This window comes from Staurois parvus, unplaced genomic scaffold (assembly GCF_062004578.1).
Source record: "Staurois parvus isolate SC_StPar_1 unplaced genomic scaffold, SC_StPar_1.0 ptg001634l, whole genome shotgun sequence".
NCBI classification, from domain to species: Eukaryota; Metazoa; Chordata; class Amphibia; order Anura; family Ranidae; genus Staurois; species Staurois parvus.
Window position 1 is genome coordinate 67,639 of NW_028319430.1, and position 144,179 is coordinate 211,817.

Genomic DNA, 144,179 nt, shown 5'->3' on the forward strand with positions numbered 1-144,179 from the left:
TATTCATACAATGTTATTATAATGTCATTTTATTTATTTTACTGTATTAATAGGATTGTAATGATTGATATGAATTGTAATATAAACAATAATGGGTGTAATATTAATAATCCCAATAATTATAATACAATAAAGCTGTTCTGTGTATTTGGATGACAGAAATCTCCTGGCCATTCTCTGTGCTGACATTTCCCTGATGTAATGCACACAGGAGCCGCTAGAGGGCAGCAACACTCAGCTCCTCCTGTAGTGTCCCATCACCATAGATTTCCTCCTGGAAGACCCATCACCATGGAGACCAGGCAGGAAGTGATCGGTGTTTTCATGGTGTCTGGAGGGGAAGTTGGGGAAGCTGCGCCCCGGGGTGGCCGGGAAGGGGAAGTGCTGGGGGAAGGGAGACACTGGGGGAAGGGAGACACTGGGGGGGGGGGGGGTCAGCCCCCATTATTATTATGGGTAATAAGATGTGTAATCATATATAATGTTATAGTGATACATCGTCATAACTCCTCTGATAGTCACACTTATTGTTATCATTAACCATCACCGCTATACCCCCCCCATCATCACTATACCCCCCCATCATCACTATACCCCCCCCCATCATCACTATACCCCCCCCATCATCACTATTCCCCCCCCCATCATCGCTATACCCCCCCCATCATCACTATACCCCCACCCATCACCGCTATACCCCCCCCATCATCACTATACCCCCCCCCATCATCACTATACCCCCCCCATCATCACTATACCCCCCCCATCATCACTATACCCCCCCCCCATCATCGCTGTACCCCCCCCATCACTGCTATATTCCCCCCATCATCGCTATACCCCCCATCATCGCTATACCCCCCCCATCATCGCTATACCCCCCCCCATCACCGCTATACCCCCCCATCATTTCTATACCCCCCCATCATCACTATACCCCCCCATCATCGCTATACCCCCCCCCATCATCGCTATACCCCCCCCATCATCGCTATACCCCCCCATCATCGCTAAACCCCCCCATCATCACTATACCCCCCCATCATCGCTATACCCCCCCCCCATCATCGCTGTACCCCCCCATCACTGCTATATCCCCTTCATCATCGCTATACCCCCCATCATCGCTATACCCCACCATCATCACTGTACACCCCCCATCATCGCTGTACACCCCCCCCACCATCATCGCTGTACACCCCCCCCCACCATCATCACTGTACACCCCCCCATCATCGCTGTACACCCCCCCCCACCATCATCGCTGTACACCCCACCATCATCGCTGTACACCCCCACATCATCACTGTACACCCCCCCCCCACCATGGCTGTACACCCCCCCCCCCATGTTTGGGACCCCCTGTATGACCTTTACCGGGGTAATCAGGACGGATGGCGGATGCAATGCTTTACAAGCTGCTAATAAAACAATTATAAATACACATTTTTTTTACCTGCAAAACACGGCATTTATTTATTTATTTCATTGTTTTTTAAGGTGAACTTCTATTGTTGGAGAATATTTCTCTGGCTGTCAGTTTGCATTTGTATCTTCTATGCTGGGAAAAGGTTTCTTTGAGTTGTGATGATTTGGTTTGTGATTATGATGGGTCACCATTGTGAACTAACCATCCGTTTTACTCTTCTAGAAGATCAGGAAATATTCCCGGACACATTCCTTGCTGACCCCCCAACATTAATAAAAGGGGGCGTTCAGAAGAGGGCGACAGACCCCAGTGTAGGCGAAGGGATGATGGCGTGCCCCCTGTCTTCTCTGACAGCCAATGGTGAGTTCACATGGGGAATGCCCTTCATCACTGAGCTGACAACACTGTCTCTGCTGCACTGAAATCCCAAGCAGTGTTGTCAGCCCCGGCCAGTTCTTCTCTGTATTACTAATAGCGTGTTAGGAGGCCTGGATCCCAAATGGGAAAACAGATTTGATGAAGAGAGGCAGCTCTGTAATGTGGGGTATCCCTGAGGGTCCCCAGAAAAGTGTCCAAGGATGAGAGTGCCCCCGGATAGTGTACGTCCAGTAAATGTTTATCAAATGTTACTTCAACTTTAAAGGATAAATGTAAAGGTGTACAACCCCCCCTCCCATCCCCCGATACCTGCTGTACAACCCCCCCTCCCATCCCCCGATACCTGCTGTACAACCCCCCCTCCCATCCCCTGATACCTGCTGTACTTACCTTTGGGGTGGGAGCTGTCAGGGCTCCCACAGGTGACCCAGTAGTCCAGGGATTCTCTGGGCAGCACTTCCTGGAAGGAGAAAGTACAGAGGGACCTGTGGGGGGGGGGGGGGGTACGGTGTTCATACACCCTCTGCACTGCATTTGTATTGTGGAGCTCACGGTGAGCTGACTATCTTCTACCCCCTCTGCTATGATATGCCCCCCCCCATGTATGTATGGTGGCATCAGTCTTGGGCAAGCGCCTGGTGCTGAAATCAGCGCCATCCATCAACTCTCATCCATTCTTCAAAACATCACGGTCAGACAGCGGTGGGGGGGGGATAGAGGGGCGTGCTGTCAACCACGCTAGCCCCCAGTCTACAGCACATGTAATACATACATGCACTCTGTCACCTAGAGCTCAGGATGAAATACACATTATAGATTCTCCTTTGAAGCTGGACTCCAGGTATGAAAAGAACATCAATGAATCCTCATAATCTCCTGTACAGCAGAGCTCAGGCTGGGAGATGGAGGAGCATCAGAGGGAACCAATAGGAATAGATAGAATTTGTGGTGGTTTTTGCCCATGTGATTGGTTCTGGCCTCTTTCACATAACCGTTCCAATCAGGTCCACCTGTCAGTTTTTGGATTTGGCTAAACAGGCCAGACTTCCCTCCCCACCTCCATCAATGAGACTTCCCTCCCCACCTCCATCAATGAGACTTCCCTCCCCACCTCCATCAATGAGACTTTCCTCCTCACATCCACCAATGAGACTTCCCTCCCCACCTCCATCAATGAGACTTTCCTCCTCACATCCACCAATGAGCCCCCACTGGGTTGTTTTCTTTTTGTGCTAAAAAGATTGGGGAAAAAAAACCAAACCGTTTTCTTTGTTCTGTTATACAATTTTGCACATTCTCCTCCAGGTTGCTGATGCCTCTCCAGTCGCCGTCATCTCGTCCAGCGTGCCCGCCAGTACTGGGGTGCACTTACCTGCGGGCGCCGTAGTTACTTTGGCTCCGCCCCCAGACATCATCGGGATGAAGGACAGCGGAGGAGATGTAAGTCCCTGATTTCAGTCTTCTGCTTCATTCTGCCTCAAGTATTCAGGGAAAGGGAAAAGCTGTCACTTTGTAACAGGTTCTCTTTATAGCCCCGCCTCCTCTGCGGCTCTTTTTGTATAAATGGTTTGGTTAGGAAGGGAAGGATTACCATACACTTACAGATCTAAAGCCAGCGAGTTATAGAGGAAATAATGCAGCATGCAGACCTTTTACTAAAGCGCAACTCCACCAAAAAGGGGAAATTCCGCTTTAACCACTTGCCTACCGGGCACTTATACCCCCTTCCTTACCAGGCCAATTTTCAGCTTTCAGCGCTCTCACACTTTGAATGACAATTACTCAGTCATGCAACACATATAAAATTTTCGTCCTTTTTTTCACACAAATAGAGCATTATTTTGGTGGTATTTACTCACCACTGGGTTTTTTATTTTTTGCACTATAAATGAAAAAAGACCGAAAATTTTGAAAAAAAATGCGTTTTTCTTAGTATTTGTTATAAAATTTTTCAAATAAGTAATTTTTCTTCATATATCTTCACCAAAATTTATACTACTACATTTGTTTGGTAAAAATAACACAAATCAGTGCATATTATTTGGTCTGTGTGAAAGCTAGAAAGTCTACAAGCTATGGTACCAATCATTGAAAATTGATCACACCTGATGTACCGATGCCCTATCTCATTTCTTGAGGCCCTAACAAGCCAGAACAGTACAAATACCCCATAAATGACCCCTTTTTGGAAAGTAGACATTCCAAAGTATTCAGTAAGAGGCATGGTGAGTTTTTTAAAGCTGTAGTTTTTTCCAAAAATTCTTTGGAAAATTAAATTTTATTTATTTATTTATTTTTTTTCCCAAAAGATTGGCATATTAACAAGTTATTTCTCACACACAGCACAGGTATACTTGCAACTACACCCCAAAATATTTTCTGCTGCTTCTCCTGAATATAATGATACCAAATGTGTTAGACTTTTGAACATCCTGACCACATAGAGAGGCCCAACATGCAAGGAGCATCAACAAGTGTTCTAGGGACATAAATTACACATCTAACATCTTGACTACGTATTACAATTTTGAAGGCCTTAAAGCACCAGGACAATGGAATTACCCACAAAATGACTCCATTTTGAGAAGCAAACACCCCAACCTATAATCCATGAGGCATAATGAGTCTTTTGAACATGTCGTTTATTTCCAAAAGTTTTCGGAATATGCGGGAAGAAAATGAAAATATATTTTTTTTACACAAAGTTGTCGATTTATAAGATATTTCTAAAGCATAGCATGTAAATACCACAAAATACACTCCAAAATACATTTTGCTACTCCTCCTGAATATAACGATACCAAATGTGTGAGACTTTTCCGCAGCCTCACCACATAGAGAGGCCCAACATGCAAGGAGCACCATCAGGTGTTCTAGGGACATAAATTGCACATTTAACATCTTGACTACCTATTACACTTTTGAAGACCTTAAAGCACCAGGACAATTGAATTACCCACAAAATGACTCCATTTTGAGAAGCAAACACCCCAACCTAACTTCCATGAGGCATAATGAGTCTTTTGAACATGTTGTTTATTTCCAAACGTTTTTGGAATATGCGGGAAGAAAATGAAAACTTATTTTTTTTTCCACAAAGTTATCCATTTATAAGATATTTCTAACACATAACATGTAAATACCACAAAATACACCCCAAAATACATTCTACTACTCCTCCTGAATATAACGATACCAAATATGTGAGACTTTTCCGCAGCCTCACCACATAGAGAGGCCCAACATGCAAGGAGCACCATCAGGTGTTCTAGGGACATAATTTACACATCTAGTATCTTGACTACCTATTACACTTTTGAAGGTCTTGAAGCACCAGGACAACTGAATTACCCACAAAATGACCACATTTTGAGAAGCAAACACCCCAACGTATATTCCGTGAGGCATAATGAGTCGTTTGAACATGTCAATTATTACCCAAAGTTTTCAGAATATGCGGGAAGAAAATGAAAACATATTTTTTTTTACAGAAAGTTGTCCATTTATAAAATATTTCTAACACACAGCACGTAAATACCAAAAAAAAAACCCCAAAATACATTCTGCTACCTCTCCTGAGTATGGCAATAGCAAATGTGTGAGACTTTTCTACAGCCTGGCCATATACAGAGGCCCAACATCCAAGTAGCATCTTTAGGCGTTCTAAGGGCAAAAATTACACATCTAATTTCTTGACAACCTAAAACACTTTTGATGGTTTTGGAGGACCAGGACAAAGGAAGCACCCACAAAATGACCCAGTTTTGGAAAGCAAACACTCCAACGTATTTTTTAGGAGGCATAATGAGTCTTTTGAACATGTCGTTTTTTTCCACAAGTTTTCAGAAAATGTGGAAAAAAAATTAAAACTTTATTTTTTTACACAAAGTTGTCGATTTATAAGATATTTCTAACACATAACATGTAAATACCACAAAATACACCCCAAAATACATTCTGCTACTCCTCCTGAGTATGGTAATACCACATGTGTGAGACTTTTCTACAGCCTGACCACATAGAGAGGCCCAACATGCAAGGAGCACCATCAGGTGTTCTAGGGACATAAATTACACATCTAATATCTTGACTACCTATTACAATTTTGAAGGCCCTGAAGCACCAGGACAATGGAATTACCCACAAAATGACCCCATTTTGAGAAGTAAACACCCCAACATATATTCTATGAGGCATAATGAGTCTTTTGAACGTGTCATTTTTTTCCACAAGCTTTCGGACTATGTAAAAAGAAAATGAAAACGTTTTTTTTTACACAACGTTGTTCATTTATAAGATATTTCTAACACATAGCATGTAAATACCACAAAATATACCCCAAAATACATTCTGCTATTCCTCCTGAGTATGGCAATACCACATATGTGACACTTTATAACAGCCTGGCCACATACAGAGGCCCAACATCAAGGTAGGTGTTCTAGGGACATAAATTACACATCTAATTTCCAGACAACCTATCATTTTTGAAGGCCCTTCATATTTCTAACACATAGCATGTACATACCAAGAATTACACCCCAAAATACATTTGAGAAAATGGTAAGCAAAAGATTACCTGTGGTTTTAGTAGTGCAGTTGTCCACAGAGGAGAGCATTGATCCAGGCAGCAGGCAGGGATGTGGTCAGCTACATCAAAAGCAATTGTCCAGGCAGCAGACAGGATTATTGTCCATTGTCAGTACAGGAAGCAGGCAGATATATCATCAGAGCAGCCAAACCATTGGTCCAGGCAGCAGGCAGAGATGTGGTCAGCAGCCAAAGGATTGTCAAGGCAGAGACACGGCATAGCCAAAATATCAGTCCCGGTAGTAGGCAGGAACATGGTCCATGGTACAGGTAGCAGGCAGAGGCGTGGTCAGTTCATGTGTCAGGCAGCGGCATGTTGGCAATAAGTTGGCAGCAGGCAGAAATATCAGGTTTAGGGCCCCGTCAGCTAAGACAGGGGTAGAGGCTTCGTCCCACCCATCTCTTCGAAGCCTCCGGACTAACAGACCCTTTTTTGGGAATTATAAAACCCAGAGAAAACCAAAAACTTAGTTTTCTCCACTCCGAAAAACTATTCTGAAGCCCCTCACATATGTGAGACCCCTGTATTATTTTGAATCATAATACTACAAAGCAGGGCAGAAGATCAGTCCAAGCGGCGGGGCAAAAAACGTGGTCAATTAACAAGCCGAGGTCAGTTCTGATGGAAAGCAGAGGCATCGTCAATAAACAGGCCAGGGTCATTTCCAGAGCAGGCAGAGATATGGTCAGTTTAGGCGGCAGGCAGAGGCGTGGTCGAATAACAGGCCAGGGTCAGTTCCAGAACAGGCAGAGGTATGGTCAGTTTAGGCAGCAGGCAGTGGCGTTGTCAAATAACAAGCTAGGGTCATTTCAGGAGCAGGCAGAGGCATGAGGAGTGAATGGCAGGAAATTCATAATTACGTTTACCATACTTCACTAATATTTTACAGAAGTATGGTAACGGCGGAAACAGTAACCTATGCAGAGGCCTGGTTGGGAAGGACACTGAGGACAATAAATGCTGGTGTCTCGTCTAACTCCTCTTCTGGAGCACACCCGACATTTTTTTTGACGTCTTTGACCTCCTTCTCTGCGAGGGACTTTTTCAGGAAAATGCTGTTCCTGGAGTCTACTCACTACATCTGAGTGAACACTTTCTGGTGGGCCTCCAGGGTACAAAAGGGCAGTGACAATTTCTTCCTGATACCAAAGAAAGGGCATGGGTGTCTCGGTGGATTTCCGGTAGATTATATATGTGTTATAAACGGCCAAATTAAAAAAATAAATGGAGACTTTTTTATACCAATGGCGGGTTCTTCTTACAGCAAGGTAGGGCTGGATCATCTGATCATTGAAGTCAACTCCCCCCATGAATAAATTATAATCATGGACACATTCTGGTTTTTGGAATGCGCCATTTTTTCTGGTGATTTGCACGTGGTTGTCATTATGAATTGATGAGAGCATGTAGATGTCTCGTTTGTCCCTCCACTTCAAAGCCAATATCTCTTCGTTCCGCAAAGTCACTGACTCCCCTCTCTGTAGTCTTGTGTTCACCAGCCTTTGCGGGAATCCCTTCCTATTCGATCTCACGGTGCCACATGCTAGTGTTCTCCTTCGGTGAAGATTGCGGAAAAGGGGTAAGCTGGTGTAAAAGTTATCAACATAGAGATGATAACCCTTTTCAAAGAGTGGAAACACAAGCTCCCAAACAACTTTTCCACATGCTCCAATATAATCTGGGCATTCAGGGGGATGCAGTTGGCTGTCCTTTCCTTCGTACACGAGGAAGGCGTACACGTACCCCGTGGCTCTGTCGCATAACTTATAAAGTTTAATCCCATATCGGGCCCTTTTGCTGGGGATAAACTGCTTGAAACTCAGCCTGCCACTGAAGGGGACAAGTGACTCATCCACGCAGATGTGTTTTTCTGGGACAAATAATTGGGCAAATTTATCAGAGAAGAAATTAAGGAGTGGCCGAATTTTATATAGTTTATCATATTCTGGGTCATTTTGAGGAAGGCACTGGGTGTTATCGTTGTAATGCAGGAACCTCATGATCATTTGATATCTTGTTCTGGACATGACTGATGAGAAAACTGGCATGTGATAGATTGGGCGGGTAGACCAGTAGGAGTGTAATTGATTTTTTTTGTGAGTCCCATATTAAATGTGAGGCCCAAAAATGTTTTAAATTCCTCCACTGTCAACTGCTTCCATTCATACGGACGGGCATAACATGAATCTGAGTTTGTAGCTATGAACTGTTGGGCATAGAGGTTGCACTGGTCCACAATTAAATTTAGAAAGTCATTGGTAAAAATTAAATTAAAAAAATCAATAGGGGCAAAATTTTCTGTGTTTACCTGGACTCCTGGCTGGGCAGTAAAAGGGGGGATGTTAGCTGCTCCAGAGTTAGAGGGAAGCCATAGGGGGTTTTGAAGGGCATATGGAAGAGTGGCATGGGTCCTAACCCTTTGGGGCTGAGGTAACACCTGACTAGGACCTGGTCTTTCTTGACGTCCTCCATTTCTTGTGGAAGCCACTGCTCTGCTAGTGGATGCTACCGCGCTACTTTTGGTAGCCTGCTCCTCACCAGAACGCCTTCGTTTGATGGGCACAATTTCCTCCTCCTCCGATGATGATTCTGTAACAGATCCACTGCTTAAAACGGGCTCATACTCCAAATCAGAACCACGCTCATAATCCAAATCAGAATCAGGCTCTGAGAGCTCCCCGCTGCTCTCGTCGGTCATGGATAAAATTTGGTACGCCTCCTCGCAAGAAAATAATTTTTTGGACATACTGGGACAGTTGAGGCTGCACTGATGGGTGCTGATGAGGCTGCACTTGTGGGTGCTGATGGGGGTACACTGCTAGGTCCTGATGAGGGTGCGCTGATGGGGATGCACTGATGAGAGTGCACTGACGGGTGCTGATGAGGCTGCACTTGTTGGTGATTATAGGGGTGCACTGCTGAGCACTGATGAGGGTGCGCTGTTGGGGGTGCACTGATGGGTGCTGCTGATGAGGCTGCACTAATGGACACTGATGAGGTTGCACTGCTGTGCAATAATGGGCTGCACTGATAAACTGCCACTGATGTGCTCTGATGGGTGCTAATGAGGATCCACTGATAGGGTGGTACTGATGTGTATGAATAAGTGGCACTGATGTACACTGATAAGCTGCAGTGATGAAGCAGCACTGGTGGACACTGATGAGCACCGATAAGTTGCAGTGATGAGACAGCACTGATGAGCACTGATAAGCTGCAGTGATGAAGCAGCACTGGTGGACACTGATGAGCCCTCACTAATGGGCACTGATGAGCACTTGCTGATGGGCACTGATGTGCACAGATCGGCACTGATGAGCACCGATATGCACAGTTGAGCACTGATGGGCACTCACTGGTGGGCACTGATGAGCACAGATGGGTACTGACAGGCACCGATGAGCAGATGGGCACTGATGTGCACTCACTGGTGGACACTGATGAGGACAGATGGGCACTCACTGGTGGGCACTGATGAGCACTGACAGGCACCGATGAGCACTGATGTGCACTCACTGGCGGGTACTGATGAGCACAGATGGGCACTCACTGGTGGGCACTGACATGCACAGATGGGCACCGACGGGCACCGATGAGCACAGATAAGCACTGACGGGCACAGATGAGTACTCACTGGTGGGCACCGAGGAGCACAGATGAGCGCTGATGGGCACTGATATACACACTGGCAGGCACAGATGAGCACAGATGGGCATTCACTGGTGGGCACTGATGAGCACAGATGGGCACTGACAGGCACCGAGGAGCACTGATGGGCACTGATGTGCACTCACTGGCGGGTACTGATGAGGACAGATGGGCACTCACTGGTGGGCACTGACATGCACAGATGGGCACTGACGGGCACAGGCACTGATATACACACTGGCAGGCACTGATGAGTACAGATGGGCACTGTAGATCACAGATGGGCACTGTAGATCACAGATGGGCACTGATGAGCAAAGATGGGCACTGTAGATCGCAAATGGTCACTGTAGAGCACAGGGCACTGTAGAGCACTGATGGGCACTGTAGAGCACTGATGGGCACTGTAGATCACAGGTGGGCACTGTAGAGCACTGATGGGCACTGTTGATCACAGGTGGGCACTGTTGATCACAGGTGGGCACTGTAGAGCACTGATGGGCACTGTAGATCACAGGCGGGCACTGTAGAGCACTGATGGGCACTGTATAGCACTGGTGGGCACTGTATAGCACTGATGGGCACTGTAAAGCACAGGTGGGCACTGTAGATCACAAACAGGGCACTGTAGATCACAGACAGGGCAGTGTAGATCACAGATAGGGCAGTGTAGATCACAGATAGGGCAGTGTAGATCACAGACAGGGCAGTGTAGATCACAGACAGGGCACTGTAGATCACAGACAGGGCACTGTAGATCACAGACAGGGCACTGTAGATCACAGACAGGGCAGTGTAGATCACAGATAGGGCACTGTAGATCACAGACAGGGCACTGTAGATCACAGACAGGGCAGTGTAGATCACAGATAGGGCAGTGTAGATCACAGACAGGGCACTGTAGATCACACTCACAGTTGTAAGAACTGATTCTCTCTCCTTTCCTCACACTCGGTATTGGTGTGAGGAAAGGAGAGAGAAAACCCAGCCATGACCCTGCTGTGTTTACATTTGTGATCGCTCTGTCCAATGAAGAGCGACCACAAATGTAATCAGCAGCTGTAAGTGGCTGTTCACCCCCCTCTTCCTAATGTGCTGTGTCCGAGGGACACAGCCGTCACTGACAGTACCCGATGCGCGCCGCTGGGGGCGCGCGAGAAGCGCGATCACGGGAGGACGTCATATGACGCCCACCCAGAACTGGCCGGCCGCGGTGCAGCCGACATTCGGCTATGCGCGGTCGGCAAGAAGTTAAAGTGACATCAACCACTTGCCTACCGGGCACTTTTACCCCCTTCCTGCCCAGGCCAGATGTCACACTTTAAATAACAATCGCACGGTCATGCAACATTGCATCCAAACTAAATTTATATCTTTTTTTTTGACAAATAGAGCTTTTTTTTGCTATTTAATCATCACTGGGGGGGGGGGGAAGGGGGGTTATTTTGTGCTAAACAAAAGAAAGACCAAACATTATGAAAAAAATATATATTTTCTCTAAAGTTTTGTAAATAGGTGATGTTTCTCCTTCAATGATGTGTGCAGATGAGGCTGCACTGATGGGCACTGAGAGCCAGCACTGATGGGCATTGATTGGTGGGACTGATGGGCACTGACAGCCAGCACTGAGAAGGCACTGATAGTCAGCACTGATGGGTATTGATCAGGAGGCACTGTTGAGGCTGCACCAATATGCAGAACTGATAGACGGCACTGCTGGGCACTGATGGGCACAGACAAGCGGCCCTGATGGGCATTTATTGGAGGGACTGATGGGTACTGACATCCAGCACTGAGGAGACACTGATACTCAGCACTGATGGGTATTGATGAGGAGGCCGTGTTGAGGCTACACCAATATGATGCACTGATGGGACCTTAAATTCAACACTTATAAGCACTGATAGCGTGCACTGATGGCACCGATACAAAGCACTGATGGGGCTACACTGATAAGTGCCCTGATGATCAGTGTATTTGTCCCCTCTGAGAAATGCCGCTTCCCAGCTCTCCTCTCCTCATGTGCTGTGAGCGGGAGGAGAGGACTGCCGATATCCAGCATTTCTGATTTACACTGATCGGCTGTGATTGGGCACAGCTGACCACATGGTAAAAGGCTGCTCTGATTGGCCCTTTTCTTGGACATATGATCAGCTGTGGCTGAAGGAGACAGGGATCAAAGAATTCTATGTTTTATTGTATTTGCTTCTCACCTACAAATAAAAAAAAATATTTTTTCCATTTCTAATCCTATTATTGCCATTATTATTCGGATAATTATCATTATAAATATTTTTTCTATTATTAATATTATCACGTCAATACTAAGGAGGCGAAGCAGCCATCTTGGATATTGCGTTGGCTGGGAATCGAACCCAGGTCAGCTGCTTGGAAAGCGGCTATGCTAACCACTACACCACCAACACGAGGTTGCATGTTTTTAGAATGTGGGAGAAAACCGGAGTACCCGGAGGAAACCCACGCAGGCACAGGGAGAACATGCAAACTCCATGCAGATAGGGTCCTGGTCAGGATTTCAACCAAGGACCCCAGTGCTGCAAGGCTAACCAATAAGCCTCTGTGCTGCCCATGTGTGGCCTCTGATGTATAAGGCCCGCCCCCGCTGAGCGGGGTAAATCAGTGATGTCCAGTAGAGATTAGAGATGATGTCTTCAGCTGTACATTATTGGGTGGACGGGTTCGGGGATGTCGTCCATCTTATTTCCCACATGAGTGTCCTGTCTGTGAACATGAGGAGAACTCTTTGTGTGAGATGTTGGTCTGTGGAGCGGCCATGTGAAGAACGCTTCGTGCTCATGTCTTCTGATGGTGAAGGTCTCCTCTGTGCCCCCAACCTGACCCTTAGACAACCTCATATAGGACGTCGCTGGTAGTCAGAGTTCTCATTGGCCCAGCAGAAAAGGCCTCAAGCTGGGATGACGACTCCTCCCACTTCTGAAGCCAAGAAGCGTTCCTGTCGTTTCTCTGAGACTTCAACCTCCAAGGCCAGACTTAAGCCAGGGGCCCAGTTCAGTCACAAGTCTGGGGCCCCTAATCCCCAAACCTACAGACAAGTTCAATTAAAAGTCCTAAAGGTAAGCCGCTATTTCCCAACGTGGGGGGACATCCCAATATAGAGAGAACATTGTATATACAGATATGATGGGGGAGGGGTGACACCCCAATATAGAGAGAACATTGTATATACAGATATGATGGGGGAGGGGTGACACCCCAATATAGAGAGAACATTGTATATACAGATATGATGGGGGAGGGGTGACATCCCAATATAGAGAGAACATTGTATATACAGATATGATGGGGGAGGGGTGACACCCCAATATAGAGAGAACATTGTATATACAGATATGATGGGGGAGGGGTGACACCCCAATATAGAGAGAACATTGTATATACAGATATGATGGGGGAGGGGTGACACCCCAATATAGAGAGAACATTGTATATACAGATATGATGGGGGAGGGGTGACACCCCAATATAGAGAGAACATTGTATATACAGATATGATGGGGGAGGGGTGACACCCCAATATAGAGAGAACATTGTATATACAGATATGATGGGGGGGGTGACACCCCAATATAGAGAGAACATTGTATATACAGATATGATGGGGGAGGGGTGACACCCCAATATAGAGAGAACATTGTATATACAGATATGATGGGGAGGGGTGACACCCCAATATAGAGAGAACATTGTATATACAGTTATGATGGGGGGGGTGACACCCCAATATAGAGAGAACATTGTATATACAGATATGATGGGGGAGGGGTGACACCCCAATATAGAGAGAACATTGTATATACAGATATGATGGGGGAGGGGTGACACCCCAATATAGAGAGAACATTGTATATACAGATATGATGGGGGAGGGGTGACACCCCAATATAGAGAGAACATTGTATATACAGATATGATGGGGGAGGGGTGACACCCCAATATAGAGAGAACATTGTATATACAGATATGATGGGGGAGGGGTGACACCCCAATATAGAGAGAACATTGTATATATGTCTTCTGATGGTGGACGTCTCTTTGGTGCCTTCACCCAGGTGCGATGTAACACACACGTCATCCCGCAATTCTCATGCGTCTTGCCATGCGACAATTGCAGCAACATCACACTGCATTCGGGGCGCCATGTTGATGGTGAACGTCTCTTTGGTGCCTCTTCAGACATCTCCATAAAGGACGTCACTGGCAGGAAGGGTTCTCATTGGCCCCAGCAGAAAAGGCCTCCAGCTGGAAAGACTCCTCCCACTTCGGAAGCCAATCAGAGTTCCTTTCTTTTCTCCCAAGCTTCATCCTCCAAGACCAGACCTAAGCCAGGGGCCCAGTTCAGTCACAATCCTGGGGCCCCTAATCCCTAAACCTTCAGACAAGCCCTATAAAACCTCCTGAAGGGAAGCCCCCATTTCCTAAAGTGGGGGGACGTCTGTTGGCCTTTGGGGTCACCTGGTCAGCAGACATCTCAGAAGCTCAGGTAAGAGACGTGGTGTCCAGGGGCTACAGGCTAGAGGTCATCTCCCTGCCCCCACCCCGCTTCGTGTTGTCCAACCTGCCGGTGTCCCCGCAGGGACTGGCGGTCCTCCATGCTGCTCCTGCAGATCTGCTGACCCAAGGAGATCTCCCCATTGGACCAACAGCAGAAAGGTTTCCCGGTTTTTACTCCAACCGTTTCCTTGTTCTAAAGCCTCAAGGAGGACATAGGCTGCATTCACTGGGGGGATTAGGGGGCATACAGGGGATTCCTGGGGCTGGGATCACTGTGAACAGTGGGGGATGGGAAGTCTGTACAAAGCAATGACAGGCTGAGCCGGGACCATTCCCATGTATCCGCACATCCATCGGTCATCTGTGGTCAGGGAAGGATGAGCGATCCTGGCCCTAACCGTAGATGACCGATGGATGTGCGGATACATGGGAATGGTCGCGGCTCCTGTCAGCCTGTCATTGCTTTGTACAGACTTCCCATCCCCCACTGTTCACAGTGATCCCATCCGCAGGAATCCCCTGTATGCCCCTAATCCCCCCAGTGAATGCAGCCTATGTCCTCCTTGAGCTCGGGTTCACACCAATGCGGTGCGGGAAACGCTGCGAATCCTGTACGTTTCCCGCACCGCATTGCAATCGCATCACGTTCATGCGATCTGGTGCGGGAGTCAGTAATAAATTATTGACACCCGAAACAGATGGCAAGACGCGATGTGATTGCCAGAAATCACATGACATGGGTGAGAAGACCCATACCATGTGATTCAGGTGCGGATCTAAAGACAGTCCTGCACCTTTGTGGTGCGGATGCGATGTGATTTGAGCCATAGGAAGTGTATGGCCCAAATCGCAGCGCACAGACATGTGCATGGAATGCGCAGAGGAATGCGGTGTGATTCCTGTGCAGACTCCATGCAGTGTCCCGCACCACATAGTGTGAACCGGCTGGGAGGCTTTAGAACAGGGAAAAGGTTGGAGTAAGGCCCCGGTCACAGGGGGCGTACTAATCCGTACAGCCGTGGGGGGCCGTGTTTACTTGGGGGATGTACCGGTGTTCATGCATCCCTGTGCAGGCAGGTTCATTGATGTCAGTTGGGATGCAGCGGCTGCATGGATACAGACACTGCTCCCAATGTAACATCTGTGCGGGTGAACAGCTGTGAACACAGATAGTGTGCGTTCAGGGCCATGCATCCATACGGATGTCAGATTGGGATCAGCATCTGTGTCCATGTTACCACTACGTCCCAACTGACATCAATGGAACTGCCTGCACAGGGATGCATGAACACCGGGACATCCCCTGCAAATAAACACGGCCCCCCACGGCGGTACACATTGGTATGTCCCCTGTGAATGTGGCCTAAAAACCGGGAACTATTCTGCTGTTGGTACAATGGGGAGATCTCCTTGGGTCAGCAGATCTGCAGGAGCAGCATGGAGGAGCGCTAGTCCCTGCGGGGACACCGGCAGGTTGGACAACACGAAGCGGGGTGGGGGCAGGGAGATGAACTCTAGTCTGTAGCCCCTGGACACCACGTCTCTTACCTGAGCTTCTGAGATGTCTGCTGACCAGGTGACCCCAAAGGCCAACAGACGTCCCCCCACTTTAGAAAGTAGGGAAATCCCTTCAGGAGGTTTAATAGGACTAGTCTGCAGGTTTGGGGATTAGGGGCCCCAGGATTGTGACTGAACTGGGCCCCTGGCTTAGGTCTGCTCTTGGAGGATGAAGCTTGGGAGAAAAGAAAGAAACTCTGATTGGCTTCAGAAGTAGGAGGAGTCTTTCCAGCTTGAGGCCTTTTCTGCTGGGGCCAATGAGAACCCTTCCTGCCAGTGACGTCCTTTATGGAGATGTCTGAAGAGGCACCAAAGAGACGTTCATCATCAACATGGCGCCCCGAATGCAGTGTGATGTTGCTGCAATTGTCGCATGGCAAGACGCATGAGAATTGCGGGATGACGTGTGTGTTACATCGCACCTGGCTGAAGGCACCAAAGAGACGTCCACCATCAGAAGACATATATACAATGTTCTCTCTATATTGGGGTGTCACCCCTCCCCCATCATATCTGTATATACAATGTTCTCTCTATATTGGGGTGTCACCCCTCCCCCATCATATCTGTATATACAATGTTCTCTCTATATTGGGGTGTCCCCCCCCCCCCATCATATCTGTATATACAATGTTCTCTCTATATTGGGGTGTCACCCCTCCCCCATCATATCTGTATATACAATGTTCTCTCTATATTGGGGTGTCCCCCCCCCATCATATCTGTATATACAATGTTCTCTCTATATTGGGGTGTCTCCCCTCCCCCATCATAGCTGTGTATACAATGTTCTCTCTATATTGGGGTGTCACCCCTCCCCCATATCTGTATATACAATGTTCTCTCTATTTTGGGGTGTCACCCCTCCCCCATCATATCTGTATATACAATGTTCTCTCTATTTTGGGGTGTCCCCCCCCCCATCATATCTGTATATACAATGTTCTCTCTATATTGGGGTGTCTCCCCTCCCCCATCATAGCTGTGTATACAATGTTCTCTCTATATTGGGGTGTCACCCCTCCCCCATATCTGTATATACAATGTTCTCTCTATATTGGGGTGTCACCCCTCCCCCATCATATCTGTGTATCTAATGTTCTCTCTGAGTCTTCTGGCCGGCCTCTTCGGTTGGCCCGCGCTTCTTCTTTAGCCGCAATACATTCTATAGGTGTCAGACACCACCTGACGGTATCTCTAGTGGCCCACAGTGCGGGGTTTCTCAGCACGTAGGGTCTAAGTCCCAATCTGCTTATGCACCAGGGCCCCTGATGGTGGGGATGGACTTGGAGCAGACCGAGACCAGGGCGCGACCCCTGAGTATGTCCAGCAGTGGTAGAGAGTACCGTCAGAGGTGTTGCGGGAAATAGAGCCTGACGAGAAGAGGCTGGTAGGCCTTGCAGCAGGGACTGATCCTTGCGGGATGGATGGATGGACAGTCAGCGTGACGTAAGGCGTAGTCAGGCAGGCCGGGTCAGCAACGTGCGGGCAGCGAGGTACCGGAGGAGCAGGCAGAGAATGGTCAGGGTCACGAGCCGGGTTCAGCAACGTGCGGGCAGCAAGGTACCGGAGGAGCAGGCAGGAGAGTGGTCAGGGTCACGAGCCGGGTTCAGCAACGTGCGGGCAGCGAGGTACCGGAGGAGCAGGCAGAGAATGGTCAGGGTCACGAGCCGGGTTCAGCAACGTGCGGGCAGCGAGGTACCGGAGGAGCAGGCAGGAGAGTGGTCAGGTCAAGCCAGGGGTCAAGCAGGAGACAACCAGCAGGGTCAGGATCAAGCAGAAGTCGGCAACAGGAAACTTCACAAATCAGATGACAGGAACAGGATAATAAGACATACCTCCTGTCCTGTTTAAATAGCGCGCCCTGCGCTGTCATTGGTGCCAGGCGCCTGTCCGCGATCGGGAGTGCGCATGCGCGGCCGTCGCCGCCGCCACGATCGCCCAGGGCCCACTGGCTAGAGCGTGTCGGTGTTCTGTGCATGCGCCACCCGGCGTATCGCGGCAGAACACCCGACCCCTGACAATAGGTGAATACGGCTGCGATATTTAGGAGGTGACACAGTCGAAGATGAAACAGTCTGCTGGACATATAACTGGATGTCTCCCGCACAAGATGACGGCGACCTGGTATGAGGTGGGATTGTTGAGATTTTTCACCTTAGGTCGCTTGTGCTTCTTCTTTCGCTGGAATAAATTGCGTGGATTAAAGCGGGTGCCATCACTAGGAGATGCACCGCTGGGATGGCCAGTCGGTTGGTCAGTCCCAGAACTAATGTCATCGCTTGGTGGTTGGATGATGTCACTGATTGATGACATGGTAGAATATCTCTTAGGAATGATGTCATGCGTTGATGGGACGGCATCATCACCCTGTGGAATGACATCACTCGTTGATGGGACGGTATCATCAACCTGTAGAATGACATCACTCAGTAATGGGACGGTATCATCGCCCTGTGGAATGACGTCACTCATTGATGAGAACATTTTGCCATAACTGAACTCTGTGGTTGGCCAGCGCCTCTTCATTGCCCGGCATAAATCCCGTAGGATAAAACGGGCGGTATCGCTAGGAATTTCACCTCTGGATTGGACACTGGGATGGACAGTCATGGTTGTCCATTCTCGCCTATTGCCAGAACTCGATCGTAGGATCATGTCTTTTGTTGGAAAGACGCCAGAAGTCGTTGATGGTAAAGTGTTATCTAATGCTGGAAAGAGTAAACCTCTTGTTGATGTGCTGGAAGGGTGACCACGGATGGGATCCCTGGGAGGTGCGACGCTGGGAATGGGAAAGTCAGAATCTCCCGTAGCACTGTCCGCATATTCATCTTTTGGTGGTATGTGGTCACTCTCTGGTAGATTGAGCTTGCGGTGCCTGAACTCCTTGGTTGGCCTGCGCCTCCCCATTGGCCGGCATAGATCCCGTAGGTGAGCACGGATGTCATCCCTGGGAGGTGCGACGCTGGGAATGGGAAAGTCGGTCTCTTCCATACGAAAGTCAGCCTGGTCCGTAGTGCTGTCTGTTGTTAGATTGATGTCAATCGTCGGTGGGTTGATGTTGCTTTTCGTTGGTTGGATCCATTGGTGAAATGGCTTGAAATATTTTAGGAACATTACCAGCAGCAAGATGATAAGTCCCAACAAGCATTCTGATTGGTGCTCAGCAACAGTATTTATAAGCATGGGTAGCACTGTGTTCCCTAAGGCCGCCCACCCATTGGACCAGACTGACTGGAGCTCAGCAACCATCCATTGGTAGCAGTCAGTGGCATTTATAAGCATGGGTGGGGCTGTGTTCCCTAAGGCTGCCCACCCATTGGACCAGACTGACTGGAGCCCAGCAAACACCCATTGGTAGCAGTCAGTGGCATTTATAAGCATGGGTGGGATTCTGTTCCCTAAGGCTGCCCACCCATTGGACCAGACTGACTGGAGCCCAGCAAACATCCATTGGTAGCAGTCAGTGGCATTTATAAGCATGGGTGAGGCTGTGTTCCCTAAGGCTGCCCACCCATTGGACCAGACTGACTGGAGCCCAGCAAACATCCATTGGTAGCAGTCAGTGGCATTTATAAGCATGGGTGGGGCTGTGTTCTCTGAGGTTGGCCCCTCGCTGTACCAGACATCGAGTAGTTGATAAAAGAATTCAATCAGCTCCAGGAACATCAAATATTGTTCTAATATTGTGGCCAGATGATTCCTGCGCAGGATGTACCTCAGAATGAGAACACTTATCAGGACTGTCCCCTTATACCAGAATGGAATGGTGGCCAGTAGTGAAAACCAACTGATGGGTCCTGGGGACTCATTTTCCAATTCTCTGACCTTTTCCTGCTCCAGTTCTTCCATCATCTTCATGGTCCTCCCCTCCTCCATGCGTATATCTGGGGAGTCTTTGATGAAATATCGGTGTTCCTCCATCATCTTCATGCTCCCCCCCTCCATGCGGATATCTGGGGAGTCTTTGATGAAATTTCTTTGTTCCTCCATAATCTTCATATCATTGTCCTTGTCCATGCCGGTCTTTGTGGAGTCTTTGATGTCCTTCCTGTGTACTCCCCAAGGGAGCAACAGGATAACAATCGCGGCAAAGATTCTGCACATTTTTCTTTGTTTTTTTAGAAAAAAAAACAGGAGCTCTGTAAGGAAGCAGCTGTCTCTGGTGAGAGAAAACAGCAACTGAGGACTGACAGTGAGGGAGGTCATGTGACCACAGTGAGGGGGGCGGGGTTTATGTGTGACCAATCAGCAGCCTCTGTTCAGCCTGCTTTACTCTGATTGGCTCATCTGGGATCCAGTCTGTTTACAGTGCAAAGTCACAGTGAGGGGGGCGGAGTTTATGTGTGACCAATCAGCAGCCTCTGTTCAGCCTGCTTTACTCTGATTGGCTCATCTGGGATCCAGTCCAGGCGGCTTTGGATTGGATGTTGGGATGTAGAGCAGATCTGGATTGGATCCTATTATATAACATTGATAACATTTCCCTGTATTTATAATATAGACGCCTCTGTTTATATTCATACAATGTTATTATAATGTCATTTTATTTATTTTACTGTATTAATAGGATTGTAATGATTGATATGAATTGTAATATAAACAATAATGGGTGTAATATTAATAATCCCAATAATTATAATACAATAAAGCTGTTCTGTGTATTTGGATGACAGAAATCTCCTGGCCATTCTCTGTGCTGACATTTCCCTGATGTAATGCACACAGGAGCCGCTAGAGGGCAGCAACACTCAGCTCCTCCTGTAGTGTCCCATCACCATAGATTTCCTCCTGGAAGACCCATCACCATGGAGACCAGGCAGGAAGTGATCGGTGTTTTCATGGTGTCTGGAGGGGAAGTTGGGGAAGCTGCGCCCAGGGGTGGCCGGGAAGGGGAAGTGCTGGGGGAAGGGAGACACTGGGGGAAGGGAGACACTGGGGGGGGGGGGTCAGCCCCCATTATTATTATGGGTAATAAGATGTGTAATCATATATAATGTTATAGTGATACATCGTCATAACTCCTCTGATAGTCACACTTATTGTTATCATTAACCATCATTTCTATACCCGCCCCCCATCATCACTATACCCCCCATCATTTCTATACCCCCCCATCATTTCTATACCCCCCCATCATTTCATCACTATACCCCCCCATCATCATCGCTATACCCCCCCCATCATTGCTATACCCCCCCCATCATCGCTATACCCCCCCCATCATCGCTGTACCCCCCCATCACTGCTATACCCCCCCATCAACGCTATACCCCCCATCATTGCTATACCCCCCCCATCATCGCTATACCCCCCCATCATCGCTATACCCCCCCCCATCATCGCTGTACCCCCCCATCACTGCTATACCCCCCCATCAACGCTATACCCCCCATCATTGCTATACCCCACCATCATCGCTATACCCCCCCATCACCGCTGTACACCCCCCCCCACCATCATCGTTGTACACCCCCCCCCCCACCATCATCGCTGTACACCCCCCCATCATCGCTGTACAACCCCCATCATCGCTGTACACCCCCCCATCATCGCTGTACACCCCCCCCCATCATCACTGTACACCCCCCCCCATCATCACTGTACACCCACCCCCCCATCATGGCTGTACACCCCCCCCATCATGGCTGTACACCCCCCCACCATCATGGCTGTACACCCCCCATCATCGCTGTACACCCCCCATCATCGCTGTACACCCCCCCCCCACCATGGCTGTACACCCCCCCCCCCCACCATGGCTGTACACCCCCCCCCACCATGGCTGTACACCCCCCACCATGGCTGTACACCCCCCCCCCATGTTTGGGACCCCTGTATGACCTTTACCGGGGTAATCAGGACGGATGGCGGATGCAATGCTTTACAAGCTGCTAATAAAACAATTATAAATACACATTTTTTTTACCTGCAAAACACGGCATTTATTTATTTATTTCATTGTTTTTTAAGGTGAACTTCTATTGTTGGAGAATATTTCTCTGGCTGTCAGTTTGCATTTGTATCTTCTATGCTGGGAAAAGGTTTCTTTGAGTTGTGATGATTTGGTTTGTGATTCTGATGGTCACCATTGTGAACTAACCATCCGTTTTACTCTTCTAGAAGATCAGGAAATATTCCCGGACACATTCCTTGCTGACCCCCCAACATTAATAAAAGGGGGCGTTCAGAAGAGGGCGACAGACCCCAGTGTAGCCGAAGGGATGATGGCGTGCCCCCTGTCTTCTCTGACAGCCAATGGTGAGTTCACATGGGGAATGCCCTTCATCACTGAGCTGACAACACTGTCTCTGCTGCACTGAAATCCCAAGCAGTGTTGTCAGCCCCGGCCAGTTCTTCTCTGTATTACTAATAGCGTGTTAGGAGGCCTGGATCCCAAATGGGGAAACAGATTTGATGAAGAGAGGCAGCTCTGTAATGTGGGGTATCCCTGAGGGTCCCCAGAAAAGTGTCCAAGGATGAGAGTGCCCCCGGATAGTGTACGTCCAGTAAATGTTTATCAAATGTTACTTCAACTTTAAAGGATAAATGTAAAGGTGTACAACCCCCCTCCCATCCCCCGATACCTGCTGTACAACCCCCCTCCCATCCCCCGATACCTGCTGTACTTACCTTTGGGGTGGGAGCTGTCAGGGCTCCCACAGGTGACCCAGTAGTCCAGGGATTCTCTGGGCAGCACTTCCTGGAAGGAGCAGATGGATTCTGATTGCTCGGCGCTGTCACAGGGAGTCTATCTGGTCCGTCTTGTGAGCGCTGCACAGAAAAGAGCGGATATTTCACATTCCCTGACCACTGGACCTGCTGAAGAAACCCTGACAACTCAGGATGGCCAGAAGTAAGTACAGAGGGACCTGGGGGGGGGGGGTACGGTGTTCATACACCCTCTGCACTGCATTTGTATTGTGGAGCTCACGGTGAGCTGACTATCTTCTACCCCCTCTGCTATGATATGTCCCCCCCCCCCCATGTATGTAGGATGGCATCGGTCTTGGGCAAGCGCCTGGTGCTGAAATCAGCGCCATCCATCAACTCTCATCCATTCTTCTTCAAAACATCACGGTCAGACAGCGGTGGGGGGGGGGATAGAGGGGCGTGCTGTCAACCACGCTAGCCCCCAGTCTACAGCACATGTAATACATACATGCACTCTGTCACCTAGAGCTCAGGATGAAATACACATTATAGATTCTCCTTTGAAGCTGGACTCCAGGTATGAAAAGAACATCAATGAATCCTCATAATCTCCTGTACAGCAGAGCTCAGGCTGGGAGATGGAGGAGCATCAGAGAGAACCAATAGGAATAGATAGGATTTGTGGTGGTTTTTGCCCATGTGATTGGTTCTGGCCTCTTTCACATAACCGTTCCAATCAGGTCCATCTGTCAGTTTTTGGATTTGGCTAAACAGGCCAGACTTCCCTCCCCACCTCCATCAATGAGACTTCCCTCCCCACCTCCATCAATGAGACTTCCCTCCCCACCTCCATCAATGAGACTTTCCTCCTCACATCCACCAATGAGACTTCCCTCCCCACCTCCATCAATGAGTCTTCCCTCCCCACCTCCATCAATGAGACTTTCCTCCCCACATCCACCAATGAGCCCCCACCGGGTTGTTTTCTTTTTGTGTTAAAAAGATTGGGGAAAAAAAATCAAACCGTTTTCTTTGTTCTGTTATACAATTTTGCACATTCTCCTCCAGGTTGCTGATGCCTCTCCAGTCGCCGTCATCTCGTCCAGCGTGCCCGCCAGTACTGGGGTGCACTTACCTGCGGGCGCCGTAGTTACTTTGGCTCCTTCCCCAGACATCATCGGGATGAAGGACAGCGGAGGAGATGTAAGTCCCTGATTTCAGTCTTCTGCTTCATTCTGCCTCAAGTATTCAGGGAAAGGTTAAAGCTGTCACTTTGTAACAGGTTCTCTTTATAGCCCCGCCTCCTCTGCGGCTCTTTTTGTATAAACGGTTTGGTTAGGAAGGGAAGGATTACCATACACTTACAGATCTAAAGCCAGCGAGTTATAGAGGAAATAATGCAGCATGCAGACCTTTTACTAAAGCGCAACTCCACCAAAAAGGGGAAATTCCGCTTTAAAGTGACATCAACCACTTGCCTACCGGGCACTTTTACCCCCTTCCTGCCCAGGCCAGATTTCAGCGCTGTCACACTTTGAATGACAATCGCACGGTCATGCAACATTGCATCCAAACTAAATTTATAGCTTTTTTTTTTTTTTTTTTTGACAAATAGAGCTTTCTTTTGTTGGTATTTAATCAGCACCGGGGGGGGGGGGGGGTTATTTTTTTGCTAAACAAACGATGAAAGACCAAACATTTTGAAAAAAAAACATTTTTTTTTAATTTCTGTTATAAAATTTTGTAAATAGGTGATTTTTCTACTTCACTGATGAGGCGGCACTGATGGGCATTGATTGACGGCACTGACAGCCAGCACTGATGGGCACTGATAGTCAGCAATGATGGATATTGATGAGGCACTGATGACGCTTCTCCACTGATGGGCACTGATAGCCTGTACTGATGGGCACTGACCACTAGCACTGATGGGTACTGATAGCCATCACTGATGGGCACCCACACAAAGCACTGATGGGGCTACACTGATTGCCCTGATGATCAGTGTATTTGTCCCCTCTGAGAAATGCCGCTTCCCAGCTCTCCTCTCCTCATGTGCTGTGAGCGGGAGGAGAGGACTGCCGATATCCAGCATTTCTGATTTACACTGATCGGCTGTGATTGGGCACAGGTGACCACATGGTAAAAGGCTGCTCTGATTGGCCCTTTCCTGGACATATGATCAGCTGAGGCTGAAGGACACAGCGATCAAACATCGCGCCTGGGGGGGGGGTTGGGGGGGGTTCTGGAAGGACATTGATGGACGCCCTCTGAAAACTTCTCATGTCAATGGGGAGCCCCAGACCCCTCCCAGCCAGCTGCTTTGGGGAATGAAGGGGGTGAACAATAATCAAGCAGGTTAGAAAACCCAAAAACCTGTCCTGAATGTCCTTCCTCCCCTTCCAAGTATATCAGCCATGGGGGGGTGGGTCATGGTTTTACCACCCCCCAGACTGCTTGGATGGAAGGGGCTGTACACATGATTTGCGGATGCAGCAGAAATGATACCCTCTGTCACATTTGCCATCGGTACTGCTGAGTGTGAATGGGACCCGTCACAACTGCCCTGCATCCATGTACAATGCATGTGGTTGCTGCTCGGGGGCGGGGACTTTACAGGATTATATCACTTAGTGAGAAGGTGACTTCTCATCTCCCAGCTGCCTGTCAATTGCCCTCTGAAAAGAGATCCAACGGTGATCACTGTTAGAGGGCAATGCGGGTATAAAGAGCCCTTCCTCTGGCTGTGTGCAGAGATCTGCCCATGTGTATGTCAGAGGATTCCCGGCTCTGGAAACCTATACAATGTTCTTTTATACTTGGAGATGTAAACGGCTTGTTACTGAAAGAGCCTTTACATGGTTAGTAAAAGAACTTCCTTCCCTATGAACAGCGAACCCCACCTGTGAACGGACTTCATGATCCAATCAATATTTGTCTGCAGACGTAACGACGTTCAATATAGAAATGTATTCTTCTATAAATCCCCGCTCCGCGCTTCTACTGTGCAAGACTGGAGGGGGGCCGGAGGGGGGATTTATTGTACCGTCATTGGTTATAATGTATGAGAAATCTACGTTTCATTGTATTTGCTTCTCACCTACAAATAAAAAAAAATATATATATTTTCTGGCGTATAAGACTACTTGTTATACTTGAAAATATACCCCAAAAATTGGGGGTGGTCTGATACGTGGGGTATAAAATGTGACCCTTGAGTTTGTTTGGGTCAGGCTGGCTGAATGCAGTAATGTCCATACAGAACACCGCGCTGAGCCAAGCTGGCTGAAAACAAATGTCCCTGTGAGAGATGAATCTGTCAGCCCGCTGGATGTGCCGTATATACAGGATTCTGCACTGAGCCAAGCGGGTTCAAAACGTAGCGGTACGTCCCGACTGTAATCAGCCCGCTGGATGTGTGTATGTACGGTAGTTGCAGCTACATACAGTATACACTGAGCCAATCACAGCAAGCGATGTATACTACTAATGAATACAAAGGCTGCTTGGATTGGCTGAGTCAGAGAGGTGGGCTGATGTCACAACCCAGCCAATCCCAGCAGGCTTTGTATTCATTAGTCCAACACTGAGCATGGGCCCCCCCATATCCAATATACACCCTACTTCTATATACAAAGCGCTATATACATCTGACACACCGCACATATATATAGTATACAGGACACACCCCACATATATATACTGTATACAGGACACACCCCACATATATATAGTATACAGGACACCCCCCATATATATACTGTATACAGGACACACCCCATATGTATACTGTATACAGGACACACCCCACATATATATACCGTATACAGGACACACCCCATATATATATACTGTATACAGGACACACCCCACATATATATAGTATACAGGACACACCCCACATATATATAGTATACAGGACACCCCCCACATATATATAGTATACAGGACACACCCCACATATATATAGTATACAGGACACCCCCCACATATATATACTGTATACAGGACACACCCCACATATATATAGTATACAGGACACACCCCACATATATATACTGTATACAGGACACACCCCACATATATATAGTATACAGGACACACCCCACATATATATACTGTATACAGGACACACCCCATATATATATACTGTATACAGGACACACCCCACATATATATAGTATACAGGACACCCCCCACATATATATACTGTATACAGGACACACCCCACATATATATAGTATACAGGACACACCCCACATATATATACTGTATACAGGACACACCCCATATATATATACTGTATACAGGACACACCCCACATATATACCGTATACAGGACACACCCCACATATATATAGTATACAGGACACCCCCCATATATATACTGTATACAGGACACCCCCCATATATATACTGTATACAGGACACACCACACATATATACCATATACAGGACACACCGCACATATATACCGTATACAGGACACACCCCACATATATATACTGTATACAGGACACACCCCACATATATATACTGTATACAGGACACACCCCACATATATACCGTATACAGGACACACCCCACATATATACCGTATACAGGACACACCCCACATATATACTGTATACAGGACACACCCCACATATATACCGTATACAGGACACACCCCACATATATACCGTATACAGGACACACCCCTCATATATACTGTATACAGGACACACCCCACATATATACCGTATACATGACACACCCCACATATATACCGTATACAGGACACACCGCACATATATACCGTATACAGGACACACCGCACATATATATAGTATACAGGACACCCCCCATATATATACTGTATACAGGACACACCCCTCATATATACTGTATACAGGACACACCCCTCATATATACTGTATACAGGACACACCCCTCATATATACTGTGAGATTACCCTCCCCCCTTGGTCTATATATATATATTGTGGGAACTCACTTCAGAAGGGTGGAGCTCTTCTTGGTGAAGCACACAGCAACTCGCTTCTTTAAGGTCCTTTTTGCCCAATTTTATTTAAAAGAAAAAAGTTCAACAAAAATGTTTCCCACGCCGGGGTATCCGCCAGCAAACAAACGCAACAAAGATCAGCCTTCTGGCTCACATATACAATTTTCCACTAGCCTTCCACTTCAGGCTTATGTCCGTCTCCTGCAGACTCTTTCCAACATATGGCTCTCGCACACAGCTAGTCTGACTTCCCCCTCTCCTTGGTGAAGCCCTCCAACACACACAGCCCCCGAGTCCTTGGACCGCACACAGCCCCCGAGTCCTTGGACCGCACACAGCCCCCGAGTCCTTGGACCGCACGCAGCCCACGAGTCCTTGGACCGCACGTAGCCAACGAGTCCTTGGACCGCACGTAGCCCACGAGTCCTTGGACCGCACGCAGCCCACGAGTCCTTGGACCGCACGCAGCCCACGAGTCCTTGGACCGCACACAGCCCACGAGTCCTTGGACCGCACACAGCCCCCGAGTCCTTGGACCGCACACAGCCCCCGAGTCCTTGGACCGCACACAGCCCCCGAGTCCTTGGACCGCACACAGCCCCCGAGTCCTTGGACCGCACACAGCCCCCGAGTCCTTGGACCGCACACAGCCCCCGAGTCCTTGGACCGCACACAGCCCACAAGTGCTTGGACCGCACACAGCCCCCGAGTTCTTGGACCGCACGCAGCCCACAAATTTTTGGACCGCACGCAGCCCACGAGTCCTTGGACCGCACACAGCTTTGGCTCACACAGAGCCACTCAATGTCAGCCACTCCACTTCCCCCTTGTAACTCTCAGCAAACCCTCATTATATGGGCTCTGAGCACCGGGGCCCAAACCCTGCTGGTTGACTTCAAATGCTGGACACTGGATTGGAGATTCCTTCCCTCCCAAGGCACTGTGAAATCTCCAGACCACGGAGCCCCATTCCAGCAATATCCAAATCTGGAGAAAACTGCCACAGCAGTATTCTCCACTCACAACCTACACTCCGTGGTTCTGCACTTCGCACATGTGCAGACCCTGTGCCCATCACCAGACCACCTCTACCTGCCTTTATCCCGTGACAGGGCCCTGCACTGTGACAATATATATATATACTGTGAGATTCCCCTCCCCCTTGGTCCATGTATATATATATACTGTGAGATTCCCCTCCCCCTTGGTCCATGTATATATATACTGTGAGATTCCCCTCCCCCCTTGGTCCATGTATATATATATATATATATACTGTGAGATTCCCCTCCCCCCTTGGTCCATGTATATATATATCCTGTGAGATTCCCCGCCCCCTTGGTCCATGTATATATATATATCCTGTGAGATTCCCCTCCCCCTTGGTCCATGTATATATATATATATACTGTGAGATTCCCCTCCCCCTTGGTCCATGTATGTATGTATCCTGTGAGATTCCCCGCCCCCTTGGTCCATGTATATATATATATCCTGTGAGATTCCCCTCCCCCCTTGGTCCATGTATATATATACTGTGAGATTCCCCTCCCCCCTTGGTCCATGTATATATATACTGTGAGATTCCCCTCCCCCTTGGTCCATGTGTATATATATATACTGTGAGATTCCCCTCCCCCTTGGTCCATGTATATATATCCTGTGAGATTCCCCTCCCCCCTTTGTCCATGTATATATATACTGTGAGATTCCCCTCCCCCTTGGTCCATGTATATATATATATACTGTGTGATTCCCCTCCCCCCTTGGTCCATGTATATATATACTGTGAGATTCCCCTCCCCCCTTGGTCCATGTATATATATACTGTGAGATTCCCCTCCCCCCTTGGTCCATGTATATACAGTCAGGTCCATAAATATTGGGACATGGACAGAATTCTAACATTTTTGGCTCTATACACCACAATGGATTTGAAATGAAACGAACAAGATGTGCTTTAACTGCAGACTGTCAGCTTTACTTTGAGGGTATTTACATCCAAATCAGGTGAACGGTGTAGGAATTACAACAGTTTGCATATGTGCCTTCCACTTGTTAAGGGACCAAAAGTAATGGGACAGAATAATAATCATAAATCAAACTTTCACTTTTTAATACTTGGTTGCAAATCCTTTGCAGTCAATTACAGCCTGAAGTGTGGAACGCATAGACATCACCAGACGCTGGGTGTCATCCCTGGTGATGCTCTGCCAGGCCTCTACTGCAACTGTCTTCAGTTCCTGCTTGTTCTTGGGGCATTTTCCCTTCAGTTTTGTCTTCAGCAAGTGAAATGCTCAATCGGATTCAGGTCAGGTGATTGGCCATTGCAGAACATTCCACTTCTTTGGTTGCTTTTGCAGTCTGCTTTGGGTCATTGTCCATCTGCACTGTGAAGCGTCCAATGAGTTGTGAAGCATTTGGCTGAATATGAGCCGATAATATTCCCGAAACACTTCACAATTCATCCGGCTGCTTCTGTCAGCAGTCACATCATCAATAAATACAAGAGAAGCAGTTCCATTGGCAGCCATACATGCCCACGCCATGACACTACCACCACCATGATCACTGATGAGGTGGTATGCTGAGGACCATGAGCAGTTCCTTCTCCATACTCTTCTCTTCCCATCACTCTGGTACAAGTTGATGTCGGTCTCATCTGTCCATAGGATGTTGTTCCAGAACTGTGAAGGCTTTTTTACATGTCGTTTGGCAAACTCTAATCTGGCCTTCCTGTTTTTGAGGCTCACCAATGGTTTCCATCTTGTGGTGAACCCTCTGTATTCACTCTGGTGAAGTCTTCTCTTGATTGGTGACTTTGACACACATACACCTACCTCCTGGAGGGTGTTCTTGATCCGGCCAACTGTTGTGAAGGGTGTTTTCTTCACCAGGGAAAGAATTCTTCGCTCATCCACCACAGTTGTTTTCCGTGGTCTTCCGGGTCTTTTGGTGTTGCTGAGCTCACCGGTGCGTTCCTTCTTTTTAAGAATGTTCCAAACAGTTGTTTTGGCCACGCCTAATGTTTTTGCTATCTCTCTGATGGGTTTGTTTTGTTTTTTCAGCCTAATGATGGCTTCACTGATAGTGACAGCTCTTTGGATCTCATCTTGAGAGTTGACAGCAACAGATTCCAAATGCAAATAGCACACTTGAAATGAACTCTGGACCTTTTATCTGCTCATTGTAATTGGGATAATGAGGGAATAACACACACCTGGCCATGGAACAGCTGAGAAGCCAATTGTCCCATTACTTTTGGTCCCTTAACAAGTGGGAGGCACATATGCAAGCTGTTGTAATTCCTACACCGTTCACCTGATTTGGATGTAAATACCCTCAAATTAAAGCTGACAGTCTGCAGGTAAAGCACATCTTGTTCGTTTCATTTCATATCCATTGTGGTGGTGTATAGAGCCAAAAATGTTTGAATTGTTTCGATGTCCCAATATTTATGGACCTGACTGTATATATATATATATATATATATATATATATATATATATATATATATACTGTGAGATTCCCCTCCCCCCTTTGTCCATGTATATATATATATATATATATACTGTGAGATTCCCCTCCCTCCTTAGTCCATGTATATATATACTGTGAGATTCCCCTCCCCCCTTGGTCCATGTATATATATACTGTGAGATTCCCCTCCCCCTTGGTCCATGTATATATATACTGTGAGATTCCCCTCCCCCTTGGTCCATGTATATATATATACTGTGAGATTCCCCTCCCCCTTGGTCCATGTATATATATACTGTGAGATTCCCCTCCCCCTTGGTCCATGTATATATATATCCTGTGAGATTCCCCTCCCCCTTGGTCCATGTATATATATATATCCTGTGGGATTCCCCTCCCCCCTTGGACCCTGTATATCTGCGGCGTGGCAGGGAAGCGGTTATACCGGGTCTCGGTTGAGGTTACAGCCATGATCCCAGATACATTTTTTTGTGTTTTTTTACTTTCATGTAGAAATAATCCGGGAGGCTTTACTTTTCCGGGTGATGGAAGGGGGCCCCCCCCCCAACGTTGCCCCTTATACCAGGCCCCCCCAAGCGATCAAGGAGCCCAATAAGGATGTGACTGGCGGCCATCTTGCCCCGGCGCACAGTGAGAGGAAATGAAGTTGCTCCTCCCACTGTGTGATGTCACATCCCGGAACATCCAGGATTTAGTCCCTTCCGGTTCCGGCTCTTTGTTTTCTGGCCGGCTACCGCCCAGCGAAGCGACCAATCAGAACGATCTCTGTCTGATTGGCTGCACTGGAGCCTAAAGGAGAGATGGGGGTTCTAATAGACACCCCTCCCCCCCAAACTCTCCATACAGAGAGGACCTGTCACTGCCTATTGCTGTCACAAGGGATGTTTACATTTCTTGTGACAGCAATAAAAATGGTCTGCTGGCCGGCCAATGGGAATACCTGTGTGATGTGCCCCTCCCTTCCCCCCACAAGAGGGACCCCTCCAGGATGCCATTGGTGAGGAGAAAGACCCGGCTCTGGATGATCACACCACTGCGGCTACAGGTAAGTGACAACCAATGGGGGTTTACAGAGAGTTTTTGTTAGAGGGGGGAGGGGGGGTTGGGATTTCCCCTTTATTATCATGTTTGTGTCAGTATTTATCATAGATGGGGGACCCTCTATGGAGACATTCTTATACTGGAGATGTCTTCATAAACCCTCATTAGATATGCGCTTCAAAGGCTCCTCCCATCCAGGATAAATAGTGACACAAAGGTGATAATAATTCATTCCATGATGGCCGTGGTCGGATGAGTATCCCGGAGGATCCGGCCATACCCATAATTCAGTGTGTGGAAAGTCTGACATCGAACTAATCCTATCGGTTTACTGGCTTTTCCACAGTGAATTATGGGTATGGTTGGTGACTCCGGGATACTCATCCGACCACGGCCATCATGGAATGAATTATTATCACCTTTGTGTCACTATTTATCCTGGATGGGAGGAGCCTTTGAAGCGCATATCTAATGAGGGTTTCTGAAGACATCCTTAAAGCAGAAGTAATTCCGATGACGGAACAGTTTCTTCACAATGAATGATGTGTATGATTGGCTACTCCGAGGTCCTCATTCCAACCACGGCCTTCATTGAATGAATTATTACCACCTTTGTGTCACTATCTAGCATGGGTGGGAGGAGCCAATCCTCCAATTATTCAATAATTGTAATAATGACAACGATAATGATAATAATAATCCTAATATTAATGGCAATAACAATATTAACCCCTCCCCCTCCAGAGGATTCCCCCTTTTCCTGACCAGACCATTTGTTGCATTACGGCGCTGCTTTACTTTAACTGACAATTGCGCGGTCATGCAGTCATGCAATGCTGCAGCTAAATGACATTTACGTCTTTTTTTTTTTTGTACTAACTGAGCTTTCTTTCGGTGGTATTTGATCGCTTGTTCGGTTTTTATTTTTTGCGCTATAAAACAAAAAGATCGACAATTATTGAAAAAATAAATATTTCTGACTGTTTGCTATTAAACACATCCAGGAAAAAAAATGTAAAAAAATCCAGTTTTGTCATAAGTTTGGGCTAAAATATATTCTGCTCCGTGTCTTTGTGAAAAAAAATCCCAATACGTGTAAATTAATGAGTTAATGTGAAGTTGTAGCGTCTACAATTGGCGGTATAGATACGGGGATTTTATTTCTTTTCTACTAGTAATGGTTGGCGATCAGCGACTTATATCGGGACTGCGGCGGGCATTCTGACACTGGGGGGGGGGGGGGGGTGACTTGGTGTCACTGACATCCCCGGTGACACCAATACAGTGTTACAATTAGAAATGGGTGCCGCGCCCTATAGATGAAGGAATCTCTATTTTGAACACTGGCTGTATAATATTTCCCCAGACCAATGGTGTAGTAGGGATTATACCCGGTAACAATATATATTCAATGAGGTGCTGACAATCTTCTAGTATAACCTCCATTCAGCTGCATACAAGGGTTTCCCCCCCTTCATGACCAGGAACAATAGGGAGATGGAGCAAGCAGTGTAAGGAGGGAGATCCCACCATTCCTACACATGGTCACATCCAGGAAGTATATAGGAGAGCCATCAACTCATCCCATCCTAGAGGAATCTATTCCATCTCCTCCCAGGAAGCCATGTCAGCCTAATATTAGGCTTTGAGGAAGGTGAGCGCATAAAAGAGCGACTATCCAAGTCTATTCTCTGTATACAGCTCTCCCATCAGCAGGCAGAAAACACATTGGACTTTAAGCACCTCCCACCATATAGTCCAATGACGGGCGCAAGGCGGTTCTCTCGTTCTGATAGGACGTCATATGACGTCCTCCCATTCTCACTGCGCATGAGCGGCTCAGGGAGCACGCAGCACGACGATCGCTGATGCGCTGTGTCCCTTGGACACAGTGGATCACGGAAAGACCCGAAGATGTCGGCTCGGTCATGTGATCTACTGTGTCCAATCACAGCTGATCGCATGTAAACAGGGAAATGCCGGTTATCGGCATTTCTCTCCTCTCGAGCTGTCATGCTGACAGAGGGGAGGAGAGCCGGTAATCGGCTTTCCGCGAAGGGGACATGTACACTGATCATATGAGCACTGATGATCAGTGTGCCCTGATGATCAGTATAGCCCCAGCAGTGCCACCTGTCAGTGTCCATCATTGCCTCGTGCCAGTGCACATCAGTGCTACATATCAGTGCCCATCTGAGCTGCTTTTCAGTGTCACCCATCAGTGCCAGTCAGCGCCACCTATCAATGCTAATCAGTGCCACCTATCAGTGCTTCCAATCTGTGCTGCCTATCAGTGCCGCCTATAAGTGCCTGTCAGTGCCGCGTGTCAGTGCCAGGTATTAGTGCTGCCTTTCAGTGCCCATCAGTGATGCCTGTCAATGCCCATCAGTGCCACCTACCAGTGCTTCCTCATTAGTGCCACCTATCAGTGCCCATCAGTGCAGCCTCATTAGCGCACATCAGTGAAGGAGAAAAATCACTTATTTACAAAATTTTATAACAAAAACTAAGAAAAAACATTTTTTTTTCAAAATTTTCAGTGGTTTTTGGTTTGTTTAAGAAAAAATAAAAAACCCTGAGGTGATTAAATACCACCAAAATAAAGCTCTATCTGTCACAAAAAAATAATAAAAATGTCATATGGGTACAGTGTTGCATGACCGCACAATTGTCATTCAAAGTGCAACAGCGCTGAAAGCTGGAAATTGGCCTGGGCAGGAAGGGGGTAGAAGTGCCCGGTAGGCAGGAAGGGGGTAGAAGTGCCCGGTAGGCAGGAAGGGGGTAGAAGTGCCCTGTAGGCAGGGAGAGGGTAGAAGTGCCCTGTAGGCAGGAAGGGGGTAGAAGTGCCCGGTAGGCAGGAAGGGGGTAGAATTGCCCTGTAGGCAGGAAGGGGGTAGAAGTGCCCTGTAGGCAGGAAGGGGGTAGAAGTGCCCGGTAGGCAGGAAGGGGGTAGAAGTGCCCGGTAGGCAGGAAGGGGGTAGAAGTGCCCGGTAGGCAGAAAGGGGGTAGAAGTGTCCTGTAGGCAGGAAGGGGGTAGAAGTGCCCTGTAGGCAGGAAGGGGGTAGAAGTGTCCGGTAGGCAGGAAGGGGGTAGAAGTGCCCTGTAGGCAGGAAGGGGGTAGAAGTGTCCGGTAGGCAGGAAGGGGGTAGAAGTGCCCGGTAGGCAGGAAGGGGGTAGAAGTGCCCTGTAGGCAGGAAGGGGGTAGAAGTGCCCTGTAGGCAGGAAGGGGGTAGAAGTGCCCGGTAGGCAGGAAGGGGGTAGAAGTGCCCGGTAGGCAGGAAGGGGGTAGAAGTGCCCGGTAGGCAGGAAGGGGGTAGAAGTGCCCTGTAGGCAGGAAGGGGGTAGAAGTGTCCGGTAGGCAGGAAGGGGGTAGAAGTGCCCGGTAGGCAGGAAGGGGGTAGAAGTGCCCTGTAGGCAGGAAGGGGGTAGAAGTGCCCGGTAGGCAGGAAGGGGGTAGAAGTGCCCTGTAGGCAGGAAGGGGGTAGAAGTGTCCGGTAGGCAGGAAGGGGGTAGAAGTGCCCGGTAGGCAGGAAGGGGGTAGAAGTGCCCGGTAGGCAGGAAGGGGGTAGAAGTGTCCTGTAGGCAGGAAGGGGGTAGAAGTGCCCTGTAGGCAGGAAAGGGGTAGAAGTGCCCTGTAGGCAGGAAGGGGGTAGAAGTGCCCTGTAGGCAGGAAGGGGGTAGAAGTGTCCTGTAGGCAGGAAGGGGGTAGAAGTGCCCTGTAGGCAGGAAAGGGGTAGAAGTGCCCTGTAGGCAGGAAGGGGGTAGAAGTGCCCGGTAGGCGAGGGGTTAATATTTATTTGGGACATTATTTACATGATTAATCTAGTTTTATGGAATTCACAATTGATTCTTCTATTTCTTTCCTTGTATGCAGCTGAATGGAGGTTCTACTAGATTTCTTTTATGTAGAAGATTGTCAGCACCTCATTGAATATATATTGTTACCGGGTATAATCCCTACTACACCATTGGTCTGGGGAAATATTATACAGCCAGTGTTTAAAATAGAGATTCCTTCATCTATAGGGCGCGGCACCCATTTCTAATTGTAACACGTCACCACACATGCAGACGAGAATGTGATTGGGAGCCAGCAAACTTTTTCATAATGAAAATCAACATCTCCGTGGCTCACAAGTCATTTTATATTAATTTTTCCTGCTAAAAATAACACTGACACTGTACTAATGGCACTAGGCAGCAAGAGATTGACATCTGGGGGGGCGATCAAAGGGTTAACTGTGTGCTTTTTCTCTATGTCCTGTGTCTGTGTGCTTCACTGTAATCACACTGCTTTGCATGGCTGTGCTGTTTTCAGCCATCCAAAGCAGTGTGCACGATCCGACAGGGAGGAGAAATGTTTTGTTTACAAACAGTTCTCCTCGTCGGAGATCCTCGGCAAACACCGGGCACCGGTGAGTGATAACCGGCCCGCACCTGGTGATTGACAGCCACGACCACCAATGGCGGCACTTGTAGGGCGCGTACACACCTCTCGTGCGCCCCCTACCACAAATACAATATCACGTGTGTGTATGTGTGTGTGATTTTGCACACCCGTGTCGCCCTGTAGCAGTATTTCAGCTATGGGGCGGTCGGGAAGCTGTTAATAATGAAACTAATATTTATAATGATAATAATCCCAATAATAATGGTAATAATAGTATTAAGAATGGAAATAATCATTTTTTATTTGTTTTATTTATAGGTGCGCAACAAATTCAATAAATCGTAATCTTCTCATCCATCAACCAATCACATGGTACACATAGTACAGGACCTCTACCGCCATGTCATTGGTTATAATGTATGCGGAATCTGCGTTTTGTTGTATTTGCTTCTCACCTACAAATAAAAAAAAAATCAATTTCTAATCCTATTATTGCCATTATTATTCGGATGATTCTCATTATAAATATTTTTTCTATTATTAATATTATCACGCCAATACTAAGGAGGCGAAGCAGCCATCTTGGATATTGCGTTGGCTGGGAATCGAACCCAGGTCAGCTGCTTGGAAAGCAGCTATGCTAACCACTACACCACCAACGCGAGGTTGCATGTTTTTAGAGTGTGGGAGGAAACTGGAGTACCCGGAGGAAACCCACGCAGGCACAGGGAGAACATGCAAACTCCATGCAGATAGGGTCCTGGTCAGGATTTGAACCAAGGACCCCAGTGCTGCAAGGCTAACCAATAAGCCTCTGTGCTGCCCATGTGTGGCCTCTGATGTATAAGGCCCGCCCCCGCGGAGCGGGGTAAATCAGTGATGTCCAGTAGAGATTAGAGATGATGTCTTCAGCTGTACATTATTGGCTGGACGGGTTCGGGGATGTCGTCCATCTTATTTCCCACATGAGTGTCCTGTCTGTGAACATGAGGAGAACTCTTTGTGTGAGATGTTGGTCTGTGGAGCGGCCATGTGAAGAACGCTTCGTGCTCATGTCTTCTGATGGTGAAGGTCTCCTCTGTGCCCCCAACCTGACCCTTAGACAACCTCATATAGGACGTCGCTGGTAGTCAGAGTTCTCATTGGCCCCAGCAGAAAAGGCCTCAAGCTGGGATGACTCCTCCCACTTCTGAAGCCAAGAAGCGTTCCTGACGTTTCTCTGAGACTTTAACCTCCAAGGCCAGACTTAAGCCAGGGGCCCAGTTCAGTCACAATCCTGGGGCCCCTAATCCCCAAACCTACAGACAAGTTCTAATAAACATCCTAAGGGGAAGCCACCATTTCCCAATGTGGGGGGACGTCTGTTGGCCTTTGGGGTCACCTGTTCAGGGTCAGCAGACATCTCAGATGCTCCGGTAAGAGACGTGGTGCCCAGAGGCTACAGGCTGGAGTTCCAGTCTGCCTTTGTCCCCGCATAGACTACTGGTCCTCCATGCTGCTCCTGCAGATCTTTTTGTTCTTCTTTTTTATTAGTTAGAGTTCTCATTGGCCCAGCAGAAAAGGCCTCAAGCTGGGATGACTCCTCCCACTTCTGAAGCCAAGAAGCGTTCCTGTCATTTCTCTGAGACTTCAACCTCCAAGGCCAGACCTAAGCCAGGGGCCCAGTTCAGTCACAAGTCTGGGGCCCCTAATCCCCAAACCTACAGACAAGTTCAATGAAATGTCCTAAGGGGAAGCCGCTATTTCCCAACGTGGGGGGACATCCCAATATAGAGAGAACATTGTATATACAGATATGATGGGGGAGGGGTGACACCCCAATATAGAGAGAACATTGTATATACAGATATGATGGGGGAGGGGTGACACCCCAATATAGAGAGAACATTGTATATACAGATATGATGGGGGAGGGGTGACACCCCAATATAGAGAGAACATTGTATATACAGATATGATGGGGGAGGGGTGACACCCCAATATAGAGAGAACATTGTATATACAGATATGATGGGGGAGGGGTGACACCCCAATATAGAGAGAACATTGTATACAGTGAGGAACAGAAGTATTTGAACCCCTGAGAAGATCCGTGTTCATATTTGGTACAGAAGCCTTTGTCTGCAATTACAGAGGTCAGACGGTTCCTGTAGTCCTTGGCCAGGTTTGCACTGCAACAGAGATTTTGGCCGACTCCTCCACACCGATCTCCTCTAGATCTGTCAGGTTTCGGGGCTGTCGCTGAGCAACACGGAGTTTCAGCTCCCTCCAAAGATGTTCTATTGGATTTAGGTGTGGAGACTGGCTAGGCCACTCCAGAACCTTGATATGCTTCTTACGGAGCCACTCCTTGGTTCTCCTGGCTGTGTGCTTCGGGTCGTTGTCATGTTGGAAGACCCAGCCACGACCCGTCTTCAATGCTCTGACTGAGGGAAGGAGGTTGTTGCTGAAAATCTCACAATAATTGGCCCCATTCATCCTCTCCTTAATACAGTGCAGACATCCTGTCCCCTTCACAGAAAAGCCCCCCCAAAGCATGATGTTACTACCCCCATGCTTCACAGTAGGGATGGTGTTCTTGGGATGCAACTCATCCTTCTTTTTCCTCCAAACACGACAAGTGAAGTTTACACCAAAAGTTCTCCTTTGGCCTCCTCTGACCACATGACTTTCTCCCATGCCTCCTCTGACCACATGACTTTCTCCCATGCCTCCTCTGACCACATGACCTTCTCCCATGCCTCCTCTGACCACATGACTTTCTCCCATTCCTCCTCTGCATCATCCAGATGGTGATTGGCAACCTTCAGACGGGCCTGGACATGTGATGACTGGAGCAGGGGAACCTTCAGACAGGCCTGGACATGTGATGACTGGAGCAGGGGAATCTTCAGACAGGCCTGGACATGTGATGACTTGAGCAGGGGAACCTTCAGACGGGCCTGGACATGTGATGACTTGAGCAGGGGAACCTTCAGACGGGCCTGGACATGTGATGACTGGAGCAGGGGAACCTTCAGACGGGCCTGGACATGTGATGACTGGAGCAGGGGAACCTTCAGACGGGCCTGGACATGTGATGCCTGGAGCAGGGGAACCTTCAGACGGGCCTGGACATGTGATGACTGGAGCAGGGGAACCTTCCATGCAATGCATGATTGGAAACCATGACGTCGTAGTCTTCTACCAACAGTGACCTGTGAAACTGTGGTCCCAGCTCTCTCCATGTCATTGACCAGCTCCTCCCTTGTAGTTCTGGGCTGATTCCTCACCTTTCTTCTCATCAGTGATACCCCACGAGGGGACATCTTGCATGGAGCCCCAGTCCGAGGGAGACTGACAGTCGTCTTCAGCCTCTTCCATTTTCTAACAATTGCTCCAACAGTTGATCTATTTTCACCAAGCTGCTTGGCAATTGCCCCGTAGCCCTTTCCAGCCTAGTGGAGGTCCACAATTTTGTCTCTGGTGTCTTTTGACAGCTCTTTGGTCTTGCCCATGGTATTAGTTGGCGTCTGACTGACTGTGGGGTGGACAGGTGTCTATAAAGAGCTCAGACAGGTGATTTCTAAGTGGGAGAATTTGCAAAATCGCAGGGGGTTCAAATACTTCTGTTCCTCACTGTATACAGATATGATTGGGGGGGTGACACCCCAATATAGAGAGAACATTGTATATACAGATATGATGGGGGAGGGGTGACACCCCAATATAGAGAGAACATTGTATATACAGATATGATGGGGGAGGGGTGACACCCCAATATAGAGAGAACATTGTATATACAGATATGATGGGGGAGGGGTGACACCCCAATATAGAGAGAACATTGTATATAGGGTATGATGGGGGAGGGGTGACACCCCAATATAGAGAGAACATTGTATATGCAGATATGATGGGGGGGGGGGGGGTGACACCCCAATATAGAGAGAACATTGTATATACAGATATGGGGGAGGGGTGACACCCCAATATAGAGAGAACATTGTATATACAGATATGATGGGGGAGGGGAGACACCCCAATATAGAGAGAACATTGTATATACAGATATGATGGGGGGAGGGGTGACACCCCAATATAGAGAGAACATTGTATATACAGATATGATGGGGGGGGGGGTGACACCCCAATATAGAGAGAACATTCTATATACAGATATGATGGGGGAGGGGTGACACCCCAATATAGAGAGAACATTGTATATACAGATATGATGGGGGAGGGGTGACACCCCAATATAGAGAGAACATTGTATATACAGATATGATGGGGGAGGGGTGACACCCCAATATAGAGAGAACATTGTATATATGTCTTCTGATGGTGGACGTCTCTTTGGTGCCTTCAGCCAGGTGCGATGTAACACACACGTCATCCCGCAATTCTCATGCGTCTTGCCATGCGACAATTGCAGCAACATCACACTGCATTCGGGGCGCCATGTTGATGGTGAACGTCTCTTTGGTGCCTCTTCAGACATCTCCATAGAGGACGTCACTGGCAGGAAGGGTTCTCATTGGCCCCAGCAGAAAAGGCCTCAAGCTGGAAAGACTCCTCCCACTTCGGAAGCCAATCAGAGTTCCTTTCTTTTCTCCCAAGCTTCATCCTCCAAGACCAGACCTAAGCCAGGGGCCCAGTTCAGTCACAATCCTGGGGCCCCTAATCCCTAAACCTTCAGACAAGCCCTATAAAACCTCCTGAAGGGATTTCCCCATTTCCTAAAGTGGGGGGACGTCTGTTGGCCTTTGGGGTCACCTGGTCAGCAGACATCTCAGAAGCTCAGGTAAGAGGCGTGGTGTCCAGGGGCTACAGGCTAGAGGTCATCTCCCTGCCCCCACCCCGCTTCGTGTTGTCCAACCTGCCGGTGTCCCCGCAGGGACTAGCGGTCCTCCATGCTGCTCCTGCAGATCTGCTGACCCAAGGAGATCTCCCCATTGGACCAACAGCAGAAAGGTTTCCGGGTTTTTACTCCAACCGTTTCCTTGTTCTAAAGCCTCAAGGAGGACATAGGCTGCATTCACTGGGGGGATTAGGGGGCATACAGGGGATTCCTGGGGCTGGGATCACTGTGAACAGTGGGGGATGGGAAGTCTGTACAAAGCAATGACAGGCTGAGCCGGGACCATTCCCATGTATCCGCACATCCATCGGTCATCTGTGGTCAGGGAAGGATGAGCGATCCTGGCCCTAACCGTAGATGACCGATGGATGTGCGGATACATGGGAATGGTCGCGGCTCCTGTCAGCCTGTCATTGCTTTGTACAGACTTCCCATCCCCCACTGTTCACAGTGATCCCATCCGCAGGAATCCCCTGTATGCCCCTAATCCCCCCAGTGAATGCAGCCTATGTCCTCCTTGAGCTCGGGTTCACACCAATGAGGTGCGGGAAACGCTGCGAATCCTGTACGTTTCCCGCACCGCATTGCAATCGCATCACGTTCATGCGATCTGGTGCGGGAGTCAGTAATAAATTATTGACACCCGAAACAGATGGCAAGACGCGATGTGATTGCCAGAAATCACATGACATGGGTGAGAAGACCCATACCATGTGATTCAGGTGCGGATCTAAAGACAGTCCTGCACCTTTGTGGTGCGGATGCGATGTGATTTGAGCCATAGGAAGTGTATGGCCCAAATCGCAGCGCACAGACATGTGCATGGAATGCGCAGAGGAATGCGGTGTGATTCCTGTGCAGACTCCATGCAGTGTCCCGCACCACATAGTGTGAACCGGCTGGGAGGCTTTAGAACAGGGAAAAGGTTGGAGTAAGGCCCCGGTCACAGGGGGCGTACTAATCCGTACAGCCGTGGGGGGCCGTGTTTACTTGGGGGATGTACCGGTGTTCATGCATCCCTGTGCAGGCAGGTTCATTGATGTCAGTTGGGATGCAGCGGCTGCATGGATACAGACACTGCTCCCAATGTAACATCTGTGCGGGTGAACAGCTGTGAACACAGATAGTGTGCGTTCAGGGCCATGCATCCATACGGATGTCAGATTGGGATCAGCATCTGTGTCCATGTTACCACTACGTCCCAACTGACATCAATGGAACTGCCTGCACAGGGGTGCATGAACACCGGGACATCCCCTGCAAATAAACACGGCCCCCCACGGCGGTACACATTGGTATGTCCCCTGTGAATGTGGCCTAAAAACCGGGAACTATTCTGCCGTTGGTACAATGGGGAGATCTCCTTGGGTCAGCAGATCTGCAGGAGCAGCATGGAGGACCGCTAGTCCCTGCGGGGACACCGGCAGGTTGGACAACACGAAGCGGGGTGGGGGCAGGGAGATGACCTCTAGCCTGTAGCCCCTGGACACCACGTCTCTTACCTGAGCTTCTGAGATGTCTGCTGACCAGGTGACCCCAAAGGCCAACAGACGTCCCCCCACTTTAGAAAGTAGGGAAATCCCTTCAGGAGGTTTAATAGGACTAGTCTGCAGGTTTGGGGATTAGGGGCCCCAGGATTGTGACTGAACTGGGCCCCTGGCTTAGTTCTGCTCTTGGAGGATGAAGCTTGGGAGAAAAGAAAGAAACTCTGATTGGCTTCAGAGGAAGGAGGAGTCTTCAAAGTCTTCCTTTTCTGCTGGGACCAATGAGAACCCTTCCTGCCAGTGACGTCCTCTATGGAGATGTCTGAAGAGGCACCAAAGAGACGTTCACCATCAGAAGACATATATACAATGTTCTCTCTATATTGGGGTGTCACCCCTCCCCCATCATATCTGTATATACAATGTTCTCTCTATATTGGGGTGTCCCCCCTCCCCCATCATATCTGTATATACAATGTTCTCTCTATATTGGGGTGTCACCCCCCCATCATATCTGTATATACAATGTTCTCTCTATATTGGGGTGTCACCCCTCCCCCATCATATCTGTATATACAATGTTCTCTCTATATTGGGGTGTCACCCCTCCCCCATCATATCTGTGTATACAATGTTCTCTCTATATTGGGGTGTCACCCCCCCCCCATCATATCTGTGTATACAATGTTCTCTCTATATTGGGGTGTCACCCCTCCCCCATCATATCTGTATATACAATGTTCTCTCTATATTGGGGTCCCCCCCCCCATCATATCTGTATATACAATGTTCTCTCTGTATTGGGGTGTCTCCCCCCCCCCCCCATCATATCTGTATATACAATGTTCTCTCTATATTGGGGTGTCACCCCTCCCCCATCATATCTGTATATACAATGTTCTCTCTATATTGGGGTGTCACCCCTCCCCCATCATATCTGTATATACAATGTTCTCTCTATATTGGGGTGTCCCCCCCCATCATATCTGTATATACAATGTTCTCTCTATATTGGGGTGTCTCCCCTCCCCCATCATATCTGTGTATACAATGTTCTCTCTATATTGGGGTGTCACCCCTCCCCCATATCTGTATATACAATGTTCTCTCTATATTGGGGTGTCACCCCTCCCTCATCATATCTGTATATACAATGTTCTCTCTATAATGGGGTGTCACCCCTCCCCCATCATATCTGTGTATCTAATGTTTTCTCTGAGTCTTCTGGCCGGCCTCTTCGGTTGGCCCGCGCTTCTTCTTTAGCCGCAATACATTCTATAGGTGTCAGACACCACCTGACGGTATCTCTAGCGGCCCACAGTGCGGGGTTCCTCAGCACGCGAGGTCTAAGTCCCAATCTGCTTATGCACCAGGGCCCCTGATGGTGGAGATGGACTTTGAGCAGACCGAGACCAGGGCGCGACCCCTGAGTATGTCCAGCAGTGGTAGAGAGTACCGTCAGAGGTGTTGCGGGAAATAGAGCCTGACGAGAAGAGGCTGGTAGGCCTTGCAGCAGGGACTGATCCTTGCGGGATGGATGGATGGACAGTCAGCGTGACGTAAGGCGTAGTCAGGCAGGCCGGGTCAGCAACGTGCGGGCAGCGAGGTACCGGAGGAGCAGGCAGGAGAGTGGTCAGGGTCACGAGCTGGGTTCAGCAACGTGCGGGCAGCAAGGTATCGGAGGAGCAGGCAGAGAATGGTCAGGGTCACGAGCCGGGTTCAGCAACGTGCGGGCAGCGAGGTACCAGAGGAGCAGGCAGGAGAGTGGTCAGGGTCACGAGCCGGGTTCAGCAACGTGCGGGCAGCGAGGTACCGGAGGAGCAGGCAGGAGAGTGGTCAGGGTCACGAGCCGGGTTCAGCAACGTGCGGGCAGCGAGGTACCGGAGGAGCAGGCAGAGAATGGTCAGGGTCACGAGCCGGGTTCAGCAACGTGCGGGCAGCGAGGTACCGGAGGAGCAGGCAGAGAATGGTCAGGGTCACGAGCCGGGTTCAGCAACGTGCGGGCAGCGAGGTACCGGAGGAGCAGGCAGAGAATGGTCAGGGTCACGAGCCGGGTTCAGCAACGTGCGGGCAGCGAGGTACCGGAGGAGCAGGCAGGAGAGTGGTCAGGTCAAGCCAGGGGTCAAGCAGGAGACAACCAGCAGGGTCAGGATCAAGCAGAGGTCGGCAACAGGAAACTTCACAAACCAGATGACAGGAACAGGATAATAAGACATACTTCCTGTCCTGTTTAAATAGCGCGCCCTGCACTGTCATTGGTGCCAGGCGCCTGTCCGCGATCGGGAGTGCGCATGCGTGGCCGTCGCCGCCGCCACGATCGCCCATGGCCCACTGGCTAGAGCGTGTCGGTGTTCTGTGCATGCGCCACCCGGCGTATCGCGGCAGAACACCCGACCCCTGACAATAGGTGAATACGGCTGCGATATTTAGGAGGTGACACAGTCGAAGATGAAACAGTCTGCTGGACATATAACTGGATGTCTCCCGCACAAGATGACGGCGACCTGGTATGAGGTGGGATTGTTGAGATTTTTCACCTTAGGTCGCTTGTGCTTCTTCTTTCGCTGGAATAAATTGCGTGGATTAAAGCGGGTGCCATCACTAGGAGATGCACCGCTGGGATGGCCAGTCGGTTGGTCAGTCCCAGAACTAATGTCATCGCTTGGTGGTTGGATGATGTCACTGATTGATGACATGGTAGAATATCTCTTAGGAATGATGTCATGCGTTGATGGGACGGCATCATCACCCTGTGGAATGACATCACTCGTTGATGGGACGGTATCATCAATCTGTAGAATGACATCACTCAGTAATGGGACGGTATCATCGTCCTGTGGAATGACGTCACTCATTGATGAGAACATTTTGCCATAACTGAACTCTGTGGTTGGCCAGCGCCTCTTCATTGCCCGGCATAAATCCCGTAGGATAAAACGGGCGGTATCGCTAGGAATTTCACCTCTGGATTGGACACTGGGATGGACAGTCATGGTTGTCCATTCTTGCCTATTGCCAGAACTCGATGGTAGGATCATGTCTTTTGTTGGAAAGACGCCAGAAGTCGTTGATGGTAAAGTGTTATCTAATGCTGGAAAGAGTAAACCTCTTGTTGATGTGCTGGAAGGATGACCACGGATGGGATCCCTGGGAGGTGCGACGCTGGGAATGGGAAAGTCAGAATCTCCCGTAGCACTGTCCGCATATTCATCTTTTGGTGGTATGTGGTCACTCTCTGGTAGATTGAGCTTGCGGTGCCTGAACTCCTTGGTTGGCCTGCGCCTCCCCATTGGCCGGCATAGATCCCGTAGGTGAGCACGGATGTCATCCCTGGGAGGTGCGACGCTGGGAATGGGAAGGTCAGTCTCTTCCATAGCACTGTCCACACTTTCACTTGTTGATGGGAAGATGTTAATGTTCCTGAGCCGCTTGTTTCGCTCGCTCCTCCTCATTTCCCGGAGTAAATCCGTTATGTGAGCACGGACGTCATTGCTAGGAGGTGTGAGGATGGGAGTACGAAAGTCAGCCTGGTCCATAGTGATGTCTGTTGTTAGATCGATGTCAATCGTCGGTGGGTTGATGTTGCTTTTCGTTGGTTGGATCCATTGGTGAAATGGCTTGAAATATTTTAGGAACATTACCAGCAGCGAGATGATAAGTCCCAACAAGCATTCTGATTGGTGCTCAGCAACAGTATTTATAAGCATGGGTAGCACTGTGTTCCCTAAGGCCGCCCACCCATTGGACCAGACTGACTGGAGCCCAGCAACCATCCATTGGTAAAAGTCAGTGGCATTTATAAGCATGGGTGGGGCTGTGTTTCCTAAGGCCGCCCACCCATTGGACCAGACTGACTGGAGCTCAGCAAACATCCATTGGTAGCAGTCAGTGGCATTTATAAGCATGGGTGGGGCTGTGTTCCCTAAGGCTGCCCACCCATTGGACCAGACTGACTGGAGCCCAGCAACCATCCATTGGTAGCAGTCAGTGGCATTTATAAGCATGGGTGGGGCTGTGTTCCCTAAGGCTGCCCACCCATTGGACCAGACTGACTGGAGCTCAGCAACCATCCATTGGTAGCAGTCAGTGGCATTTATAAGCATGGGTGGGGCTGTGTTCTCTGAGGTTGGCCCCTCGCTGTACCAGACATCGAGTAGTTGATAAAAGAATTCAATCAGCTCCAGGAACATCAAATATTGTTCTAATATTGTGGCCAGATGATTCCTGCGCAGGATGTACCTCAGAATGAGAACACTTATCAGGACTGTCCCCTTATACCAGAATGGAATGGTGGCCAGTAGTGAAAACCAACTGATGGGTCCTGGGGACTCATTTTCCAATTCTCTGACCTTTTCCTGCTCCAGTTCCTCCATCATCTTCATGGTCCTCCCCTCCTCCATGCGTATATCTGGGGAGTCTTTGATGAAATATCGGTGTTCCTCCATCATCTTCATGCTCCCCCCCTCCATGCGGATATCTGGGGAGTCTTTGATGAAATTTCTTTGTTCCTCCATAATCTTCATATCATTGTCCTTGTCCATGCCGGTCTTTGTGGAGTCTTTGATGTCCTTCCTGTGTACTCCCCAAGGGAGCAACAGGATAACAATCGCGGCAAAAATTCTGCACATTTTTGTTTTGTTTTTTTTAGAAAAAAAACAGGAGCTCTGTAAGGAAGCAGCTGTCTCTGGTGAGAGAAAACAGCAACTGAGGACTCACAGTGAGGGAGGTCATGTGACCACAGTGAGGGGGGCGGGGTTTATGTGTGACCAATCAGCAGCCTCTGTTCAGCCTGCTTTACTCTGATTGGCTCATCTGGGATCCAGTCTGTTTACAGTGCAAAGTCACAGTGAGGGGGGCGGAGTTTATGTGTGACCAATCAGCAGCCTCTGTTCAGCCTGCTTTACTCTGATTGGCTTATCTGGGATCCAGTCCAGGCGGCTTTAGATTGGATGTTGGGATGTAGAGCAGATCTGGATTGGATCCTATTATATAACATTGATAACATTTCCCTGTATTTATAATATAGACGCCTCTGTTTATATTCATACAATGTTATTATAATGTCATTTTATTTATTTTACTGTATTAATAGGATTGTAATGATTGATATGAATTGTAATATAAACAATAATGGGTGTAATATTAATAATCCCAATAATTATAATACAATAAAGCTGTTCTGTGTATTTGGATGACAGAAATCTCCTGGCCATTCTCTGTGCTGACATTTCCCTGATGTAATGCACACAGGAGCCGCTAGAGGGCAGCAACACTCAGCTCCTCCTGTAGTGTCCCATCACCATAGATTTCCTCCTGGAAGACCCATCACCATGGAGACCAGGCAGGAAGTGATCGGTGTTTTCATGGTGTCTGGAGGGGAAGTTGGGGAAGCTGCGCCCCGGGGTGGCCGGGAAGGGGAAGTGAGACACTGGGGGAAGGGAGACACTGGGGGGGGGGGGGTCAGCCCCCATTATTATTATGGGTAATAAGATGTGTAATCATATATAATGTTATAGTGATACATCGTCATAACTCCTCTGATAGTCACACTTATTGTTATCATTAACCATCACCGCTATACCCCCCCCCATCATCACTATACCCCCCCATCATCACTATACCCCCCCATCATCGCTATAACCCCCCCATCATCGCTATACCCCCCCATCATCACTATACCCCCCCCCATCATCACTATACCCCCCCCATCATCACTATACCCCCCCATCATCACTATACCCCCCCCATCATTACTATACCCCCCCCATCATCGCTATACCCCCCCATCATTTCTATACCCCCCCATCATCGCTATAACCCCCCCATCATCGCTATACCCCCCCATCATCACTATACCCCCCCCATCATCACTATACCCCCCCATCATCACTATACCCCCCCATCATCGTTGTACCCCCCCCCCATCATCGCTGTACCCCCCCCATCACTGCTATACCCCCCCCATCATCGCTATACCCCACCATCATCGCTATACCCCCCCATCACCGCTGTACACCCTCCCCCACCATCATCGCTGTACACCCTCCCCCACCATCACCGCTGTACACCCCACCATCATCGCTGTACACCCCCCCATCATCGCTGTACACCCCCCCATCATCACTGTACACCCCCCCCCCACCATGGCTGTACACCCCCCCCCCATGTTTGGGACCCCCTGTATGACCTTTACCGGGGTAATCAGGACGGATGGCGGATGCAATGCTTTACAAGCTGCTAATAAAACAATTATAAATACACATTTTTTTTACCTGCAAAACACGGCATTTATTTATTTATTTCATTGTTTTTTAAGGTGAACTTCTATTGTTGGAGAATATTTCTCTGGCTGTCAGTTTGCATTTGTATCTTCTATGCTGGGAAAAGGTTTCTTTGAGTTGTGATGATTTGGTTTGTGATTCTGATGGGTCACCATTGTGAACTAACCATCCGTTTTACTCTTCTAGAAGATCAGGAAATATTCCCGGACACATTCCTTGCTGACCCCCCAACATTAATAAAAGGGGGCGTTCAGAAGAGGGCGACAGACCCCAGTGTAGGCGAAGGGATGATGGCGTGCCCCCTGTCTTCTCTGACAGCCAATGGTGAGTTCACATGGGGAATGCCCTTCATCACTGAGCTGACAACACTGTCTCTGCTGCACTGAAATCCCAAGCAGTGTTGTCAGCCCCGGCCAGTTCTTCTCTGTATTACTAATAGCGTGTTAGGAGGCCTGGATCCCAAATGGGAAAACAGATTTGATGAAGAGAGGCAGCTCTGTAATGTGGGGTATCCCTGAGGGTCCCCAGAAAAGTGTCCAAGGATGAGAGTGCCCCCGGATAGTGTACGTCCAGTAAATGTTTATCAAATGTTACTTCAACTTTAAAGGATAAATGTAAAGGTGTACAACCCCCCCTCCCATCCCCCGATACCTGCTGTACTTACCTTTGGGGTGGGAGCTGTCAGGGCTCCCACAGGTGACCCAGTAGTCCAGGGATTCTCTGGGCAGCACTTCCTGGAAGGAGCAGATGGATTCTGATTGCTCGGCGCTGTCACAGGGAGTCTATCTGGTCCGTCTTGTGAGCGCTGCACAGAAAAGAGCGGATATTTCCAATTCCCTGACCACTGGACCTGCTGAAGAAACCCTGACAACTCAGGATGGCCAGAAGTAAGTACAGAGGCACCTGGGGGGGGGGGGGGTACGGTGTTCATACACCCTCTGCACTGCATTTGTATTGTGGAGCTCACGGTGAGCTGACTATCTTCTACCAACTGTCTTGGAAATTCGCTTTAACGAATTTCTCCTTACCGTGAGTACTCGCAGTTGGATGTGCAGAAATCCCCCATAAAGCTGTGCTAATCTCGCTTACCACGACTGCAGCTAAACTACACGATTCCTGCCCATCCAGCTACTTTAGCTTCTGTTGAAATGTGGTGGTGGAGCTCCGTTACCCTAGAATGATCACACGACACTCTAAGGTTGGTGTTGCAATTCACATAAGGGCCGGTTTCAGACTCAGCCCCCGGTTTTATTACAAGCAGACACGCCCCCCACATGAATAAAGTCAATCCCCTCCCACCGAACAATGCAATGGGGAGTGCCTATACACGGGATATACATTCCGATTGGAGCATAGCCTTTCCTATTATCTATCACTGGTCCTCCCCCATGAGCCTTCTGAGGTCAGCAGACTTCCTCCCCTTCCCCCCCCATGAGCCTTCTGAGGTCAGCAAACTTCCTGTCCTACTAGCTCCTATTGGTATGTAAATTCTCTGTACAAGCATCCCCTACGCTAAACATCAGTCTGTACCTGGATGGGCCCGATACGATCTTTATTAAAACACATCCATCCAAGATACAGTTCAGATTGGTAATGGGTTGTAAGATATGCATAAGCCTACACGCGGAGTTCGTACCGCTTGGCGCCTTGCGTTATGATGTCCATGTGGTACTATGCTGCTGATATGTGGATACAGGCCCGCGGTCTACTGCCAGCGGCATTCGCATCGAATGCCGTGGTGGTATACACGCCGGTCTATAAGCGCAGATCTGCCATCTCATCCATTACCGAGCTGAGTACTGTAATACATACATTGTACATGCGCATGGCCCAATTGCAGCCTTCAGAGCTTTAATTAAGCCACACGAGAGACATATGAATAACACTCATATATGACACATTTAAAGTTCGACCAACAATACAAAATTTCCATGACACAGTGCAGCAACTTAAAAGGTGAAACTAATATATGAGACTCATTCCATGCAAAGCAAGATAGTTCAAGCCGTGATTTGTCATCATTGTGATGATTATGGCTTACAGCTCATGAAAACCCCAAATCCACAATCTCAGAAAATGAGAATATTGTGAAAAGGTGGAATAATCTCGGCTCAAAGTGTCCCACTCTAATCAGCTCATTCAGCCATAACACCTGCAAAGGGTTCCTGAGCCTTTAAATGGTCTCTCAGTTGGGTTCAGTAGGAATCACAATCATGGGAAAGACTGCTGACCTGACACCATCACTGACACCCTCCATAAGGAGGGAAAGCCTCAAAAGGGAATTGCAGAAGAAGTTGGATGTTCCCAAAGTGCTGTATCAAAGCACATTAATAGAAAGTTATGTGGAAGGGAAAAGTGTGGAAGAAAAAGGTGCACAAGCAGCAGGGATGACCGCAGCCTGGAGAGGATTGTCAGGAAAAGGCCAATCAAAAGCGTTGGGGACTTTCACAAGGAGTGGACTGAGGCTGGAGTCAGTGCATCAAGAGCCACCACACACAGACGGATCCTGGACATGGGCTTCAAATGTCGTATTCCTCTTGTCAAGCCGCTCCTGAACAACAAACAACGTCAGAAGCGTCTTACCTGGGCTAAAGAAAAACAGACCTGGTCTGCTGCTCAGCGGTCCAAAGTCCTCTTTTCTGATGAGAGCAACTTTTGCATCTCATTTGGAAACCAAGTACCCCGAGTATGAAGGAAGAATGGAGAGGCCCAAAGACCCCAAATATGGAGGAAGAATGGAGAGGCCCAAGGACCCCGATTATCTAGGAAGAATGGAGAGGCCCAAGGACCCCAAATATGGAGGAAGAATGGAGAGGCCCAAGGACCCTGAGTATGGAGGAAGAATGGAGAGGCCCGAGGACCCCGAGTATGGAGGAAGAATGGAGAGGCACAAGGACCCCGAGTATGGAGGAAGAATGGAGAGGCCCGAGGACCCCGAGTATGGAGGAAGAATGGAGAGGCCCGAGGACCCCGAGTATGGAGGAAGAATGGAGAGGCCCAAGGACCCCGAGTATGGAGGAAGAATGGAGAGGCCCGAGGACCCCGAGTATGGAGGAAGAATGGAGAGGCCCAAGGGCCCCGAGTATGGAGGAAGAATGGAGAGGCCCAAGGACCCAGAGTATGGAGGAAGAATGGAGAGGCCCAAGGGCCCCGAGTATGGAGGAAGAATTTAGAGGCCCAAGGGCCCCGAGTATGGAGGAAGAATGGAGAGGCCCAAGGGCCCCGAGTATGGAGGAAGAATGGAGAGGCCCAAGGGCCCCGAGTATGGAGGAAGAATGGAGAGGCCCAAGGGCCCCGAGTATGGAGGAAGAATGGAGAGGCCCAAGGACCCCGAGTATGGAGGAAGAATGGAGAGGCTCAAGGACCCCGAGTATGGAGGAAGAATGGAGAGGCCCAAGGACCCCGAGTATGGAGGAAGAATGGAGAGGCCCAAGGACCCCGAGTATGGAGGAAGAATGGAGAGGCCCAAGGACCCCGAGTATGGAGGAAGAATGGAGAGGCCCAAGGACCCCGAGTATGGAGGAAGAATGGAGAGGCCCAAGGACCCCGAGTATGGAGGAAGAATGGAGAGGCCCAAGGACCCCGAGTATGGAGGAAGAATGGAGAGGCCCAAGGACCCCGAGTATGGAGGAAGAATGGAGAGGCCCAAGGGCCCCGAGTATGGAGGAAGAATGGAGAGGCCCAAGGGCCCCGAGTATGGAGGAAGAATGGAGAGGCCCAAGGGCCCCGAGTATGGAGGAAGAATGGAGAGGCACAAGGACCCCGAGTATGGAGGAAGAATGGAGAGGCCCAAGGACCCCGAGTATGGAGGAAGAATGGAGAGGCCCAAGGACCCCGAGTATGGAGGAAGAATGGAGAGGCACACACTGCAAGATGCTTGAAGTCCAGTGTGAAGCTTCCACAGTCTGTGTTGATTTGGGGAGCCATGTCATCTGCTGGTGTTGGTCCACTGCGCTTCATTAAGTCCAGGGTCAGCGCAGCCGTCTACCAGGAGATTTTGGAGCACTTCATGCTTCCTTCCACAGACGAGCTTTATGGGGATGCTGACTTCATTTTCCAGCAGGACTTGGCTCCGCCCACACTGCCAAAAGCACCAAAACTTGGTTCAATGACCCTAGGATTACTGTGCTTGATTGGCCAGCAAACTCACCTGACCTGAACCCCATAGAGAATCTATGGGGCATTGCCAAGAGAAAGATGAGAGACATGAGACCGAACAATGCAGAAGAGCTGAAGGCCGCTATTGAAGCATCCTGGTCTTCCATAACACCTCAGCAGTGCCACAGGCTGATAGCTTCCATGCCACGCCGCATTGAGGCAGTAATTGCTGCAAAAGGGGCCCAAACCAAGTACTGAGTACATATGCAGCTTCTACTTCTCAGAGGTGCGATATTGTTCTATGTACAATCCGTGTTTTATTGATTGCATGGAATATTCTCATTTTCTGAGATTGTGGATTTGGGGTTTTCATGAGCTGTAAGCCATAATCATCACAATGATGACAAATCACGGCTGGAACTATCTTGCTTTGCATGGAATGAGTCTCATATATTAGTTTCACCTTTTAAGTTGCTGCACTGAAATCAATGAATGAATGCACCAGATTCTCATTTTTCGAGTTTCACCTGTATATATATATATATCTCTCTCTCTACAGTGTATATATATATATCTTTCTCTCCATCTATCTGTCAACAAATAATATATATATGAGAGATAGATAATGTATATGTCATTTTTTTTTTCAATTTAATTGTATTTTCTCTGGTTGACTTCCAGGGTCACCACCTGCCCTGCGTTCTGTTAGGCAGCAGCATGCGTTCCAGCTGTGCGCACACTTCTGGGTGCGGACATTCTGCCTCCACTGCAGCAGACATGTGAGTGCGTGTGAGATGTGAGACACTGTCTATGCTCTGAAGAGGAGGGTTCAGCCTCGGGGTCTGTGTAGTGCCGGGGTGTGTGTGGTGCCGGGATCTGTGTGGTGCCGGGGTCTGTGTGGTGCCGGGGTCTGTGTGGTGCCGGTGTGTGTGTGGTGCCGGGATCTGTGTGGTGCCGGGGTCTGTGTGGTGTCGGGGTGTGTGTGGTGCCGGGGTCTGTGTGGTGCCGGGGTGTGTGTGGTGCCGGGGTCTGTGTGGTGCCGGGGTCTGTGTGGTGCCGGGGTCTGTGTGGTGCCGGGGTGTGTGTGGTGCGGGGGTCTGTGTGGTGCGGGGGTCTGTGTGGTGCCGGGGTCTGTGTGGTGCCGGGGTCTGTGCGGTGCGGGGGTCTGTGCGGTGCCGGGGTCTGTGCGGTGCGGGGGTCTGTGCGGTGCCGGGGTCTGTGCGGTGCCGGGGTCTGTGCGGTGCCGGGGTCTGTGCGGTGCCGGGGTCTGTGCGGTGCCGGGGTCTGTGCGGTGCCGGGGTCTGTGCGGTGCCGGGGTCTGTGCGGTGCCGGGTCTGTGCGTTGCCGGGGTCTGTGCGGTGCCGGGGTCTGTGTGGTGCCGGGGTGTGTGTGGTGCCGGGGTGTGTGTGGTGCGGGGGTCTGTGTGGTGCGGGGGTCTGTGTGGTGCCGGGGTCTGTGTGGTGCCGGGGTCTGTGTGGTGCCGGGGTCTGTGTGGTGCGGGGGTCTGTGCGGTGCCGGGGTCTGTGTGGTGCCGGGGTCTGTGCGGTGCGGGGGTCTGTGCGGTGCCGGGGTCTGTGTGGTGCGGGGGTCTGTGCGGTGCCGGGGTCTGTGCGGTGCCGGGGTCTGTGCGGTGCCGGGGTGTGTGCGGTGCCGGGCTCTGTGCGGTGCCGGGCTCTGTGCGGTGCCGGGCTCTGTGCGGTGCCGGGGTCTATGTGGTGGTGTATACCTTCAAGGATAAGTTTGCCTCTTGTAACATGTTACACCCATATTCAGGGTGTAACATATCACAAAATGATCGAAAGAACTGAAATCAAATGGATGAAGGGGGCGGGGCCAGGGACAGGATGGGGAGGAAAGGGTGAGATGACACCGAGCCCCCAGGATTGAAAGAACTGAAATGCAATTAATGAAAGGGGCGGGGCCAGGGACGTTCAGGATGGGGAGGAAAGTGTGAGATGATGCTGGGCCTCCGTGATTTAAAAGAACTGAAATCCAGTTAATGAAAGGGGCGGGGCTAGGGACGTTCAGGATGGGGAAAAAAGAATGAGATGATGCTGGGCCTCCATGATCGAAAGAACTGAAATCAAATGGATGAAGGGGGCGGGGCAAGGGACAGAATGTTTATTAAACATATTTTTTTTTTTAAATATTCAGGCATTGCATGGACACCTGAAGAAGGACCCCAAGAAATAAACAGAAGAGAGGACGGTCATGTGACTGCAGCTCCAGGTAAGTGCAATGGGCATTTGAGGGGGTGATGGGGGTGGGAAGAAGGGGTGCTAATATCCTGGAGTTGGGTGTTGTGTACTGACCCAATCATCAGTGAAGTCACATGTAGCGCCGTCCACTGGGATCTCATGCCAGCCAATAGCTCCGGGCTCAGCTGCACCGCGGAGACGGTCAGCAGTCCGCACGTCACTTCTGAAAGAACGAATGCCGCCTCACCCGCTCCTGGCACCAGGGGTGAAGGCCTTCCTCACTGACCGTGTTTGGGAGGGGGTTACAAAGTCCTGTTGGCGTGTGCCAGAGAGGCTGGAAATACCACCGCAGGCTGGCGTACACTCCACGCCCATGAGCCTAAAGGGGTGTGCCCCGTGATCTCAGCGCGTTTCGTCCCTGTGATGCGGGACTTCCTCAGGAGACCCGGAGGCGGTATATTTTATATGCTGAATTGGTTTTATCTTTAGCAGTGGATTTTTAATACATATATATATATATATATAAATGTATATTATCTGCTTCCCCGCCGCCCTATAGTAGAAGTACTGCTACAGGGTGGCAGGGCTGCACAAAATCACGTATACATACGTGACTTTTATTTCCGGGTAGGGGGCGCTCTTGTGCTGCCCTACCTGCATCACTATTGGCTGCTACACATGTCAATCACCGGATCCCGGCTGGCGAGTCCCATCTGGCACTAGGTGATTGTTGGGGAAAGCTGACAGGAGAAAGGTCTGTATGCAAACAACACAGGTCTCTCCCCTGTCAGCAAGGACATGCTGCTTTGTATGTCTCTGCACAGCATGTCTAACTGGTAACCCAGCACACAGTTAACCCTTTGATCACTCCTCATGTTAGCCCCTTCCTGCCCAGTGCCATTAGTACAGTGTCAGTGTTTTTTATTAGCACTGATCACTGTATTGGTGTCACTGGGGATGTCAGTGACACCAAGCTAGTTCCCCCCTCATTTCAGAATGCCAACTGCAGTCCCGCTATAAGTCGCTGATTCGCCGACCATTACTAGTATACAAAAAAAAAAATTTCCAGTATCTATCCCGCCATTTGTAGACGCTATAACTTTACGTAAACCAATTAATTTACACGTATCGGGATTTTTTTTCAGCGAAGACACGGAGCAGAATACATTTTGGACGAAATTTATGATGAAATTTTATTTTTAACCCCTTGACGCCGAGTGGCCGCATATCTGCGTTCAATTAGAAAATACATATGTGCTGAGAGCGCGCGCCCTGCACACTCCCAACACGTGTCCGCGACTCACGGAAAGGTCCCGATTTCCCCTTTTGATCGGGACCTTTTCCGAACATGTGACCGCCATGACGGCGAATCACGGCGGTCACATGACCCTAAAACGCCTCCCGGCTTCTGAAACTCATAACCACCCCCCGTCCGGACGTTGTATATTAACGGCCAGAGGGTGGCAGTGCAGGGGCGGGTGGACGTTTATAATCGACCTCCCAGCCCCCTGCTTGTGCGTGCTCCCTGGGACACAGGACACAGTGGAACACCGATCGTCGGACGGGACCTCTCTGCGAAGTCCCGATCATGTGATCACTGATTGGCCAATCAGTGATCACATGAACAGTAGTAATCAAGATGTCACTTCTGACAACATTGCTTGCTACGTGTGAAATCTGTGAATGATCACAGAGGTCACATGGTACAGAGCTATTCACAACAGCCTTGTACCATGTGACAAGCTGTGACCAATCACAGCTCACACAGTAGTTCTCAATGGCTGCAGGAATGCAGCCAGAGAGAAGGAGAAATGATTCCTCTTACAGCCTTTATGGGTGTAAAAGCAATCAGTGTAAAAAAAAAAAAATCTTCCTCACCCCCGACAAGTAGGACAGTGTCACCATGGTGACAGTGTACTCCTAGGGGGACAGTAGATAGAAAAAAAAAATAATAATAAAAAATAAAATAAAAATGTTTAAAAATTATAATGTTTGGTTATAAACTAATTTGGGTTTTTTTTTTTTTTACTAAAAAGATAACTGAATAAATTTTGGCCGAGATTTATGATGAAATATTATTTTTTGGAAAATTTTGTAAGAAAAACACTTTTTTTCAAAATTTTTGGACTTTTTCATTTACATAGCAAAAAAAATGAAAATCCCAGTGGTGAATAAATACCACCAAAATAAAGTTTTATCTGTCTCAAAAAAATGCTAAAAAATTCATATGGGTACAGTGTTGCATGACCGCGCAATTGTCATTCAAAGTGTGATAGCGCTAAAGCTGAAAATTGGCCTGGGGGGCAAGGAGGGGGGGGGGGAAGTGTCCGGACTGGAAGGGGGTGAAAGTGTCCGGACTGGAAGGGGGGGAAAGTGTCCGGACTGGAAGGGGGGGAAAGTGTCCGGACTGGAAGGGGGGAAAGTGTCCGGACTGGAAGGGGGGGAAAGTGTCCGGACTGGAAGGGGGGGAAAGTGTCCGGACTGGAAGGGGGTGAAAGCGTCCGGACTGGAAGGGGGTGAAAGCGTCCGGTCTGGAAGGGGGTGAAAGCGTCCGGACTGGAAGGGGGTGAAAGCGTCCGGAATGGAAGGGGGTGAAAGTGTCCGGACTGGAAGGGGGGGAAAGTGTCCGGACTGGAAGGGGGTGAAAGTGTCCGGAATGGAAGGGGGTGAAAGTGTCCGGACTGGAAGGGGGGGAAAGTGTCCGGACTGGAAGGGGGGGAAAGTGTCCGGACTGGAAGGGGGGGAAAGTGTCCGGACTGGAAAGGGGGGAAAGTGTCCGGACTGGAAGGGGGGGAAGTGTTCGGACTGGAAGTGATTAAAGGGTCGGGAAGCGCCGGTACAAAGTGGTTACGTTTTTTCTGGACATGTTTTTTATAGCAAAAAATATTTTCTTTTTTTCAAAATTGCCGGTCTTTTTTTGTTTATAGCACAAAAAATAAAACACACACAGTCATTCAGATACCACCGAAAGAAATTTCTATTTGTGGGAAAAAAAGGACGTAAATTTCATTTGGGTGCAGCGTTGCATGACCGCGCAATGGTCAGTTAAATTAACGCAGCGCTGTAACGGTAAAAATTGCCTGGTCAGGAAGGGGGGGGGAGGGAATCCTCTGGAGGGCGAGGGGTTATATATTTATAACATCTAAATATATATACAATGGGGATCGAAAGTTTGGGCACCCCAGCTAAAAATTTGTAATAATGTGCATAAAGAAGCCAAGGAAAGATGGAAAAATCTCCAAAAGGCATCAAATTACAGATTAGACATTCTTATAATATGTCAACAAAAGTTAGATTTTATTTCCATCATTTACACTTTCAAAATAACAGAAAACAAAAAAATGGCATCTACAAAAGTTTGGGCACCCTGCAGAATTTATAGCATGCACTGCCCCCTTTGCCAAGCTGAGACCTGCCAGTGTCATGGATTGTTCTCAATCATCGTCTGGGAAGACCAGGTGATGTCAATCTCAAAGGTTTTAAATGCCCAGACTCATCTGACCTTGCCCCAACAATCAGCACCATGGGTTCTTCTAAGCAGTTGTCTAGAAAACTGAAACTGAAAATAGTTGACGCTCACAAAGCTGGAGAAGGCTATAAGAAGATAGCAAAGGCGTTTTCAGATGTCAATATCCTCTGTTCGGAATGTAATTAAGAAATGGCAGTCATCAGGAACAGTGGAAGTTAAAGCAAGATCTGGAAGACCAAGAAAATATCAGACAGAACAGCTCGCAGGATTGTGAGAAAAACAATTCAAAACCCACGTTTGACGGCACGATCCCTCCAGAAAGATCTGGCAGACACTGGAGTTGTGGTCACTATTCCACTATAAAGAGATACTTGTACAAATATGGTCTTCATGGAAGAGTCATCAGAAGAAAACCTCTTCTATGTCCTCACCACAAAAATCATCATTTGAACTTTGCAAATGACATATAGACAAGCCTGAGGCATTTTTGAAACAAGTTCTGTGGACCGATGAGGTTAAAATGGAACTTTTTGGCCGGAGTGAGCAAAGGTACGTTTGGAGAAGAAGGGGCACAGAATTGAATGAAAAGAACCTCTGTCCAACTGTGAAGCATGGGGTTGGATCAATCATGCTTTGGGTTGTGTTGCAGCCAGTGGCACAGGGAACATCTCACGAGTAGAAGGAAAAATGGATTCAATAAAATTTCAGCAAATTTTGGATGTAACTTGATGCCATCTGTGAAAAAGCTGAAGTTAAAGAGAGGATGGCTTTTACAGATGGATAATGATCCTAACACACCTGGAAATCCACGGGGGATTACATCAAGAGGCGTAAACTGAAGGTTTTGCCATGGCCTTCACAATCTCCTGACCTCAACATCATTGAAAATCTATGGATAGACCTTAAAAGAGCCGTGCGTGACAGACAGCCCAGAAATCTCAAAGAACTGGAAGACTTTTGTAAGGAAGAATGGGCAAAGATACCTCAAACAAGAACTGAAAGACTCTTGGCTGGCTACAAAAAGCGTTTACAAGCTGTGATACTTGCCAAAGGGGGCAGTACAAGATATTAACTCTGCAGGGGGCCCAAACTTTTGTAGACGCCATTTTTTTTTGTTTTTCTGTTATTTTGAAAGTGTAAATGATGGAAATAAAATCTAACTTTTGTTGACATATTATAAGAATGTCTAATCTGCAATTTGATGCCTTTTGGAGATTTTTCCATCTTTCCTTGGCTTCTTTATGCACATTAATACTAATTTGTAGCTGGGGTGCCCAAACTTTCCATCCCCACTGTATGTATATATATACACACACATATACAGTGGGGCAAAAAAAGTATTTAGTCCCCACCAATTGTACAAGTTCTCCCACTTACAAAGATGAGAGAGGCCTGTAATTGGCATCATAGGGAGACCTCAACTATGAGAGACAAAATGAGAAAACAAATCCAGACAATCACATTGGCTGATTTGGAAAGAATTTATTTGCAAATTATGGTGGAAAATAAGTATTTGGTGAATATGAAAAGTTCATGTCAATCCTTTGTTATATATCCTTTGTTGGCAATGACAGAGGTCAGACGTTTCCTGGAAGTCCTCACAAGGTTGGCACACACTGTTGCTGGTATGTTGGCCCATCCTCCATGCAGATCTCCTCCTCCATGCAGATCTCCTCTAGAGCAGTGATGTTTTGGGGCTGTCGCTGGGCAACACGGACTTTCAACTCCCTCCAAAGGTTTTCTATGGGGTTGAGATCTGGAGACTGGCTAGGCCACTCCAGGACCTTGAAATGCTTCTTACGAAGCCACTCCTTCGTTGCCCGGGAGGTATGTTTGGGATCATTGTCATGTTGGAAGACCCAGCCATGTTTCATCTTCAATGCCCTTGCTGATGGAAGGAGGTTTGCACTCAAAATCTCACGATACATGGCCCCATTCATTCAGTCATCCTGGTCCCTTTGCGGAGAAACAGCCCCAAAGCATGATGTTGCCACCCCCATGCTTCACAGTAGGTATGGTGTTCTTTGGATGCAACTCAGCATTCTCTCTCCTCCAAACACGACGAGTTGTGTTTCTACCAAACAGTTCTATTTTGGTTTCATCTGACCATATGACATTCTTCCAATCCTCTTCTGGATCATCCAAATGCTCTCTAGCAAACTTCAGACGGGCCCCGACATGTACTGGCTTAAGCAGGGGGACACGTCTGGCACTGCAGGATCTGAGTCCCTGGCGGCGTAGTGTGTTACTGATGGTAGCCTTTGTTACGTTGGTCCCAGCTCTCTGCAGGTCATTCACTAGGTCCCCCCGTGTGGTCCTGAGATTTTTGCTCACCGTTCTTGTGATCATTTTGACCCCACGGGGTGAGATCTTGCGTGGAGCCCCAGATCGAGGGAGATTATCAGTGGTCTTGTATGTCTTCCATTTTCTAATTATTGCTCCCACAGTTGATTTGTTCACACCAAGCTGCTTGCCTATTGCAGATTCAGTCTTCACAGCCTGGTGCAGGTCTACAATTTTGTTTCTGGTGTCCTTCGACAGCTCTTTGGTCTTCACCATAGTGGAGTTTGGAGTGTGACTGTTTGAGGTTGTGGACAGGTGTCTTTTATACTGATACAAGTTCAAACAGGTGCCATTGATACAGGTAATGAGTGCAGGACAGAGGAGCCTCTTATAGAAGAAGGTACAGGTCTGTGAGAGCCAGAAATCTTGCTTGTTTGTAGGGGACCAATATTTATTTTCCACCATAATTTGCAAATAAATTCTTTCCAGATCAGCCAATGTGATTGTCTGGATTTGTTTTCTCATTTTGTCTCTCATAGTTGAGGTCTCCCTATGATGCCAATTACAGGCCTCTCTCATCTTTGTAAGTGGGAGAACTTGCACCATCGGTGGCGGACTAAATACTTTTTTGCCCCCTGTGTATATATATATATATATATATGTATGAGTGTATGTATGTGTGTGTGTATATATTGTGACAGTGTGACGATCTGTCACCCAGGATTCTCAACAAGGCAGGTTGAGGGGCTCCAGGGTAAGTGTTTGATACGGAGGAAAGTGGCTTTTCACTTTCCTCCTTTTGTAAGGTCTGTTTTGGATCTGGAGCCTGGAGATTTCAAAGAGATCTGGGAGGGATGAAATCTCCAATCTTGGGACCAGGTTTTGGGAATGGCCAGGAGACTGATTGCACAGGTGTGTGCAGGTCTTTTCAGAGAGTCAGGATCAGGGTTCTGGGCTCCACCCCGGCAGACGGGAGTCAGGAGGGCTCCACCTGGAAGACAGGAGTCAGGTGGGCTTCACCTGGAAGACAGGAGTCAGGAGGGCTCCACCCTGGCAGACAGGAGTCAGGAGGGCTCCACCCCGGCAGACGGGAGTCAGGAGGGCTCCACCCCGGCAGACGGGAGTCAGGAGGGCTCCACCCCGGCAGACGGGAGTCAGGAGGGCTCCACCCCGGCAGACGGGAGTCAGGAGGGCTCCACCCCGGCAGACGGGAGTCAGGAGGGCTCCACCCCGGCAGACGGGAGTCAGGAGGGCTCCACCCCGGCAGACGGGAGTCAGGAGGGCTCCACCCCGGCAGACGGGAGTCAGGAGGGCTCCACCCCCGGCAGACGGGAGTCAGGAGGGCTCCACCCCGGCAGACGGGAGTCAGGAGGGCTCCACCCCGGCAGATGGGAGTCAGGTGGGCTTCACTGGAAGACAGGAGTCAGGTGGGCTTCACCTAGGAGAGGTGGAAGCCAAAAGCAGCAAGGAGCTGCTAGAGACTAGCTGTGTGCAAGAGCCATAATTCCTGAAGAAGTCTGCAGGAGACAGACATCAAGCTGAGTGTAAGCCAAGAGGCTGAATCGTTGTTTTGTTTGATGGTGGATACCCCTGTGTGGGAAGCTTTGTTATGGAACATTTGTTTAAATAAAATTGGGCAAAAAGGCCCTTAAAGAAGCGAGTCGCTGTGTGCTTTAAATGAAAAGCTCTACCACTTTGAAGCGAGTTCCCACAATATATATATATGTGTGTGTGTGTGTGTATATATATATATATGTGTGTGTGTGTGTATATATATATGTGTGTGTGTGTGTATGTATATATATATATGTGTGTGTGTGTGTATGTATATATATATATATGTGTGTATGTATATATATATATATGTGTGTGTGTGTATATATATATATATGAGAAGTTTTATGGTCCTGCACCATGGCGGCGTTTCTTTCTTTTCTATTATTGGCTGAGTGTGTTTTGCACAGAACAGTCCCGATCTTCGTCTTTGGGGTTCCCGACCAGTTGTTCTGGCCCCCCCCCACTGTCAAGTGCCCCCACAGCGAGCCCACAGCCATGTCCATTCGCACACAAAGCCGCGGCTCAGCCCCACCCTTTTCCTCTGCTCATTGGCTCACTGGCTATGATTGACGGCCAATGGGTCCCTCTGCTGCCTCTACCAATGAAGAGAGAGAGTCCTTGAAAAGCTGAGACTCTTGTGTACATTGCTGGATCTGGGGGTCTGGGGGGTAGGCTCAGGTGGTATTGGGGGTCTGGGGGGTGGGCTCAGGTGGTTTTGGGGGGCTGGGGGGCAGCGGAACGCAGAAGGTTTTTCATCTTCATTTATAGAATGCTCCTTCAGTCTTTCAGTTGAAATTTTCCTGCAATTGATGTCTTCCTGTCGCAGCGCTACATTGGAATGTCCTGTGTATGTGAAGTCACTCGACGAACTCCCAATACGATATAATTGCCGCCATGCAGATTATTTATTGCGTCACATTAACTATTACCCTTTCACATTTGTTCCACATTCATCACGTGAAGGGACTGTATTTGTATTTGTATTTATATCAGCCCTTTCCCGCCCGCCCTGGTGTTCCTTTTCAGGGCCAGTTCACACTACATGCATTTCAGTGCGTTTTTTTTCTGCATCCAAAATGCACAGAAAGTAGATGATATGGTTGTCAAGTGTCATAGTTCACGTTAGCACTTGCAGTTCCAGTGCGTTCCGGATGCAGAAGAAAAAAGTAGAACATGCTGCATTTTTTCTGCTGTGATCAGGACGATGATATGGGGTATGGTGATGATCAGGATGCTGGTATGGGGTATGGGGGTGATCAGGACGGTGGTATGGAGTATGGAGGTGAACAGGGCGCTTGTATGGGGTATGGGGGCAATCAGGACGGTGGTATGGGGTATGGTGGTGATCAGGATGCTGGTATGGGGTATGGGGGTGATCAGGACGCTGGTATGGGGTATGGCGGTGCTCAGGACGCTGGTATGGGGTATGGTGGTGATCGGGACGCTGGTATGGGGTATGGCGGTGATCGGGACGCTGGTATGGGGTATGGCAGTGATCAGGATGCTGGTATGGGGTATGGCCGTGATCAGGACGCTGGTATGGGGTATGGCGGTGATCAGGACGCTGGTATGGGGTATGGTGGTGATCAGGATGCTGGTATGGGGTATGGCGGTGATCAGAATGCTGGTATGGGGTATGGTGGTGATCAGGACGCTGGTATGGGGTATGGGGGTGATCAGGATGCTGGTATGGGGTACGGAGGTGATTAGGATGCTGGTATGGGGTATGGCGGTGATCAGGATGCTGGTATGGGGTACGGTGGTGATCAGGACGCTGGTATGGGGTATGGGGGTGATCAGGGTGCTGGTATGGGGTATGGGGGTGATCAGGACGCTGGTATGGGGTATGGCGGTAACCAGGGTGTTGGTATGAGGTATGGCGGTGATCAGGACGCTGGTATGGGGTATGGGGGTGATCAGGATGCTGGTATGGGGTATGGGGGTGATCAGGACGCTGGTATGGGGTATGGCGGTAACCAGGGTGTTGGTATGAGGTATGGCGGTGATCAGGACGCTGGTATGGGGTATGGGGGTGATCAGGATGCTGGTATGGGGTATGGGGGTGATCAGGACGCTGGTATGGGGTATGGCGGTGATCAGGATGCTGGTATGGGGTATGGGGGTGATCAGGATGCTGATGTGGGGTATGGGGGTGATCAGGACGCTGGTATGGGGGTGATCAGGACGCTGGTATGGGGTATGGGGGTGATCAGGACGCTGGTATGGGGTATGGTGGTGATCAGGATGCTGGTATGAGGTATGGGGGTGATCAGGACGCTGGTAAGGGGTATGGGGGTGATCAGGATGCTGGTATGGGGTATGGCGGTGATCAGGATGATGGTATGGGGTATGGCGGTGATCAGGATGCTGGTATGGGGTATGGTGGTGATCAGGATGCTGATATGGGGTACGGAGGTGATTAGGATGCTGGTATGGGGTATGGCGGTGATCAGGATGCTGGTATGGGGTATGGTGGTGATCAGGACGCTGGTATGGGGTACGGAGGTGATTAGGATGCTGGTATGGGGTACGGAGGTGATTAGGATGCTGGTATGGGGTATGGCGGTGATCAGGATGCTGGTATGGGGTATGGTGGTGATCAGGACGCTGGTATGGGGTATGGGGGTGATCAGGGTGCTGGTATGGGGTATGGGGGTGATCAGGACGCTGGTATGGGGTATGGCGGTAACCAGGGTGTTGGTATGAGGTATGGCGGTGATCAGGACGCTGGTATGGGGTATGGGGGTGATCAGGATGCTGGTATGGGGTATGGGGGTGATCAGGACGCTGGTATGGGGTATGGCAGTGATCAGGATGCTGGTATGGGGTATGGCCGTGATCAGGACGCTGGTATGGGGTATGGCGGTGATCAGGACGCTGGTATGGGGTATGGTGGTGATCAGGATGCTGGTATGGGGTATGGCCGTGATCAGGACGCTGGTATGGGGTATGGCGGTGATCAGGACGCTGGTATGGGGTATGGTGGTGATCAGGATGCTGGTATGGGGTATGGGGGTGATCAGGACGCTGGTATGGGGTATGGCGGTGATCAGGACGCTGGTATGGGGTATGGCAGTGATCAGGATGCTGGTATGGGGTATGGCCGTGATCAGGACGCTGGTATGGGGTATGGCGGTGATCAGGACGCTGGTATGGGGTATGGTGGTGATCAGGATGCTGGTATGGGGTATGGGGGTGATCAGGACGCTGGTATGGGGTATGGCGGTGATCAGAATGCTGGTATGGGGTATGGTGGTGATCAGGACGCTGGTATGGGGTATGGGGGTGATCAGGATGCTGGTATGGGGTACGGAGGTGATTAGGATGCTGGTATGGGGTATGGCGGTGATCAGGATGCTGGTATGGGGTACGGTGGTGATCAGGACGCTGGTATGGGGGTGATCAGGGTGCTGGTATGGGGTATGGGGGTGATCAGGACGCTGGTATGGGGTATGGCGGTAACCAGGGTGTTGGTATGAGGTATGGCGGTGATCAGGACGCTGGTATGGGGTATGGGGGTGATCAGGATGCTGGTATGGGGTATGGGGGTGATCAGGACGCTGGTATGGGGTATGGCGGTAACCAGGGTGTTGGTATGAGGTATGGCGGTGATCAGGACGCTGGTATGGGGTATGGGGGTGATCAGGATGCTGATGTGGGGTATGGGGGTGATCAGGACGCTGGTATGGGGGTGATCAGGACGCTGGTATGGGGTATGGGGGTGATCAGGACGCTGGTATGGGGTATGGTGGTGATCAGGACGCTGGTATGAGGTATGGGGGTGATCAGGACGCTGGTAAGGGGTATGGGGGTGATCAGGATGCTGGTATGGGGTATGGCGGTGATCAGGATGATGGTATGGGGTATGGCGGTGATCAGGATGCTGGTATGGGGTATGGTGGTGATCAGGATGCTGATATGGGGTACGGAGGTGATTAGGATGCTGGTATGGGGTACGGAGGTGATTAGGATGCTGGTATGGGGTATGGCGGTGATCAGGACGCTGGTATGGGGTATGGGGGTGATCAGGATGCTGGTATGGGGTATGGGGGTGATCAGGACGCTGGTATGGGGTATGGCGGTAACCAGGGTGTTGGTATGAGGTATGGCGGTGATCAGGACGCTGGTATGGGGTATGGGGGTGATCAGGACGCTGGTATTGGGTATGGGGGTGATCAGGACGCTGGTATGGGGTATGGGGGTGATCAGGACGCTGGTATGGGGTATGGTGGTGATCAGGATGCTGGTATGGGGGTGATCAGGACGCTGGTATGGGGTATGGCGGTGATCAGGATGCTGGTATGGGGTATGGGGGTGATCAGGATGCTGATATGGGGTATGGGGGTGATCAGGACGCTGGTATGGGGTATGGCGGTAACCAGGGTGTTGGTATGAGGTATGGCGGTGATCAGGACGCTGGTATGGGGTATGGGGGTGATCAGGACGCTGGTATTGGGTATGGGGGTGATCAGGACGCTGGTATGGGGTATGGGGGTGATCAGGACGCTGGTAAGGGGTATGGAGGTGATCAGGATGCTGGTATGGGGGTGATCAGGACGCTGGTATGGGGTATGGCGGTGATCAGGATGCTGGTATGGGGTATGGGGGTGATCAGGATGCTGATATGGGGTATGGGGGTGATCAGGACGCTGGTATGGGGGTGATCAGGACGCTGGTATGGGGTATGGGGGTGATCAGGACGCTGGTATGGGGTATGGTGGTGATCAGGACGCTGGTATGAGGTATGGGGGTGATCAGGACGCTGGTAAGGGGTATGGGGGTGATCAGGATGCTGGTATGGGGTATGGCGGTGATCAGGATGATGGTATGGGGTATGGGGGTGATCAGGATGCTGGTATGGGGTACGGAGGTGATTAGGATGCTGGTATGGGGTATGGCGGTGATCAGGATGCTGGTATGGGGTATGGTGGTGATCAGGACGCTGGTATGGGGTATGGCGGTAACCAGGGTGTTGGTATGAGGTATGGCGGTGATCAGGACGCTGGTATGGGGTATGGGGGTGATCAGGACGCTGGTATTGGGTATGGGGGTGATCAGGACGCTGGTATGGGGTATGGGGGTGATCAGGACGCTGGTATGGGGTATGGTGGTGATCAGGACGTTGGTATGGGGTATGGGGGTGATCAGGACGCTGGTATGGGGTATGGGGGTGATCAGGACGCTGGTAAGGGGTATGGAGGTGATCAGGATGCTGGTATGGGGGTGATCAGGACGCTGGTATGGGGTATGGGGGTGATCAGGACGCTGGTATGGGGTATGGCGGTAACCAGAGTGTTGGTATGTTGTATGGCGGTGATCAGGACGCTGGTATGGGGTATGGGGGTGATCAGGATGCTGGTATGGGGTATGGGGGTGATCAGGACGCTGGTAAGGGGTATGGAGGTGATCAGGATGCTGGTATGGGGGTGATCAGGACGCTGGTATGGGGTATGGGGGTGATCAGGACGCTGGTATGGGGTATGGCGGTAACCAGAGTGTTGGTATGGGGTATGGGGGTGATCAGGACGCTGGTATTGGGTATGGGGGTGATCAGGACGCTGGTATGGGGTATGGGGGTGATCAGGACGCTGGTATGGGGTATGGTGGTGATCAGGACGTTGGTATGGGGTATGGGGGTGATCAGGACGCTGGTATGGGGTATGGGGGTGATCAGGACGCTGGTAAGGGGTATGGAGGTGATCAGGATGCTGGTATGGGGGTGATCAGGACGCTGGTATGGGGTATGGCGGTGATCAGGATGCTGGTATGGGGTATGGGGGTGATCAGGATGCTGATATGGGGTATGGGGGTGATCAGGACGCTGGTATGGGGGTGATCAGGACGCTGGTATGGGGTATGGGGGTGATCAGGACGCTGGTATGGGGTATGGTGGTGATCAGGACGCTGGTATGAGGTATGGGGGTGATCAGGACGCTGGTAAGGGGTATGGGGGTGATCAGGATGCTGGTATGGGGTATGGGGGTGATCAGGACGCTGGTAAGGGGTATGGTGGTGATCAGGATGCTGGTATGGGGTATGGGGGTGATCAGGACGCTGGTATGGGGGTGATCAGGACGCTGGTATGGGGTATGGGGGTGATCAGGACGCTGGTATGGGGTATGGGGGTGATCAGGACGCTGGTAAGGGGTATGGTGGTGATCAGGATGCTGGTATGGGGTATGGGGGTGATCAGGACGCTGGTATGGGGTATGGCGGTGATCAGGATGCTGGTATGGGGTATGGCGGTGATCAGGACGCTGGTATGGGGTATGGTGGTGATCAGGACGCTGGTATGGGGTATGGTGGTGATCAGGACGCTGGTATGGGGTATGGCGGTGATCAGGACGCTGGTATGGGGTATGGGGGTGATCAGGACGCTGGTATGGGGTATGGGGGTGATCAGGACGCTGGTAAGGGGTATGGTGGTGATCAGGATGCTGGTATGGGGTATGGTGGTGATCAGGATGCTGGTATGGGGTATGGTGGTGATCAGGATGCTGGTATGGGGGTGATCAGGACGCTGGTATGGGGTATGGGGGTGATCAGGACGCTGGTATGGGGGTGATCAGGACGCTGGTATGGGGTATGGGGGTGATCAGGACGCTGGTATGGGGTATGGGGGTGATCAGGACGCTGGTAAGGGGTATGGTGGTGATCAGGATGCTGGTAAGGGGTGTGGGGGTGATCAGGGCGCTGGTATGGGGTATGGTGGTGATCAGGACGCTGGTATGGGGTAGTATAGGAGGAATAGTGCCCCATCATTGGTGTCAGAGGGAGTAGTGCCCCATGATTGGTGTCAGTGGGAGGAATAGTGCCCCATCATTAGTATCAGTGGGGGGAATAGTGCCCCATCATTGGTGTCAGTGGGAGGAATAGTGCCCCATCATTGGAGTCAGTGGGAGGAGTAGTGCCCCATCATTGGTGTCAGTGGGAGGAATAGTGCCCCATCATTGGTGTCAGTGGGAGGAATAGTGCCCCATCATTGGTGTCAGTGGGAGGAATAGTGCCCCATCATTGGTGTCAGTGGGAGGAATAGTGTCCCATCATTGGTGTCAGTGGGCGGAACAGTGCCCCATCATTGGTGTCTGGGAGGAATAGTGCCTCATCATTGGTGTCAGTGGGAGGAATAGTGCCCCATCCGTGGTGTCAGTGGGAGGAGTAGTGCCCCATCATTGGTGTCAGTGGGAGGAGTAGTGCCCCATCATTAGTGGCAGTGGGAGGAGTAGTGCCCCATCATTGGTGTCAGTGGGAGTAGTGTCCCATCATTGGTGTCATTGGGAGGAATAGTGCCCCATCATTGGTGTCAGTGGGAGGAATAGTGCCCCATCATTGGTATCAGTGGGAGGAATAGTGCCCCATCATTGGTGTCAGTGGGAGGAGTAGTGCCCCTTCATTGGTGTCAGTGGGAGGAGTAGTGCCCCATCATTGGTGTCAGTGGGAGGAGTAGTGCCCCATCATTGGTGTCAGTGGGAGTAGTGCCCCATGATTGGTGTCAGTGGGAGGAGTAGTGCCCCATGATTGGTGTCAGTGGGAGGAGTAATGCCCCATGATTGGTGTCAGTGGGAGGAGTAGTGCCCCATGATTGGTGTCAGTGGGAGGAGTAGTGCCCCATGATTGGTGTCAGTGGGAGGAGTAATGCCCCATGATTGGTGTCAGTGGGAGGAGTAGTGCCCCATGATTGGTGTCAGTGGGAGGAGTAATGTCCCATGATTGGTGTCACTGGGAGGAGTAGTGCCCCATGATTGGTGTCAGTGGGAGGAGTAGTGCCCATGATTGGTGTCAGTGGGAGGAGTAGTGCCCCATGATTGGTGTCAGTGGGAGGAATAGTGCCCCATCATTGGTGTCAGTGGGAGGAGTAGTGCCCCATGATTGGTGTCAGTGGGAGGAGTAGTACCCCATCATTGGTGTCACTGGGAGGAATAGTGCCCCATCATTGGTGTCAGTGGGAGGAGTAGTGCCCCATCATTGGTGTCACTGGGAGGAATAGTGCCCCATCATTGGTGTCAGTGGGAGGAGTAGTGCCCCATGATTGGTGTCAGTGGGAGGAGTAGTGCCCCATCATTGGTGTCAGTGGGAGGAGTAGTGCCCCATCATTGGTGTCAGTGGGAGGAGTAGTGCCCCATGATTGGTGTCAGTGGGAGGAGTAGTGCCCCATCATTGGTGTCACTGGGAGGAGTAGTGCCTCAATGGATGAAGACCAGCGAGGTTCCGCAGCGATATTACTGCTACATTGTATCCTGACATCATTTACATGGAAAAGGTTACAAATATATTTTCTGTCATTTCATTACTTAAAGGGGCAGCGTAACATTTTCCTCATTTTCATGTATTTTCTTATATTCCGCTCATTCCGGCGCGGTTTTCCTGTATTGCCATTGGATGATTTTTGTAGGTATTTTTGCAGTCAGCGCAGAGTTTCGGACGGTTTACCTTCAGGTGTTCTCTATCAGCCCATTGTGACAGCCGACGTCTCCCTTCGTGGGAATGTTGCATTAACCCCCCCGGAGGTATTCCCGAGTGTTGCTCGGGGTAAAGTTTCAGAACCACAAGCGGTGACCCCCCCTCCCCCCCGAGCTACACTCCGGAATACACTGCAGCGTTGCTCCGGGATCCCTCAATCACTTACCTTGTCCTGCGCTCCCGTGATGTCCCCCCTGCAGTGTCCCCGGCAATGTCCTCCGGCCGATGCCGGCATCTGTCTTCCGGGTTCCCTTCCCTGCGACGTCGGGATGTATGGGGGACGGAACTGGCGGGAAATTTGAAAATGACAAAAAGTGACATTCACTAAATACACTAAAATCACATCATATAACATTCCTGTATCCAACCATTTCACATACATTGTGTCCCGAGTGCTTTGTCCGGCGCCCTGCCTGCATTTTTACCGCCCTTTCTTTCTGGAAACTGAGAAACGTCCATGGCGTCCAAAAAGCGTCCCTTTAGGTCAGACGCGGTTTTAGACCGGCTAGAGAACAGCGATAGTAAATCAGAACCACTTGCAGAATTGAGTGATAATGATTGGTGGGGGAAATTCCTCATCAGACACTGAAAACGATTCTGCGACTGAGCTCAGCGATGTGCCAACTTGGCGCTCTATTTCATATTTCAGTGTTTTCGGTGATTATATTATTGAATTACATTTATTATTATATTATTATTTTTTATGATTATTACATTATTATTTATGATTTCGTGTTTCAAGTTTTCTCCTCCCCGGGATGTTTACTAGACTCTTGTCCGGACAGATTTCAGGGAGTTATTCCTAAAAATTACAGGCCGACAATAAAAAAACACCATATTTCCATGCCAAAAAATGTACCGCTTTGAGCACAGAAATCCTGACATCATCAGACCGCTAGGGAGGCTACGAACTCCCCCTCCCCCTCCCCCTCCCCCCACAAGCCGCCTGAAAATTTGTAAAAGATAAAAAGGTTAATGGTGAAATTACAGCGTTATTATATAATGGTGTTTTCTTTCAGTTGGTTTCCCGCGAGGAGCGCGGCGGCTCTTCCGTAGGAATGACCCGCCAATTAGTGAGGATGTTATTAGGAATCGGCGGCGGCGGTGACATTAAATATGCGCTGACAGGTAATAGGTCTCGTCCATTAAATCCCAGAGGAATTCACTTATAATTTCTTCCACAAGGACGATTTAAAGTCAGGACGGGGTGGGGGAGGGGGGGGGGGGGGAGGGGATGGGGGGCTCAGTATGCGCGGAACGCACTAATAAAATATTGAACAATGAAGCGTTTTAACTACAGATTTCACAGGAAAATGCTGCCAATTGGGGGAGGGGGGGGGAGGGGGTGAGGAGAATGGACGGCCAGATTGTGGAACTCAGAGTCGGGACTTTTTTTTTTAAAATTTTTTTAATAACGACTCACAATGTATGCTGATTAATTAGGGGGCGGAGCACTGAGCGCCATACCGCCATTCACCTGTGGGGGCGCTCCGCAGAAGCAGCTTCTAATACTCAGCATGATCCCCGGAAGCATGAAAGCCTCAGCCTGGGGTGCGTTCTTCTCCTGCATGTGGGTGGGCAGGCAGCCGTCACACAGCAGAAGAAGCACACTATTGATGATCTCCATCTCTCGTATCCTTGTGATTTGAACCCAGAGGCGGACTAACGACTCATGGGGCCCCCGGGCAATAGGGGATCATGGGGCCCCTGTGTCCTTGCCCAAACTCAAAAAAGCCTATGAAAAGGTACCAGGGGCATCTCATGGGGCCCCCTCCTTCCCCCGGGTCCTCGAGCAGTGCCCGAGTTTCCAAATGGTCAGTCCGCCCCTGTTTGAACCCCTTCCCGCCCCGCCATCCCTTTAAACAGTTCAGAACACCCAGGGCTGGGAAGGATCAGTGGTCATGTGACCAGGACTTTTTTTTTCCCTGTTCAAAATGTATGTAATGGCAAGTGGTGCTGGAGGGTCCAATGATCCCGACTGCTGGGGGATCTATCGTTGCTGATGGGGATTTAATCTTGAGGGAGGGGTCTATTGTTGCATGGTGTGGGAAGTCTTATGTTGCTCAGGGGGTCGGTTATTACTGGGGGGGTCTATTGGTACTGGTTGCTGGAGGATTTATTAATGCAGTGGGAGGAATCTATTGTTGAGGGAGGGGTCTATTTTTGCTTGGGGGAAGAAGTGTTATGTTGCTGGGGGGGGTTATTTTTTCGGTCCCCGTACTGGAAGGTTTGGCCCCCCTGGCCTAGAAGATACCAGAGAAGGGGCGGAGTTCTCCACCTACTGGCTGGAATGGAGAACACAGAACAATGTGATCCATCTGCAGGAAGTCTGCTATTGGAGGGTGTGTAATGAAATCTGTCCAATCAGACGACACATCCCCTTCATTGGTTTTGGTTTGTATTTGATCCCACCAGTAATATATCCTCCAGATTGGATTTGTATCGGCCTTTTCCCCCGGGGGACTCCGATCACCAAGGAGGGGAGGCAGCCATGTTGGAGATTGCGTTGGCCGGGAATTGAACCCGAGTCAGCTGCTGGGAAAGCAGCCATGCTAACCACTACACCACCAACGCGAGGTTCCATGTCTTCTGATGGCGAAGGTCTCCTCCGTGCCTCCGACCCACCAATCCCAACCCTTCTCTCCATTGTATATACAGATATGATGGGGGAGGGGTGACACCCCAATATAGAGAGAACATTGTATATACAGATATGATGGGGGAGGGGTGACACCTCAATATAGAGAGAACATTGTATATACAGATATGATGGGGGGGGGGTGACACCCCAATATAGAGAGAACATTGTATATACAGATATGATGGGGGAGGGGTGACACCCCAATATAGAGAGAACATTGTATATACAGATAAGATGGGGGAGGGGTGACACCCCAATATAGAGAGAACATTGTATATACAGATATGATGGGGGGGGGGTGACACCCCAATATAGAGAGAACATTGTATATACAGATATGATGGGGGAGGGGTGACACCCCAATATAGAGAGAACATTGTATATACAGATATGATGGGGGATGGGTGACACCCCAATATAGAGAGAACATTGTATATACAGATATGATGGGGGGAGGTGACACCCCAATATAGAGAGAACATTGTATATACAGATATGATGGGGGAGGGGTGACACCCCAATATAGAGAGAACATTGTATATACAGATATGATGGGGGGGGGACCCCAATATAGAGAGAACATTGTATATACAGATATGATGGGGGAGGGGTGACACCCCAATATAGAGAGAACATTGTATATACAGATATGATGGGGGAGGGGTGACACCCCAATATAGAGAGAACATTGTATATACAGATATGATGGGGGGGGTGACACCCCAATATAGAGAGAACATTGTATATACAGATATGATGGGGGAGGGGTGACACCCCAATATAGAGAGAACATTGTATATACAGATATGATGGGGGAGGGGTGACACCCCAATATAGAGAGAACATTGTATATACAGATATGATGGGGGAGGGGTGACACCCCAATATAGAGAGAACATTGTATATACAGATATGATGGGGGAGGGGTGACACCCCAATATAGAGAGAACATTGTATATACAGATATGATGGGGGAGGGGTGACACCCCAATATAGAGAGAACATTGTATATATGTCTTCTGATGGTGGACGTCTCTTTGGTGCCTTCAGCCAGGTGCGATGTAACACACACGTCATCCCGCAATTCTCATGCGTCTTGCCATGCGACAATTGCAGCAACATCACACTGCATTCGGGGCGCCATGTTGATGGTGAACGTCTCTTTGGTGCCTCTTCAGACATCTCCATAGAGGACGTCACTGGCAGGAAGGGTTCTCATTGGCCCCAGCAGGAAAGGCCTCAAGCTGGAAAGACTCCTCCCACTTCGGAAGCCAATCAGAGTTCCTTTCTTTTCTCCCAAGCTTCATCCTCCAAGACCAGACCTAAGCCAGGGGCCCAGTTCAGTCACAATCCTGGGGCCCCTAATCCCTAAACCTTCAGACAAGCCCTATAAAACCTCCTGAAGGGAAGCCCCCATTTCCTAAAGTGGGGGGACGTCTGTTGGCCTTTGGGGTCACCTGGTCAGCAGACATCTCAGAAGCTCAGGTAAGAGACGTGGTGTCCAGGGGCTACAGGCTAGAGGTCATCTCCCTGCCCCCACCCCGCTTCGTGTTGTCCAACCTGCCGGTGTCCCCGCAGGGACTAGCGGTCCTCCATGCTGCTCCTGCAGATCTGCTGACCCAAGGAGATCTCCCCATTGGACCAACAGCAGAAAGGTTTCCGGGTTTTTACTCCAACCGTTTCCTTGTTCTAAAGCCTCAAGGAGGACATAGGCTGCATTCACTGGGGGGATTAGGGGGCATACAGGGGATTCCTGGGGCTGGGATCACTGTGAACAGTGGGGGATGGGAAGTCTGTACAAAGCAATGACAGGCTGAGCCGGGACCATTCCCATGTATCCGCACATCCATCGGTCATCTGTGGTCAGGGAAGGATGAGCGATCCTGGCCCTAACCGTAGATGACCGATGGATGTGCGGATACATGGGAATGGTCGCGGCTCCTGTCAGCCTGTCATCGCTTTGTATAGACTTCCCATCCCCCACTGTTCACAGGTGATCCCATCCGCAGGAATCCCCTGTATGCCCCTAATCCCCCGAGTGAATGCAGCCTATGTCCTCCTTGAGCTCGGGTTCACACCAATGAGGTGCGGGAAACGCTGCGAATCCTGTACGTTTCCCGCACCGCATTGCAATCGCATCACGTTCATGCGATCTGGTGCGGGAGTCAGTAATAAATTATTGACACCCGAAACAGATGGCAAGACGCGATGTGATTGCCAGAAATCACATGACATGGGTGAGAAGACCCATACCATGTGATTCAGGTGCGGATCTAAAGACAGTCCTGCACCTTTGTGGTGCGGATGCGATGTGATTTGAGCCATAGGAAGTGTATGGCCCAAATCGCAGCGCACAGACATGTGCATGGAATGCGCAGAGGAATGCGGTGTGATTCCTGTGCAGACTCCATGCAGTGTCCCGCACCACATAGTGTGAACCGGCTGGGAGGCTTTAGAACAGGGAAAAGGTTGGAGTAAGGCCCCGTGTTAAATATCGTGACACTTATATTATTTAAGTGTCTGTCTTTAGGCGTTTGAGGTAAAGTGTTCTAGTGCCAGGCTGATTTAAAACAGTGTGACTTTTATTTAACTCACACTTGGCATCAAAAATGAATACAAAAGATAAAATAAAATACAGAGTAAAATATAACAAAAGTTGTAGATTATGGAAAAAGAAATGAGCTTTGGAGAAATGTCTAATCTCTTGCCTGTTCTATGACAAGTGTTTCAGTCTCGGCAAGGAAGACAACAGGTGTATCAAGGCTTTGCAGGCCTTACCAGGAGACAGATATGTCAGTGCGTGTCAGCTGTATAATGTCTTGATGTATGAGTGTGAGTGAGTGTATGTGTCTCTCTATCTCTAAGGCACATCTTATATATATTTTACCAGACCAACCCACTAAACAGTTATTTCCTAATTCAGTGTGAGCTAAATAAGTAAAACCCTTATTTGTGCTTCTTCTAAACATATACTCTTAGGGGTTTATTTACTAAAGCTGGAGAGTCCAAAATCAGACTCCCTTCTGCATAGAAACCAATCAGCTTCCAGGTTTCATTGCCAAAGCTTCATTGAACAAGCTGAGGTTAGAAGCTGATTGGTTTCTATGCAGAAGGGAGTCTGATTTTGGACTCTCCAGCTTTAGTAAATAAACCCCACAGTGTCCATATATGTAAGCCTTCTAAACTATACTTAGTATGACGTTATTTGAAAACCTCTTAGAAGACAGAAATACATGATACTGTAATATAATATACACAATGGCTTCACATATCTTTAGCAAGGGACAATGTTCACATAAATGCATATAACCAACTATAATTGATACTAAACTTATCACACACTATTCCTAACTAATAAATTGATTATATGAAATAATTATCCAACTAACTATATTATGGATTAGACATGATTTTCTTTATAAAAGACATATCCTTTCTTTGTTCTACTACATATCAATATCTTTTTACATTCCAATTGCTATTCTTAAAACTAAGCTTATGACCTGCTGACCTCTTAGACATGAATATACCATGGTTCATCTTTAACACCTGTTTTCCAAAGCTTCATTCACACGCAAAGTTAAAATTACTTCTCAATGACTTTTGCTGTCATTTTGAAAGATATGAGACGTCTGTTTTATGGTGAATTAATTTCTACAATATTCCCCCTAAATATAATTTATCATATAATATTATATATACATTCATACTTCATTCATGGCCCAACTATACGCGCTCTGAATCAGTTGTTCCAGATGCACCATTTTCTATAACCATGTCAGTTAGGTCAGAGGTAACCTTCCTTCTAATAATACCTGACAGGATTTTTTCACCTTCTTTCATTTGTTTCTTAATCAATTTGTAAAATTGTTTCATTCTAATCATAATACATATTTGAAATAAAATACATAAAATCATAATAATAAATATAATAATTAATGGGTGTAATAATATATTTCCGACAGCTGCTGTTACTGAAGTTTTTCCCCACATTGATACAGTATTTTTAAATTTTGACCACCATGAACGACCTGAAAATTCAGACCAATCATGTTCTATCTCTAGTAGCTTTCCTTGTTCATGCTTAAATATTATTTCTGCTTTCTGAAGTTCTTCAGACAAAGCAATTAATAATCCCTTATCCTTTTGTATGATCTCTGCCCATTCCTTCCATGGAAACTCATCTACTTGAGATATATTATATTGTATAGATAGAACACTCACATTTTTCGTAAGTATATTAGTTAAATTTACTCTAATTTCATTTAAACTAATTCCTGTAAGATCTCCTTCTATACAATACAAGCCTCGACTCAGGATATCTGTATGTGTGCAGGATAGGAAGAAAGCTTTCACTGTTTCAGTGTCTGTCATGACTTGAAAACAGACTTTCCTTTTTCCTACAACAGTGACTAGGTCAAATGAAGTTTTTACTTTTTCTATTCTTGCTGTAAATAATGAATGATTATGAAAACAAGAGTGAAAAATACTTTTGTCCTGATTAGGCAAACATATTACTTTTGATTGAAAATGTAAACAAGAAGATAAATCTAGTTGTTCTGGTTCAGATGTATTAGTATCCAAAGCAAAATCTACAAATTGTAATTGATAATATAACAACTGGGTATTACTAACTGGCAATCCTAAGACTGTAACTGGAACTAACATTTGTTCTTTCCCAGCAATGGGAATCATTGAGGTACCATAGCATTCATGTTGATTACATCCTACCCATTTATTTACCCATAAATCTGTATGATTTTTTGCAAATACATATTCATTAGGTAAACTTTGCAAAAGACTTAGAGGAGTTATTCCACTTTGGAATGCTTGTGCAATTATTTTAAAATTGGTAGAATACTCTGTCTGTATTTCTAGACATGTTCTGGCTATGTGGGAATGTTGTTCTCTGTCCATTAAATTCAAAGTAACATCTTGTAAGTGGACTACAGCTGGGCCTATAACCGTAGCTGTCTTCATTAACATATTTTCTAATATTTGATTTACATTTCTTTGAACTTTAATACTTTTACTACCCACTAAGCCCGCTGTTTCCAGATCAGACTGTAATGTATTAATATCCATACTATTGGTAATACTTCCAATAGTACCAATTCCACCTAAAATTCCTTCTATGATACCTCGTTTATTCCTGTTGTTATTTTTATTATTAGCTCCAAACCATTTATCCATACCCAATTCCATATTAATTAAGTATTCTTGACATTGAGGATACTAATTTTCCATTCAGAAACATTAAATTTCCAAAGTATAATCACAAAATGTCCTTCTCTTAAGAGATGTCTGGGTTGGAAATGATTAATTTGAAATGGACTAGAAGGAATAAATTTTTCATGAGTACACTTAATGTTCTTAGGAGATGAAATTATAACATTTGCAGTATCACATTTCATTGGATTATTTTCTAATGATATGCAACATTCATATATGCCTCTGTCATTAAGATTTGGACTACTGTGTTGATAAATAAAGTTATTGTTAGTCCAATCTACATTTCCAAGATTACTCTTACGAATTATATTAGTAGAGCTATGGAAAAGACTGCCCAAAAATTCACCATTTCTTTTCCAAGTTAATAGGGAATTTTGAGGTAAATATATTTGTGTAGTACATATCAAATTTAAATCATCCTTTCCTTCAATAATTTTAACAGCTTGAGGGGATACTTTTATATCTGGAATAATCAAGTCTACAATTGAAATAGTTACTCTCACTTTAACGTGAGCTGAACCTCTTGTTATTTGAAAATCCCATACTCTAATTACATCTCCTTCTTCATCTCCTGTAATCTTTAAGTGTTCAGGATCCATAAACTGTAAATAATATTGGGTCAAAAACCAAATATCTGTTTTGGATCCTCCTACAGAAGAAGAACCTACTCTATCTCCAGTTACATCGCCAGTCCAAATTGTAGACTCATTTCCTTTTAAAACTATGGACCAGAAGCCCATCTCAGTTAAATTACATTCATATGTACCAGTTTTATTATTATGTACATATGATCCTTGCATTTTTGTAAACTTTGTTTTAGATTCTATTCTAGCTTGTATTTCAATAGAGTTACTATGAAGAAAATAAAACTGCATACAACAAGTAGCTCCATGACCTATACAAGCAAGTCCATACAAGTCTACGGCTGTGTCAATGTCACTGTATCTTGGAAAATGTCTCTTGTTTCTGGATAAAGGCAATTCTCTTTTATGCAGGGTCTCAGACTTGATCTTCTCTGCTGGGCTGGAAAAAGTCATATAAGTTTTTAGGAATAAAAATGTCATTAATGAGAAAAGGAGTCCTGTGATGACGAATTTTCTCCTTTTAATGTTCTTTCTTTCTTTCCACTTTTCTGATGTTGTCAGTATTTCTTTTTGGAGTTTGATGTTCCTCCATATTTGATTATCAGATGTCATTTCTGCAAAAGAAACGCAGTATCATTATCTTGGCATAAACAGCTTGCATTGATCAGTGTGAACCCATATTTTTTGTTGTCTCCGTGCATTTTTAACAGAATTGAGAGGTCTTTGGACTTGTATCATTACACCACGTGTGTCCAAAATTTCAAAAGGACCTTCCCAATTACTTTGCCACGGCCCACTTTTTCTAAATGTTTTAATCATGACTTGTCCACCTTTCTCAAATTTTGAGGAGTGTGGAGGGATCATTTTCTGCATGTGAGTAGCTGCATGTGGCAAAATGGCATTTAGATGGTCTTGCAACATCTGTAACCATTTGGTTTTCTCAATTGCTTCTTTCTGCGGAGTTGACAAAAAACACGGTTCATGTGGAAAAACAAGCGGCATTTTTCTAACTGTCATCAGTTCAAATGGACTGTATTGTGTAGATGAAGATGTTGTACTTCTGATACTCATCAGAACAAAAGGCACGGCATCTACCCATGTATGTCCTTTGTCTAGCAACATTTTAGCAATTCTGGATTTGATAGTCCTGTTCATTCTTTCCACAATACCTGCAGATTGCGGATGGTATGGAACATGAAATCTTTGCTGGATTCCCAAAATTTTACACATTGCCTGCATTACTTTACCTGTGAAATGAGTTCCTCGATCTGAACTGATGTCAATTGGGATCCCCCAAGTAGGAAAAACATGATTAATTAACATTCTTGCAGTTGTTAGTGCATCGTCTGTGCGTACAGGTAAAATCTCAACCCATTTTGAGAAAACATCAACAATTATGAGAGCATATTTGAAACCATTTTTTCCTGTTGGTAATGGTCCTATATAGTCAAGTTGTAATGTGGACCATGGACCATTAGCTGGAGGAGTTCTTTGTAAAGGAGGTTTCTGTCCTTTTGGCCTGGGGTTCACTTGAGCACAAATAAGACAAGATTGAATTACATTGTCTGCAGTCTCATCCATTTTTTCCCAGAAAAATTTCTCTTTGAGAATCTCTAACAATCTCTGTTTACCTACATGGCCTAAACTTTCATGATTGTATTTTGTGAACTCCACTTGTAAATGTTTTGGTATGACAGGACGCAGAACCCCGTTACAGTCATGAAACAAAATCTCGTTTTCAAAAACAAAGGAAGATTCTGTATCAACCTGAGAAGCAGAAAGGGACGGGTCCTTTTTCTGTTCTTCTGCAAATGAGGGGATCTGTGTATCTGTTTTTCTGACTGTGTTTACTGAAACTACTTCAGATGGAGTCTCTGACTGTTCATTAACAGCTGCTTCTTTTGCTAATGTGTCAGCTATCATATTTCCTATGCTCAGTTCATCATTGTCTTTCCTATGCGCTGGTACTTTAACAATTGCATAGGCACAAGGGTTTATCCCTGCTAGTGCAAAAATTGACTCTAGTATCTCTCTGTGTGCTAAAGCTTTGTTTGAAGCATCTACAAAACCTCGTCTTTTCCAAATTGGAAGATAATCAGTAAGAGAACGCACAACATATGAACTGTCACTATAAATCACTAGTGGACCTTGATTCTCTTCTTTGTCTACAGTTAACACTGTCTCAATGGCTATCAGTTCTGCTTTTTGTGCTGAAAAGTGTCCTGGAAGTCTGTGTTGTATGGCATATCCTCTCTTTGGAAACCAGATTGCATAACCTGAAAAATACTCCCCTGAGACACAATAACGTGAACCATCCACAAACACAGGTTCATCAGTCTTCTCTGCTTCTCTGCGAAACAGAGGAGAGTGAGTGTCTTGGACTTCACATGAACACTCATGTTCTGATCCATTATATTCCATCAATTGAGGGAGTACATATTTGGCATTATGTTCAACCTGGATCTGTTTGGGTGATAAAGCCAACAACCATTGTGAAAATCTTTGATTGGAAACACCTGGGATGTTTTTTTCAAGGAGAAATTTCAGGGTGGAATGAGGTGTTTGTAAGATAATTTTGTTGAATCCTACAATGTGCTCAGTTGCTTTTACTGCATAGTGAACTCCTACCAATTGTTTAACACATGTGTCAAAACCTTTCTCAACAGGTGTTAAAAGCCTAGAGAAATATGCTAGGATCCTCCAATTTCCTCCTTGTAGCTGAAGCAACACCGAAGAAATAGCAGTTTCAGATGTATGTACCTGCAAAGCAAACGGTGCTTGCTTTTTTACTGTAGTTAGGGCTGGTGCTGTCTGCAAATCTTTTTTCAAAGATTCAAAGGCCTTTTGCTGAACTTCTGTCCAAGGACCAAAACCATTTTCCTCATTATTCTTTAGAAGTTCATACAGAGGTTTTGCTTTATCAGCAAATGACTCAATGAACTCTCTAGAAAAATTCACTAATCCTAGGAATTGTCTTAGTGCTTTGAATGTTGTTGGTACAGGAAGTGCAGCAATAGCATTAACCCTTTCTTGCAAAGGTTGGCATTTACCCGGACTGATCTGAATGCCGAGAAACTTGACCTCGCTTTTCATGAGCTGAACCTTACGAGTATTCAGCTTGAGACCTGCATCTTGCAGCAGATCAAACAATTCTGCCAAAAGGGTTAAATGTTCTTGGTTATTTTCTGTTGATAACAAGATATCGTTCACATATTGTAGGATACAATCTGGCCTAGAAAATTTGGATAGGACTTCCGCTAAAGCTTGATGAAATTCGCTAGGACTCAAATGGAGGCCTTGCGGAAGACGATTAAAGGTATACTGAGAATTTGCGAAGGAGAAGGCAAATTTATATTGACAGCTTTTAGATAAAGAGATTGAGAAAAATCCATTTGCAATGTCAATCACAGAGAACACTTTTGCTTTTGCATCAATTCGGGACATTATATCTGGTGTATCTGCCACTATTGGAGCGCAGCTTGGGGTATATTTATTCAGCATTCTGAGATCTACCAGAAGCCTGAATGATTTAGGGTCATCACGTTTAGGTACTACCCATAATGGATTGTTTGTTACAGAATTTGTTTTTCTGATAATACCTTGTTGCAGAAGCTCCTGTATGACTATTGATACTGGTTCAATAGATTCTGGTGGCAATTTGTATTGCTTCTGTGGGGGCGGATCCTTGCCTTGCACGTCTACTTCTATGTCTTTAAATAGACCGGCCTCATTTTTGCCTTGGCTCCAAAGATTTTTGTATGATTTGACCAATTGTTCTAATTGTTGATTGTCACCACTATCTGGCCATTTATGGTCTGCAGCAAGCACTTCTGTTAAACAGATGCTGCCGACCTCACAGTAATCTGCTGGGTCAATTACCACAGGCTTACGATTAATGGAACCTTTCCATACAATGCCATTACCAAGATCAATTATCCAACCTCTTCGTTGAAGGATATCTGTCCCAATGATATTCTCTGCACCTTGACAATACCAAATATCAATCTCAGTATCCAAATAATCAGGGATTTCAAATGAAACATTTTTACACATTGAAGCTTTCGAGTTACCTGATCCGTTAAATCCAACAACTGTACATACTGTTGCATCTGTCAAAAGAGGTAATCTTACACCAGTAATAGAAATGTCAGCACCTGTATCGATTAGAAACTTGAGCTTTTGTCCATTCAATTTTGCTTTAATGTAAGGGCGTCCACATTTATCTAGACATATTGGTGTTACATATTCTAGATGATGAGATTTTATTTCCTTTTTATTGTCTAGTCATGGAGTAGGCAATAATGGAGCTGAATTAACAGTGGTTGACTGCAAGTTCTTTTCAGTCAAACCGCTGCTGACCGATAACTCTCTGATCTGTTTTATCAGAGGAGCATAGGGAGAAGAAGATTGAGTTTCCTTCTGACTAGGAGGAGCAGATGGTTCAAGAGAAATAAGTCCATTTTCTTTACCTAAATTTCTTGAATCCTTTATCTGCATATCCTTTAAGAATTTTTTACACTTCCATTTTAAATGTCCAGGCTTTTGACAGTAGTAACAAGTTATTGGCTCTCTCTGTCTCACCTGCTTGTATCTGTCACTTTTACTAAGAGCAGTCATTCCTGTCTTAGCTGTAGTTTGACCGTTCCTATTTAAAGTGTCATTTTGAACTAGAGCTATCTTAGACTTGAGATAGTTCTGTTTCATTTGTCTTCTGATTTTATCAATGAATGAACAAGCATCTGTAATCGAAGTTTTATCTTGCACAATGGCCAAAGAAGTTGGATCAAGATATTTAAATTTTTTTACAAATGCTTTTATCATACCTGTATCGTTTTCATCATCTACGCCCAAGACCATTTTGTATGCCTTTGTGAATTTAATTTTAAATTCATAAGGGTCTTCTCTAACTGAAGTCTGTAATGAGTCTAGTACTTCTAAAGAAGGTACTTCCTCACCTGTGGTACATAACAACAATTGTCGTAATCTGTCTGATGCGTCACTATGTATCTCCTGTCCGTCATCGTCAATAACAGGTGATTGCACAAGTCGTCTAGCAAAATGAGCTGGGATCCAAAGATAATAGATACGGTTACGCTGTTCGTCAGTCAAGTGATAACGATCTGTATAAGACTCGAAGATGTCCGCATTATAAAAGGCATCGACCTTTGAGTCATACGCTGGAATATCTTTTAAAATTTTAATTAATTGATCATGAATTTGTAACTTTAATTTAGCTGCACGGTCTAGTAGTTTTTTCTTTCTAACTTCGGCTTCGTCATTTGCGTCATCTTCCCCCATTTCAGGAATGCAGGAAGCTTGAGGCTTTGACTGTTTAGAATCAATCTTTTTACCACCTTTTGTTAATACAGCAACCTCTTTTCTGTCATTCTGCAGTCTTAACAAAAGATTTGTTTTAGAATCAATTTGCTCCTCAAGATTTTCTATGTAGTTACAAAGTATGTCACAATTTGAACAATTAAGAGGATCTTGAGACAAATTTTCATGCATTTCTGTGTTCTGTACAGTGCTACATTCTGTCTGCTTTAGTGTAGAAACACTTTTAGCAGGTAAATCAATATTCAAAATCATTTTGTTGAATATTCTTACCAACTTTAAGATATTAGATATCTTCTTATGCTGTTTGTTTACAGTAAATCTAGATTTATCTATCTGAACATTGGCCTGTAAACATTCCTTGTACATGTACTGCCATAATTTACCATCATCAGGATATAAAGAAACATCCTTAAACTCTAACTTGCTTTCTATAGCTAGTTTATCAATAAATTCCATAACTTTTACTCACCGTAATCAGATGATTTTCTTTTTTGCAGCCGGTGGCTCAGTCACTGGACCTCTCGTCCACGTCTGACGAAACACAAACGCCTTCACTTCTAGGTTCTTTGCACCGTGTTTTTCCAAGACTTGATCAGTCTGTGCTCTCTCCCCCTTTATCAAGGAATGAAAAACCCGGAAAAACGGTGGCGGAGGCTGGCTTAGCCAAATGTTAAATATCGTGACACTTATATTATTTAAGTGTCTGTCTTTAGGCGTTTGAGGTAAAGTGTTCTAGTGCCAGGCTGATTTAAAACAGTGTGACTTTTATTTAATGCACACTTGGCATCAAAAATGAATACAAAAGAAAAAATAAAATACAGAGTAAAATATAACAAAAGTTGTAGATTATGGAAAAGAAATAAGCTTTGGAGAAATGTCTAATCTCTTGCCTGTTCTATGACAAGTGTTTCAGTCTCGGCAAGGAAGACAACAGGTGTATCAAGGCTTTGCAGGCCTTACCAGGAGACAAATATGTCAGTGCGTGTCAGCTGTATAATGTCTTGATGTATGAGTGTGAGTGAGTGTATGTGTCTCTCTATCTCTAAGGCACATCTTATATATATTTTACCAGACCAACCCACTAAACAGTTATTTCCTAATTCAGTGTGAGCTAAATAAGTAAAACCCTTATTTGTGCTTCTTCTAAACATATACTCTTAGTGTCCATATATGTAAGCCTTCTAAACTATACTTAGTATGACGTTATTTGCAAACCTCTTAGACGACAGAAATACATGATACTGTTATCTGATACAATGGCTTCACATATCTTTAGAAAGGACAATGATCACATAAATGCATATAACCAACAATAATTGATACTAAACTTATCACACACTATTCCTAACTAATAAATTGATTATATGAAATAATTATCCAACTAACTATATTATGGATTAGACATGATTTTCTTCATAAAAGATATATCCTTTCTTTGCTTTACTACATACCAATATCTTTTTACATTCCAGTTTCTATTCTTAAGAGAAGCTTATGACCTGCTGACCTCTTAGACATGAATATACCATGGTTCATCTTTAATACCTGTTTTCCAAAGCTTCATTCACACGCTAAGTTAAAATTACTTCTCAATGACTTTTGCTGTCATTTTGAAAGATATGAGACGTCTGTTTTAAGCTACATTAATTTCTACAGTGATGTTTCTCCTTCAATGATGTGTGCAGATGAGGCTGCACTGATTGGCACTGAGAGCCAGCACTGATGGGCATTGATTGGTGGGACTGATGGGCACTGACAGCCAGCACTGAGAAGGCACTGATAGTCAGCACTGATGGGTATTGATCAGGAGGCACTGTTGAGGCTGCACCAATATGCAGAACTGATAGACGGCACTGCTGGGCACTGATAGGTAGCACTGATGGGCACAGACAAGCGGCCCTGATGGGCATTTATTGGAGGGACTGATGGGTACTGACATCCAGCACTGAGGAGACACTGATAGTCAGCACTGATGGGTATTGATGAGGAGGCCGTGTTGAGGCTACACCAATATGATGCACTGATGGGACCTTAAATTCAACACTTATAAGCACTGATAGCGTGCACTGATGGCACCGATACAAAGCACTGATGGGGCTACACTGATAAGTGCTCTGATGATCAGTGTATTTGTCCCCTCTGAGAAATGCCGCTTCCCAGCTCTCCTCTCCTCATGTGCTGTGAGCGGGAGGAGAGGACTGCCGATATCCAGCATTTCTGATTTACACTGATCGGCTGTGATTGGGCACAGCTGACCACATGGTAAAAGGCTGCTCTGATTGGCCCTTTTCTTGGACATATGATCAGCTGTGGCTGAAGGAGACAGGGATCAAAGAATTCTATGTTTTATTGTATTTGCTTCTCACCTACAAATAAAAAAAAATATTTTTTCCATTTCTAATCCTATTATTGCCATTATTATTCGGATAATTATCATTATAAATATTTTTTCTATTATTAATATTATCACGTCAATACTAAGGAGGCGAAGCCGCCATCTTGGATATTGCGTTGGCTGGGAATCGAACCCAGGTCAGCTGCTTGGAAAGCGGCTATGCTAACCACTACACCACCAACACGAGGTTGCATGTTTTTAGAATGTGGGAGAAAACCGGAGTACCCGGAGGAAACCCACACAGGCACAGGGAGAACATGCAAAGTCCATGCAGATAGGGTCCTGGTCAGGATTTCAACCAAGGACCCCAGTGCTGCAAGGCTAACCAATAAGCCTCTGTGCTGCCCATATTTTGGCCTCTGATGTATAAGGCCCGCCCCCGCTGAGCGGGGTAAATCAGTGATGTCCAGTAGAGATTAGAGATGATGTCTTCAGCTGTACATTATTGGCTGGACGGGTTCGGGGATGTCGTCCATCTTATTTCCGACATGAGTGTCCTGTCTGTGAACATGAGGAGAACTCTTTGTGTGAGATGTTGGTCTGTGGAGCGGCCATGTGAAGAACGCTTCGTGCTCATGTCTTCTGATGGTGAAGGTCTCCTCTGTGCCCCCAACCTGACCCTTAGACAACCTCATATAGGACGTCACTGGTAGTCAGAGTTCTCATTGGCCCCAGCAGAAAAGGCCTCAAGCTGGGATGACGACTCCTCCCACTTCTGAAGCCAAGAAGCGTTCCTGACGTTTCTCTGAGACTTTAACCTCCAAGGCCAGACTTAAGCCAGGGGCCCAGTTCAGTCACAATCCTGGGGCCCCAATCCCCAAACCTACAGACAAGTTCTAATAAACATCCTAAGGGGAAGCCACCATTTCCCAATGTGGGGGGATGTCTGTTGGCCTTTGGGGTCACCTGTTCAGGGTCAGCAGACATCTCAGATGCTCCGGTAAGAGACGTGGTGCCCAGAGGCTACAGGCTGGAGTTCCAGTCTGCCTTTGTCCCCGCATAGACTACTGGTCCTCCATGCTGCTCCTGCACATCTTTTTGTTCTTCTTTTTTATTAGTCAGAGTTCTCATTGGCCCAGCAGAAAAGGCCTCAAGCTGGGATGACTCCTCCCACTTCTGAAGCCAAGAAGCGTTCCTGTCATTTCTCTGAGACTTCAACCTCCAAGGCCAGACCTAAGCCAGGGGCCCAGTTCAGTCACAAGTCTGGGGCCCCTAATCCCCAAACCTACAGACAAGTTCAATGAAACGTCCTAAGGGGAAGCCGCTATTTCCCAACGTGGGGGGACATCCCAATATAGAGAGAACATTGTATATACAGATATGATGGGGGAGGGGTGACACCCCAATATAGAGAGAACATTGTATATACAGATATGATGGGGGAGGGGTGACACCCCAATATAGAGAGAACATTGTATATATGTCTTCTGATGGTGGACGTCTCTTTGGTGCCTTCAGCCAGGTGCGATGTAACACACACGTCATCCCGCAATTCTCATGCGTCTTGCCATGCGACAATTGCAGCAACATCACACTGCATTCGGAGCGCCATGTTGATGGTGAACGTCTCTTTGGTGCCTCTTCAGACATCTCCATAGAGGACGTCACTGGCAGGAAGGGTTCTCATTGGCCCCAGCAGAAAAGGCCTCAAGCTGGAAAGACTCCTCCCACTTCGGAAGCCAATCAGAGTTCCTTTCTTTTCTCCCAAGCTTCATCCTCCAAGACCAGACCTAAGCCAGGGGCCCAGTTCAGTCACAATCCTGGGGCCCCTAATCCCCAAACCTTCAGACAAGCCCTATAAAACCTCCTGAAGGGAAGCCCCCATTTCCTAAAGTGGGGGGACGTCTGTTGGCCTTTGGGGTCACCTGGTCAGCAGACATCTCAGAAGCTCAGGTAAGAGACGTGGTGTCCAGGGGCTACAGGCTAGAGGTCATCTCCCTGCCCCCACCCCGCTTCGTGTTGTCCAACCTGCCGGTGTCCCCGCAGGGACTAGCGATCCTCCATGCTGCTCCTGCAGATCTGCTGACCCAAGGAGATCTCCCCATTGGACCAACAGCAGAAAGGTTTCCGGGTTTTTACTCCAACCGTTTCCTTGTTCTAAAGCCTCAAGGAGGACATAGGCTGCATTCACTGGGGGGATTAGGGGGCATACAGGGGATTCCTGGGGCTGGGATCACTGTGAACAGTGGGGGATGGGAAGTCTGTACAAAGCAATGACAGGCTGAGCCGGGACCACTCCCATGTATCCGCACATCCATCGGTCATCTGTGGTCAGGGAAGGATGAGCGATCCTGGCCCTAACCGTAGATGACCGATGGATGTGCGGATACATGGGAATGGTCGCGGCTCCTGTCAGCCTGTCATTGCTTTGTACAGACTTCCCATCCCCCACTGTTCACAGTGATCCCATCCGCAGGAATCCGCTGTATGCCCCTAATCCCCCGAGTGAATGCAGCCTATGTCCTCCTTGAGCTCGGGTTCACACCAATGCGGTGCGGGAAACGCTGCGAATCCTGTACGTTTCCCGCACCGCATTGCAATCGCATCACGTTCATGCGATCTGGTGCGGGAGTCAGTAATAAATTATTGACACCCGAAACAGATGGCAAGACGCGATGTGATTGCCAGAAATCACATGACATGGGTGAGAAGACCCATACCATGTGATTCAGGTGCGGATCTAAAGACAGTCCTGCACCTTTGTGGTGCGGATGCGATGTGATTTGAGCCATAGGAAGTGTATGGCCCAAATCGCAGCGCACAGACATGTGCATGGAATGCGCAGAGGAATGCGGTGTGATTCCTGTGCAGACTCCATGCAGTGTCCCGCACCACATAGTGTGAACCGGCTGAGAGGCTTTAGAACAGGGAAAAGGTTAGAGTAAGGCCCCGGTCACAGGGGGCGTACTAATCCGTACAGCCGTGGGGGGCCGTGTTTACTTGGGGGATGTACCGGTGTTCATGCATCCCTGTGCAGGCAGGTTCATTGATGTCAGTTGGGATGCAGCGGCTGCATGGATACAGACACTGCTCCCAATGTAACATCTGTGCGGGTGAACAGCTGTGAACACAGATAGTGTGCGTTCAGGGCCATGCATCCATACGGATGTCAGATTGGGATCAGCATCTGTGTCCATGTTACCACTACGTCCCAACTGACATCAATGGAACTGCCTGCACAGGGGTGCATGAACACCGGGACATCCCCTGCAAATAAACACGGCCCCCCACGGCGGTACACATTGGTATGTCCCCTGTGAATGTGGCCTAAAAACCGGGAACTATTCTGCTGTTGGTCCAATGGGGAGATCTCCTTGGGTCAGCAGATCTGCAGGAGCAGCATGGAGGACCGCTAGTCCCTGCGGGGACACCGGCAGGTTGGACAACACGAAGCGGGGTGGGGGCAGGGAGATGACCTCTAGCCTGTAGCCCCTGGACACCACGTCTCTTACCTGAGCTTCTGAGATGTCTGCTGACCAGGTGACCCCAAAGGCCAACAGACGTCACCCCACTTTAGAAAGTAGGGAAATCCCTTCAGGAGGTTTAATAGGACTAGTCTGCAGGTTTGGGGATTAGGGGCCCCAGGATTGTGACTGAACTGGGCCCCTGGCTTAGGTCTGGTCTTGGAGAATGAAGCTTGGGAGAAAAGAAAGAAACTCTGATTGGCTTCAGAAGTAGGAGGAGTCTTTCCAGCTTGAGGCCTTTTCTGCTGGGACCAATGAGAACCCTTCCTGCCAGTGACGTCCTTTATGGAGATGTCTGAAGAGGCACCAAAGAGACGTTCACCATCAACATGGCGCCCCGAATGCAGTGTGATGTTGCTGCAATTGTCGCATGGCAAGGCGCATGAGAATTGCGGGATGACGTGTGTGTTACATCGCACCTGGCTGAAGGCACCAAAGAGACGTCCACCATCAGAAGACATATATACAATGTTCTCTCTATATTGGGGTGTCCCCCCTCCCCCATCATATCTGTATATACAATGTTCTCTCTATATTGGGGTGTCACCCCTCCCCCATCATATCTGTATATACAATGTTCTCTCTATATTGGGGTGTCACCCCTCCCCCATCAAATCTGTGTATACAATGTTCTCTCTATATTGGGGTGTCCCCCCCCATCATATCTGTATATACAATGCTCTCTCTATATTGGGGTGTCACCCCTCCCCCATCATATCTGTATATACAATGTTCTCTCTATATTGGGGTGTCACCCCTCCCCCATCATATCTGTATATACAATGTTCTCTCTATATTGGGGTGTCACCCCTCCCCATCATATCTGTATATACAATGTTCTCTCTATATTGGGGTGTCACCCCTCCCCCATCATATCTGTGTATACAATGTTCTCTCTATATTGGGGTGTCACCCCCCCATCATATCTGTATATACAATGTTCTCTCTATAGTGGGGTGTCACCCCTCCCCCATCATATCTGTATATACAATGTTCTCTCTATATTGGGGTGTCACCCCTCCCCCATCATATCTGTATATACAATGTTCTCTCTATATTGGGGTCCCCCCCCATCATATCTGTATATACAATGTTCTGTCTATATTGGGGTGTTTCCCCTCCCCCATCATATCTGTGTATAAATGTTCTCTCTATATTGGGGTGTCTCCCCTCCCCCATCATATCTGTGTATACAATGTTCTCTCTATATTGGGGTCCCCCCCCATCATATCTGTATATACAATGTTCTCTCTATATTGGGGTGTCACCCCTCCCCCATCATATCTGTATATACAATGTTCTCTCTATATTGGGGTGTCCCCCCCATCATATCTGTATATACAATGTTCTCTCTATATTGGGGTGTCACCCCCCCATCATATCTGTATATACAATGTTCTCTCTATATTGGGGTGTCACCCCCCCCCCATCATATCTGTATATACAATGTTCTCTCTATATTGGGGTGTCACCCCTCCCCCATCATATCTGTGTATACAATGTTCTCTCTATATTGGGGTGTCACCCCTCCCCCATCATATCTGTATATACAATGTTCTCTCTATATTGGGGTTTCACCCCCCCTCCCCCATATCTGTATATACAATGTTCTCTCTATATTGGGGTGTCACCCCTCCCCCATCATATCTGTATATACAATGTTCTCTCTATATTGGGGTGTCACCCCTCCCCCATCATATCTGTGTATCTAATGTTCTCTCTGAGTCTTGTGGCCGGCCTCTTCGGTTGGCCCGCGCTTCTTCTTTAGCCGCAATACATTCTATAGGTGTCAGACACCACCTGGCGGTATCTCTAGCGGCCCACAGTGCGGGGTTCCTCAGCACGCGGGGTCTAAGTCCCAATCTGCTTATGCACCAGGGCCCCTGATGGTGGGGATGGACTTGGAGCAGACCGAGACCAGGGCGCGACCCCTGAGTATGTCCAGCAGTGGTAGAGAGTACCGTCAGAGGTGTTGCGGGAAATAGAGCCTGACGAGAAGAGGCTGGTAGGCCTTGCAGCAGGGACTGATCCTTGCGGGATGGATGGATGGACAGTCAGCGTGACGTAAGGCGTAGTCAGGCAGGCCGGGTCAGCAACATGCGGGCAGCAAGGTACCGAAGGAGCAGGCAGAGAATGGTCAGGGTCACGAGCCGGGTTCAGCAACGTGCGGGCAGCGAGGTACCAGAGGAGCAGGCAGAGAATGGTCAGGGTCACGAGCCGGGTTCAGCAACGTGCGGGCAGCGAGGTACCGGAGGAGCAGGCAGGAGAGTGGTCAGGGTCACGAGCCGGGTTCAGCAACGTGCGGGCAGCGAGGTACCGGAGGAGCAGGCAGGAGAGTGGTCAGGGTCACGAGCCGGGTTCAGCAACGTGCGGGCAGCGAGGTACCAGAGGAGCAGGCAGAGAATGGTCAGGGTCACGAGCCGGGTTCAGCAACGTGCGGGCAGCGAGGTACCGGAGGAGCAGGCAGAGAATGGTCAGGGTCACGAGCCGGGTTCAGCAACGTGCGGGCAGCGAGGTACCAGAGGAGCAGGCAGGAGAGTGGTCAGGTCAAGCCAGGGGTCAAGCAGGAGACAACCAGCAGGGTCAGGATCAAGCAGAGGTCGGCAACAGGAAACTTCACAAACCAGATGACAGGAACAGGATAATAAGACATACCTCCTGTCCTGTTTAAATAGCGCGCCCTGCGCTGTCATTGGTGCCAGGCGCCTGTCCGCGATCGGGAGTGCGCATGCGCGGCCGTCGCCGCCGCCACGATCGCCCAGGGCCCACTGGCTAGAGCGTGTCGGTGTTCTGTGCATGCGCCACCCGGCGTATCGCGGCAGAACACCCGACCCCTGACAATAGGTGAATACGGCTGCGATATTTAGGAGGTGACACAGTCGAAGATGAAACAGTCTGCTGGACATATAATTGGATGTCTCCCGCACAAGATGACGGCGACCTGGTATGAGGTGGGATTGTTGAGATTTTTCACCTTAGGTCGCTTGTGCTTCTTCTTTCGCTGGAATAAATTGCGTGGATTAAAGCGGGTGCCATCACTAGGAGATGCACCGCTGGGATGGCCAGTCGGTTGGTCAGTCCCAGAACTAATGTCATCGCTTGGTGGTTGGATGATGTCACTGATTGATGACATGGTAGAATATCTCTTAGGAATGATGTCATGCGTTGATGGGACGGCATCATCACCCTGTGGAATGACATCACTCGTTGATGGGACGGTATTAGAGATGAGCGAAGAAATGAAAAATTCGATTCGACTGATTCGGCGAATTCGTGGACAATATTCGATTCGAGTCGAATAAATTCGCTGTGAATTTAACTTAAAAAAGGGTGTTTCTAGGCTTCAGAGAGACTTAATATTAGTGCAGAACACTGTACCTTTAATTTAAATGCCCTTGGAGTCTGCTGGGGAAGAGAAATAATACTGTCTGTCAGTATGACATGCAGATGAGTGCCGTCGATCTTAGAATCACTGCACACTTCACTCCTTTGGCCAGTCACGGGGCCAAAACCAGTGTTTGGAGCCACAGTGTGGCGGTGGAGGCAGCAGCAATGGGAGGCCATACAGCAACCTATGACAAAATGGAAACCAGCAGGAGCGTGAGGAGACCTGAAAGTGGCACATGGCAGAGTGGGAGCAATGGGAGGCGGTACAGGGACCCAGGTCACACTATGGGCCCAGCAGCAGCGTGACCAGGCGGTACGGGGGCCCATGGCCGATATGGGGCTTGGTGGCACCTATGGAAGGCCTGTAATCTGCCAGCAACCTATGACAAAATGGACAACCGCAGGAGTGTGAGGAGATTTCAAAGTGGCACATGGCAGAGTGGAAGCAATGGAAGGCCGTACAGGGACCCAGGTCACACTGTGGGACCAGCATCAGCGTGAACAGGCGGTACGGGGGCCCATGGCCGATTTGACCTCATTCATCCCATAGTCCTGCCGACTCACGAATAGCGTGGCCTCCTCAAAGGGCCTGAGCAAGCGCAGGTGTCACACATGAGCTGCCAATGGCTGACATCTAAGTTACACAGGGAGTACCTTTATCCGCTTTTAACATCAGGAAATCTGTGATGGCCTTTAGCTGTTCGTAAAGGCGGTCTAACATATGTAGGGTTGAATTCCACCTTGTTGCAACGTCACAGCATGAGGAGTCGGTACGGGGGCCCATGGCAGATTACATGTCTGGCAGCAGCTATGTGAGGCCCGTAATCTGCCTGCACCCTATGTCAAAAAATTTAACACACCAGCAGTGTGAAGAGACCTGAAAGTGGCACATGGCAGCAGAGTGTGGCGATGGAGACAGCAGCAATGGGAGGCCGTACAGGGACCCATGAGAGACTCTAGACTTGGCAGCAGCATGAGGAGGCGGTATATAGGGGCCCATGGCAGATTAGGGGCCTGGCAGCAGCTATGTGAGGCCCGTAATCTGCCTGTACCCTATGTCAAAAAATTTAACACACCAGCAGTGTGAAGAGACCTGAAAGTGGCACATGGCAGCAGAGTGTGGCGATGGAGACAGCAGCAATGGGAGGCCATACAGGGACCCATGACAGACTCTGGACTTGGCAGCAGCATGAGGAGGCGGTATATAGGGGCCCATGGCAGATTAGGGGCCTGGCAGCAGCTATGTGAGGCCCGTAATCTGCCTGCACCCTATGTCAAAAAATTTAACACACCAGCAGTGTGAAGAGACCTGAAAGTGGCACATGGCAGCAGAGTGTGGCGATGGAGACAGCAGCAATGGGAGGCCGTACAGGGACCCATGAGAGACTCTAGACTTGGCAGCAGCATGAGGAGGCAGTATATAGGGGCCCATGGCAGATTAGGGGCCTGGCAGCAGCTATGTGAGGCCCGTAATCTGCCTGCACCCTATGTCAAAAAATGTAACACACCAGCAGTGTGTGAGGAGACCTGAAAGTGGCACATGGCAGAGTGTGGCGATGGAGACAGCAGCAATGGGAGGCCGTACAGGGACCCATGAGAGACTCTGGACCTGGCAGCAGCATGAGGAAGCGGTATATAGGGGCCTATGGCAGATTAGGGGCCTGGCAGCAGCTATAGGAGGCCCATAATCTGCCAGCACCCTATGTCAAAAAATTCTACACACCAGCAGTGTGTGAGGAGACCTGAAAGTGGCACATGGCAGAGTGTGGCGATGGAGACAGCAGCAATGGGAGGCCGTACAGGGACCCATGAGAGACTCTGGACCTGGCAGCAGCATGAGGAGGCGGTATATAGGGGCCTATGGCAGATTAGGGGCCTGGCAGCAGCTATAGGAGGCCCATAATCTGCCAGCACCCTATGTCAAAAAATTCTACACACCAGCAGTGTGAGGAGACCTGAAAGTGGCACATGGCAGCAGAGTGTGGCGATGGAGACAGCAGCAATGGGAGGCCGTACAGGGACCCATGACAGACTCTAGACTTGGCAGCAGCATGAGGAGGCGGTATATAGGGGCCCATGGCAGATTAGGGGCCTGGCAGCAGCTATGTGAGGCCCGTAATCTGCCTGCACCCTATGTCAAAAAATTTAACACACCAGCAGTGTGAAGAGACCTGAAAGTGGCACATGGCAGCAGAGTGTGGCGATGGAGACAGCAGCAATGGGAGGCCATACAGGGACCCATGACAGACTCTGGACTTGGCAGCAGCATGAGGAGGCGGTATATAGGGGCCCATGGCAGATTAGGGGCCTGGCAGCAGCTATGTGAGGCCCGTAATCTGCCTGCACCCTATGTCAAAAAATTTAACACACCAGCAGTGTGAAGAGACCTGAAAGTGGCACATGGCAGCAGAGTGTGGCGATGGAGACAGCAGCAATGGGAGGCCGTACAGGGACCCATGAGAGACTCTAGACTTGGCAGCAGCATGAGGAGGCGGTATATAGGGGCCCATGGCAGATTAGGGGCCTGGCAGCAGCTATGTGAGGCCCGTAATCTGCCTGCACCCTATGTCAAAAAATTTAACACACCAGCAGTGTGAAGAGACCTGAAAGTGGCACATGGCAGCAGAGTGTGGCGATGGAGACAGCAGCAATGGGAGGCCGTACAGGGACCCATGAGAGACTCTGGACTTGGCAGCAGCATGAGGAGGCGGTATATAGGGGCCCATGGCAGATTAGGGGCCTGGCAGCAGCTATGTGAGGCCCGTAATCTGCCTGCACCCTATGTCAAAAAATTTAACACACCAGCAGTGTGAAGAGACCTGAAAGTGGCACATGGCAGCAGAGTGTGGCGATGGAGACAGCAGCAATGGGAGGCCGTACAGGGACCCATGAGAGACTCTAGACTTGGCAGCAGCATGAGGAGGCGGTATATAGGGGCCCATGGCAGATTAGGGGCCTGGCAGCAGCTATGTGAGGCCCGTAATCTGCCTGCACCCTATGTCAAAAAATGTAACACACCAGCAGTGTGTGAGGAGACCTGAAAGTGGCACATGGCAGAGTGTGGCGATGGAGACAGCAGCAATGGGAGGCCGTACAGGGACCCATGACAGACTCTAGACCTGGCAGCAGCATGAGGAAGCGGTATATAGGGGCCTATGGCAGATTAGGGGCCTGGCAGCAGCTATAGGAGGCCCATAATCTGCCAGCACCCTATGTCAAAAAATTCTACACACCAGCAGTGTGTGAGGAGACCTGAAAGTGGCACATGGCAGAGTGTGGCGATGGAGACAGCAGCAATGGGAGGCCGTACAGGGACCCATGAGAGACTCTGGACCTGGCAGCAGCATGAGGAGGCGGTATATAGGGGCCTATGGCAGATTAGGGGCCTGGCAGCAGCTATAGGAGGCCCATAATCTGCCAGCACCCTATGTCAAAAAATTCTACACACCAGCAGTGTGAGGAGACCTGAAAGTGGCACATGGCAGCAGAGTGTGGCGATGGAGACAGCAGCAATGGGAGGCCGTACAGGGACCCATGAGAGACTCTGGACTTGGCAGCAGCATGAGGAGGCGGTATATAGGGGCCCATGGCAGATTAGGGGCCTGGCAGCAGCTATGTGAGGCCCGTAATCTGCCTGCACCCTATGTCAAAAAATTTAACACACCAGCAGTGTGAAGAGACCTGAAAGTGGCACATGGCAGCAGAGTGTGGCGATGGAGACAGCAGCAATGGGAGGCCGTACAGGGACCCATGAGAGACTCTAGACTTGGCAGCAGCATGAGGAGGCGGTATATAGGGGCCCATGGCAGATTAGGGGCCTGGCAGCAGCTATGTGAGGCCCGTAATCTGCCTGCACCCTATGTCAAAAAATGTAACACACCAGCAGTGTGTGAGGAGACCTGAAAGTGGCACATGGCAGAGTGTGGCGATGGAGACAGCAGCAATGGGAGGCCGTACAGGGACCCATGACAGACTCTAGACCTGGCAGCAGCATGAGGAAGCGGTATATAGGGGCCTATGGCAGATTAGGGGCCTGGCAGCAGCTATAGGAGGCCCATAATCTGCCAGCACCCTATGTCAAAAAATTCTACACACCAGCAGTGTGTGAGGAGACCTGAAAGTGGCACATGGCAGAGTGTGGCGATGGAGACAGCAGCAATGGGAGGCCGTACAGGGACCCATGAGAGACTCTGGACCTGGCAGCAGCATGAGGAGGCGGTATATAGGGGCCTATGGCAGATTAGGGGCCTGGCAGCAGCTATAGGAGGCCCATAATCTGCCAGCACCCTATGTCAAAAAATTCTACACACCAGCAGTGTGAGGAGACCTGAAAGTGGCACATGGCAGCAGAGTGTGGCGATGGAGACAGCAGCAATGGGAGGCCGTACAGGGACCCATGACAGACTCTAGACTTGGCAGCAGCATGAGGAGGCGGTATATAGGGGCCCATGGCAGATTAGGGGCCTGGCAGCAGCTATGTGAGGCCCGTAATCTGCCTGCACCCTATGTCAAAAAATTTAACACACCAGCAGTGTGAAGAGACCTGAAAGTGGCACATGGCAGCAGAGTGTGGCGATGGAGACAGCAGCAATGGGAGGCCATACAGGGACCCATGACAGACTCTGGACTTGGCAGCAGCATGAGGAGGCGGTATATAGGGGCCCATGGCAGATTAGGGGCCTGGCAGCAGCTATGTGAGGCCCGTAATCTGCCTGCACCCTATGTCAAAAAATTTAACACACCAGCAGTGTGAAGAGACCTGAAAGTGGCACATGGCAGCAGAGTGTGGCGATGGAGACAGCAGCAATGGGAGGCCGTACAGGGACCCATGAGAGACTCTAGACTTGGCAGCAGCATGAGGAGGCGGTATATAGGGGCCCATGGCAGATTAGGGGCCTGGCAGCAGCTATGTGAGGCCCGTAATCTGCCTGCACCCTATGTCAAAAAATTTAACACACCAGCAGTGTGAAGAGACCTGAAAGTGGCACATGGCAGCAGAGTGTGGCGATGGAGACAGCAGCAATGGGAGGCCGTACAGGGACCCATGAGAGACTCTGGACTTGGCAGCAGCATGAGGAGGCGGTATATAGGGGCCCATGGCAGATTAGGGGCCTGGCAGCAGCTATGTGAGGCCCGTAATCTGCCTGCACCCTATGTCAAAAAATTTAACACACCAGCAGTGTGAAGAGACCTGAAAGTGGCACATGGCAGCAGAGTGTGGCGATGGAGACAGCAGCAATGGGAGGCCGTACAGGGACCCATGAGAGACTCTAGACTTGGCAGCAGCATGAGGAGGCGGTATATAGGGGCCCATGGCAGATTAGGGGCCTGGCAGCAGCTATGTGAGGCCCGTAATCTGCCTGCACCCTATGTCAAAAAATTTAACACACCAGCAGTGTGAAGAGACCTGAAAGTGGCACATGGCAGCAGAGTGTGGCGATGGAGACAGCAGCAATGGGAGGCCGTACAGGGACCCATGAGAGACTCTGGACTTGGCAGCAGCATGAGGAGGCGGTATATAGGGGCCCATGGCAGATTAGGGGCCTGGCAGCAGCTATGTGAGGCCCGTAATCTGCCTGCACCCTATGTCAAAAAATTTAACACACCAGCAGTGTGAAGAGACCTGAAAGTGGCACATGGCAGCAGAGTGTGGCGATGGAGACAGCAGCAATGGGAGGCCGTACAGGGACCCATGAGAGACTCTAGACTTGGCAGCAGCATGAGGAGGCGGTATATAGGGGCCCATGGCAGATTAGGGGCCTGGCAGCAGCTATGTGAGGCCCGTAATCTGCCTGCACCCTATGTCAAAAAATTTAACACACCAGCAGTGTGAAGAGACCTGAAAGTGGCACATGGCAGCAGAGTGTGGCGATGGAGACAGCAGCAATGGGAGGCCGTACAGGGACCCATGAGAGACTCTGGACTTGGCAGCAGCATGAGGAGGCGGTATATAGGGGCCCATGGCAGATTAGGGGCCTGGCAGCAGCTATGTGAGGCCCGTAATCTGCCTGCACCCTATGTCAAAAAATTTAACACACCAGCAGTGTGAAGAGACCTGAAAGTGGCACATGGCAGCAGAGTGTGGCGATGGAGACAGCAGCAATGGGAGGCCGTACAGGGACCCATGAGAGACTCTAGACTTGGCAGCAGCATGAGGAGGCGGTATATAGGGGCCCATGGCAGATTAGGGGCCTGGCAGCAGCTATGTGAGGCCCGTAATCTGCCTGCACCCTATGTCAAAAAATGTAACACACCAGCAGTGTGTGAGGAGACCTGAAAGTGGCACATGGCAGAGTGTGGCGATGGAGACAGCAGCAATGGGAGGCCGTACAGGGACCCATGAGAGACTCTGGACCTGGCAGCAGCATGAGGAAGCGGTATATAGGGGCCTATGGCAGATTAGGGGCCTGGCAGCAGCTATAGGAGGCCCATAATCTGCCAGCACCCTATGTCAAAAAATTCTACACACCAGCAGTGTGTGAGGAGACCTGAAAGTGGCACATGGCAGAGTGTGGCGATGGAGACAGCAGCAATGGGAGGCCGTACAGGGACCCATGAGAGACTCTGGACCTGGCAGCAGCATGAGGAGGCGGTATATAGGGGCCTATGGCAGATTAGGGGCCTGGCAGCAGCTATAGGAGGCCCATAATCTGCCAGCACCCTATGTCAAAAAATTCTACACACCAGCAGTGTGAGGAGACCTGAAAGTGGCACATGGCAGCAGAGTGTGGCGATGGAGACAGCAGCAATGGGAGGCCGTACAGGGACCCATGAGAGACTCTGGACTTGGCAGCAGCATGAGGAGGCGGTATATAGGGGCCCATGGCAGATTAGGGGCCTGGCAGCAGCTATGTGAGGCCCGTAATCTGCCTGCACCCTATGTCAAAAAATTTAACACACCAGCAGTGTGAAGAGACCTGAAAGTGGCACATGGCAGCAGAGTGTGGCGATGGAGACAGCAGCAATGGGAGGCCGTACAGGGACCCATGAGAGACTCTAGACTTGGCAGCAGCATGAGGAGGCGGTATATAGGGGCCCATGGCAGATTAGGGGCCTGGCAGCAGCTATGTGAGGCCCGTAATCTGCCTGCACCCTATGTCAAAAAATGTAACACACCAGCAGTGTGTGAGGAGACCTGAAAGTGGCACATGGCAGAGTGTGGCGATGGAGACAGCAGCAATGGGAGGCCGTACAGGGACCCATGAGAGACTCTGGACCTGGCAGCAGCATGAGGAAGCGGTATATAGGGGCCTATGGCAGATTAGGGGCCTGGCAGCAGCTATAGGAGGCCCATAATCTGCCAGCACCCTATGTCAAAAAATTCTACACACCAGCAGTGTGTGAGGAGACCTGAAAGTGGCACATGGCAGAGTGTGGCGATGGAGACAGCAGCAATGGGAGGCCGTACAGGGACCCATGAGAGACTCTGGACCTGGCAGCAGCATGAGGAGGCGGTATATAGGGGCCTATGGCAGATTAGGGGCCTGGCAGCAGCTATAGGAGGCCCATAATCTGCCAGCACCCTATGTCAAAAAATTCTACACACCAGCAGTGTGAGGAGACCTGAAAGTGGCACATGGCAGCAGAGTGTGGCGATGGAGACAGCAGCAATGGGAGGCCGTACAGGGACCCATGACAGACTCTAGACTTGGCAGCAGCATGAGGAGGCGGTATATAGGGGCCCATGGCAGATTAGGGGCCTGGCAGCAGCTATGTGAGGCCCGTAATCTGCCTGCACCCTATGTCAAAAAATTTAACACACCAGCAGTGTGAAGAGACCTGAAAGTGGCACATGGCAGCAGAGTGTGGCGATGGAGACAGCAGCAATGGGAGGCCATACAGGGACCCATGACAGACTCTGGACTTGGCAGCAGCATGAGGAGGCGGTATATAGGGGCCTATGGCAGATTAGGGGCCTGGCAGCAGCTATAGGAGGCCCGTAATCTGCCAGCACCCTATGTCAAAAAATTTAACACACCAGCAGTGTGAAGAGACCTGAAAGTGGCACATGGCAGCAGAGTGTGGCGATGGAGACAGCAGCAATGGGAGGCCGTACAGGGACCCATGAGAGACTCTGGACTTGGCAGCAGCATGAGGAGGCGGTATATAGGGGCCCATGGCAGATTAGGGGCCTGGCAGCAGCTATGTGAGGCCCGTAATCTGCCTGCACCCTATGTCAAAAAATTTAACACACCAGCAGTGTGAAGAGACCTGAAAGTGGCACATGGCAGCAGAGTGTGGCGATGGAGACAGCAGCAATGGGAGGCCATACAGGGACCCATGACAGACTCTGGACTTGGCAGCAGCATGAGGAGGCGGTATATAGGGGCCTATGGCAGATTAGGGGCCTGGCAGCAGCTATAGGAGGCCCGTAATCTGCCAGCACCCTATGTCAAAAAATTAAACACACCAGCAGTGTGAGGAGACCTGAAAGTGGCACATGTTTGAGGCATGATTCATGGCGGATTTAGTCAGTTGTGTCAGGAACTGGTGGTTTGAAATCCAGACTAATCCACGCCTGATTCATTTTCACAAACGTGAGTCTCTCCACACTTTGGGTGGACAGTCGTGTCCTCCGCGGAGTTACAATACCTCCTGCCGCACTAAACACGCGCTCCGATGCCACGCTACTGGCCGGGCATGACAGCCTTTCAAGGGCAAATTCAGCTAGTTGGGGCCAAAGGTCAAGTTTCGTTGCCCAGTAGTCAAGGGGATTGTCTACCTCGGTTGGCAGGGTGCTGTCCAAGTAGGCCCAAGCCTGTTGTTTGAGCTCCTGCTCCAGGTCCACCTGATGCTGCTGCTGCTGCTGCGGCTGGTTAGTAGTTTCCTCACTGCGCTGGTGAAGAAAGCTACTCATCATCGACTGCAGACTGAGGCAGCCGCTGCTGGTGGAGCTGCCACTGCTCCTACCACCCCACCCCTCCCCTGCTGCCATGCCAGCGGAACGCGAGCGCACAGGGCCCACAGTGTCTGAGGATGGACGTTGGCGCACAAAGGCAGAGACCAACTGACTACATAGGTGGTTTTTATAGTACGTAATTTTGGCCTCCCTCTCAGCAGGTGTGAAAAAGGCCACCATTTTGGACCGGTAGCGAGGGTCCAACAAGGTGGACAGCCAAAAGTCATCCCTCTGTCTGATGGTTATTATTCGGCTGTCGCTACGCAAGCAACCGAGCATGCTATGGGCCATTTGTGCCAAGGAATGCGAGGGACTCCCTGCCTCCATCTCCACAGCATACTGCCACGGTGCGTCTGGGTCCTCTGTCTCCTCCTCCTCCTCTACCAGATGCTCCTGCTCCTCCACTCCTGTCCGCTGAGTGGAAAAACCACCCATTTCACTCAATAATTCCTGAGCACAAATGTCCTCCTCTACCTCCTCCTCTTCTTCCTGTCCTGCCCCCACAGGGGTCATGTGGCGTTGAGATCTGTGCGCCACGTCTACCGCACCCTGACCAGCCATTGTTAACAGCATTTGTTCCAGGACGTGCAACAGAGGAATGACGTCGTTCATCCCATAGTCCTGCCGACTCACGAATAGCGTGGCCTCCTCAAAGGGCCTGAGCAAGCGGCAGGTGTCACGCATGAGCTGCCAATGGCTGACATCTAAGTTACACAGGGGAGTACCTTTATCCGCTTGTAACATCAGGAAATCGGTGATGGCCTTTCGCTGCTCGTAAAGGCGGTCTAACATGTGTAGGGTTGAATTCCACCTTGTTGCAACGTCGCAGATCAGGCGATGCTGTGGAATTCCGTTCTGCCGCTGCAGCTCAATGAGGGTGTTCTTTGCGGTGTAGGAATGGCTGAAATGCATGCACAGTTTACGTGACATTTTAAGGATGTCTTGCAGTGGGATGGTGGATTTTAGGAACCGCTTGACAACCAGATTGAACACGTGAGCCATGCATGGCGCATGGCACAACCTTCCTTGACGCAGAGCAGACACCATGTTCTTTCCGTTGTCAGTCAACATGGTTCCGATTTTTAGTTTGCGCGGAGACAGCCATCTGTCGATTTCTCTGTTCATTACACTCAGCAGTTCCTCCCCTGTGTGACTACGTTCGCCAAGGCATACCAGGTGCAGCACAGCGTGACACCGTTGCGCCCTGCACATGTGATATGCCGGTCGGGTAATGGGACTTGGCACGGGGGTGGCGGCTGAGGACACGGCGGAAAAAGAGGTGGTAGAGGCGGACATGCTTGCTGGACCAAGGACGTGCAAACGTGGAGGCAAAAGCGTCGTGACCTGTCCAAGTTGCTGGTGCGGCTGTGCCGGCACCACGTTCACCCAGTGGGCCGTAAATGACATGTACTGTCCCTGACCGTAGTTACAGCTCCACACGTCGGCGCTGCCGTGCACTTTGGCAGAGACCGACATGCTCAAAGACTGGCCCACCATCTCTTCTACATGTGAATGCAGGGCTGGCACTGCCTTTTGGGCAAAGAAATGACGGCTTGGCACTCTCCACCGCGGCGCGGCACAAGCCATCATTTCTCGGAAAGGTGCTGAGTCCACCAGTTGGAAAGGGAGGGACTGCAGCACCAGCAACTTGGACAGGAGGACGTTCAGCTTTTGCACCGTCGGGTGCGTGCTCGCAAACTGTTGTCTCTTGGATACGGATTCCAAGAAAGACTGTTGACGGAATCCGAGAAGAGGAGTAGCAGGAGAAGGAGCATCTGAACGAGCGGAAGATGCCAATGAGCGACAACTCCCTCAGCAGAGGTGTTGGAGCCTTGACTGGCTGATAGAGGGCGATTGACGACGTCGGGTGACGGAGCAAGTAACGGAGCGGGTGATGGAGCGGGGGCTGGGGCAGGCAGAACCGCCGTATGTTTATCACGGTTTTCCCAGGCCACCGAATGGTGACGCTGCATATGCTGACGCAACGCTGTAGTCCCAACATGGGCCCCCTGGCCACGCTTGCATTTCTGGCCACATAGTCGACATACGGCTACGTTTACTTCCTCGGGCGGCTTGAGGAAAAATTGCCACACCACCGAGTAGGAAACTTTGCCCCCGCTACTCTTCACTGGCTGACTGCTACTTCCTCCGTGCGCAACGGCACCACTACTGGCCGTGGTGGTAGGCTGCAGTGGAGCTGGTGCTCTACTCCGTGGACGTTTGGCTCCACTGACACTGATGCGACCCTGCTGCTGTCTCCTGGGCAACCCACCGACTGTTTGCTCGCTGCCAAGCTGCCACCCTCTTCTCCTGATGATGCGGAAGAAATTGCCTGATGACGACGAGGCTGCCAAGTGCGATCAACCTCCTCATCATCAAGTAGGGTCTCCGCCTCACTACTAGCCCCCTCGGCTGCGTCTGGGTCAGGAGACAGACCTGTCTCTAGACCGGCTACCGAGCCACTCTCCTCGCCAGTACTTGTTCGCTTGGCTGCTGAAAAGGCCGATGTCTCCCCCCGTTCCTGACCGCCCTCTGTTAGCTCTTCCTCACTGTACAGTGGGGCTGAGCCCACAGCATGCGATACTTCGCTTGGTGAGGGAACAGCAAAGGACAGGGGCAGGTAGAGGACACGTGATTTCAGTGGGCTTGGTCCCGGGCCATGCCAACTAACGGTTGTGTCTGACGTACCCACCGACCGTTGGCTGTAGGTGTCAGAGGTGACCTGGGAAGAGGAAGACGACCGAGCCAACCAATCAATGACGGCAGGGTTGTCGGTGGAGACACGACCGCTGGATGACACCGGGAGCACTGGCCTCTGGCTGCGAATACTGCTGCCTCGACCCCTTCCTCTGCTGCCACGTCTGCTCGCTCCTAAAACATTGCCTCCTCTGCCACTCCTCTGCATGTTGTCTGACATACTATTTAATTCAACGATTAGGTGTCCCTGAGTAACAATTCTCTGGCACTCAGTAACAATTCTGTCTGTCCCTGAGTATGAATTCTGTGGCCCTGAGTAACAATTATGTGTCTGTGCGAGTAACAATTCTGTGTCTGTGCGAGTAACAATTCTGTGTCTGTGCAAGTAACAATTTTGTGTCTGTGCGAGTAACAATTCTCTGGCACTCAGTAACAATTCTGTCTGTCCCTGAGTAACAATTCTCTGGCACTCAGTAACAATTCTGTCTGTCCCTGAGTATGAATTCTGTGGCCCTGAGTAACAATTCTGTGTCTGTGCGAGTAACAATTCTGTGTCTGTGCAAGTAACAATTTTGTGTCTGTGCGAGTAACAATTCTCTGGCACTCAGTAACAATTCTGTCTGTCCCTGAGTAACAATTCTCTGGCACTCAGTAACAATTCTGTCTGTCCCTGAGTATGAATTCTGTGGCCCTGAGTAACAATTCTGTGTCTGTGCGAGTAACAATTCTGTGTCTGTGCAAGTAACAATTTTGTGTCTGTGCGAGTAACAAATCTCTGGCACTCAGTAACAATTCTGTCTGTCCCTGAGTAACAATTCTCTGGCACTCAGTAACAATTCTGTCTGTCCCTGAGTAACAATTCTCTGGCACTCAGTAACAATTCTGTCTGTCCCTGAGTATGAATTCTGTGGCCCTGAGTAACAATTCTGTGTCTGTGCGAGTAACAATTCTGTGTCTGTGCAAGTAACAATTTTGTGTCTGTGCGAGTAACAATTCTCTGGCACTCAGTAACAATTCTGTCTGTCCCTGAGTAACAATTCTCTGGCACTCAGTAACAATTCTGTCTGTCCCTGAGTAACAATTCTCTGGCACTCAGTAACAATTCTGTCTATCCCTGAGTATGAATTCTGTGGCCCTGAGTAACAATTCTGTGTCTGTGCGAGTAACAATTCTGTGTCTGTGCAAGTAACAATTTTGTGTCTGTGCGAGTAACAATTCTCTGGCACTCAGTAACAATTCTGTCTGTCCCTGAGTAACAATTCTCTGGCACTCAGTAACAATTCTGTCTGTCCCTGAGTAACAATTCTCTGGCACTCAGTAACAATTCTGTCTATCCCTGAGTATGAATTCTGTGGCCCTGAGTAACAATTCTGTGTCTGTGCGAGTAACAATTCTGTGTCTGTGCAAGTAACAATTTTGTGTCTGTGCGAGTAACAATTCTCTGGCACTCAGTAACAATTCTGTCTGTCCCTGAGTAACAATTCTCTGGCACTCAGTAACAATTCTGTCTGTCCCTGAGTAACAATTCTCTGGCACTCAGTAACAATTCTGTCTGTCCCTGAGTAACAATTCTCTGGCACTCAGTAACAATTCTGTCTGTCCCTGAGTAACAATTCTCTGGCACTCAGTAACAATTCTGTCTGTCCCTGAGTATGAATTCTGTGGCCCTGAGTAACAATTCTGTGTCTGTGCGAGTAACAATTCTGTGTCTGTGCAAGTAACAATTTTGTGTCTGTGCGAGTAACAAATCTCTGGCACTCAGTAACAATTCTGTCTGTCCCTGAGTAACAATTCTCTGGCACTCAGTAACAATTCTGTCTGTCCCTGAGTAACAATTCTCTGGCACTCAGTAACAATTCTGTCTGTCCCTGAGTATGAATTCTGTGGCCCTGAGTAACAATTCTGTGTCTGTGCGAGTAACAATTCTGTGTCTGTGCAAGTAACAATTTTGTGTCTGTGCGAGTAACAATTCTCTGGCACTCAGTAACAATTCTGTCTGTCCCTGAGTAACAATTCTCTGGCACTCAGTAACAATTCTGTCTGTCCCTGAGTAACAATTCTCTGGCACTCAGTAACAATTCTGTCTATCCCTGAGTATGAATTCTGTGGCCCTGAGTAACAATTCTGTGTCTGTGCGAGTAACAATTCTGTGTCTGTGCAAGTAACAATTTTGTGTCTGTGCGAGTAACAATTCTCTGGCACTCAGTAACAATTCTGTCTGTCCCTGAGTAACAATTCTCTGGCACTCAGTAACAATTCTGTCTGTCCCTGAGTAACAATTCTCTGGCACTCAGTAACAATTCTGTCTGTCCCTGAGTAACAATTCTCTGGCACTCAGTAACAATTCTGTCTGTCCCTGAGTAACAATTCTCTGGCACTCAGTAACAATTCTGTCTGTCCCTGAGTATGAATTCTGTGGCCCTGAGTAACAATTCTGTGTCTGTGCGAGTAACAATTCTGTGTCTGTGCAAGTAACAATTTTGTGTCTGTGCGAGTAACAATTCTCTGGCACTCAGTAACAATTCTGTCTGTCCCTGAGTAACAATTCTCTGGCACTCAGTAACAATTCTGTCTGTCCCTGAGTAACAATTCTCTGGCACTCAGTAACAATTCTGTCTATCCCTGAGTATGAATTCTGTGGCCCTGAGTAACAATTCTGTGTCTGTGCGAGTAACAATTCTGTGTCTGTGCAAGTAACAATTTTGTGTCTGTGCGAGTAACAATTCTCTGGCACTCAGTAACAATTCTGTCTGTCCCTGAGTAACAATTCTCTGGCACTCAGTAACAATTCTGTCTGTCCCTGAGTAACAATTCTCTGGCACTCAGTAACAATTCTGTCTGTCCCTGAGTAACAATTCTCTGGCACTCAGTAACAATTCTGTCTGTCCCTGAGTAACAATTCTCTGGCACTCAGTAACAATTCTGTCTGTCCCTGAGTAACAATTCTCTGGCACTCAGTAACAATTCTGTCTGTCCCTGAGTAACAATTCTCTGGCACTCAGTAACAATTCTGTCTGTCCCTGAGTAACAATTCTGTCTGTCCCTGAGAATGAATTCTGTGGCCCTAAGAATTCTCTGGCACTCAGTAACAATTCTGTCTGTCCCTGAGTAACAATTCTCTGGCACTCAGTAACAATTCTGTCTGTCCCTGAGTAAAAATTCTGTGGCCCTAATAACGTTTCTGTGGCCCTAAGTAACAATTCTCTGGCACTGAGTAACAATTCTGTCTGTCCCTGAGTATGAATTCTGTGGCCCTAACTAGCGTTTCTTTGTCCCTAAATAACGATTCTGTGGCCCTCATTAACAAGTCTGTGTCCCTGAGTAATGGTTCTCTGTCCCTAAGTAACTTCTCTCTGTCCCCAATTCTCGTTTCTGTGGCCCTAACTCTGTCCCTGTCCCTAGTACAGAGCGGTCTGCCTCTGTTCAATGACTGCAGGCAAATGAAGATTTCCAAAATGGCCGCTATATATACCTCGACCATTACACAGTGCTGGCTGGCTGGCTGCTGATTGGCTGATGCGATCACATGTCGTTGAGGAATGCATTATGGGGCAGCGCGCCTTGTCTGCGCGCCTTCCCCGACATCCCCGCTCCGTCGCCGCACATGTCAGCCGCCATTTTCGGAAAAATTTCGATTCGCGCGTCCGAATTAGGCTGTTTTTCGGATTCGGCACGAATCGAAATTTTTCCGATATTCGACTCGAATTCCACTTCGGATACTTCGATTCGCTCATCTCTAGACGGTATCATCAACCTGTGGAATGACATCACTCAGTAATGGGACGGTATCATCGCCCTGTGGAATGACGTCACTCATTGATGAGAACATTTTGCCATAACTGAACTCTGTGGTTGTCCAGCGCCTCTTCATTGCCCGGCATAAATCCCGTAGGATAAAACGGGCGGTATCGCTAGGAATTTCACCTCTGGATTGGACACTGGGATGGACAGTCATGGTTGTCCATTCTTGCCTATTGCCAGAACTCGATCGTAGGATCATGTCTTTTGTTGGAAAGACGCCAGAAGTCGTTGATGGTAAAGTGTTATCTAATGCTGGAAAGAGTAAACCTCTTGTTGATGTGCTGGAAGGATGAACACGGATGGGATCCCTGGGAGGTGCGACGCTGGGAATGGGAAAGTCAGAATCTCCCGTAGCACTGTCCGCATATTCATCTTTTGGTGGTATGTGGTCACTCTCTGGTAGATTGAGCTTGCGGTGCCTGAACTCCTTGGTTGGCCTGCGCCTCCCCATTGGCCGGCATAGATCCCGTAGGTGAGCACGGATGTCATCCCTGGGAGGTGGGACGCTGGGAATGGGAAGGTCAGTCTCTTCCATAGCACTGTCCACACTTTCACTTGTTGATGGGAAGATGTTAATGTTCCTGAGCCGCTTGTTTCGCTCGCTCCTCCTCATTTCCCGGAGTAAATCCGTTATGTGAGCACGGACGTCATTGCTAGGAGGTGTGAGGATGGGAGTACGAAAGTCAGCCTGGTCCATAGTGATGTCTGTTGTTAGATTGATGTCAATCGTCGGTGGGTTGATGTTGCTTTTCGTTGGTTGGATCCATTGGTGAAATGGCTTGAAATATTTTAGGAACATTACCAGCAGCAAGATGATAAGTCCCAACAAGCATTCTGATTGGTGCTCAGCAACAGTATTTATAAGCATGGGTAGCACTGTGTTCCCTAAGGCCGCCCACCCATTGGACCAGACTGACTGGAGCTCAGCAACCATCCATTGGTAGCAGTCAGTGGCATTTATAAGCATGGGTGGGATTCTGTTCCCTAAGGCTGCCCACCCATTGGACCAGACTGACTGGAGCCCAGCAACCATCCATTGGTAGCAGTCAGTGGCATTTATAAGCATGGGTGGGGCTGTGTTCCCTAAGGCTGCCCACCCATTGGACCAGACTGACTGGAGCCCAGCAACCATCCATTGGTAGCAGTCAGTGGCATTTATAAGCATGGGTGGGGCTGTGTTCTCTGAGGTTGGCCCCTCGCTGTACCAGACATCGAGTAGTTGATAAAAGAATTCAATCAGCTCCAGGAACATCAAATATTGTGCTAATATTGTGGCCAGCTGATTCCTGCGCAGGATGTACCTCAGAATGAGAACACTTATCAGGACTGTCCCCTTATACCAGAATGGAATGGTGGCCAGTAGTGAAAACCAACTGATGGGTCCTGGGGACTCGTTTTCCAATTCTCTGACCTTTTCCTGCTCCAGTTCTTCCATCATCTTCATGGTCCTCCCCTCCTCCATGCGTATATCTGGGGAGTCTTTGATGAAATATCGGTGTTCCTCCATCATCTTCATGCTCCCCCCCTCCATGCGGATATCTGGGGAGTCTTTGATGAAATTTCTTTGTTCCTCCATAATCTTCATATCATTGTCCTTGTCCATGCCGGTCTTTGTGGAGTCTTTGATGTCCTTCCTGTGTACTCCCCAAGGGAGCAACAGAATAACAATCGCGGCAAAGATTCTGCACATTTTTGTTTTTTTTTTTTTAGAAAAAAAACAGGAGCTCTGTAAGGAAGCAGCTGTCTCTGGTGAGAGAAAACAGCAACTGAGGACTCACAGTGAGGGAGGTCATGTGACCACAGTGAGGGGGGCGGGGTTTATGTGTGACCAATCAGCAGCCTCTGTTCAGCCTGCTTTACTCTGATTGGCTCATCTGGGATCCAGTCTGTTAACAGTGCAAAGTCACAGTGAGGGGGGCGGTGTTTATGTGTGACCAATCAGCAGCCTCTGTTCAGCCTGCTTTACTCTGATTGGCTCATCTGGGATCCAGTCCAGGCGGCATTGGATTGGATGTTGGGATGTAGAGCAGATCTGGATTGGATCCTATTATATAACATTGATAACATTTCCCTGTATTTATAATATAGACGCCTCTGTTTATATTCATACAATGTTATTATAATGTCATTTTATTTATTTTACTGTATTAATAGGATTGTAATGATTGATATGAATTGTAATATAAACAATAATGGGTGTAATATTAATAATCCCAATAATTATAATACAATAAAGCTGTTCTGTGTATTTGGATGACAGAAATCTCCTGGCCATTCTCTGTGCTGACATTTCCCTGATGTAATGCACACAGGAGCCGCTAGAGGGCAGCAACACTCAGCTCCTCCTGTAGTGTCCCATCACCATAGATTTCCTCCTGGAAGACCCATCACCATGGAGACCAGGCAGGAAGTGATCGGTGTTTTCATGGTGTCTGGAGGGGAAGTTGGGGAAGCTGCGCCCCGGGGTGGCCGGGAAGGGGAAGTGCTGGGGGAAGGGAGACACTGGGGGAAGGGAGACACTGGGGGGGGTCAGCCTCCATTATTATTATGGGTAATAAGATGTGTAATCATATATAATGTTATAGTGATACATCGTCATAACTCCTCTGATAGTCACACTTATTGTTATCATTAACCATCATTTCTATACCCCCCCCCCATCATCACTATACCCCCCCCATCATCTCTATACCCCCCCCCATCATCACTATACCCCCCCATCATCACTATACCCCCCCCCCATCATCACTATACCCCCCCCATCATCTCTATACCCCCCCCCATCATCACTATACCCCCCCCATCATCACTATACCCCCCCATCATTGCTATACCCCCCCCCATCATCGCTATACCCCCCCATCATCGCTATACCCCCCCCATCATCGCTATACCCCCCCCATCATCACTATACCCCCCCATCATCGCTATACCCCCCCCCATCATCACTGTACCCCCCCCATCACTGCTATACCCCCCCATCATCGCTATACCCCCCATCATCGCTATACCCCCCCCATCATCGCTGTACCCCCCCCATCACTGCTATACCCCCCCCATCATCGCTATACCCCTCATCATCGCTAAATACACATTTTTTTTACCTGCAAAACACGGCATTTATTTATTTATTTCATTGTTTTTTAAGGTGAACTTCTATTGTTGGAGAATATTTCTCTGGCTGTCAGTTTGCATTTGTATCTTCTATGCTGGGAAAAGGTTTCTTTGAGTTGTGATGATTTGGTTTGTGATTCTGATGGGTCACCATTGTGAACTAACCATCCGTTTTACTCTTCTAGAAGATCAGGAAATATTCCCGGACACATTCCTTGCTGACCCCCCAACATTAATAAAAGGGGGCGTTCAGAAGAGGGCGACAGACCCCAGTGTAGCCGAAGGGATGATGGCGTGCCCCCTGTCTTCTCTGACAGCCAATGGTGAGTTCACATGGGGAATGCCCTTCATCACTGAGCTGACAACACTGTCTCTGCTGCACTGAAATCCCAAGCAGTGTTGTCAGCCCCGGCCAGTTCTTCTCTGTATTACTAATAGCGTGTTAGGAGGCCTGGATCCCAAATGGGAAAACAGATTTGATGAAGAGAGGCAGCTCTGTAATGTGGGGTATCCCTGAGGGTCCCCAGAAAAGTGTCCAAGGATGAGAGTGCCCCCGGATAGTGTACGTCCAGTAAATGTTTATCAAATGTTACTTCAACTTTAAAGGATAAATGTAAAGGTGTACAACCCCCCCTCCCATCCCCCGATACCTGCTGTACTTACCTTTGGGGTGGGAGCTGTCAGGGCTCCCACAGGTGACCCAGTAGTCCAGGGATTCTCTGGGCAGCACTTCCTGGAAGGAGCAGATGGATTCTGATTGCTCGGCGCTGTCACAGGGAGTCTATCTGGTCCGTCTTGTGAGCGCTGCACAGAAAAGAGCGGATATTTCACATTCCCTGACCACTGGACCTGCTGAAGAAACCCTGACAACTCAGGATGGCCAGAAGTAAGTACAGAGGGACCTGGGGGGGGGTACGGTGTTCATACACCCTCTGCACTGCATTTGTATTGTGGAGCTCACGGTGAGCTGACTATCTTCTACCCCCTCTGCTATGATATGTCCCCCCCCCCCCATGTATGTAGGATGGCATCGGTCTTGGGCAAGCGCCTGGTGCTGAAATCAGCGCCATCCATCAACTCTCATCCATTCTTCTTCAAAACATCACGGTCAAACAGCGGTGGGGGGGGGGAATAGAGGGGCGTGCTGTCAACCACGCTAGCCCCCAGTCTACAGCACATGTAATACATACATGCACTCTGTCACCTAGAGCTCAGGATGAAATACACATTATAGATTCTCCTTTGAAGCTGGACTCCAGGTATGAAAAGAACATCAATGAATCCTCATAATCTCCTGTACAGCAGAGCTCAGGCTGGGAGATGGAGGAGCATCAGAGGGAACCAATAGGAATAGATAGAATTTGTGGTGGTTTTTGCCCATGTGATTGGTTCTGGACTCTTTCACATAACCGTTCCAATCAGGTCCACCTGTCCGTTTTTGGATTTGGCTAAACAGGCCAGACTTCCCTCCCCACCTCCATCAATGAGACTTTCCTCCCCACCTCCATCAATGAGACTTCCCTCCGCACCTCCATCAATGAGACTTCCCTCCCCACCTCCATCAATGAGACTTCCCTCCCCACCTCCATCAATGAGACTTCCCTCCCCACCTCCATCAATGAGACTTTCCTGCTCACATCCACCAATGTGACTTCCCTCCCCACCTCCATCAATGAGACTTTCCTCCCCACATCCACCAATGAGCCCCCACCGGGTTGTTTTCTTTTTGTGTTAAAAAGATTGGGGAAAAAAAATCAAACCGTTTTCTTTGTTCTGTTATACAATTTTGCACATTCTCCTCCAGGTTGCTGATGCCTCTCCAGTCGCCGTCATCTCGTCCAGCGTGCCCGCCAGTACTGGGGTGCACTTACCTGCGGGCGCCGTAGTTACTTTGGCTCCGCCCCCAGACATTATCGGGATGAAGGACAGCGGAGGAGATGTAAGTCCCTGATTTCAGTCTTCTGCTTCATTCTGCCTCAAGTATTCAGGGAAAGGTTAAAGCTGTCACTTTGTAACAGGTTCTCTTTATAGCCCCGCCTCCTCTGCGGCTCTTTTTGTATAAACGGTTTGGTTAGGAAGGGAAGGATTACCATACACTTACAGATCTAAAGCCAGCGAGTTATAGAGGAAATAATGCAGCATGCAGACCTTTTACTAAAGCGCAACTCCACCAAAAAGGGGAAATTCCGCTTTAACCACTTGCCTACCGGGCACTTTTACCCCCTTCCTGCCCAGGCCAGATTTCAGCGCTGTCACACTTTGAATGACAATCGCACGGTCATGCAACATTGCATCCAAACTAAATTTATATCTTTTTTTTTTTTTGACAAATAGAGCTTTCTTTTGTTGGTATTTAATCAGCACCGGGGGGGGGGGGGGGGGGGTTATTTTTTTGCTAAACAAACGATGAAAGACCAAACATTTTGAAAAAAAAACATTTTTTTTTAATTTCTGTTATAAAATTTTGTAAATAGGTGATTTTTCTACTTCACTGATGAGGCGGCACTGATGGGCATTGATTGACGGCACTGACAGCCAGCACTGATGGGCACTGATAGTCAGCAATGATGGATATTGATGAGGCACTGATGACGCTTCTCCACTGATGGGCACTGATAGCCTGTACTGATGGGCACTGACCACTAGCACTGATGGGTACTGATAGCCATCACTGATGGGCACCCACACAAAGCACTGATGGGGCTACACTGATTGCCCTGATGATCAGTGTATTTGTCCCCTCTGAGAAATGCCGCTTCCCAGCTCTCCTCTCCTCATGTGCTGTGAGCGGGAGGAGAGGACTGCCGATATCCAGCATTTCTGATTTACACTGATCGGCTGTGATTGGGCACAGGTGACCACATGGTAAAAGGCTGCTCTGATTGGCCCTTTCCTGGACATATGATCAGCTGAGGCTGAAGGACACAGCGATCAAACATCGCGCCTGGGGGGGGGGGTTGGGGGGGGTTCTGGAAGGACATTGATGGACGCCCTCTGAAAACTTCTCATGTCAATGGGGAGCCCCAGACCCCTCCCAGCCAGCTGCTTTGGGGAATGAAGGGGGTGAACAATAATCAAGCAGGTTAGAAAACCCAAAAACCTGTCCTGAATTTCCTTCCTCCCCTTCCAAGTATATCAGCCATGGGGGGGTGGGTCATGGTTTTACCACCCCCCAGACTGCTTGGATGGAAGGGGCTGTACACATGATTTGCGGATGCAGCAGAAATGATACCCTCTGTCACATTTGCCATCGGTACTGCTGAGTGTGAATGGGACCCGTCACAACTGCCCTGCATCCATGTACAATGCATGTGGTTGCTGCTCGGGGGCGGGGACTTTATAGGATTATATCACTTAGTGAGAAGGTGACTTCTCATCTCCCAGCTGCCTGTCAATTGCCCTCTGAAAAGAGATCCAACGGTGATCACTGTTAGAGGGCAATGCGGGTATAAAGAGCCCTTCCTCTGGCTGTGTGCAGAGATCTGCCCATGTGTATGTCAGAGGATTCCCGGCTCTGGAAACCTATACAATGTTCTTTTATACTTGGAGATGTAAACGGCTTGATACTGAAAGAGCCTTTACATGGTTAGTAAAAGAACTTCCTTCCCTATGAACAGCGAACCCCACCTGTGAACGGACTTCATGATCCAATCAATATTTGTCTGCAGACGTAACGACGTTCAATATAGAAATGTATTCTTCTATAAATCCCCGCTCCGCGCTTCTACTGTGCAAGACTGGAGGGGGGCCGGAGGGGGGATTTATTGTACCGTCATTGGTTATAATGTATGAGAAATCTACGTTTCATTGTATTTGCTTCTCACCTACAAATAAAAAAAAAAATATATATTTTCTGGCGTATAAGACTACTTGTTATACTTGAAAATATACCCCAAAAATTGGGGGTGGTCTGATACGCGGGGTATAAAATGTGACCCTTGAGTTTGTTTGGGTCAGGCTGGCTGAATGCAGTAATGTCCATACAGAACACCGCGCTGAGCCAAGCTGGCTGAAAACAAATGTCCCTGTGAGAGATGAATCTGTCAGCCCGCTGGATGTGCCGTATATACAGGATTCTGCACTGAGCCAAGCGGGTTCAAAACGTAGCGGTACGTCCCGACTGTAATCAGCCCGCTGGATGTGTGTATGTACGGTAGTTGCAGCTACATACAGTATACACTGGGCCAATCACAGCAAGCGATGTATACTACTAATGAATACAAAGGCTGCTTGGATTGGCTGAGTCAGAGAGGTGGGCTGATGTCACAACCCAGCCAATCCCCAGCAGGCTTTGTATTCATTAGTCCAACACTGAGCATGGGCCCCCCCATATCCAATATACACCCTACTTCTATATACAAAGCGCTATATACATCTGACACACCGCACATATATATAGTATACAGGACACACCCCACATATATATACTGTATACAGGACACACCCCCCATATATATATAGTATACAGGACACCCCCCATATATATATAGTATACAGGACACACCCCACATATATACCATATACAGGACACACCCCACATATATACTGTATACAGGACACACCCCACATATATATAGTATACAGGACACACCCCACATATATACCGTATACAGGACACACCCCATATATATACCGTATACAGGACACACCCCACATATATATAGTATACAGGACACCCCCCATATATATACTGTATACAGGACACACCCCACATATATATACTGTATACAGGACACACCCCACATATATACTGTATACAGGACACACCCCACATATATACCGTATACAGGACACACCCCACATATATATAGTATACAGGACACCCCCCATATATATACCGTATACAGGACACACCCCCCATATATATACCGTATACAGGACACACCCCACATATATACTGTATACAGGACACACCCCACATATATCCTGTATACAGGACACCCCCCATATATATACTGTATACAGGACACACCCCACATATATACCATATACAGGACACACCCCACATATATACCGTATACAGGACACACCCCACATATATACCGTATACAGGACACACCCCACATATATACCGTATACAGGACACACCCCACATATATACCGTATACAGGACACACCGCACATATATACCGTATACAGGACACACCCCACATATATACCGTATACAGGACACACCCCACATATATACCGTATACAGGACACACCCCACATATATACCGTATACAGGACACACCCCACATATATACCGTATACAGGACACACCCCACATATATACCGTATACAGGACACACCCCACATATATACCGTATACAGGACACACCGCACATATATACCGTATACAGGACACACCCCACATATATACCGTATACAGGACACACCCCACATATATACCGTATACAGGACACACCCCACATATATACCGTATACAGGACACACCCCACATATATACTGTATACAGGACACACCCCTCATATATACCGTATACAGGACACACCCCACATATATACCGTATACAGGACACACCCCTCATATATACTGTGAGATTACCCTCCCCCCTTGGTCTATATATATATATTGTGGGAACTCACTTCAGAAGGGTGGAGCTCTTCTTGGTGAAGCACACAGCAACTCGCTTCTTTAAGGTCCTTTTTGCCCAATTTTATTTAAAAGAAAAAAGTTCAACAAAAATGTTTCCCACGCCGGGGTATCCGCCAGCAAACAAACGCAACAAAGATCAGCCTTCTGGCTCACATATACAATTTTCCACTAGCCTTCCACTTCAGGCTTATGTCCGTCTCCTGCAGACTCTTTCCAACATATGGCTCTCGCACACAGCTAGTCTGACTTCCCCCTCTCCTTGGTGAAGCCCTCCAACACACATAGCCCCCGAGTCCTTGGACCGCACACAGCCCCCGAGTCCTTGGACCGCACACAGCCCCCGAGTCCTTGGACCGCACACAGCCCCCGAGTCCTTGGACCGCACACAGCCCCCGAGTCCTTGGACCGCACACAGCCCACGAATCCTTGGACCGCACATAGCCCACGAGTCCTTGGACCGCACACAGCCCCCGAGTCCTTGGACCGCACGCAGCCCACGAATCCTTGGACCGCACGCAGCCCACGAGTCCTTGGACCGCACACAGCTTTGGCTCACACAGAGCCACTCAATGTCAGCCACTCCACTTCCCCCTTGTAACTCTCAGCAAACCCTCATTATATGGGCTCTGAGCACCGGGGCCCAAACCCTGCTGGTTGACTTCAAATGCTGGACACTGGATTGGAGATTCCTTCCCTCCCAAGGCACTGTGAAATCTCCAGACCACGGAGCCCCATTCCAGCAATATCCAAATCTGGAGAAAACTGCCACAGCAGTATTCTCCACTCACAACCTACACTCCGTGGTTCTGCACTTCGCACATGTGCAGACCCTGTGCCCATCACCAGACCACCTCTACCTGCCTTTATCCCGTGACAGGGCCCTGCACTGTGACAATATATATATATACTGTGAGATTCCCCTCCCCCTTGGTCCATATATATATATACTGTGAGATTCCCCTCCCCCCTTGGTCCATGTATATATATACTGTGAGATTCCCCTCCCCCCTTGGTCCATGTATATACAGTCAGGTCCATAAATATTGGGACATGGACAGAATTCTAACATTTTTGGCTCTATACACCACAATGGATTTGAAATGAAACGAACAAGATGTGCTTTAACTGCAGACTGTCAGCTTTACTTTGAGGGTATTTACATCCAAATCAGGTGAACGGTGTAGGAATTACAACAGTTTGCATATGTGCCTTCCACTTGTTAAGGGACCAAAAGTAATGGGACAGAATAATAATCATAAATCAAACTTTCACTTTTTAATACTTGGTTGCAAATCCTTTGCAGTCAATTACAGCCTGAAGTGTGGAACGCATAGACATCCCCAGACGCTGGGTGTCATCCCTGGTGATGCTCTGCCAGGCCTCTACTGCAACTGTCTTCAGTTCCTGCTTGTTCTTGGGGCATTTTCCCTTCAGTTTTGTCTTCAGCAAGTGAAATCCATGCTCAATCGGATTCAGGTCAGGTGATGGACTCGGCCATTGCAGAACATTCCACTTCTTTGGTGTCTTTTGCAGTCTGCTTTGGGTCATTGTCCATCTGCACTGTGAAGCGTCCAATGAGTTGTGAAGCATTTGGCTGAATATGAGCCGATAATATTCCCGAAACACTTCACAATTCATCCGGCTGCTTCTGTCAGCCGTCACATCATCAATAAATACAAGAGAAGCAGTTCCACTGGCAGCCATACATGCCCACGCCATGACACTACCACCACCATGATCACTGATGAGGTGGTATGCTGAGGACCATGAGCAGTTCCTTCTCCATCCTCTTCTCTTCCCATCACTCTGGTACAAGTTGATGTCGGTCTCATCTCTCCATAGGATGTTGTTCCAGAACTGTGAAGGCTTTTTTACATGTCGTTTGGCAAACTCTAATCTGGCCTTCCTGTGTTTGAGGCTCACCAATGGTTTCCATCTTGTGGTGAACCCTCTGTATTCACTCTGGTGAAGTCTTCTCTTGATTGGTGACTTTGACACACATACACCTACCTCCTGGAGGGTGTTCTTGATCTGGCCAACTGTTGTGAAGGGTGTTTTCTTCACCAGGGAAAGAATTCTTCGCTCATCCACCACAGTTGTTTTCCGTGGTCTTCCGGGTCTTTTGGTGTTGCTGAGCTCACCGGTGCGTTCCTTCTTTTTAAGAATGTTCCAAACAGTTGTTTTGGCCACGCCTAATGTTTTTGCTATCTCTCTGATGGGTTTGTTTTGTTTTTTCAGCCTAATGATGGCTTCACTGATAGTGACAGCTCTTTGGATCTCATCTTGAGAGTTGACAGCAACAGATTCCAAATGCAAATAGCACACTTGAAATGAACTCTGGACCTTTTATCTGCTCATTGTAATTGGGATAATGAGGGAATAACACACACCTGGCCATGGAACAGCTGAGAAGCCAATTGTCCCATTACTTTTGGTCCCTTAACAAGTGGGAGGCACATATGCAAGCTGTTGTAATTCCTACACCGTTCACCTGATTTGGATGTAAATACCCTCAAATTAAAGCTGACAGTCTGCAGGTAAAGCACATCTTGTTCGTTTCATTTCATATCCATTGTGGTGGTGTATAGAGCCAAAAATGTTTGAATTGTTTCGATGTCCCAATATTTATGGACCTGACTGTATATATATATATATATATATATATATATATATATATACTGTGAGATTCCCCTCCCCCCTTTGTCCATGTATATATATATATATATATATATATATATATATATACTGTGAGATTCCCCTCCCTCCTTAGTCCATGTATATATATACTGTGAGATTCCCCTCCCCCCTTGGTCCATGTATATATATACTGTGAGATTCCCCTCCCCCTTGGTCCATGTATATATATACTGTGAGATTCCCCTCCCCCTTGGTCCATGTATATATATACTGTGAGATTACCCTCCCCCCTTGCTCCATGTATATATATATCCTGTGGGATTCCCCTCCCCCCTTGGACCCTGTATATCTGCGGCGTGGCAGGGAAGCGGTTATACCGGGTCTCGGTTGAGGTTACAGCCATGATCCCAGATACATTTTTTTGTGTTTTTTTACTTTCATGTAGAAATAATCCGGGAGGCTTTACTTTTCCGGGTGATGGAAGGGGGCCCCCCCCCAACGTTGCCCCTTATACCAGGCCCCCCCAAGCGATCAAGGAGCCCAATAAGGATGTGACTGGCGGCCATCTTGCCCCGGCGCACAGTGAGAGGAAATGAAGTTGCTCCTCCCACTGTGTGATGTCACATCCCGGAACATCCAGGATTTAGTCCCTTCCGGTTCCGGCTCTTTGTTTTCTGGCCGGCTACCGCCCAGCGAAGCGACCAATCAGAACGATCTCTGTCTGATTGGCTGCACTGGAGCCTAAAGGAGAGATGGGGGTTCTAATAGACACCCCTCCCCCCCAAACTCTCCATACAGAGAGGACCTGTCACTGCCTATTGCTGTCACAAGGGATGTTTACATTTCTTGTGACAGCAATAAAAATGGTCTGCTGGCCGGCCAATGGGAATACCTGTGTGATGTGCCCCTCCCTTCCCCCACAAGAGGGACCCCTCCAGGATGCCATCGGTGAGGAGAAAGACCCGGCTCTGGATGATCACACCACTGCGGCTACAGGTAAGTGACAACCAATGGGGGTTTACAGAGAGTTTTTGTTAGAGGGGGGAGGGGGGGTTGGGATTTCCCCTTTATTATCATGTTTGTGTCAGTATTTATCATAGATGGGGGACCCTCTATGGAGACATTCTTATACTGGAGATGTCTTCATAAACCCTCATTAGATATGCGCTTCAAAGGCTCCTCCCATCCAGGATAAATAGTGACACAAAGGTGGTAATAATTCATTCCATGATGGCCGTGGTCGGATGAGTATCCCGGAGGATCCGGCCATACCCATAATTCAGTGTGTGGAAAGTCTGACATCGAACTAATCCTATCGGTTTACTGGCTTTTCCACAGTGAATTATGGGTATGGTTGGTGACTCCGGGATACTCATCCGACCACGGCCATCATGGAATGAATTATTATCACCTTTGTGTCACTATTTATCCTGGATGGGAGGAGCCTTTGAAGCGCATATCTAATGAGGGTTTCTGAAGACATCCTTAAAGCAGAAGTAATTCCGATGACGGAACAGTTTCTTCACAATGAATGATGTGTATGATTGGCTACTCCGAGGTCCTCATTCCAACCACGGCCTTCATTGAATGAATTATTACCACCTTTGTGTCACTATCTAGCATGGGTGGGAGGAGCCAATCCTCCAATTATTCAATAATTGTAATAATGACAACGATAATGATAATAATAATCCTAATATTAATGGCAATAACAATATTAACCCCTCCCCCTCCAGAGGATTCCCCCTCTTCCTGACCAGACCATTTGTTGCATTACAGCGCTGCTTTACTTTAACTGACAATTGCGCGGTCATGCAGTCATGCAATGCTGCAGCTAAATGACATTTACGTCTTTTTTTTTTTTGTACTAACTGAGCTTTCTTTCGGTGGTATTTGATCGCTTGTTCGGTTTTTATTTTTTGCGCTATAAAACAAAAAGATCGACAATTATTGAAAAAATAAATATTTCTGACTGTTTGCTATTAAACACATCCAGGAAAAAAAATGTAAAAAAATCCAGTTTTGTCATAAGTTTGGGCTAAAATATATTCTGCTCCGTGTCTTTGTGAAAAAAAATCCCAATACGTGTAAATTAATGAGTTAATGTGAAGTTGTAGCGTCTACAATTGGCGGTATAGATACGGGGATTTTATTTCTTTTCTACTAGTAATGGTTGGCGATCAGCGACTTATATCGGGACTGCGGCGGGCATTCTGACACTGGGGGGGGGGGGGTGACTTGGTGTCACTGACATCCCCGGTGACACCAATACAGTGTTACAATTAGAAATGGGTGCCGCGCCCTATAGATGAAGGAATCTCTATTTTGAACACTGGCTGTATAATATTTCCCCAGACCAATGGTGTAGTAGGGATTATACCCGGTAACAATATATATTCAATGAGGTGCTGACAATCTTCTAGTATAACCTCCATTCAGCTGCATACAAGGGTTTCCCCCCCTTCATGACCAGGAACAATAGGGAGATGGAGCAAGCAGTGTAAGGAGGGAGATCCCACCATTCCTACACATGGTCACATCCAGGAAGTATATAGGAGAGCCATCAACTCATCCCATCCTAGAGGAATCTATTCCATCTGCTCCCAGGAAGCCATGTCAGCCTAATATTAGGCTTTGAGGAAGGTGAGCGCATAAAAGAGCGACTATCCAAGTCTATTCTCTGTATACAGCTCTCCCATCAGCAGGCAGAAAACACATTGGACTTTAAGCACCTCCCACCATATAGTCCAATGACGGGCGCAAGGCGGTTCTCTCGTTCTGATAGGACGTCATATGACGTCCTCCCATTCTCACTGCGCATGAGCGGCTCAGGGAGCACGCAGCACGACGATCGCTGATGCGCTGTGTCCCTTGGACACAGTGGATCACGGAAAGACCCGAAGATGTCGGCTCGGTCATGTGATCTACTGTGTCCAATCACAGCTGATCGCATGTAAACAGGGAAATGCCGGTTATCGACATTTCTCTCCCCTCGAGCTGTCATGCTGACAGAGGGGAGGAGAGCCGGTAATCGGCTTTCCGCGAAGGGGACATGTACACTGATCATATGAGCACTGATGATCAGTGTGCCCTGATGATCAGTATAGCCCCAGCAGTGCCACCTGTCAGTGTCCATCATTGCCTCGTGCCAGTGCACATCAGTGCTACATATCAGTGCCCATCTGAGCTGCTTTTCAGTGTCACCCATCAGTGCCAGTCAGCGCCACCTATCAATGCTAATCAGTGCCACCTATCAGTGCTTCTAATCTGTGCTGCCTATCAGTGCACATCAGTGCCGCCTATAAGTGCCTGTCAGTGCCGCGTGTCAGTGCCAGGTATTAGTGCTGCCTTTCAGTGCCCATCAGTGATGCCTGTCAATGCCCATCAGTGCCACCTACCAGTGCTTCCTCATTAGTGCCACCTATCAGTGCCCATCAGTGCAGCCTCATTAGCGCACATCAGTGAAGGAGAAAAATCACTTATTTACAAAATTTTATAACAAAAACTAAGAAAAAACATTTTTTTTTCAAAATTTTCAGTGGTTTTTGGTTTGTTTAAGAAAAAATAAAAAACCCTGAGGTGATTAAATACCACCAAAATAAAGCTCTATCTGTCACAAAAAAATAATAAAAATGTCATATGGGTACAGTGTTGCATGACCGCACAATTGTCATTCAAAGTGCAACAGCGCTGAAAGCTGGAAATTGGCCTGGGCAGGAAGGGGGTAGAAGTGCCCGGTAGGCAGGAAGGGGGTAGATGTGCCCGGTAGGCAGGAAGGGGGTAGGAGTGCCCGATAGGCAGGAAGGGGGTAGAAGTGTCCTGTAGGCAGGGAGAGGGTAGAAGTGTCCTGTAGGCAGGAAGGGGGTAGAAGTGCCCGATAGGCAGGAAGGGGGTAGAAGTGTCCTGTAGGCAGGGAGAGGGTAGAAGTGCCCTGTAGGCAGGAAGGGGGTAGAAGTGTCCTTTAGGCAGGAAGGGGGTAGAAGTGCCCTGTAGGCAGGAAGGGGGTAGAAGTGCCCTGTAGGCAGGAAGGGGGTAGAAGTGCCCGGTAGGCAGGGAGAGGGTAGAAGTGCCCTGTAGGCAGGAAGGGGGTAGAAGTGCCCGGTAGGCAGGAAGGGGGTAGAAGTGCCCTGTAGGCAGGAAGGGGGTAGAAGTGCCCGGTAGGCAGGAAGGGGGTAGAAGTGCCCGGTAGGCAGGAAGGGGGTAGAAGTGCCCGGTAGGCAGGAAGGGGGTAGAAGTGCCCGGTAGGCAGGAAGGGGGTAGAAGTGCCCTGTAGACAGGGAGAGGGTAGAAGTGCCCTGTAGGCAGGAAGGGGGTAGAAGTGCCCGGTAGGCAGGAAGGGGGTAGAAGTGCCCTGTAGGCAGGAAGGGGGTAGAAGTGCCCGGTAGGCAGGAAGGGGGTAGAAGTGCCCGGTAGGCAGGAAGGGGGTAGAAGTGTCCGGTAGGCAGGAAGGGGGTAGAAGTGCCCGGTAGGCAGGAAGGGGGTAGAAGTGCCCGGTAGGCAGGGAGGGGGTAGAAGTGCCCTGTAGGCAGGAAGGGGGTAGAAGTGCCCTGTAGGCAGGAAGGGGGTAGAAGTGCCCTGTAGGCAGGGAGAGGGTAGAAGTGCCCGGTAGGCAGGAAGGGGGTAGAAGTGTCCGGTAGGCAGGAAGGGGGTAGAAGTGTCCGGTAGGCAGGAAGGGGGTAGAAGTGCCCGGTAGGCAGGAAGGGGGTAGAAGTGCCCGGTAGGCAGGAAGGGGGTAGAAGTGCCCGGTAGGCAGGAAGGGGGTAGAAGTGCCCTGTAGGCAGGAAGGGGGTAGAAGTGTCCTGTAGGCAGGAAGGGGGTAGAAGTGCCCTGTAGGCAGGAAAGGGGTAGAAGTGCCCTGTAGGCAGGAAGGGGGTAGAAGTGCCCGGTAGGCGAGGGGTTAATATTTATTTGGGACATTATTTATATCATTAATCTAGTTTTATGGAATTCACAATTGATTCTTCTATTTCTTTCCTTGTATGCAGCTGAATGGAGGTTCTACTAGATTTCTTTTATGTAGAAGATTGTCAGCACCTCATTGAATATATATTGTTACCGGGTATAATCCCTACTACACCATTGGTCTGGGGAAATATTATACAGCCAGTGTTTAAAATAGAGATTCCTTCATCTATAGGGCGCGGCACCCATTTCTAATTGTAACACGTCACCACATATGCAGACGAGAATGTGATTGGGAGCCAGCAAACTTTTTCATAATGAAAATCAACATCTCCGTGGCTCACAAGTCATTTTATATTCATTTTTCCTGCTAAAAATAACACTGACACTGTACTAATGGCACTAGGCAGCAAGAGATTGACATCTGGGGGGGTGATCAAAGGGTTAACTGTGTGCTTTTTCTCTATGTCCTGTGTCTGTGTGCTTCACTGTAATCACACTGCTTTGCATGGCTGTGCTGTTTTCAGCCATCCAAAGCAGTGTGCACGATCCGACAGGGAGGAGAAATGTTTTGTTTACAAACAGTTCTCCTCGTCGGAGATCCTCGGCAAACACCGGGCACCGGTGAGTGATAAGCGGCCCGCACCTGGTGATTGACAGCCACGACCACCAATGGCGGCACTTGTAGGGCGCGTACACACCTCTCGTGCGCCCCCTACCACAAATACAATATCACGTGTGTGTGTGTGTGTGTGATTTTGCACACCCGTGTCGCCCTGTAGCAGTATTTCAGCTATGGGGCGGTCGGGAAGCTGTTAATAATGAAACTAATATTTATAATGATAATAATCCCAATAATAATGGTAATAATAGTATTAAGAATGGAAATAATCATTTTTTATTTGTTTTATTTATAGGTGCGCAACAAATTCAATAAATCGTAATCTTCTCATCCATCAACCAATCACATGGTACACATAGTACAGGACCTCTACCGCCATGTCATTGGTTATAATGTATGCGGAATCTGCGTTTTGTTGTATTTGCTTCTCACCTACAAATAAAAAAAAAATCAATTTCTAATCCTATTATTGCCATTATTATTCGGATGATTCTCATTATAAATATTATTTCTATTATTAATATTATCACGCCAATACTAAGGAGGCGAAGCAACCATGTTGGATATTGCGTTGGCTGGGAATCGAACCCAGGTCAGCTGCTTGGAAAGCAGCTCTGCTAACCACTCCACCACCAACACGAGGTTGCATGTTTTTAGAGTGTGGGAGGAAACTGGAGTACCCGGAGGAAACCCACGCAGGCACAGGGAGAACATGCAAACTCCATGCAGATAGGGTCCTTGTCAGGATTTGAACCAAGGACCCCAGTGCTGCAAGGCTAACCAATAAGCCTCTGTGCTGCCCATATTTTGGCCTCTGATGTATAAGGCCCGCCCCCGCTGAGCGGGGTAAATCAGTGATGTCCAGTAGAGATTAGAGATGATGTCTTCAGCTGTACATTATTGGGTGGACGGGTTCGGGGATGTCGTCCATCTTATTTCCCACATGAGTGTCCTGTCTGTGAACATGAGGAGAACTCTTTGTGTGAGATGTTGGTCTGTGGAGCGGCCATGTGAAGAACGCTTCGTGCTCATGTCTTCTGATGGTGAAGGTCTCCTCTGTGCCCCCAACCTGACCCTTAGACAACCTCATATAGGACGTCACTGGTAGTCAGAGTTCTCATTGGCCCCAGCAAAAAAGGCCTCAAGCTGGGATGACGACTCCTCCCACTTCTGAAGCCAAGAAGCGTTCCTGACGTTTCTCTGAGACTTTAACCTCCAAGGCCAGACTTAAGCCAGGGGTCCAGTTCAGTCACAATCCTGGGGCCCCTAATACCACAAACCTACAGACAAGTTCTATTAAACATCCTAAGGGGAAGCCACCATTTCTCAAAGTGGGGGGACATCTGTTGGCCTTTGGGGTCACCTGGTCAGAGACATCTCTGCTTGGGTAAGAGACGTGGTGTCCAGAGGCTACAGGCTGGAGTTCCACTCCCTGCCCCCACCACGCTTCGTGTTGCCTTTGTCCCCGCATAGACTACTGGTCCTCCATGCTGCTCCTGCAGATCTTTTTGTTCTTTTTTTTTATTTCATGGCTTTCAAACTAACTGCACCGTGCAGCTTAGTACAGAATTTCATCAATGTCAGGATGACTGAACTCCCACGCCTGCGCGAGATTGAAGTCACCTTGGCCCAGCCAATTAAAATGGCTGAAGATTAGTGCCCAAGAGCCGCCTGGCTGAAGATGTCAGTGGCTGGTGGGGAGCTCCGGTACACCTCAGCACTGGAGCCAAAAAAAGAACAGTTCTGCTTTAAGACCAATGGAGGACCTTTTTGGTTGGTCTACGCTTCTTCCGTCGCAGCAATAATTTCTGTAGGATAAAACGGGCGGTATCGCTAGGAATTGCTCCTCTGGATTGGACACTGGGATGGACAGTCATGGTTGTCCATTCTCACCTATTGCCAGAACTCGATCGTAGGATCATGTCTTTTGTTGGAAAGACGCCAGAAGTCGTTGATGGTAAAGTGTTATCTAATGCTGGAAAGAGTAAACCTCTTGTTGATGTGCTGGAAGGGTGACCACGGATGGGATCCCTGGGAGGTGCGACGCTGGGAATGGGAACGTCAGTATGATCCGTAGGGCTGTCCACATTTTCATTTTTTGGTGGGATGGTGTCACTCTCTGGTGGATTAAGCTCGCGGTGCCTGAACCCCTTGGTTGGCCTGCGCCTTTTCATTTGCCGGCATAAATCCTTTAGGCGAGCGCAGATGGGATCCCTAGGAGGTGCGACGCTGGGAATGGGAGAGTCAATCTTGTCCATAGCGTTGTCTGCATTTTCCTCTTTTGGTGGAATGATGACACTCGGTGGGATAATTTCTGTCTTCCGTGGGGTCTCCTCTTTGTGCTTGACCACCATTTTTGGCATGCGGTTCTTCATTTGCCGGCATAGGTGAACACTGAGGGAATCCCGAGGTGTGATGCTGCCAATGGGAATGTCGGTATCATCCGTAGCGTTGTCCGCATTTTCAATTGTTGGTGGGAAGGTGTCATTACTTTCTGGTAGAATGATGTCACTCTGTGGGCTGATGTTGCTACTCTGCTGACCCAAGGAGATCTTCCCATTGTACCAACAGCAGAAAGGTTTCCGGGTTTTTACTCCAACCGTTTCCTTGTTCTAAAGCCTCAAGGAGGACATAGGCTGCATTTACTGGGGGGATTAGGGGGCATACAGGGGATTCCTGGGGCTGGGATCACTGTGAATAGTGGGGGGTTGGCATTGCTGAAATTTCGCACTGAGCTGTGCGGGTGCAGCTTAGTGTACTGGGGTGGATAGGCAGGTAAGACACACATCACTCCACAATTGGGATGCCATTGTGATGGTGACCGTCTCTTTGGTGCCTCTTGAGACATCTCCATAAAGGACGTCACTGGCAGGAAGGGTTCTCATTGGCCCCAGCAGAAAAGGCCTCAAGCTGGAAAGACTCCTTCCACTTCTGAAGCCAATCAGAGTTCCTTTCTTTTCTCCCAGGCTTAGGCCTCTAAGGCCAAACCTAGGCCAGGGGCCCAGTTCAGTCACAATCCTGGGGCCCCTAATCCCCAAACCTTCAGACTAGTCCTATTAAACCTCCTGAAGGGAAGTCCCCATTTCCTAAAGTGGGGGGATGTCTGTTGGCCTTTGGGGTCACCTGGTCAGCAGACATCTCAGAAGCTCAGGTAAGAGACGTGGTGTCCAGGGGCTACAGGCTAGAGTTCATCTCCCTGCCCCCACCCCGCTTCGTGTTGTCCAAACTGCCGGTGTCCCCGCAGGGACTAGCGGTCCTCCATGCTGCTCCTGCAGATCTGCTGACCCAAGGAGATCTCCCCATTGGACCAACAGCAGAAAGGTTTCCGGGTTTTTACTCCAACCGTTTCCTTGTTCTAAAGCCTCAAGGAGGACATAGGCTGCATTCACTGGGGGGATTAGGGGGCATACAGGGGATTCCTGAGGCTGGGATCACTGTGAACAGTGGGGGATGGGAAGTCTGTACAAAGCAATGACAGGCTGAGCCGGGACCATTCCCATGTATCCGCACATCCATCGGTCATCTGTGGTCAGGGAAGGATGAGCGATCCTGGCCCTAACCGTAGATGACCGATGGATGTGCGGATACATGGGAATGGTCGCGGCTCCTGTCAGCCTGTCATTGCTTTGTACAGACTTCCCATCCCCCACTGTTCACAGTGATCCCATCCGCAGGAATCCGCTGTATGCCCCTAATCCCCCGAGTGAATGCAGCCTATGTCCTCCTTGAGCTCGGGTTCACACCAATGCGGTGCGGGAAACGCTGCAAATCCTGTACGTTTCCCGCACCACATTGCAATCGCATCACGTTCATGCGATCTGGTGCGGGAGTCAGTAATAAATTATTGACACCCGAAACAGATGGCAAGACGCGATGTGATTGCCAGAAATCACATGACATGGGTGAGAAGACCCATACCATGTGATTCAGGTGCGGATCTAAAGACAGTCCTGCACCTTTGTGGTGCGGATGCGATGTGATTTGAGCCATAGGAAGTGTATGGCCCAAATCGCAGCGCACAGACATGTGCATGGAATGCGCAGAGGAATGCGGTGTGATTCCTGTGCAGACTCCATGCAGTGTCCCGCACCACATAGTGTGATCCGGCTGGGAGGCTTTAGAACAGGGAAAAGGTTGGAGTAAGGCCCCGGTCACAGGGGGCGTACTAATCCGTACAGCCGTGGGGGGCCGTGTTTACTTGGGGGATGTACCGGTGTTCATGCATCCCTGTGCAGGCAGGTTCATTGATGTCAGTTGGGATGCAGCGGCTGCATGGATACAGACACTGCTCCCAATGTAACATCTGTGCGGGTGAACAGCTGTGAACACAGATAGTGTGCGTTCAGGGCCATGCATCCATACGGATGTCAGATTGGGATCAGCATCTGTGTCCATGTTACCACTACGTCCCAACTGACATCAATGGAACTGCCTGCACAGGGGTGCATGAACACCGGGACATCCCCTGCAAATAAACACGGCCCCCCACGGCGGTACAGATTGGTATGTCCCCTGTGAATGTGGCCTAAAAACCGGGAACTATTCTGCTGTTGGTCCAATGGGGAGATCTCCTTGGGTCAGCAGATCTGCAGGAGCAGCATGGAGGAGCGCTAGTCCCTGCGGGGACACCGGCAGGTTGGACAACACGAAGCGGGGTGGGGGCAGGGAGATGACCTCTAGCCTGTAGCCCCCGGACACCACGTCTCTTACCTGAGCTTCTGAGATGTCTGCTGACCAAGTGACCCCAAAGGCCAACAGACGTCACCCCACTTTAGAAAGTAGGGAAATCCCTGCAGGAGGTTTAATAGGACTAGTCTGCAGGTTTGAGGATTAGGGGCCCCAGGATTGTGACTGAACTGGGCCCCTGGCTTAGGTCTGCTCTTGGAGGATGAAGCTTGGGAGAAAAGAAAGAAACTCTGATTGGCTTCCGAAGTGGGAGGAGTCTTTCCAGCTTGAGGCCTTTTCTGCTGGGACCAATGAGAACCCTTCCTGCCAGTGACGTCCTTTATGGAGATGTCTGAAGAGGCACCAAAGAGACGTTCACCATCAACATGGCGCCCCGAATGCAGTGTGATGTTGCTGCAATTGTCGCATGGCAAGACGCATGAGAATTGCGGGATGACGTGTGTGTTACATCGCACCTGGCTGAAGGCACCAAAGAGACGTCCACCATCAGAAGACATATATACAATGTTCTCTCTATATTGGGGTGTCACCCCTCCCCCATCATATCTGTATATACAATGCTCTCTCTATATTGGGGTGTCACCCCTCCCCCATCATATCTGTATATACAATGTTCTCTCTATATTGGGGTGTCACCCCTCCCCCATCATATCTGTGTATACAATGTTCTCTCTATATTGGGGTGTCACCCCCCCATCATATCTGTATATACAATGTTCTCTCTATAGTGGGGTGTCACCCCTCCCCCATATCTGTATATACAATGTTCTCTCTATATTGGGGTGTCACCCCTCCCCCATATCTGTATATACAATGTTCTCTCTATATTGGGGTGTCACCCCTCCCCCATCATATCTGTGTATCTAATGTTCTCTCTGAGTCTTCTGGCCGGCCTCTTCGGTTGGCCCGCGCTTCTTCTTTAGCCGCAATACATTCTATAGGTGTCAGACACCACCTGACGGTATCTCTAGTGGCCCACAGTGCGGGGTTCCTCAGCACGCGGGGTCTAAGTCCCAATCTGCTTATGCACCAGGGCCCCTGATGGTGGGGATGGACTTGGAGCAGACCGAGACCAGGGCGCGACCCCTGAGTATGTCCAGCAGTGGTAGAGAGTACCGTCAGAGGTGTTGCGGGAAATAGAGCCTGACGAGAAGAGGCTGGTAGGCCTTGCAGCAGGGACTGATCCTTGCGGGATGGATGGATGGACAGTCAGCGTGACGTAAGGCGTAGTCAGGCAGGCCGGGTTCAGCAACGTGCGGGCAGCGAGGTACCAGAGGAGCAGGCAGAGAATGGTCAGGGTCACGAGCCGGGTTCAGCAACGTGCGGGCAGCGAGGTACCAGAGGAGCAGGCAGGAGAGTGGTCAGGGTCACGAGCCGGGTTCAGCAACGTGCGGGCAGCGAGGTACCGGAGGAGCAGGCAGAGAAGGGTCAGGGTCACGAGCCGGGTTCAGCAACGTGCGGGCAGCGAGGTAACGGAGGAGCAGGCAGAGAATGGTCAGGATCACGAGCCGGGTTCAGCAACGTGCGGGCAGCGAGGTACCGGAGGAGCAGGCAGAGAATGGTCAGGGTCACGAGCCGGGTTCAGCAACGTGCGGGCAGCGAGGTACCGGAGGAGCAGGCAGAGAATGGTCAGGGTCACGAGCCGGGTTCAGCAACGTGCGGGCAGCGAGGTACCGGAGGAGCAGGCAGAGAATGGTCAGGGTCACGAGCCGGGTTCAGCAACGTGCGGGCAGCGAGGTACCGGAGGAGCAGGCAGAGAATGGTCAGGGTCACGAGCCGGGTTCAGCAACGTGCGGGCAGCGAGGTACCGGAGGAGCAGGCAGAGAATGGTCAGGGTCACGAGCCGGGTTCAGCAACGTGCGGGCAGCGAGGTACCAGAGGAGCAGGCAGGAGAGTGGTCAGGGTCACGAGCCGGGTTCAGCAACGTGCGGGCAGCGAGGTACCAGAGGAGCAGGCAGGAGAGTGGTCAGGTCAAGCCAGGGGTCAAGCAGGAGACAACCAGCAGGGTCAGGATCAAGCAGAGGTCGGCAACAGGAAACTTCACAAACCAGATGACAGGAACAGGATAATAAGACATACCTCCTGTCCTGTTTAAATAGCGCGCCCTGCGCTGTCATTGGTGCCAGGCGCCTGTCCGCGATCGAGAGTGCGCATGCGCGGCCGTCGCCGCCGCCACGATCGCCCAGGGCCCACTGGCTAGAGCGTGTCGGTGTTCTGTGCATGCGCCACCCGGCGTATCGCGGCAGAACACCCGACCCCTGACAATAGGTGAATACGGCTGCGATATTTAGGAGGTGACACAGTCGAAGATGAAACAGTCTGCTGGACATATAACTGGATGTCTCCCGCACAAGATGACGGCGACCTGGTATGAGGTGGGATTGTTGAGATTTTTCACCTTAGGTCGCTTGTGCTTCTTCTTTCGCTGGAATAAATTGCATGGATTAAAGCGGGTGCCATCACTAGGAGATGCACCGCTGGGATGGCCAGTCGGTTGGTCAGTCCCAGAACTAATGTCATCGCTTGGTGGTTGGATGATGTCACTGATTGATGACATGGTAGAATATCTCTTAGGAATGATGTCATGCGTTGATGGGACGGCATCATCACCCTGTGGAATGACATCACTCGTTGATGGGACGGTATCATCAACCTGTAGAATGACATCACTCAGTAATGGGACGGTATCATCGCCCTGTGGAATGACGTCACTCATTGATGAGAACATTTTGCCATAACTGAACTCTATGGTTGGCCAGCGCCTCTTCATTGCCCGGCATAAATCCCGTAGGATAAAACGGGCGGTATCGCTAGGAATTTCACCTCTGGATTGGACACTGGGATGGACAGTCATGGTTGTCCATTCTCGCCTATTGCCAGAACTCGATCGTAGGATCATGTCTTTTGTTGGAAAGACGCCAGAAGTCGTTGATGGTAAAGTGTTATCTAATGCTGGAAAGAGTAAACCTCTTGTTGATGTGCTGGAAGGGTGAACACGGATGGGATCCCTGGGAGGTGCGACGCTGGGAATGGGAAAGTCAGAATCTCCCGTAGCTCTGTCCGCATATTCATCTTTTGGTGGTATGTGGTCACTCTCTGGTAGATTGAGCTTGCGGTGCCTGAACTCCTTGGTTGGCCTGCGCCTCCCCATTGGCCGGCATAGATCCCGTAGGTGAGAACGGATGTCATCCCTGGGAGGTGCGACGCTGGGAATGGGAAAGTCGGTCTCTTCCATACGAAAGTCAGCCTGGTCCGTAGTGCTGTCTGTTGTTAGATTGATGTCAATCGTCGGTGGGTTGATGTTGCTTTTCGTTGGTTGGATCCATTGGTGAAATGGCTTGAAATATTTTAGGAACATTACCAGCAGCAAGATGATAAGTCCCAACAAGCATTCTGATTGGTGCTCAGCAACAGTATTTATAAGCATGGGTAGCACTGTGTTCCCTAAGGCCGCCCACCCATTGGACCAGACTGACTGGAGCTCAGCAACCATCCATTGGTAGCAGTCAGTGGCATTTATAAGCATGGGTGGGGCTGTGTTCCCTAAGGCTGCCCACCCATTGGACCAGACTGACTGGAGCTCAGCAACCATCCATTGGTAGCAGTCAGTGGCATTTATAAGCATGGGTGGGATTGTGTTCCCTAAGGCTGCCCACCCATTGGACCAGACTGACTGGAGCCCAGCAACCATCCATTGGTAGCAGTCAGTGGCATTTATAAGCATGGGTGGGGCTGTGTTCCCTAAGGCTGCCCACCCATTGGACCAGACTGACTGGAGCCCAGCAAACATCCATTGGTAGCAGTCAGTGGCATTTATAAGCATGGGTGGGGCTGTGTTCCCTAAGGCTGCCCACCCATTGGACCAGACTGACTGGAGCTCAGCAACCATCCATTGGTAGCAGTCAGTGGCATTTATAAGCATGGGTGGGGCTGTGTTCTCTGAGGTTGGCCCCTCGCTGTACCAGACATCGAGTAGTTGATAAAAGAATTCAATCAGCTCCAGGAACATCAAATATTGTTCTAATATTGTGGCCAGATGATTCCTGCGCAGGATGTACCTCAGAATGAGAACACTTATCAGGACTGTCCCCTTATACCAGAATGGAATGGTGGCCAGTAGTGAAAACCAACTGATGGGTCCTGGGGACTCATTTTCCAATTCTCTGACCTTTTCCTGCTCCAGTTCTTCCATCATCTTCATGGTCCTCCCCTCCTCCATGCGTATATCTGGGGAGTCTTTGATGAAATATCGGTGTTCCTCCATCATCTTCATGCTCCCCCCCTCCATGCGGATATCTGGGGAGTCTTTGATGAAATTTCTTTGTTCCTCCATAATCTTCATATCATTGTCCTTGTCCATGCCGGTCTTTGTGGAGTCTTTGATGTCCTTCCTGTGTACTCCCCAAGGGAGCAACAGGATAACAATCGCGGCAAAGATTCTGCACATTTTTGTTTGTTTTTTTAGAAAAAAAAACAGGAGCTCTGTAAGGAAGCAGCTGTCTCTGGTGAGAGAAAACAGCAACTGAGGACTCACAGTGAGGGAGGTCATGTGACCACAGTGAGGGGGGCGGGGTTTATGTGTGACCAATCAGCAGCCTCTGTTCAGCCTGCTTTACTCTGATTGGCTCATCTGGGATCCAGTCTGTTTACAGTGCAAAGTCACAGTGAGGGGGGCGGAGTTTATGTGTGACCAATCAGCAGCCTCTGTTCAGCCTGCTTTACTCTGATTGGCTCATCTGGGATCCAGTCCAGGGCGGCTTTGGATTGGATGTTGGGATGTAGAGCAGATCTGGATTGGATCCTATTATATAACATTGATAACATTTCCCTGTATTTATAATATAGACGCCTCTGTTTATATTCATACAATGTTATTATAATGTCATTTTATTTATTTTACTGTATTAATAGGATTGTAATGATTGATATGAATTGTAATATAAACAATAATGGGTGTAATATTAATAATCCCAATAATTATAATACAATAAAGCTGTTCTGTGTATTTGGATGACAGAAATCTCCTGGCCATTCTCTGTGCTGACATTTCCCTGATGTAATGCACACAGGAGCCGCTAGAGGGCAGCAACACTCAGCTCCTCCTGTAGTGTCCCATCACCATAGATTTCCTCCTGGAAGACCCATCACCATGGAGACCAGGCAGGAAGTGATCGGTGTTTTCATGGTGTCTGGAGGGGAAGTTGGGGAAGCTGCGCCCCGGGGTGGCCGGGAAGGGGAAGTGCTGGGGGAAGGGAGACACTGGGGGAAGGGAGACACTGGGGGGGGGGGGGGTCAGCCCCCATTATTATTATGGGTAATAAGATGTGTAATCATATATAATGTTATAGTGATACATCGTCATAACTCCTCTGATAGTCACACTTATTGTTATCATTAACCATCACCGCTATACCCCCCCCATCATCACTATACCCCCCCATCATCACTATACCCCCCCCCCCCATCATCACTATACCCCCACCATCATCGCTATACCCCCCCCATCATCACTATACCCCCACCCATCACCGCTATACCCCCCCCATCATCACTATACCCCCCCCATCATCACTATACCCCCCCATCATCACTATACCCCCCCCCATCATCGCTGTACCCCCCCATCACTGCTATATTCCCCCCATCATCGCTATACCCCCCATCATCGCTATACCCCCCCCATCATCGCTATACCCCCCCCCATCATCGCTATACCCCCCATCATCGCTATACCCCCCCATCATCGCTATACCCCCCCCCATCACCGCTATACCCCCCATCATCACTATACCCCCCCATCATCGCTATACCCCCCCCCCCCATCATCGCTATACCCCCCCATCATCGCTATACCCCCCCATCATCGCTATACCCCCCCATCATCACTATACCCCCCCATCATCGCTATACCCCCCCCCCATCATCGCTGTACCCCCCCCATCACTGCTATATCCCCCCCATCATCGCTATACCCCCCATCATCGCTATACCCCACCATCATCACTGTACACCCCCCATCATCGCTGTACACCCCCCCCACCATCATCGCTGTACACCCCCCCCCCCACCATCATCGCTGTACACCCCCCCCCCCACCATCATCGCTGTACACCCCACCATCATCGCTGTACACCCCCACATCATCACTGTACACCCCCCCCCCACCATGGCTGTACACCCCCCCCCCATGTTTGGGACCCCCTGTATGACCTTTACCGGGGTAATCAGGACGGATGGCGGATGCAATGCTTTATAAGCTGCTAATAAAACAATTATAAATACACATTTTTTTTACCTGCAAAACACGGCATTTATTTATTTATTTCATTGTTTTTTAAGGTGAACTTCTATTGTTGGAGAATATTTCTCTGGCTGTCAGTTTGCATTTGTATCTTCTATGCTGGGAAAAGGTTTCTTTGAGTTGTGATGATTTGGTTTGTGATTCTGATGGGTCACCATTGTGAACTAACCATCCGTTTTACTCTTCTAGAAGATCAGGAAATATTCCCGGACACATTCCTTGCTGACCCCCCAACATTAATAAAAGGGGGCGTTCAGAAGAGGGCGACAGACCCCAGTGTAGCCGAAGGGATGATGGCGTGCCCCCTGTCTTCTCTGACAGCCAATGGTGAGTTCACATGGGGAATGCCCTTCATCACTGAGCTGACAACACTGTCTCTGCTGCACTGAAATCCCAAGCAGTGTTGTCAGCCCCGGCCAGTTCTTCTCTGTATTACTAATAGCGTGTTAGGAGGCCTGGATCCCAAATGGGAAAACAGATTTGATGAAGAGAGGCAGCTCTGTAATGTGGGGTATCCCTGAGGGTCCCCAGAAAAGTGTCCAAGGATGAGAGTGCCCCCGGATAGTGTACGTCCAGTAAATGTTTATCAAATGTTACTTCAACTTTAAAGGATAAATGTAAAGGTGTACAACCCCCCCTCCCATCCCCCGATACCTGCTGTACAACCCCCCCTCCCATCCCCCGATACCTGCTGTACAACCCCCCCTCCCATCCCCTGATACCTGCTGTACTTACCTTTGGGGTGGGAGCTGTCAGGGCTCCCACAGGTGACCCAGTAGTCCAGGGATTCTCTGGGCAGCACTTCCTGGAAGGAGAAAGTACAGAGGGACCTGTGGGGGGGGGGGGGGGGGTACGGTGTTCATACACCCTTTGCACTGCATTTGTATTGTGGAGCTCACGGTGAGCTGACTATCTTCTACCCCCTCTGCTATGATATGCCCCCCCATGTATGTATGGTGGCATCAGTCTTGGGCAAGCGCCTGGTGCTGAAATCAGCGCCATCCATCAACTCTCATCCATTCTTCAAAACATCACGGTCAGACAGCGGTGGGGGGGGGATAGAGGGGCGTGCTGTCAACCACGCTAGCCCCCAGTCTACAGCACATGTAATACATACATGCACTCTGTCACCTACAGCTCAGGATGAAATACACATTATAGATTCTCCTTTGAAGCTGGACTCCAGGTATGAAAAGAACATCAATGAATCCTCATAATCTCCTGTACAGCAGAGCTCAGGCTGGGAGATGGAGGAGCATCAGAGGGAACCAATAGGAATAGATAGAATTTGTGGTGGTTTTTGCCCATGTGATTGGTTCTGGCCTCTTTCACATAACCGTTCCAATCAGGTCCACCTGTCAGTTTTTGGATTTGGCTAAACAGGCCAGACTTCCCTCCCCACCTCCATCAATGAGACTTCCCTCCCCACCTCCATCAATGAGACTTCCCTCCCCACCTCCATCAATGAGACTTCCCTCCCCACCTCCATCAATGAGACTTTCCTCCTCACATCCACCAATGAGACTTCCCTCCCCACCTCCATCAATGAGACTTTCCTCCTCACATCCACCAATGATCCCCCACCGGGTTGTTTTCTTTTTGTGCTAAAAAGATTGGGGAAAAAAAAACAAACCGTTTTCTTTGTTCTGTTATACAATTTTGCACATTCTCCTCCAGGTTGCTGATGCCTCTCCAGTCGCCGTCATCTCGTCCAGCGTGCCCGCCAGTACTGGGGTGCACTTACCTGCGGGCGCCGTAGTTACTTTGGCTCCGCCCCCAGACATCATCGGGATGAAGGACAGCGGAGGAGATGTAAGTCCCTGATTTCAGTCTTCTGCTTCATTCTGCCTCAAGTATTCAGGGAAAGGGAAAAGCTGTCACTTTGTAACAGGTTCTCTTTATAGCCCCGCCTCCTCTGCGGCTCTTTTTGTATAAACGGTTTGGTTAGGAAGGGAAGGATTACCATACACTTACAGATCTAAAGCCAGCGAGTTATAGAGGAAATAATGCAGCATGCAGACCTTTTACTAAAGCGCAACTCCACCAAAAAGGGGAAATTCCGCTTTAACCACTTGCCTACCGGGCACTTATACCCCCTTCCTTACCAGGCCAATTTTCAGCTTTCAGCGCTCTCACACTTTGAATGACAATTACTCAGTCATGCAACACATATAAAATTTTCGTCCTTTTTTTCACACAAATAGAGCATTATTTTGGTGGTATTTACTCACCACTGGGTTTTTTATTTTTTGCACTATAAATGAAAAAAGACCGAAAATTTTGAAAAAAAATGCGTTTTTCTTAGTATTTGTTATAAAATGTTTCAAATAAGTAATTTTTCTTCATATATCTTCACCAAAATTTATACTACTACATTTGTTTGGTAAAAATAACACAAATCAGTGCATATTATTTGGTCTGTGTGAAAGCTAGAAAGTCTACAAGCTATGGTACCAATCATTGAAAATTGATCACACCTGATGTACCGATGCCCTATCTCATTTCTTGAGGCCCTAACAAGCCAGAACAGTACAAATACCCCATAAATGACCCCTTTTTGGAAAGTAGACATTCCAAAGTATTCAGTAAGAGGCATGGTGAGTTTTTTAAAGCTGTAGTTTTTTCCAAAAATTCTTTGGAAAATTAAATTTTATTTATTTATTTATTTTTTTTCCCAAAAGATTGGCATATTAACAAGTTATTTCTCACACACAGCACAGGTATACTTGCAACTACACCCCAAAATATTTTCTGCTGCTTCTCCTGAATATAATGATACCAAATGTGTTAGACTTTTGAACATCCTGACCACATAGAGAGGCCCAACATGCAAGGAGCATCAACAAGTGTTCTAGGGACATAAATTACACATCTAACATCTTGACTACGTATTACAATTTTGAAGGCCTTAAAGCACCAGGACAATGGAATTACCCACAAAATGACTCCATTTTGAGAAGCAAACACCCCAACCTATAATCCATGAGGCATAATGAGTCTTTTGAACATGTCGTTTATTTCCAAAAGTTTTCGGAATATGCGGGAAGAAAATGAAAATATATTTTTTTTACACAAAGTTGTCGATTTATAAGATATTTCTAAAGCATAGCATGTAAATACCACAAAATACACTCCAAAATACATTTTGCTACTCCTCCTGAATATAACGATACCAAATGTGTGAGACTTTTCCGCAGCCTCACCACATAGAGAGGCCCAACATGCAAGGAGCACCATCAGGTGTTCTAGGGACATAAATTGCACATTTAACATCTTGACTACCTATTACACTTTTGAAGACCTTAAAGCACCAGGACAATTGAATTACCCACAAAATGACTCCATTTTGAGAAGCAAACACCCCAACCTAACTTCCATGAGGCATAATGAGTCTTTTGAACATGTTGTTTATTTCCAAACGTTTTTGGAATATGCGGGAAGAAAATGAAAACTTATTTTTTTTTCCACAAAGTTATCCATTTATAAGATATTTCTAACACATAACATGTAAATACCACAAAATACACCCCAAAATACATTCTACTACTCCTCCTGAATATAACGATACCAAATATGTGAGACTTTTCCGCAGCCTCACCACATAGAGAGGCCCAACATGCAAGGAGCACCATCAGGTGTTCTAGGGACATAATTTACACATCTAGTATCTTGACTACCTATTACACTTTTGAAGGTCTTGAAGCACCAGGACAACTGAATTACCCACAAAATGACCACATTTTGAGAAGCAAACACCCCAACGTATATTCCGTGAGGCATAATGAGTCGTTTGAACATGTCAATTATTACCCAAAGTTTTCAGAATATGCGGGAAGAAAATGAAAACATATTTTTTTTTACAGAAAGTTGTCCATTTATAAAATATTTCTAACACACAGCACGTAAATACCAAAAAAAAAACCCCAAAATACATTCTGCTACCTCTCCTGAGTATGGCAATAGCAAATGTGTGAGACTTTTCTACAGCCTGGCCATATACAGAGGCCCAACATCCAAGTAGCATCTTTAGGCGTTCTAAGGGCAAAAATTACACATCTAATTTCTTGACAACCTAAAACACTTTTGATGGTTTTGGAGGACCAGGACAAAGGAAGCACCCACAAAATGACCCAGTTTTGGAAAGCAAACACTCCAACGTATTTTTTAGGAGGCATAATGAGTCTTTTGAACATGTCGTTTTTTTCCACAAGTTTTCAGAAAATGTGGAAAAAAAATTAAAACTTTATTTTTTTACACAAAGTTGTCGATTTATAAGATATTTCTAACACATAACATGTAAATACCACAAAATACACCCCAAAATACATTCTGCTACTCCTCCTGAGTATGGTAATACCACATGTGTGAGACTTTTCTACAGCCTGACCACATAGAGAGGCCCAACATGCAAGGAGCACCATCAGGTGTTCTAGGGACATAAATTACACATCTAATATCTTGACTACCTATTACAATTTTGAAGGCCCTGAAGCACCAGGACAATGGAATTACCCACAAAATGACCCCATTTTGAGAAGTAAACACCCCAACATATATTCTATGAGGCATAATGAGTCTTTTGAACGTGTCATTTTTTTCCACAAGCTTTCGGACTATGTAAAAAGAAAATGAAAACGTTTTTTTTTACACAACGTTGTTCATTTATAAGATATTTCTAACACATAGCATGTAAATACCACAAAATATACCCCAAAATACATTCTGCTATTCCTCCTGAGTATGGCAATACCACATATGTGACACTTTATAACAGCCTGGCCACATACAGAGGCCCAACATCAAGGTAGGTGTTCTAGGGACATAAATTACACATCTAATTTCCAGACAACCTATCATTTTTGAAGGCCCTTCATATTTCTAACACATAGCATGTACATACCAAGAATTACACCCCAAAATACATTTGAGAAAATGGTAAGCAAAAGATTACCTGTGGTTTTAGTAGTGCAGTTGTCCACAGAGGAGAGCATTGATCCAGGCAGCAGGCAGGGATGTGGTCAGCTACATCAAAAGCAATTGTCCAGGCAGCAGACAGGATTATTGTCCATTGTCAGTACAGGAAGCAGGCAGATATATCATCAGAGCAGCCAAACCATTGGTCCAGGCAGCAGGCAGAGATGTGGTCAGCAGCCAAAGGATTGTCAAGGCAGAGACACGGCATAGCCAAAATATCAGTCCCGGTAGTAGGCAGGAACATGGTCCATGGTACAGGTAGCAGGCAGAGGCGTGGTCAGTTCATGTGTCAGGCAGCGGCATGTTGGCAATAAGTTGGCAGCAGGCAGAAATATCAGGTTTAGGGCCCCGTCAGCTAAGACAGGGGTAGAGGCTTCGTCCCACCCATCTCTTCGAAGCCTCCGGACTAACAGACCCTTTTTTGGGAATTATAAAACCCAGAGAAAACCAAAAACTTAGTTTTCTCCACTCCGAAAAACTATTCTGAAGCCCCTCACATATGTGAGACCCCTGTATTATTTTGAATCATAATACTACAAAGCAGGGCAGAAGATCAGTCCAAGCGGCGGGGCAAAAAACGTGGTCAATTAACAAGCCGAGGTCAGTTCTGATGGAAAGCAGAGGCATCGTCAATAAACAGGCCAGGGTCATTTCCAGAGCAGGCAGAGATATGGTCAGTTTAGGCGGCAGGCAGAGGCGTGGTCGAATAACAGGCCAGGGTCAGTTCCAGAACAGGCAGAGGTATGGTCAGTTTAGGCAGCAGGCAGTGGCGTTGTCAAATAACAAGCTAGGGTCATTTCAGGAGCAGGCAGAGGCATGAGGAGTGAATGGCAGGAAATTCATAATTACGTTTACCATACTTCACTAATATTTTACAGAAGTATGGTAACGGCGGAAACAGTAACCTATGCAGAGGCCTGGTTGGGAAGGACACTGAGGACAATAAATGCTGGTGTCTCGTCTAACTCCTCTTCTGGAGCACACCCGACATTTTTTTTGACGTCTTTGACCTCCTTCTCTGCGAGGGACTTTTTCAGGAAAATGCTGTTCCTGGAGTCTACTCACTACATCTGAGTGAACACTTTCTGGTGGGCCTCCAGGGTACAAAAGGGCAGTGACAATTTCTTCCTGATACCAAAGAAAGGGCATGGGTGTCTCGGTGGATTTCCGGTAGATTATATATGTGTTATAAACGGCCAAATTAAAAAAATAAATGGAGACTTTTTTATACCAATGGCGGGTTCTTCTTACAGCAAGGTAGGGCTGGATCATCTGATCATTGAAGTCAACTCCCCCCATGAATAAATTATAATCATGGACACATTCTGGTTTTTGGAATGCGCCATTTTTTCTGGTGATTTGCACGTGGTTGTCATTATGAATTGATGAGAGCATGTAGATGTCTCGTTTGTCCCTCCACTTCAAAGCCAATATCTCTTCGTTCCGCAAAGTCACTGACTCCCCTCTCTGTAGTCTTGTGTTCACCAGCCTTTGCGGGAATCCCTTCCT

The 144,179-nt window shown here is 48.6% G+C and overlaps 1 protein-coding gene and 1 long non-coding RNA gene across 2 annotated transcripts; one reads left to right on the top strand and one right to left on the bottom strand.

Moving 5' to 3' along the window:
• Positions 1–49,588: 49,588 nt before the first annotated feature.
• Positions 49,589–113,246, top strand: LOC149434980 (uncharacterized). The gene is made up of 4 exons (XR_016308582.1): positions 49,589–49,658; positions 54,114–54,211; positions 55,587–55,661; positions 113,136–113,246. It is a non-coding gene; the product is annotated as an uncharacterized LOC149434980 (long non-coding RNA).
• Positions 79,101–86,395, bottom strand: LOC149434981 (uncharacterized). The gene is made up of 2 exons (XM_089663147.1): positions 85,663–86,395; positions 79,101–80,470 (listed from the first exon to the last, which is right to left on the bottom strand). The coding sequence occupies exon 2, from the start codon at positions 80,466–80,468 to the stop codon at positions 79,251–79,253; it is 1,218 nt and encodes a 405-aa protein (XP_089519273.1). The 5' UTR covers positions 80,469–80,470; positions 85,663–86,395; the 3' UTR covers positions 79,101–79,250.
• Positions 113,247–144,179: the final 30,933 nt, after the last annotated feature.

What these genes read in the sequence shown, in the direction of transcription:
- LOC149434981 (XM_089663147.1), bottom strand. Translation starts at nt 80,468, where the DNA reads ATGACATCTGATAATCAAATATGGAGGAACATCAAACTCCAAAAAGAA.